Below are 133,244 nucleotides of genomic sequence, written 5' to 3'. Positions count from 1 at the left end.
ACACTGTCAAAAGTGTTAATTTAACACTCAAAAGAGTGGACACATATAGACACTTTCTAGTGTCAATTTAACACTGGAGATTTTGCAGTGAAGGGATAAACCAGCATTGTTTCTACACATATCTGACATCTTAGCGAAAAACTGTGAATTTTAAATTGTATCTTTAGCAGTGTTGGTCAAGTTACTTGAAAAAAGTAATTAATAACTAATTCAGAAGTAACCAGTAACTAATTACTGATAAAGTAATCCCAATTCTTTACTGATTACTAATTTTCAAAAGTAATTAGTTACTTAGTTGCTTTTTAAAAACATAATACACAACCTGAATAGGTAATAAAGCAATAGACCTTTCAGCCCAATTGTATTTTTTTGCATAATCCATCATATAAAATGTAATCAAGTGAAAAAGTCTATTTTTTAAAATTGTTTTATGAGTTTTAATCTTTTAACTTTATGCACATTGCGTCAAGCAAAAATTGAATTATATGCAAGAGTCTTTGATTTGAAGAAATTTGTTTAACATTTAAACCTATTTTCTGCATATTCATATTCTGCATTTCTGCAATTTAATATTTTTTTGTGTTTATACTCACTCAAATAGATGCAAGTAAAACACAGCAGAAAATAGTAATCCCTTACATTACTTGTTACTTGAAAAAAGTAATCGGACTACAGTAACACGTTACTTGTAACTGCCCATCTCTGATCTTTAGTCAATTTGTTCTTGCACCAGCAAGCAGATTTTGAAAGAGCTATTAGCCAGAAATTTGACATTTCTCAACATGGTGTGCAGTGTGTGCTTAAAATATCTGTGGAAAGTGAAGGACAAAAGAGAAAGTAGTAACCTGGAAAACTGTCTGCAGGAGATGAACAGTTCTTTACAAAAAAAGGGGGAAAGACCTCACACAGGACCTGAGAGATATTTGTGACCTTTTAGTTGGTCCATCTCCTGTTTGAGAAAATCTCATCAGAAATGATCTCAGTGGAAGGGCGGCTCTCAAGAAGTCACTTTTAAAGAAGGGAAACAGGGAGAAAAGCCAGAGGAATGCCAAATTATGCAAGAACAGGACTTAAAATCAGTGCCATCATGAATAAATGTGTATTCACCCAAATGGTTTGGCAAGCAGTTGCTATGTGTAATTGGTTGCAGAGAGATACATAGTGGTGTACCAAAATCTTTCTGTGATTGCTTTGGTTGCTGGCAAATTGCTAGCTGGTGCCCAAACTTTGGTTCAAAGTTTCAGAGAACTTTCAATGTTCTCTGTTTCTCATTTGTGTTATATTTTACCACTGACCAGTTTCCCTAGTCAGACAAGTCAGTGTCTACCATGCAAACTATGGGCAACCGTGGCAATCTGCGAGCAATATATTCAATTCAATTCAATTCAATTTTATTTATATAGCGCCAAATCACAACAAATGTCGCCTCAAGGCGCTTCATAGATACAGAGAAAAGCCCAACAATCATATGACCCCCTATGAGCAAGCACTTTGGCGACAGTGGGAAGGAAAAACTCCCTTTTAACAGGAAGAAACCTCCGGCAGAACCAGGCTCAGGGAGGGGCGGCCATCTGCTGCGACCGGTTGGGGTGAGAGAAGGAAGACAGGATAAAGACATGCTGTGGAAGAGAGACAGAGATTAATAACAGATACGATTCAATACAGAGAGGTCTGTTAATACATAGTGAGTGAGAAAGGTGACTGGAAAGGAAAAACTCAATGCATCATGGGAATCCCCCGGCAGCCTACATCTATTGCAGCATAACTAAGGGAGGATTCAGGGTCACCTGGTCCAGCCCTAACTATATGCTTTAGCAAAAAGGAAGGTTTTAAGCCTAATCTTAAAAGTAGAGATAGTGTCTGTCTCCTGAATCCAAACTGGAAGCTGGTTCCACAGAAGAGGGGCCTGAAAGCTGAAGGCTCTCCCTCCCATTCTACTTTTAAATACTCTAGGAACAACAAGTAGGCCTGCAGAGCGAGAGCGAAGTGCTCTAATAGGGTGATATGGTACTACAAGGTCATTAAGATAAGATGGGGCCTGATTATTTAAGACCTTGTATGTGAGGAGCAGGATTTTGAATTCAATTCTGGATTTAACAGGAAGCCAATGAAGGGAAGCCAAAACAGGAGAAATATGCTCTCTGTTTCTAGTCCCTGTCAGTACTCTTGCTGCAGCATTTTGGATTAACTGAAGGCTTTTCAGTGAGTTTTTTGGACATCCTGATAATAATGAATTGCAGTAGTCTAGCCTGGAAGTAATAAATGCATGAACTAGTTTTTCAGCGTCACTCTGAGACAGGATATTTCTAATTTTAGAGATGTTGCGCAAATGGAAGAACGCAGTCTTACATATTTGTTTAATATGTGCGTTGAAGGACATATCCTGGTCAAAAATGACTCCAAGGTTCCTCACAGTGTTACTGGAGGCCAAGGTAATGCCATCCAGAGTAAGAATCTGGTTAGATACCATATTTCTAAGCTTTTCAGCGCCGAGTACAATGACCTCAGTTTTATCTGAGTTAAGAAGCAGAACGTTAGTGGCCATCCAAGTCTTTATGTCTTTAAGACATTCCTGCAGTTTAACTAATTGGTGTGTGTTATCTGGCTTCATGGACAGATAGAGCTGGGTGTCATCTGCATAGCAGTGAAAATGTATGCTATGTCTTCTAATGATGCTGCCTAGGGGAAGCATGTATAATGTAAACAGAATTGGTCCTAGCACCGAACCCTGTGGAACTCCATAATTAACCTCAGTGTGTGAAGAGGACATATATACAATCACAAGGAGGTTTTTGGTACAGAGCATTCTTTGCAACTGATTTCACTCAGCAACAGCCAGCAATTGCTCACAGGCCTATGTGATCAGGGTCTTATGTTTACATACATGGAGGAGGAAAATGCATGAGAACTCTACAACTTTTGAGATGTGCAAATGTAAGTGTTTCGTTCATTTTTACTGCCTCAAAAGACAACTGCTGCTAACACAACAATGACTCTTTGCAAGCATCTGCTAATACAGCATACTAACACCAAGCTAAGAGTGAAGAACCCGTAATAATTTTAAAGCTGAGTGTATGCAGACCCAAGCAAAGCAGCCAGAGTCTGATTCCAGGTAACAAAAACAGCAATCAGGCTGTTTCTATAGTAGAATCACTTTAGTGATTACTGTGACACACTCTTTGGACTGTTTTTTGCCAGCTTTGTGTTACTCCTTACACACTAAATTAAAGAGGCTGTTCGTCCTTTCCCTCTGTAGAACTGTACCCTAAGATATTTTTTAAATGGCAGCACATCAAAGGCTATGTAAAAAATGCAAAAGTAACGTAATGAGAAGTGCAACACATTTATTTCTCATGGGAGTAATTAAGTGAAGTGATACATTATTTTCTTTTTATCTTTTTGAAAAGTAACTTAGTTTAATTAATTGCTTTTGTGAGTAATGATCCCAACTCTGGTTTTGCTGTCAGTGCCGCAGATGTTCATGCCAGTCACTCTTATTTTCTGTGTGGCATTAGAGAGCCAACATTACACTATGTCAAGAACAAGCAAGTCTATATGTTGAGCTTTATCACTTTCTCTTAATCCCATTGTACTGAACAACTATTATATTTACATTTATTTCATAGGAAAAAAGCAAACCATTTATTTTTTATTCATAATAATATAATTTATTTTCAGAAAAATAGCACTGATACTGTCCTTTTGTATGTCAAGCCAATGTGGTCAAGCCAATTTTCCCCGTTAAAGGCACACATTTCCAAATGATAATTATAAGAGACCATTTCAGCTTTTGCTTGTTCTGTGGCCTCTTCTGGTCAGCTCGGTCAGGCTCATAGCTCATGTGATATTTCACCTCTCTTGTACTGGTTGTTTGTTTTGGGTCTGCTTTCCTACATAATGATGCAATGTAACCGGGTGAGTTTTTATTAATTTGACCAAATTCTTCTGTGTAGATCTGCATTCACCCTTTTGCTTTCATCATTAGTGATATCATCTATTTGTTATTTCCTCGAGCTGCCACACACACCCAAGCTATAGCAAGGTCGCCGCTGTTTTTGACAGACTGGGTGGCACTTTGGGTAATGAGCTGTTCATTGTTTTTTCTCCACAGCTTCCTCTTTGTGTAATTTTAATAAAATTTGATTTTTAGTTTCATCAGCTCATAAAACATTTTTTCCATTTTCTTTTTATTCTGGTTTTGAGACTTACCACAGGTATGCATGTTTTGAGATACCATCGATAAAATATTTCTGCTCAAAATGCATAAATATTAAAGTTATCTGATTACATGTCAAGTTTATATTTGCCTTATTGATTATTTATTTGAATAAATAAACATTTTATTTGATACATTTCAGATGCGCTTCACTCAAAATTATTGCGTCATGTTTGGGAGTCCAAGGAATCATTTTTTTTGAGTGCATGACGTATTGATCTTGGAATTGACAAGAAGCCATGGACGCCTACATTATAAATCTTCACTTGCTCTACAGTATTTATGCTGAAAATGCAAGTCATTTGATGGTTATGCACTCCACTGCAACTCGTCATTTTTTAGCCTTGTGGTGGAAATCAAATGCAATGGTTTAATTGGCTGTTGTCTTATTCACTTGTACGATGACCTCTTTAAACTTTTCCTACTGACAACTCCACCTTACTCTAAAGGGCAACTTTCATGTCTCAGTCAGCTCTGAGACACATGAGCTCTGTTGTGCGTGAGCCAAGGCTACGTCCAAGGCTATATTTCCCACAAAATTCTTTCAATAGTGGCACAAACCTTCTCAAATGAAAGCTGAGACTTGGAACTTTAATATAGTCAGATCAATTAGTATTCTGCTAGTTTAGTTCAGTGTGCATGTGTATATTTGTGTATTAGTGCATTCTCTCAGACGTTACAACTGCGATTCAGGGAAGTTCAGGGAAGTGAAACGGAGTCAGAATTTAAAAAAAAAAAAGCTATTAAACATTTCGCTGATGCTGCAAGCTTCGGGCACTCCACTTGTTCATGTGGCCAAAAAATACAATTAATTATAAAGCAGGTGTATTTTCTGTAAAGTGAACTATGACATTTGGGTAAAATGCTCATACAAGTCGCATAGAGTAATGTGTTGATTCCTGTAAAAGTGCACAGCTGTTCACTTGAGATCTTGCTGAGCTTTACGTTCTTCAGCAGTGTGCTGTTCTAAGTTTGTTTTCTTCCTTTTTTTTTTTTATCTAACTCTGTATCCCCGCAGAGTTTTTATGCCTTTAAAACAAGAAGTTAAACAAGAAGCTTGCCATGTCGGTATATATATATATATATATATATATATATATATATGTGTGTGTGTGTGTGTGTGTGTGTGTGTGTGTGTGTGTGTGTGTGTGTATAGATTAGCTTTATAAAAGTAAACTTCACTTGCTTGGAACCGCTAATATGAATTATATGAGCAAAACCTGAATACCTGCTGAGTTTAGTGATATTTAAAAATTGGAGGTCATTAAAATATGAGTATGCTGTTCAGATTGTGATTGCTTTTAATTTGTAGCCAGCTCTCGGTTTTGCCTGCAGGGAATAATGACATCACTGTGTGGATGGTGAAGAAGGTGGCTGGCGAGGACCAGACCCATGGATCGCTTCCAGAAACACTGTAACCTTCCAGTGAATCTGGATGGAGGTGTTCGGTTTCATTCAAACTGACGATCCTGCTGCCAAAAAGGCAAATTCACGCGAAGCGGATCTGCCACCTTCCTGGCTTTTCCCCTCAGAGCCCCGAACCACGCGCTCCGTGATGAGTATCAGTTGGTTAAGCTGAGCATGCGGCCCTTTAAAGAGCAGTGTGGTCCTGAGGGGCAGGTGGGAAAGGTGTGGCAATCAAATGCTGTCTTGTTAACTGGAAATATCCGGCAGTGGAGACCATTACAGATTAATGTGCAGCAGGTGTCTAGACTAGCAGGGAGAAGTGCACTCGATGAGTAATTGACAATGCAGGTGCATCTTGGGCCACTGCCAGCACGTGTGGCTGCTGTAATGTTTTTTAGCTGCATGACATCTCTGTTTAAGGGCTTGAGCTATTACATAAAATGCCTCTGAGCTATGATAAAAACACGGTGCCTGAGAAATGCCGGATTTGCTGTAAAACATCCCTCAACTCTTACGGGCTTTTGTTTCTTTTACATTGACAGCTATTAATGTAATTTCATATGTTCAGTTTTTGGCTTGTTTTACTGATATAAAATGACTTGGCAACCTTTCTGGAATAAAACCCTCCTGACTTTGTCCACTTAATCGTAAAAACCTGGTGGGTTTGGCTTCCTTTGTTGACTCAGAGATGCCTGAGGCCAAGAAATACAATCAAATGGTCTTGAAAAAGCCAGTCATGGTGGGCAATGCAGACAGGATAATGTCACTTGATATTCGGTGATATTGGGATAATGGTTTGATGTTACTCGCTGATACTAATGGTCTTACTGTTGTGGTAGTGTAACCTTACAAGGGGCAGGGTGGGGCTCATGTGTACGAGTAAATACTAGAAAAATACTTTTTGCAGCATGAATGCTTCTGCTTTACATTTAAAGTCCCACTGCTAACTTCTAACTGAGCATTTTTACTGCTTTCATAAATCCAAGCGCTATTATTGAACGCAAAAGTCCAATTTTAACTTTCTTACTGTAAGAGGGAGGTATTTACAGTACACGGGGCTGAAAACGAATCTGTTTGGTTTTTTAAAGCAACTTTTCAATAGATCAACAAGTGAGCAATATCTGATCTGTGTTAAATTTACTGTTGCCGTAACAGCAATGCCAGTTTTATTCCCTGATCTGTGTGGCTGCTCCTGGCTCGAGGCCCTCGCTGGCTATCAGTCTCCGGGGCTAAGAGGATAATGTGTTAGCTGATATCTTAGCTCAGTGTGGTGCTGAAATGGGAAAAGGGGGAGTGTGGAGGCAGTAATGATGGACCACTTTGGTTTCTCCTGAGAACAAGGAATTCAGACCCAATCTCAGAGGGTCAGTTTATGCGCAGAACCCAGTGCGTTGGTTTCCTGGACAACAACTGTGTTTATTTCATATCTCTGCAAATTTGCTATTCAGGTGCAACAGAGCGTTACAAGTATTTTTTTTTTCTTTTACCATCATATCAAGAGATAAAAGTGCTTTTAAATTATGTTGGAAATTTAAAGCTATGTTTATTTGTGCAATCAGATAAAAAAAATATGTAACCGAAACCATGTTTTTATGACTTAGATAAGCCACAAAACGTGACTTCAGCAAAGTGGCTGCATGGTGAAACAAGTGCAGAGGCCGTGCCAAGCGAGGGTCCTCTTTCTCTCCTCACACTGAGCCTCTCCAGTCATGGATCACAGCGCTGGAGAAGCAGCTAATAGGTCTCTCTAGCTGGGTCTGTGCTAAATACTCCCTCCACTAAAATTATTCCTCTGAGAATCAATGGGCCCATTCTTTTGTGAGCTGTAGTTTGCTTGATGGTCCCAACCTCAATGTGAAACATTAGACAGCAATGGGGAAAACATAAAACATAATACTTGTGTGACCAGCTTGTCATTGGCTGTGTTAAGAATTTTGCCCAAGATAGTAGGTTCAGTGAGGGAGAGAGCAGCGAGGGTAATAGGCTCTCCGCAGATCAAATCACAGCACTGATGCACAGAAAAGGAGGGGCTTTTGATGGGTATCACTGTAAATATTTTGGCTGCCTTTTTTTGCAGGAAGACAAACATGCAATATTTGATTGCAAAGTGATGCTGGGCTGGCTACCTGCTTGCTGGTCTGGCCTTTTGATGCAGATTTCCGTGCTTTAGATGCAAAAGTATTGAATCTAGCTTTTACCTTGAATGCCATGACCAGGCCAAAGTTTTAACTTACCCTGGGAAATTTATTTTAATATCTACTGTACTTGATGTCAGGTTCTTGGTATGAAACACACCCTTTTGGGTTAATTTTATAAGTTTGCCTTGTGGTCAAAGCAAGCACCTTGAGACCAGGGGTTAAAGATGAACCACAGTCTTCTCGTCTGCATCCTCGTTTTTGATCGAGCTCCACAAAAATGTCTAAAATCTAAAAACGGGGCAGAGGATTCAGTGGAAAAACAAACATCTCTATTTCAGCTCTTTATAATGCTGATCATGTTTTCTCTTGAAGGCCTTTTTAATCTTCCAGTAATTGTTCTTTCAGTCAACCGCAAGGATCACTGCTCTTCACCCAGAGAGCCTGGCCTAGCCCTGGACCGCAACATCTCCGCTGTCTCACCACAATAACCTGGTATTGGATAGTTACCCACCCAGAACTCACAACTGCCAGCATTTCTAGGGTCTTTGCTTCCCAAATCTATGATCACAAATCTGCTCTGACTTTCCCATTCGATGAAGGAAGCCTTTCTTTCTATTCAGAGGCTCGAAAAACACCAGATCAAATTCTACGCAAATGTCGTCAATCATTAAGTCTCACAACATCGAGTAATTTCTTCTTAAATGAGTAGAAACGCGTTATGACATAACTGGAAAATCTGCATTCATATTATTTCAGGAGAATGTAAAACTCGCGCGGAGTGGCACAGAACAAATTAAGCTGATTTATACTCAAGTGTTCACAGCAGACCAGCAGAGTAAAGTACCAAAATCAGCTTAATGTGACTAAGCCTAAATATTTATAAAATCAGTTGTAATGGGCTACTCCCCTGGCAGTACCATCCTCTCCTGAGTTACTGTGGAAAGTTGTGACTTTTGGCATCAAATGTGATCAGAGTGTACCCTCAAAAAAAGAAAAGAAAAGGTAGCTTTTAATGAAAAATATCAAATTAGTGATCCTAAAAGACTCCAAATACTTGCCATGGGCTTGGTTATAATTATAATATAAAGTTTGGATTCACCTCGTGTTCATGTTCCCCAGCCCATGCCAGACTTCTGCTCCGTTTGTCTATTTGGTTACTATTACTGAGCCTTTGTTTGTAATTCAATGGAAGCTGATATGTGTTGTAAGAGGAGCCTGTTGCTACAAGAGTCTCTGCAAAGGTCAAACATGGTGGTTTGTTTTTCTAGGTTCCCTTTGGGATTCAGAGTGAATAACTTTAAGACTTTTTACCTGTCGCCAATAAGGAGCAACAGCACCCCTGCCAGTCGGTCGGTTAGAAACAAACGTCTTTATGGGCCAGTAAGACTGAGTTAAGACAAGAGCTATAATTTTAAATGAAAAACACAGGAAGCTTAAAGAAGATGAATTTCCATTCCTCCTTAAGCTCACTGTGACAAACATCTCTGACTGTTTCAACATATATTTTATCTTTAAACTTCACTTTGACTTCATTTATTTATTTAAATGTTTTATTCTATCTATTAACGTCCTGATTTTGGCGATTTTAAGAAGAGTGCAGGCTGCTCAGTTTAAATTAAAGAGCAAAAAGGATTTTTCTTGCACCAGATAACTGAACATTTGTCATTTGGTCCATTATATTCTGTAAGTGTTGCTGCATATGAGCTGCCCAAGGCAAGAGCACTCTGACCCTAACTAAGTTGGCTTCATGCTTCAAGAAACATCACCAAATGGAAACTTGATCTACATGGTGTGCTGGCACGGGCCCAAGAATGCATGCCTTTTCCTTATTTTGCTCGGCATTTAGATAAGCACGTGGTACCTGGGATATAACTTATTCGCCAGTCACGTCAGGCTGGAGAGTGGCGAGAAATACATGTGGAATGTTAAGTGCGGTGTATCAGAAAACATCAAAGAAGGCACAGAGCCCTGAGGAGCCTGTAAAATTAATGATCCAGACTGACTTCTGCGCAAAACAAAGAGAGGAGAGAAAAGACTACTGTATGTGGAAAGGTTGCAGTTCAAGTTCCTTTGTGTTTTATGGTCTGCTGAACCAAAATATTTCACCTATTTAAAAACGGGCAGGCTCTACATCCTGGATGTGGCAACAGCTTGGGAAGAGTCTGGGCAAGTTCCAAATAATAGAAAAGGCTTTGATTTTTTATTGGCTTACAAAGATGATAATTAAAGTGCATATTGCAAATCCATTTACTAGAATCATACTCTTTTTCCTGCTTTTAACCCCATACACCTCTAAAGGTAGGTCAAAACATGTCCCTATGATTTTGAAACATTTTATATTTTTTTGTTTTATAATATCAATCCATTAATTTTCTAATTTGCTAATCTAAAAAGTTGAGGAGGGTCTGGATTGGGGTATGTCCTGGAGAGGTTCGGATCAACGTGATTGATTTTGAGTGACTACACAGACAAAACTGGTTCAGGTTCATTCAACTCCACACACATGGCCCCCAAGCCCGGGGAAGTGACAACACTAACTACTGTGACAGTGTGCTACCTGTGAAATTATTTCTGTTGCTAAAAACGAAGCCACTTGTATTTGGAAAAACATCAAAATCCACCCAGCTGGCCAGATCTCTCTGATGGTGCCAGAGCAGTGAGTGCTTATGTCGGTGGCAGCAATCTCTGCCCACCAAGCAAGAGAGAAAAGCCAGAAAAGCTGCTTCCTAGGGGAGCTGTAGTGCCACTGGCGCCTGTATGAGAGTGATATAAATCCCAGCTGCTTTGAAAATAATTAGCGCAGGGATCAAGACCAGTAGAGCAGTCTCCCCGGCCTGGCGCTGAAGAGGAGACAGGTGCCACCAGTGGCCTAAGCCACTGGAGCTGCACCCTTGTTGTACAGAGCAGGTCCAGGCAGGGAGAAAGAATGCCACACTCAATTAAACGAAAGAAAGAGCCTCACTGGTCAGGCAACTCTCTTTCCCCTTTTTGTGCTTCTGCATTACACATTTTGGGCCTGTGGTGGTGGTGGTTGGGCTTCTGGGTGTGGGATTTGTATTGGTCCAAGGGGAGAGAAGAAGAACTGGATTTAAGAGGTGGGATTTTTGTATCCACCCTTATGACCCGACCATTGAAATGATCTCTGATATGATGAAAGTTTTGCTTATATTTCGCTAATATCTACAGACAAGTGCAATCCAAATAAGTCCAATACAAATACATGGCGAGAAGATTAGACAAATGGAAAACTTTATATGCATTAGTGAGGTAGGTGACAATGAAGCAAAGACCACACCAGTAAGTAATAAATATATATTTCCTAACAAGGTTACAAAGGCAGAAGCTAAAAATAAAGGCCTCGTTTTGGGCAAAAGAGTGTGTTAGATCATCTAACACCATCCACCCCCCCCCCCCCCCCCCCCCCGTTTAGAAATCATGAGGGGCTGCTTCCTTTTCAAAATAGCCAATCCAAACACATACCCAGTTCATGCAGCTGTTGGGAAGGTGAGTAAAGGCATGAATTTGGCTACTAATTTTAACTACTGCAGCCATATTGTATACATAAATCCAGTAGAAATATTTAATGTGACTTTGAGTAAAAATCTAAAATAAGATCAACTAACAGCACATTTCATCAGTTATGCTACAGACATGAATGAAAATTACTTGAATGCTGTACTGACACGATACTTTTTAGAAGTCAAGGGCAGGATGGTGTTAAATACAGTTGCATAATAACACTTTTATATCACTACTGACTTAATAAATAAGTCATGACACTCGTGAATTCAAATTTTCCTACAGCTGAGATGTTTTGAAGGAGTCAGCACCTCAAAAGTGAGCTTACATGACCACGTCTTCACATTTGGTTCAGTCTTGTAACAGAGCTTTCCATGGAAACTCCTTTGGCCCCACTGCTTAGCAGTATCCTGAGAGACTGTCAATCACTCTCCACACAAACGGTCATTTTCCACTTTCAAGAATTGTGGGGAATCCTGGCCGTGGGCACCCACAGCACCGGAAGGAAAAACAGGATAAGAGATTGTTCCCACAACTAACTAAAGGCTCCCAGGTTGGAACTGGGGATCCCCTTCCCGGTCTGACTTGTGGTGTTCAGTGTTGGAAAACCTGACAATTGAGACGTTCCCACGTCATATTTTCTATTGTTTTTTACAAAAGGGTCAGGAATGGTCTTTCCATCCCATGTGGAGTGCTGTGGTTAGAAAGGATAACAGAAGGAGCAAGGAGACAGTTGTCCTTGAACTGGAGGAGTCCGGTCCAAACCCAGATTTTGGCAAATATCCACCCTGACACGTTATCACACTTTAGAATGACAGTATCATCTGCACTGACCTCCCGTGAAGAGAGCCAAGAACTAAAACAAATGTCGGAGACTCATTTTTGAATTTGTTGAACATTTGCGATTTATACTGGATAGGTAAAATTGTGACCGGATGCAATAAAATGTAACATTCCTAGGGGAAGAACTGGCATAATGTTATTGAAATTTAACAATTACTTATACTGACTTGCTTTAAACAGTCTAACATAGTGTCATTTCACCGAGTGGCATAAAGTTTTATCGCTCAGATATCTTGCATGTGTAACAAGACCTCCCCAGGCTTTATTTAGCCTGTTGAGGTGACATCAGTCACAGGGACGTGAAAGGCATTTCTTTGGCCCATGCCAACAGCCTCATACCTTTGCTGTTGTCGTGGTTGACTTTTATCTCCATTCAAGCCTGTGTAGCTGACTCTAGGTAGCGCGATACATCTGTGTCATGATGGAAAAACTCGATTGATGAGGTTTGCATAAAACATTCTTTACCTCATGCACCAATATTTAGTAAGTGACTTCAGAACGATGACCACACAGTCAGGTCTGGGTCAAAGTCTATTATTACCCAGAAAAAAGGCTCTCACGCTCTCTTGCTAAGTGTCAAGTAAAATTATGACTAGCCTGGTTTATGCCAGAACAGCTCAGTTACAGATTGGCAGCACCTGGCATATCATTGTTTCGTGCATGTGCCAAACACACTTCTCTCATTAGTTGTTGAGGGACAGTAGTACATTTTGTTTATTGAAATAATGAGCTGGGATTTATTATTTCCTGTTGTAGAGGAAATGTGGACACTTATTAAAACACCTCACACTCTGGACACTTGTACGACGAAAAGAAGCCGGAAAAAAGCAATAAAGAGGGGAACCCAGAGAAGAATGGGGAAAGTAAGTGTGCCAGTCTTTTAGGAAGTTTAATCTGGAGGCAACACCCTGCATTGGTCAAAGGCTTTACCTAGGGTCATGAAGCAGACTTGATGACGTGCTCAGGTACTCCTCATGCTCAGCTGAAGCAGCAAGGCTTCCCTTTTCTTCCATGAGGCTCAGCCATAGCAAACGCAGTAAAACCGGGCAGATTTTATGAGCTGAGGCTCAGAGATGACTAAGGGAGACAGATGTGCGTGCTTACAAAAAAAATACAGGTATTGATTTTATTTTAAATGAATGCCAGTGTCCACATTCGTTTCCCTGTCTGCTGCTCTCAGCTCAAGAACATTCATGGGAACATTTGAGCTTTAAACAAATAATTAACACCAAGGGAAAAAAATTGGATACATTTTTAGCAAACGTCCCATTTCCAGTTTAAAAAATACTTCGGTGAAAGTTGCTCAGTGATTGTTTGCCCAATTGGTCTGTGACCACAATTTGTCAGGACAAATCATATGACTGAGATACTTCCTTTCAAAATAGTGTTTAAGGAACCACTGAAATGGGAAAATCAGCCCTTATTTTCAAATTAAAGGGCAAGCACAGTTACAGTCCACATTACAGAGATTCTTGATCAGTTTTAAACTTTCAAGTCGTTTTTATATCATCGCAACCGCAGATGTTTAATTTTTTTGGTTGTTTGAAGTACTCCAGGCTTAGCATAATGATTGAACATTGTATTTACTGGAAACGTTCCACACTTTTATAATGTGGGATATCTGCAGTAGCAGACTTTTCACTGGCTTTCCTTAGTGAATTTAAGAGTAGGAAAGAGGATGGCCGTTAACTTTGTGTGTGTACTGACATCAGCCACTGACCAAGGCTGTCAAATAGACATCAAAACATGCACTTAGGCATACTGCACACTCCCTTTTCCCACATCCCATCCCAGCGCCCTTTATGTTGTCCACACAATGGAAATCCAAGCACACAAGAAAGATTTTTTCCATGCAAATGTGAAATCCATACAGGGAAAAGAAAAATATGCAGTTGGAGATCCACCATGTGCCCAAAGAAAACAACACTCTGTAAAGTGCTTGTGCAGCCAGCCAGACAACCTCGTGCCTTTCAATTATGCAGCCAGCAGTATATCAACTTGACAAATACTGAAGGATGTGACCTCCTGATCCAGGCTGAACCCAACCTTACCTCAAAATCCTGGACAGGCAGGGCTGACGAACAACGCCGAAATGCTTCAAAAAGGAAAAGGGTAAATCATCAAAGCCACATGCAGTAGCTCCAAACAAAGAGCTTGTTTGCAAATTCTGATTTTTAACTTTAGTCAAAATGTGATGCAACAGCTGCTTGAGTGAATGAGTTGTCAGGAAGACCATCTGTAATTAAATTCAATCACAGGGTGGGCCAGTGTTTGGATTAGCTCCACTTGTATCAGTTTGTAGATAGTACGGACTTGTGTAGAATCTGCTGTCTACAATTAATTTCGAAAACTCGATCATCTGATAATTTGCAGATGACACATAATCGTGTCATTATGGCACAGTGTCATTTTTTCAAAATTTTATGTCATCTGCCTTATTAAATCTTCTTGATGTTTTTCTTTTAACGTTTTAGGTAAACACATTTGGCAGTAGATAGCATCAGCAGTCCCCCGTGGGATGGGGACAGGCTGTGGGAAAGTATATAAAAGCACTCAAATGATGATCACCCTTCAGATGGGACTCTAATTGTCGCTGTCTGAACACCTCCTCCCAGTCTTAGAGACACTGTCGTCTGAAATTCGCTGACGCTGTTAACAATCGTCTGCTGATGTGCGCAGCAGTGCCTCAGCTCCAGACATTCGCTGCAGTTGGTAGGCTGACAAACCTGATTAGGGTGTCGGAGTGCTCCAAGTTCCTTGGTTGATGCAGTAACTACATGTTTCTCAGACAAAGTACTGTAGATGCAGACAGATAAATGCAGCTATGACGAACAAGTCAGAATGAAAAAGATAACTAAAGATTAGCTTGAAGATTTACTGTCACAAGAAAGCACACCCTCTGTTAACTGTAAGTCGGGATATAAAAAAACAATCCAGTCCTTACCAGGTCTGAAAACTAGCTAAATGCAGCTTGAGATGAAAAACAGTACATGACTGTTACACTGTGGCATTATTAAGAAACAGTGTATAAATTAGGTACACCATTCAGTATCATTAGGTAGCTTATAGAACCACTTTTATCATTTAACCTAATTTTAAACTCAAAGTCTCTGACATTATATTCTGGCCTACTCTTTTTTTTACAACGTTGCATCAGTTCATGGATGGATGGATTGATCAGTTCATTTTTTAAGGTTCAACAACAGTATTTCTGTCAGGCTGAGGTCTGGACATTAGGTGGGCCATTGCAGCACCTTAATTTTATTTTGCAAACCTGCAAATCTGCTTTATAGATGTGCTCACTCTGGCTAATGATCAACTAATCAAGTGCATGTGATTATCAACATCTGACTTCTACTTAACCTCCTCTTAATTCATATGGAAGCAGTAGAGGCACACTTAGTTTTTCACACATTGCCTCTGTATTTTAACTTCACTTTTTAAAAAAATACATAATGAATGTGTAAAATGTCATGTTTTGTATATCATCTAAGTTCACATTTAGGTAATTTTTTAAAAATAGCTGAGCACCAGATGATTTTTATTATGTCCTAACATGCAAAACCTTAGACTTTAAAGAGACTGTACTTTGTCATTACTCTATATTGACCTTTATGAAGTTTAATATCAAATTGTTTACCTGTTTCTTCTCAAAATGTGAAACACTATCAGACATGGATTGTTCTCTCCAAAAATCAAAATATTAAATTATAAATTAAAATAAAAGTTGTATTTTAGGACCATATCAATCAGTTGCATATTAGCTTATCTGGCTTAAAATTATGCACAATTCACAGATTCTTGTAATGAAGTGATATACAGATAGAATGATTTTGTGAATTATAAATGGGTAAAAGAGCAACGAACGGATTGGATACCTTTTATCCGTCCTTCAGGCTACTGAACTCCACGTATTATTCCTTTAGCACCCAACAGCACTGTCTCTTTAAAAGTCCAGGCCCAACACAGCTGTTAAAAGGTACTGCTTTGAGCAAAATCAGCATGCCAACATGCTCATGATTACAAAGTTCACATGGTGATGTTTGCCATCTTATTCCCGACATGGTAACATGCCATCGTTTGCAGATTAACACTTCAGACAAACTACAGCAGACTTTGATCAATGGTTCAAATTCATTTTGACTCGAGGCAACAGAAATTCAGTCCATGAGCAAAACACACGCATCAGTTCCACTGTTGTCTATTTACTGCATTCAAGGGTTTGCAGATGTGGTTCATCACTGCACACAGAAGAATATAGAAAAAATAAATCAACATGCAGGATTGGTAACATATTGTTCGGGGATCCAAATCCCTCGAGAATGCTGAGAAACTTTTGGGAAAGGTACAATTTTTAGATCACATGTCTTCCCTGTACACTTGATTGGCACTGTCAGACATTTGGAACAACCTATTAGCACAGCTGACCCCTTTGAACATTTAAATATGTTGCGCATGCTAAGTACGTGAAGCATAAAATTAGCACAGAGACCCAGGAGAAAGTCTCTCTCATTTTGTTTTAGAAAACTGGAATCTCCAGAATGCAAATCACACCAGACTCTTTTTCCCTGTGAAATAAACACATCAGAGTGGATCAAAACAGTTTAGCTTGAGTCCGTGTTAAATAAGTCCCACATTTTGGCACTCGTGTGCTCATGTACAATCAGGCAGATGGAGTAAGACATTTTGCACCTGCTGATGAAAATTGTACAGCATGTTTCATGAAGTTTAATAAGGCAAAACCACATATACAGCATGTAGAGTCAGCAGGTCAGCATTTACTCAACCAGTCATATCAAAAGAGCAACTAGTGCTGCCATGTTTAGGTCCCTTAGAAGAGCTGTAAAGAAGAGAATAGCTGCCACTAAAAAAAGTATTTTTGGGCCATTACTTTTTGTGTTTGTCAGAGATCTGACTTCATTAATGTTAGGATTCTGAGTTTAAATCAGAAATGTGAGATCTTAACTTAGGATTTGGACTTTTTCTCAGATTTCTGTTATATGTGCTTTTATTTATTTATTTATTTATTTATTTATCTCAAAATTGTAATTTTGTCATCATTCTGAGAAAAAAAAAAGGCCCAAATCCTCTTCCATAGAGGTGAGCTGCCGCACATACTTATATGAAAGCGTCTATGAAAATGTGCCTGTAACTACATTATAAATGTGGCCTCTGATTCAGCCAGTACTGAGTGTCTGAGTGAAGCCATGAAAACAAGTAACATAAAAGTTTAAATTAATCCAAGTCTGCTGACATTCATTAAAATTCTCTCTTTAAAAGAATTAGTTCTTATAAAAAGAATAAGAATCACGAAAATATATATTTTTTTATCCTTTATGCCACACACAGGCCACACACGGGATATTTATAGTATAATATACATGTCCCAGTAAATATAGTGGATGTGAAATGTACCAGAATAATCCAGGGGAGGAAAATGAGCCACTTTCTCTACCAACAAACTGGAGAGATTTAGGAACGTGGCCTCAGACTTGGCACAAATATGGAAGAGAGTCACGAAGTTGAATGTGGGCAATAAACAACAAGTCACGCAAATGTACAATTCACATGCAACACAGTTGGTGATTCACTTAACCGTCTGGCTGAAATCTTATTCCGTTTGGCTTCGGTTACATATGCCATCATTTCTTATTACAGCAGAGAAGAGACAAACAACTGAAGCCGAATGCAGGTTATCAATATAATACTCACAAATTACACCATGCAGGGAGAATCCAAGCAAACCACTTTCACTGCCAACTTAATTTGAGACAATGGAAACCTTTTGGTCTCCCCTCCCTTTTGAGCAGTCAGAACACTGCTCCCTCCTTACGTCAGCTCCGCTCCCCTATTAAAACAATATACGAAAGACTTTGTGAAATGCTACTAATGACTAAAGGAATTAATACTGAGCTGTGGCCATGTCTCAAAGGGTTATGCAGACTTCCCACACTATGAGAGACTGATACAGTGGGCCTCCATGACCACCAGCGTCGTCAGGACATCAGGACCTACATGTTTCCTCTTAATTGGATGCCTTTCATCAAACAGTTACCAGCTTGCTTCTGCCAATGAGCTGGGAAGGGAAGGGTTTGAGAGAGATAACACAATTACATACGGTGGATGAAGGCAAGTGAAGTCAAACATGCTAGGGCAGCAAACGAGATATGCAGGCAGAGAGCCAGTCTCAAATCACTCTTTTCCTAAACACATTACGGTTTCTCCTCAGTGCCAACGTAATTTATCAAATGAAAATTATAAATATTTGTAGGCCGAGAAGACTTGTAGCCTTTTTGATTCTGACTAATGTCATTTAGTTATAACGAGCAAATGAAAAGAGCTCTTGTCCTGCAGGAACATGCATTAGAGATTTGTTTGATTTGCAGAAAAAATCATTTGTGAAGTATATTGTGTAATTTGTAAGAAGACGTATTTTAGAATAAGGAATGCCGGGCAATTCATAAACCTCTATACAACATGGTCCCCACTGGACAGGTGTTTTTACTCATTTTGGCTGATTGGAGCTGTGCTGAACACTGTGTGTGGCATCTGTGTGTGTGTGAGTGTGTATCTTGAGGGGGGCAAGTTGTTAATTTCTTTGTCTGTCAGCACGATTATCCCAAATATACCAGGCTGAATTTCATGAAACTTGCTGGAGGGGTGATGCATGAGCAAAGGAAAATCCATTTATATTTTGATGCAGATCCTGGTCCCTAAAAATTGTGACATTGGCCTTGGCTGTGCTCGCCAAGTGCACTTATAATTGCATCTGTTATGTTCGAATTGTGCTTCCCTGGGATAGACGTAAATGTCTCTGTGGAATTTATGCAGCAATGGATGGGAAAAAGCTCACAAAAAATCCCACATGCACACCTCCCAATTTTTTCCAACAGGCCTGCGTGTTGAGCAAGATTTTTAATTCAAGTCCTGTCACAACGCAGGCTTAAAAATAAATATGAAAATGAACATAAACATGTTGTAGCAGATGCTTCGCACACTTCGCACTAAATGCTTTAGTTGGCCGTTTGTTCTTATGGGAAATTTGTCCATTGTCTGATCAAAGTTCAAATTGGAACTTTCTGAACTTTCTGAACAGCCAGACATTACACAGCCTTAGAAAAGAACAGTATTGCCTGTATTAAATTACATTACTCTGTTATTTAGGGCCATAGTCACTAGTTGGTTAGAGAATGGTTGGCGACCTCCAGGCAACCTCTAGTTGCTAGGGAAAAAAATGTGCATATCTCCACCATCTGGCGAGTGGCTGTCAGAGGTTGCTTGCTGTCACCAGGTTGCAAATTGAGAGTGCTGCACCGAAACTCCTTCAGCGCAAACTATAGTTGCCCAATATTTTGCGCCGGAGGCCCAAACCTCTGTGCAGGCTCAGGTTACTCAATGCAAATTGGAAAAAGAAGAACATTCACGATCAAAGTAAAAGTTGTGCTTTACCACTGCAGGCAACGCACTTCCAAAAGTGCAACTTTTACTTGGAATGTGAACTCTCTCTGCTCAGGCATTATTGATTGTACAGAGGAGGCGCAGCTGAAACAGAGGTGAGGTTTCAGGCACAAATTCGTTTACTTCCAAAGTCTTAAAACATAGAAAAAATCTGAAGCACATCTAGCAGTACTTTTTCAACTTGTAACATTCATTGGGTTTAGCACTCAAGCAATAATTTGGTTCTTTGCACTACATGTTGCTGCTGAATTACCAAAAACAAAAGAAAAAGCAGACTACAGGCTATATTGAGAAATAAGGTGGAACACAGGGAAGGACATCGGGGGCAATAGTCATTTCTTCTAACATTATAAATCTGAGTATTAGCCTGTGATATATTCTGGCCCCTCATACCAGAAGATTCATGTTGTGTTTATGATGGAGTTAGCAGGTTTCGATTCAAAGAAGCAACCTGAAACAAAGGAATACGGAGACTGACCTGACCTGGCTTTGCAGTGTGAAATCCCTCCCAGGTCACATGTGTTTCTGTTCATCCCCTTCACCTTGTGGTTTCAGAAGACGGCACAGATAGCACGCCATGGTGTACCAGACCTGCTAGAGGCCACCATGCCAGTCCAGATGCGGTCTTTCATCTTTTTTTAGAAGCACAGTTCAGTAATGATTTCTGCACTGACAGAAAACCTGCGTATGATCACAGCATGCTGTTGCTCGAGGACAGAATAGGCATGCGGACTATTATTCTAAATCTGGAGTATATTTCATGGAAATATTCTTTGCTTTTCAAAGTCTTTCACGCTATTGTTGACAGCTTCTCCACTGCAAGACACGTGACTTCTGGAGCTTCTCGATCTGCCTGCCATTTCAGACGTGGATCTTGCAAAATGCTCATTGTCAGATTTATCACACTGGTGGAGTTGTGAAACATTCTGGATAAAACTCATAGGCTCATAGTTGACAGTAGACAGTCCACCACCCCATCGAGATCAAATGAGTGCCATTACGAACTGAATCGCCGCAAGTTTTTCTTGATAAGAGCAGCACTGTGAGGCTCTCCAGACCAGCTCAGCTGTCCCTGCACAGATAAATGGCTTCCTCTTTTGATAGGTCCCACTCCTCATTTGGATAAGAAACATAATCAGCAAAACACTTTCAAAAATGATATCCTAATTAATGTTCACTTAAACTTTGAAGCAGGGCATTCTTGTTTGCACCCGAGTCAGTCTGGACATAATCCATGCGCCGATGACTCTTTGAAAAGCTGAAGCTTCATTGTTCATTAACAAAGGGATTTAATAATTCATTAGAGAGTCGAACTGTTATTTTGGCTTTGACAGAAATGACATAAAACAGAGCTTCTGCGATGAAAATGAAAAAAGAAAAAAAAAAGTATTTTGTCTTCCCAAATGTTTCATGTCAGAAACACAAAGGAACATCACAGCTGCAGACTCACATTTTTTGAATAAAACAATCCTTTTTAGTTTAAATTTACATAACTTTAAGCCTCGTAACAGACGGAGCATAACAGCAAGACATAATTTAGAGTGAAAACAGAACTTAATGACTATCAAAAGCAGATGGCAGTGAAATGTCTAAGAAGATGTCCAAATATAGACTCCTTCTACTCTTTCACTTAAAATAAATATTCATGGATAATGCACTATTTTTCTTTTAAATGCCTCGTCACTTTACAAAACCATTTTTGTACCTTCTGTCTGTTAATTCAGCAAGAATGAAGCAGAAGCGTCTCACGTTAAAATCAGAAATTGCACTTTCCACTATCGCCCTATTGGGTCGGTTTCAGGGCAAAAAGCTGTGAAATATTCAATATTCACACATAAAAAATGTTCAATGTCCGAAACCTCTGGCTGGTGTAAAATTGAAAACACCTAACATGAGGTTCCCCGCTGTTTCCAATTACCCTCTACAGTTATCCAGAAGGACTGAAATACAGTACAGCATGTGGTTGTATTTAAACATGTGCTCTACTTGTCTGACTAGTTGTAAACACTTTGTCAGTGTGGAAAAAAATGTGGTACGTTTTGTATCTTAATAATTCAAATATAATAAAAATTGTCTAAAAGGTCTTGAGAGGTAAACAGTTATATGACAGTTCTCTTTAAACTATAAAGGTATTTTCAGTTTGGAAGAGAAAAAACATTTTTAGGCAAACTGGACTGCATTTTTTCAATAAAGTTCATGAAACTTTTGTACTTTGTCCAAGTTCACATGGGCATCTGTAGTGTAACCTCTGAAGGTTTTCTTACGAGAAGACCTATAAGCTGTTCATTTTGAAAGAAAGCACCGTGTAAGATATACATTACTTCTTAATCACTTCCACTCTGACTGCAGTGACAGTGAGGTTTGCAAAACGAACACAAACTAACACAAATAATTCAACATGTTATAAGATGATTCAATTGTTGCAGTCATAATTTCCTGCTTGCAAAATATATCTTGTGTGTACTTTCATGTGAATAAGTAAAACCAAACTAAAGTGACTCTGACTGTGGACTAATTTGTGTTTTATCAAATGCTGAAGAGCTCAAGGTGCTTATACACTGATATTTATGTACTAGTTTTCTACTCAAACATATACACGCACACACATTTGTTTAGTGCTTTTATTTATTTCTAAAATAACTCTCTAATATTGATACACACACTCATGCTCAAGTGGATACTTCAAGGACCATTCAGGTTTCATTTCAGTATTTCAGTATCCAAGGTCACTTCATCATACAGACGAGAGAAGCTGGGGATAGAGCTTACTCACTGATTTTCCTATTAGTGGACAACCTGTGCTACAGCCTGGGCCACGACTGCCCCCAGTTACTCCAGTTCATGCTGTCCCTCTGAAATGTCATGGTTTGCTTTGTTTGAGTCTGTCACATGTAGTAGCTGGAACGGGTGTGCATACGAGATAAAGGCAGGTAAAGGTAGTCTTTGACTTCACATCACAGGCTTCTACAGATTTTAGTTTAGTTTAGGGGCGGCTGTGGCTCAGTAGGATGGAGGATTGTCTATTACACACAAGGTCAGCTCCTCTGGTCTGCATGTTGAAGTATCCTTGGGCAAGATACTAAACCCGGAGTTGCTGTTGAAGCATGTGTGGGTGAATGATGCTTGTGGTAAGAAAGTGCTTTGAGTCCAACTGAGTAAAAAATCACTAAGTATTTAAAAATTAAATATTGTTGACTTATTCCTGGGCACTATATGTATTTAATATTGAAAGTAAGTGTCCCTTCATCTCAGCAACAATACTACTCTGTGGAACTTGGATTGTTTTGGATGTGGAGAGTCGAATGTTTGCACGAGGATGTTAAATAATCAAAATTAATAAACTACATATTTATTTACTTCAGAACAAAACAATGGACAATAATAGAGTATCCACAGAAACTAGATAAAATAAATTTGAAAATGACAAAAAAAGGAGAAGAATTTGGTGATAAAGTCCTTGCCCACTGCAAGTGGCACATGTGATCTTCACTGAATTAAAAAAGCAGGACTGTGTTACCTTTTATGGCTATAATAAATAAATAAGAATTATTCTGAATTCTGAAAGCCACAATAAAAAAAAAAAGACAAATGAGCGTAACAGGGTCCACTTTAAAATGTATTGTGAGAAGAATTTCTTTTCTAAATGAGTTAAAGGCCTGTTTCTGCTGTCCTCTTTTAAAATTTGCTTTTAATCTGTATTGACGCTGTTGCACAGCATATCAGCCAGTCATAACAGGCTTTTGGAAAAGGGTGTAGACTTAACAGTAACAGATTAAATTTATGGACACAATGGTTTAAAACTGAGCCCACCCCTGACTGTCAAAACTAAATGAAACTTGAGCTCAGAAGAAAGGCTTGTAGAGTTCACAGAGTAACTGTGTCAGGAATGAACTTTGTTGGGTTGTTCGTTTTAAATGGAAAAAAAAAAGACATTCAATTTTTTCCCATGTGTGTAACATCTTTCATTAATGCTGAAATACTTTACCAGTTGGAATGTTTTTGAGATTTTTCCCTATTATGAAAATGCCAGCAAAAAGCAGCTCTGGATTCACTGCTTTTTGTCACTTCAAAGTGCTTTTAAATCTAAACTTTGAGAGAGTAACCTGTGGTTGTACTTTGTTATCTTTTAGCTACAAGTCACTAGATTAACCTTTGGCATAGCTTCTTATGTGAATTTAATGACAATCAAGATATTGTCTTTTTTTAAGTAGCTTTGTCATGATCACATTGTTGTGTTTCTTGTATGAATTGGACCAAAGAGTGATCACGCAGCCTGTGCTGTTTTCTCAGCTGTTCAGTCGAGTGTCCGCGGTCATTGTTGCGTCCTCGGCCTCCAGTCTCTGCATTGTTAGACAGGAAGATAAATGCGACTGCTATGGGCAGCATCATTATTAATGAAAAGTGACATCATCGCGTGGTCTGCTTAACGGCAATCAGGCCTCTTTCTCTGCAACGCTCAATGCAATCCAGATGTCCGTTTGATTAAAGGCTTAAACAAGATTGGAGAGGGTGAGAAAGAGGAGGCATAGCACAGGTCAACCCCTGGATTTTAAAACAAAGGGTTTTATAAATTTCTCCTAAAACAAAAACACGTGGATGGAAATAAACCCCTCCAACATTTCTCCCGCTTCTTAAATGACGGTCGTCACCTGGTTTCAAGCAAAAGCACTTGTTCATCTGCATGGAAATTCTTGCCTAATTGAATCCACGACTTACTGTGAGACATTGCATATTTCCTATTCTAGTAGTTGTGGGAAAGTTTTTGGGGTTTTTTTGGAGGGGGGGGGGGGGGGGGGGGGCTTAATCCACCGCTGGAAGCTAATTGGATAGTGGACAGTCACTATTTGTTGCAATCAGTGTTGAAGCAGCACCAACAGTGTGGCTCTAGGGATGGCAATGTTGGTCTGTTGTTGAGGCAGGTCCCTTTGGTTCCAGTCTATCGATAATTTGCCAAAGAATTGATGGTCCCCAGTGGATGATGCTGACAAACTTTTTTGGTCTCTGGACTTTTTCTCCAGCACTACCAGTGGACTGCAGCTAATCAAATGCACTTGCAGTAATATCAACATTCTCGGTAGGATTTATATAACATTCAGATGCTCATCATTCCCAGACAATGAAGTTTCCTCGTGCCACGCCATGAGCATGTCAGTTCAAAACATTACTCTGTAGTGTTTTGCTTTCAAAGTCATAAAAAAGAACATTTTCACAGGATTCTGTGGCATCCTCTAAAAAACTAAGTATGCTGTTTCCATAGGACTTAGGTGTAAATAGCAGCCAGAATTTTCTAATTAAATTCACCTCATTAGTGTGAGTACCTCTATATAAGTAGATGTTTTTCGCTCTAAAATGAGCATGGTAGCACAACTTGAGTATACAAAGTTGTATCTGAACACATGACTTCTGGAATAATTTCTTTTGGACGGATGAGACCAAAGTGGGGATGCTTGGTCAAATGCACAACATCATGCCTGACAAAAACCAAACACAGCACATCAGCACAAACACCTCATACCAACTGGCAAGGACAGTGGTGGTGTTATGGGCTTGTTCAAAGCCACACAACCAGGGCACCTTACAGTCATTGAGTTGACTTTGAGCTCCTCTGTGTACCAAATTATTTTAGAGTCACATGTGAAGCCATTTCTCTGACAGCTAAAACTTTGATGAAATTGGGTCATGCAATGAGACAATGATCCCACATCACTGCAGTAGATCTACAACAGAATGGCTGAAAAAGAAAAGGTCAAGGGGTTACAACGGCCCAGTCAAAGTCCTAACCTCAACCTGACCAAAGAGAGTTGTGCATAAATAAAAATCCACAAATGAACTACAGCAGGACTTCATGAAGGTTAAAAGTGTCTTTTTAATATAACTGTATCTTTTTCATTGAAGTAAATCCTGAAGGCATAGAGGCTGTAGACTAATGATATCCTCGACATTTAGACTGGTTAAAACTCATATTATGCAATTCCACCTTCCACTTTAAATTGCTAGAAAACTGTAATACAGCTAACAAGTCAAAACTGATTGTATCTGTTGGTATTTTCTGACTACACCAATTTGAGAGTAGTAAAGGAACATAATTTTGATATAATCCACTTTGTCTTAAATAGTATTTCAACATGTTGTCTAAATCAGGAGTTAATGATGCCTTGAAAGCCTCAAAATGACAGATCCAGTCATCTGGGGGGGCAAGAGACTGTCTAGCAAAGAGAGATTTAGGTAAACAAACCAAAAAAAAAACTCAAATAAAAACACACCTGTCACAGCCCAGAATGAATTAAGTCTACCTCGATTTTTCCCTTCTTTACAACCACCATTTGACCTATGATGGCCACAAGAAGACACGGGTGGTTTGGACTGACTGCAACCTGAACTGCCACATAAAATGACTCACCTGACGCTGGCTGGGCGTGACCATCATCAGCTCACATTTTCCTCCAGCAGTTCTTTTTGCCAGCAAAGCCGAAGTTGAAACTGAAGCACAAACCCACCCAGCGCTTTTTGGCCCACTTGTTTTCTTTAGCGTATATGTTGCTGATGCAGAATGGATAGAAGGATGAAAAATGAGAATCAGTGAGTCACTTTATTTGCTTTTTTTCGTCTAATGGCAGGCACAATGTTTATCATGTTACTATGGTTGCTCTGAGGGTATCCTAAGTTCTGTGATGTGCTGTTTTCCACCATGTTTCCATGTATAGGGGTCATTCAAAAGTCTAAATATCCCCAAGACATGTATTTATGTTCTATTTTGACTGCAGGTAGCAGACAAACATGCAGTCCCTTGGAAACTTCCGTTTTTGCTGCCAAATAATATACAGGGGTAGTTGTCGCTCACTGTCAGGACTGCAATGATGCTATCTGTTGGTGTAAACTTGACAGGTACTACACATTTTGGCTACAGATCCTGTGAGGGTGGAGGGCCACAAGGGACCTTAAGGCAGTTATGCAAGGAAAGGTGTTTAAGCAGGAGGTAAAAGATGACATCAAGCAAAAACAACAACTGAATGGAGACCGTGTGAGGACTGTTTGTCCATCAACTTATTTGGGTGTTTGTTTCACCAATGAATGTTGTTTATTGCTTTGGATGTTGGAAGTGGAAGCACAAGACAATTACACTCACCATGTAAAAAATAATCTGTGAAAACATCATACCATTTTAAAGGTTGGTCTGCAGTTTTTAATCAGACATTAAATTTTGAAGTTTGCCATTTATGGAAACTTACATTAATTAAAAAGCATAATGTGCTGGCAGAAAACTACCAGGGTTTTTATCCATTTTTTTACACATTTCTTTTTACAGTGTACTACCTCTAGTTAGCATCTTTCTGAAGGTTTTATACAGCAGCAGCAGCAACAGCATAATTACAACAAATACTCCTTTTTGACTAATACAATTTGAAATGAACTCATACTGAAGTATGAACTCACAGTACTTCTGTTAAATATTTGCAGTATGTCAACACTAGGATTGCTTAAACAGTAACTAATTTGACAACCTTACGGTACTCTGGTGGCCTGGGGTTAAGGCACACACCATGAACCACAACATCCTGTACAAGGCTTTTGTGGCATGTCTTTCCCCATGACTCTTTCCCATCATTTCCTACAATCTGTCTAATGTACAGTAGAAGCATAAAATAAATAGCCTGAAAATTGCCATGTACTTTGCCATGCAATAGGAAATAATATTAGATAATAATATCCTCCTGACCCATGGATAGATGTTATAGCCGAAGCCTCTAATCAAGTAAAACCTAAATATTTTTAAAGTGAAAATGATTGTAAATTTAGCATGATAAATATTTGAAGAGCAACACTGGTTTTCAAAAGACAAAACATAACTATGTCATTCAAAGCTGCAAAACACAACAAATATCTTTATCTCTGTTTAGACATCTTAAACTTATCTTATCAGGAGGGACTTCTGCTTTCCAAACACAGCCTCAATCTCTTTCCTCTCTAGTCCAAAGAGACATGCAAAGCAGCTCTCTAGTCTCAGGATGTCTGTACCCTGTTTGAAGTTTATCTAACTACCATATGTATTTGTTTTCCCCAGCAGAGTAAATGATGATTCTCTCTGTCCGCTTATCATCCAACGCTCCCATCTCCACCCACCCAAGTGCATGTTATTTATTATGAAATGACACCTCACTGTCCGGAGAGCCTCGCTGCAGTGGGCATGATTCACGGAGACACAGGATGAGACACAGGAAGACCATTAAAAAACCTATCAACATCATGATGCAGTTGGTGTACTAAGAGTAGGAAAAGGGGAAGCCAGCGAGAAGTCTTGAGTTCTTGTACTTTATTGATAGTCCAGAAAATGGCGATATAATCCAACATTTATCCCTGACTTGACATGATTACATTTTCAGTCATCTAAATCTTGTTTGACATCTCGGAATCTGCTCAGAGTCAGATTATACCACTGCGATTGAAACCTTATTGCCTGGAGGTAACTGTTGTTGTGATGTAGCTCTATATAAATAAACTGAATTGAATTGGTAACACTCTACTAACACATAATATGTCATTTATTTAAATGAAACAATCATTTAAATAAATAATTTACAATTATTTACGTCATTTATTTAAAATGATTTTAAATAAATGGGCGTGGGCTAACAGAATAATCTTGAATTTTGGCTTTAGTAACTCATCCAGTCAATGGGTTTTGGACTCTGATAGGGCCAATAGCATTCATAGTCTTTGTACACCATCTTTGGCAAGATGATGAGTGAGTGTGATTGCTGTGTGGGTCTCTTGTGGTGAAGAGAGAGCTGAGAGTGAAGCTGTTGGTTTCCTGGTTAATCCACATTACTGGCCTCTGTTACTGATGTGTGCTTTGGATATTGACTAAACTAATGAGACTGCAACTGCAGGAGATGGAAATGAACATCTCCACCTGTGCATATGAAGATAGGATGAAGAGCTCAGTCATTCAGTTCAGCTCCACATAAAAGGGAGGCAGCTGAGGTGATTCAGGCATCTGACTGGGGATGCTTCTTGGGCACCTCCTGGTGAGCTGTTTCTGGCATGTCGCAGCAGGAGGATGCCTCAAGGGCAGATGAATGAAACACTTGAGAGATTACCTCTTTTGGGTGATTTAGAAATGACTGGGTGTACACGTAGAAGAGTTGGAGGAGGTGGCTAGGAAAAGCAAGGTTTGGGCATCTCTGTTTAGACTGCTGCCCCCACCCACCCAGACCGGGGATGAATGGATGGATAAGAAGGTATAGCCATGGCTATATGTAGAACAATCTTAAATATTACATGCAATGAAAATTTTTGGTTGAATTATAGACATATGTACAACAATTAATTGGTAAGCTTTGAAAGATAGATTCCCCTTCATGTACCTCACAGTGGATTGGTCCACTGCCTACCATTCCCTAACTCCTCTACTTTGCAAACTATAAACAAAGAATGTGTGAGACACCGTTATTTACTTCTACTACTCAGTAAAATTAAACACATTTAACACAGATTATATCTTACTGGCTCCATTACCTCACTACTAAACTTTGTTCTGCAATGTGACTATGATAGGACTACTGGGCAGCTATCATTTCTAATGCATGTTTATGGAGGTCTGTGGACCATAAAATTATTATAATGATTTCATGTAATATTTCTGAAAAACTTTAATGAAAACAGCTATTAATGAAAATCGAAGGGAATGATATGCAGATATTAATTGAATTTTTGGAATTTTATTTTTAGCTTTGGCATGCTGGCTTCAATCTGGTTTAATGCTAAACATGAGCTAACTTTCTCCTTTTTTATATCTATCAAACAGACTTTGTACTGATACTAATCATCTCGCCTAACTCGTGGGATCTGAATCTCAATTTGAATAAAACAATTTTCCAAAGTGTCAAACAATTTCTTTAACAGATTGTGTTCTGTGAAGGAAAAAATGACTTTCTGAGTAAAAGGCTGCAAATATTAACAGGAATCTGGTCTGTTTGAGTGCATTTAAAGACACGAATGATATATGTGGCATTACTAAAGCTATTGCAGACACACATGAAGGGCCTTGGCAAATAAATAAAAATATACCGACAGTCGTAGATGTCTGAGCTCAAATGGCATGCATCAGTCTGAGCTGAAAAACATCCAGCATGCAATGTTTATGAAACTAAATCCTTAAGAGCCCAGAAATTTCAGCTCAGTGATAAATTTCCTTTTTGGATTTTTTCAGTCTTCAAATGCACTTAGATACACATTCAAGCTCCTTTGAAGACTGAAGGTGGACATATGGCTTTCCCTTTCCTCCCTTCAATTTACTGATACATACCAGGTGTTATACTTTGCAAGCTGAACTTCCCAAGATAAAGGTTTCTTTCATAGTGGAAAAAAACAAACTTATTGATGTGCTACTAATATTTATTGTATTATACTGTGGCAGAAATGAATTTGAGTTTCTTTGTCTGAGAGGCAAAGGATGCAAAGGAATTTGTTACGTCCCATGTGGTCCTCAGATGTTACTGTTATTACCATCGTGCTCAGGCAATTTATTATAGTGCCGTTTGTGGCCACAAAGAGACAAAAAGAAGCATGAATTTCCTGCATCCTGCAGAGGACAAAAGCTGCTATGAACTAAATGAAAAAAAAAAACAAACTCAAACAGCTTTTTGGAAGGAATTTTGGAAGGGCATCAATAATAAACAGACAAGAAGGAATGAGTGGCTTTGCATTATGCATAAAGGTCTCTTTTTTGTATATTCAGGTATACGGCTGTTTTACTGAACAATTTCGATAAGCTATTACTTTTTATATATATCAAATATGTATACTTAAGTTTGTTTACAAAAACTGATAATGTGATATGCGATGAAGGTCATGTTTACACGATCAGACATGTAAGGTCTTGTATCGGCAAACACCAGCCCACTTTCACTCACCCCCAGAAATCCGTAATAACAAAGCTGAGTCCTCATCAGGCACAGATGAAGTCAATTAATACTTTGTTATGTTTTACTGAACACAAATGATTGTTTAGTTTGACTATAAAAACAACCTACTTACAACACACTTTTCCATCAGTGCAAGTAACAGAAAAAAACACACTGGTTTATTTCGTGGAAACAAAGTACAAAAACACAAATTTAAACAGTTATACAAGTTGTATAAATAACTGAATGGCACAGACTAAAAAACACAAACACGAATGTGTTTGAGTACCTTCCGAGTCACCACACTGCTGCATTAGTGACTGAAAATGTGACTGAAAATTTGAAAGTTAAGACACTGGGATGATAAGTGATTCTCTACCAAGTGTGCAAATCTGCACCATAAGCTCACTAAGTTTCTCTCAGCCCACTTGAGTGTAAATCCTCCGGAACATTTTCTGAGAGGAGACTTATAGTGAAATGAAAAGTCCTGCCCTGTCAGGAGGGACTGCAAGAACAATCCAGGTTTATGTCAACATTCCTGTCAAGTCTGTGTCACTCTTTTTTCATAATCACGTTTAAAGTTTTAATCAGATTAATCATGTACAATACAAGCTTACCCCATGTGTGGTCTCCTACCCTACACCCCACCCCAACCCAAATCCTATTATCACCCATTTTGATTACAGGATAATACCTGTGGGATATTATATCATTATTGTTGCTAATATTATTAATATACACGCGACTGTTGTTAGAGTCGCATGTTTTCCCTTTTTAGAATACCTTTTCAGTAGTGGAAAAGCGGACATGTAGTGTTACTGTATGGTCAGTGTGTTATCATAGGGCGAAAGATGCTACCACTGAATCCTATTACTCAAAAGCTTTTGGCAGTTAAATGTCAACAAACCAAGTTGGAAGGCTTATATTGGATATACAGCAGCTGTTCCTTCTATTTTAATATCATGTGAACAGTGCATTAAGTAGTATTTGATTTAGCTGCTAAATGTAGAGAGCATTACATTCATTTGTAAACTCTGCTGCTGTAAAATTTTCCCTGTTAAGCCTTAACGCGCTTGGCTCGTGTTATTTTTATCTACAGTGTTCACAGTGCTGAATCAAACTCTTTCTAATTAGAGGGAAGTGAGGGCATCGAGAGGCAGGGAGGTCTGAGGAAACCCAGCCACCGAAGGTGTGAAAGATGAGGACAGATGTTGTGCTGTCTCTGATGGTGAGGTCACTTTGATGGCTTTGACCTCATACACACGAGTCAGTAGGACTCTTGCAGCCAACAGGTCATAAATATATGCCTGGGATCGAGAGGCAGACATTACCAACATAACGCTGCATGACCTAATGATCTGGCAGGCTATAGATGGCGTAGTGTGTTTTTTTGGTGTGCCTATACTACCATTCATTCACAATGCAACATAGATTTATTGCCCTGGTGTAATAGAAGGTACAAGGGATTTTTTTTAAAGGATGAATTTCAGTTTATTTTTTCTCCACTTGGAGCAGTTTTCATTTTCTGTGCTTGCTATAGATATCATGCCTCGAGGATGTCCTCGACCTTGTACTTGTGTGATAGCAAAGGTAATTACAAATTGGCTAATAGAGCACTCATTATAGCCTCATTATAAAAATTAGTGCTGGTCTAAACATGACCCGTGTTTGATAAGGTACAAAGGGTCCTGATGCAAAAAACAGTGATGCGTTGCCCACTGTTGGCAGGAATTCATAGTAACAGCACGGTCACCATTATACCACACATCCATCACCTAGCAATGTTAGATTTTGGGGAGGTTTGCTTAGTATGAGCTTTGTTTTCTGCAGATTACAAGATTGTTTGGGGACCACAAATATGATGACATTCATAACTGTTCCCAAGCTCTTCCCTGTTGTTTTGCAAAATGACTGTATCACTGATCACATCCCCGTGCAGATCAGGCAATTCCAGTTGCAAAGCCGCATGGAGGATTTATTAGAACCAGATGGGCTGTACTCCCTTACAAGCTCAGCCGAGTCGAAAAACACTGGGCTGGCTTCTCCCAGGCCTGCTTTGGGGGAACGGAGAGCGACTGGTCCACCCATTTCCTTTCCTTGCCCTTCCCAGGCATGTCAGAGAGGAGCCAAGCCAAAAACATCAAACCTGCAGTGGCTTTTGGACAGGCTAGTACTCGAACAGTGTGGTAATTACGGATGGCAAGAGGGAAGGTGTGCGGTAGAGAGGAAGGGGGGGTGCCAGCCGGAATCATCCCATGCCAAAAGCTTTAAAAGTGCCACAAATGAACGAAAAAGAAAACAAACAAACAGATCACTAAAAAGCTCTGGCACTTTTTTTCCCCCTCTGACATTCTCTTGACACTGACAGCATAACCAGCTAAGGTTGGGTTTCTTTATACTCACTGATTATTTACAGTGACACAACATAAAGCCCATTGGGTCACTGAGGTTATGAGAATATAAGGGAGAGCGAAGAATCATGGTCAGCACAAACAGATTCACTGTCTTGTATATAATATCGATGGAGCTTGTGCCCTTCCTTGAATATATATATCAGCTATCTCCTACCTACTCTTTGAAGGCCCTCAGTTATTACCAGCAATTTACACTTCTCTCTACAACAGATTCAATTCTGTTAAGCCACCTGTTCTTCATTGGTCGGACATACTTCTGGTACCCCTCCACATCGCATAGCTAAGGCAACCACTTTGCTCCCATGGACTAAACCTGGCTGGCAGAAGTACAGTTAACAGAGGTTTTTAAAAGGCTTCTCTTGCACTGTGCAGGAATTTAGAAATTGTACTTATTTTGGTAAAGCCACTGAACATGCTCACCTATCCATTACCAAAAAAAGTTGTTTCCAAACAAAATAATATTTGTATGTTGTAACAATTTTTTGCACCTTTCTAAATATAAGTTGAGATAAATGCATATCCAAAATCCCAATATTGCATTTTGCATTCTGTGTTTGCATGAATCTGTGTCAGAACAGAATTTGTCTTAACAGTTGTACTTTAAATACAGAGCACATTCACGCATTTGGGCAGTTATTGAAAGCATGAACATAAAAATGTTGAGTTACATTACAAGGATTTGGACTCAGCAGCGGGATATCAAGGCTCAGTTTTCCCATTCTCCCACCAGTTCCTTTTTGACATGTCTACATGAATCACGAACAATATTAGGTGTTGCAGAAGATGAATCTGCAGAATGATTCATTTGCTCCGATTTTGGGTGCAAAGCATCGGCAAACTTTATTTGCTCATTAAGGGCCTTGCTTATGATCCTTCACAGGGACCAGAAACGATTCAAACATATTTCCAAACAGGTGGAGAAACTTATGAGCATGGGTGGATTTCCTGAGGAGAAGCATAAAACAGAGGAGAAAACTGGAAAAGTTGCACAGCCCTATTAGGAGGATCTGGCGTTTTCTCTTGTTTGTAGTAAAGCAGTGGAATAATATAACATTACACAACTTTGTTTTGGGTGGCCTTCCATATCCCCCCAAGAAAATATAAGCAGACGCTGTCCAGGGAATGCCCAAACATAATTCATTGCTTGAGGAGAAGATTTTCCTTACAGCTGCCATATTTTGCCATGACAAGTACATGTCTCAGAAGGATCATGTTAGAGAAACATGGCCAGAAGTAAAGTTGATTTACTCCATGAACTGCTCAAAATGAGAGGGCCTTTTGTTGCTAAACATTGATTGAGGAAACAGGTAAGTATCAAGGCCAAACCCCAAAACCAAGGACAGGGGCATGTCTGCAGTGCAGCAGTAATGATGGACAACTTGAGAAAGCAAGGAAGAGGCTGATGTTAAAAATGACTAAAGACCTTGGAAGAACAAAACCGTTTATTATTTATCTCCCAAAGGTTTTGGTTTAGTATCAGTTTGCTTAGATTCATGTTTCTACTGAGACTGTCGAGTCTGCAAGGCTCAGATGAGATCAGACGTGCAAGATTTACATGCTACTAAAACACACACGGGTGTACTACATTGCATTTCCCGGGAACAGCTAGAAGCTTAATAGGCAGTAAAACTGAGCTATTAGGAGGGTATTTTCCTGTGATATGCCACTCAGTGAGAAGAACATCAGTCAGCCACTGGAAAGGGCAAGCAAATAAATATTTATAAAAGTGTCAGGGCATTCAAAGGTTGCATGACTTACAAACGCCCCATTTATGGGCTCAGTTAATCATAGCTAGTAAATGAATAGTAGGAATCAATAGGAATTATAGGAAATATTCAGTATTTAATATTCAGAATAGGAAAATGATGAAACAAGTTGCGGTTTTGCAAGGGGCAGCTCTGTCGTCAGCATGAGGCAAGCAGCTGTCAGGTTTTCCTGGCTCATTCCTCCATTATTTGTATAGCGCTTCTGTGATTTGACAGTTTTTGCACATTCAAGTTGCTCTTTTTGAAAGATCTATAAATTATGTATAATACAGAAAGACAACAATAAGCAACAAGCAAGAATTTGGGCATTCAAATTCACTGATCTCAACAGAAGGAAGGAAAACAATTGCTCAAACTGAAAGCAGCAAGAATCAGTCGGCAGGTTTAACCCATGACAAAATTAATAAGAAGTCACTTTGGAGCATTGGGTTTTGTTTAAAGTGAGACCAATCACGCACTTGTCATGGATGCAAAAAATAAACTCTAAATTGCAACCTCTCATTATAATAAACTAGCTCGAAGTCTATAGAGTTCTTTCCCATAGGGGTTTGGACACTAATGACTTGGCATTTCAAATAACTAAGCACATTTGCTGGTTTATTCTTGAGAGTGTGATTAATGTAGGTGATGTGTACGCCAAAACTAGCATATTTTTTTATTTGAATGTGCTGTTGTGCAGGTGTAAATATTTGCAAAAGACAAATAAACAGATTTCAACCTGCTGATGGATACTAAAGCGTCTCTCTTTATCCTGAAGGCTGATGCGAGCCCTCGTGTCAAAGCAACAGCCAGACCCTTGATGTGGTCAGTCATTTCCTCTGAGCTAGCCTTGCAACAGCATATGGGGTTTGCAGGAGTGTGGGAAAAAAGCGGTGTGAAAGAGAAGAGAGGAAGTGTGTATTTATCTCTGTTGGTGGGGCATGATTTTAGACTTTGATCTGACCAGCTCCTGGACTGCCTTGTAGGCAACAGGAGCCTGATGGTCACTGTGTCAGCCATGAGTGGTCGGGCACAATGTTTGGGCACCAGCTATTTAGACGAGACAGTCCCCGCATCCGGTGGAATAGCAGCAGGTGGAGTCAAGATTTGTTGACTGTTGCTACACTGTAAATGATTGACAGGGCATGGCATAACTTTTATGTAAGAAGATTATTATTATGTTGTTCAGTGTCATGACAACTTCCCTTTATGCCCAAACCAAGTTTTATTTATTATTGATCATTCAACAGCAATCAAAGTATTTAAAGAGCCTTAATGGCAAGACAGACTCTGTTCAGCACTAATGAATCGTGAAGTGAGTTTCATGGTGGAAGATTTACAGTAAAGGATATGATATCATGGGGTTTGGTCTCTTTTGTAGCTATCCATCTTCAATCCATCTCCAAATCTTAGTCACTGAGCAAACAACCCTTTATTTGCTCTTCTCATTCTGCTAGGAGTGGCTGATTAAATGATCCATTTTCCATTGTCTGGAAAATTGTATATTTAATTAACGCACAGGCTGCATGTCAACACTTCCCCCAGTGTACAGAGTGAGATAATACAGTTGCGTTTGCGTGTCATTGTGTCTTGAATCTGTAGACAACCCATACTTAAGTCTGCATTCAGAGGGCTTTTTACAAAATGGGGGTCCTTTGCCAGGAAAACCGTTTTCCCAGAATTTAGTTGCATCTCATGTTTGGTCATCCTCTCCTAATGCACGTATATCTACACTCAGGATTTCCACCTGTGGGTACACCCAGACCATCTCCAACTCCTTCTGTGCTCACATGGAGGAAGTTGGTCAGCAAGAGTGCAAGCGGCATATGGTAGTAAATGGTGGCCTGAGAGAAGATTAGCTGCTTCTGTGTATATCTGGTGCTGACAGTTCACACAGACCCCTTTTTTCCACTGCCCCTGGGCGTATCAACACACTGTTTCCCTTCTCATAGGGCTATATCTCCTGGCCTCAGAGCTGACATAAGACATTTTACATAGAAGGAGTGAGCATAGAAAGGACATGAGAGGACATGGAATATCAGAACAAAATCCAAATGTACTCAGAAACACATGCGTTATATAAACGAATATTTATAATAAAACATGGCAGAAAGACAGTGCTTGTTTTGTGCTTGAGTTGTAATGACAGTGAGCAACAAGCAGTATTCAAACTTAATACAAACACATTAACAACGATGCTAAAAATATCACACATGAAGAAGAAGATAGGCTGGTAGAGGTATCTGCTGCAGCAAATAGCACTGGCTTTGGCATATCAGTTTGAGTAATAGTGTGAAGTGTTTGCATATAACAGGAATCCTGCTCACCAGCATGAACATGACTGAAATTCACTATAGTCAGCTGAGCCACATAGCTGTGAATGAGCCACTGATAGCAACAATGAAACAGCAGATGCAAATGCAAATGCAGTAAGATGATGTAAACATATTCATCCCTTTGCTCTCTTATCAGTGAAAATATTAGTAGGCTGCACATAAGAAAATTTTTAAATTGATGCCCCCCTGGGGTAAGATATATAAAAAGGCCTATCATCATCTTCTGTGCTTCCTTAGTGATATGACCTGTAGACATTGGACTGATCATCACAACTGTATCCATGAAACCAGGCAACACCTTGTCGTGACCAAGTTGCAACCTCTAGTTAATAGTCAAGAAGTAGTGTCACAACCTGCAATTCCATTAATGGCCACTTGAATCTGGCTCACAAAGTAACTCATAACGAGCCCAAATAGTGCTGCGAGTCCTAAAACCCAGAAATTTGTTACTATTTTTATCATTGCCATTTTGGGTCAACATGGGATAAGATCAGCTGCTCCTCCCTGAGTCTGGCTGTGCCGGAGGCTTCTTCCTGTTACCAGGGAGTTTTTCCTTCCCACTGTTGCCAAGTGCTTGCTCATAGAGGGTCAACTTAATGCTGGGGTTTTCCCTAGTCTTATTGTAGGGTCTGAATAAACACATAAGAAAAGTGTTTACAGATATGCAACAGTGCCATTTCTATGGAACTGGGTGTCTTTTTTGCAGCCACAGATGTCACCTCCTGCAGGCCAATAAAAACAATGCAGATTCAAGAAAATTCAGACCCTAAAGCTACATTCATCTTTTATACACAACAATTAAAATTAGGGGTGTAGCTCTTTTGATTGACAGCTGTGCTGACAAGAACAGCTGCTGCTGATACTGTCTGCTAGACTTCACTTCTGCAAATTTCACTAACAACTGGACCTATATGTTTGTTGAGTAGGTGTGTTTTGGTGCATTTATTATGAATTTATTTGAAAAAAATGACTTGCTGTGGATTGCAGACAACTTTACAGACCATCCAAGAAGGTGTTCTACAGTTTTAGTGAGTGATATCTAGCATTTTATTACTTTTTAATTGCTATTTAGCAGGTATCTGTGATTAACACTTGACTCAGTTCATTGATAGTTAACTGATAACAAGGCACCATGTGCTCTGGTCTGAATCATTTCTGGCTTAGGATTTAAAAAAAAAACCCTAACAAGAGAGAGGACGAAATGCCAACAGTGAGGGGTTCAAAATGCAGAAACCAATGTCACGGTGACTAGGTCCATCTTTTATATCCAAGTCTATAGTTACAACCCAGCTCATAAGTCAAAACATAAAATGGAAACTGACACTAAAGTGTATGAAAGCAATGGTTTTATTTCAGTTAAATTACTTGAAGTTCAAATCTGGGATAATGTGTCAATGCGTTTCAGCTAGCTGAAAGTTTTGAGCCCCCCCTGAAGCTACTACACGCACGCCTTTACTCACACCTCCTCAGGTCTGGACAACACAGGTCTTGGGAAGTGCTGCTGCATGTTTTGCCAAAAAAGGTTGAGTAACAAGGGAGATGGGAGCTTCATGAAATCTAATAGACTGCTTTAAGTGATATCACTTGAGGCAAAGACTTTTTAGCTTGCTAAACTATAAAGCTGACAGAACTGAGCCATATTATCTTGGTGGTAAATAGTGTTTGAACTTTTTGAAAAGGAGAAAAATGTGCAAAATAAAAAGGCCTTTGTGGCTTTAAATTTGATCCATTTTTTTCAGTACTGGGATTATATTACTGTTTTTCATATCAGAGAAGGGGAAAGCTTACATGTAGCCGTGAAGGTGGTGGAATCCACTGAATCTGATCTTTGGCAAAGTTGCCTGACATGTATTTACTGTGGTTATTCAAGGTCAAAATCACCCAAGCTTCCGGTTTCTATATTTGAATGTGTCCTAACAAACACATCCGATGTCTTCACCCCTGACTGACTCCTCAGTGTGTACTTCAGGCACCCATTAGAGCACCCATCTGCCTCATTATTTTTATTAATGATGTTCCTTCCTTCCCTGTCACATCAAAGGTTTTAACTTATGGTTCTAGCGATACTGGTGGTCATTAGGAAAGCTCAAAGTGTGGGATCTCATCTGGAGTGTCTCACACCAAACGCTGTCAGGCCAGCAAAGCTGCTCCAGCAAACTTTCAGCAGTTGTCTCAACCAGGTACCCATGTTGTGGACTACAGGGCTGAGAGAGACAGAAAGTCTGTGGATTGTAATTGTCCGTGCAGATGGCTCACTGAGTGCACCAGATAAAGTAGTCATATTATTTGGAAAAGTCTTTAAGGGGAAAATTAATGAATATTCAGCGTGGATGTAGTGGACAGGAGCTGGCGAATAAAAAATTTATTACAATGAAATGAGGTTCTCATATCAACAGAAAAATAATTCCCAAAGTATGAAAAAAATGTACATCTCCTTCCAGCTTTTAATTATTTATCCATATCAAATTGCCAATCATTACGAAAAAATCCAATTGTTACTGATTAGCATAAATAAATGAGAAGTAAATATTAGCACTTGGAGCCTTGACAGTTATGCAGGCCTAAAAAAACTTTCCATTTGTAGTCACGCACAGTAATGTCATCACTTAAAGGGAATTTAACCCTCCCGAGTATTAACAATGCCAGAAAGTTTTGCAGAGCAGGTTCAAGCACCTGACGTCACAAGCTGTGGTGGGAGTAGGGTCTTTCATATAGGCTGGCAAGGGTGTGGTTCTCTGAGCCCAGAGACCATTAAACTGTCACCACTCTATTTCTGTAGTGGGACTACAGAAGGGGTTCTCTCGTCCCCTGCAGCACTGGTAATGATGAGATTTGAGGCTGGGCTAGCCACTTTGCCATGTGTGCAATTTAAACTCAAGATTGTATTTGCAGCTACTGTTGAGCTGTGGCAAGTGCGTGCATGCAAGGTGTTACGGGCACACTTTGCTTGCATGTTTCTTTTGCAGATGCATGTTCAACACTTTAAGAAAGCTGAATTATAGTTGTTCAAAAAGGGGCAATTAAAACAGATTGAATGTAATTGCCAGGTACTGTGTGTGAGTATATCCACAGGCATCTCTGTTACACACTCTGCTAATCGGTGGCTATAGCAACCAATGTTTTTGTGTTAATCACTGTCAACTTACAGTTTACAATTTACTCAAATCAAGGGTTGCATTGCAAAGAGCAGTTTTGCTCTTGTTATACCTTCTTATTTTAAGACTGGGATGTTGTTCGTGAAGCCTTTAATTTTCTTACAGGAATGGAAATGTACATTTAATTACACAAAAAGACACATATTGAAGCTATGACTTCATAAAAAAGAAACCTTGACTGAATGAAGAAAAGCACGAAACTGTAACCATTGAGAATATTTTACACCAATGGCAATATAGTCTTGAATACAGGAACTTTGAATCATTTTGCTCCTCTAAGATGTTGAATTGGTTGCTTAAATTAAAAATAAGCCCTGACCTTAAACACATGGCCTTTACCCTGTTAGTCCTTTGTCTGCTACATCAGCAAAATAGCACAAAGATACTGTAGCACCCCCTTGTGTTGTGACACAGCTAAAGGTTAAAAGGTCTAAAACAATGGGGGTTTTAACATCATCAAATGTAACGTTCAAAATTAAACTAAATTACATTACTGCATTATCACTGCTGATAGGGGCAGGGAGGACATTAAACATTGTAACTCAAAGACTGAAAGAGACCACAAACATAATATGTAACCTCACAACTTGGTTATACTTTTTCAGCATATTTCGCTCTGGAGAATTTCACAAGCACTCAGTGACGAAGCTGGGCGGTATGAGGGCATCCCCTTGGCCTTTATGGCTTACGCACAGAGAAGAGTAGAATGGCTTGTGTTGGCTAATCCTCCAGCCAAACACAGCCAGACACTGAGTTGTTCTGGCATAATTAGAACCTGCTGTAGATGTCTGAAGTATTACCTCATTGCAAAGAACATGGCTTCCCCAGCTAACAGCCCCAGCTGGCTGGATCTGGATTCTGTTCTACTACTGATCAATGGGGAGCTCCCTACAATAACAGTTACCACTGGTGCTGTATATTGACCAAATCGAACAAGAAGAGAGGTATGGTGGGCAAGATTCGCTTCTCCGTCAAGCTCTTTGATGAGGGGAGGCCAGTTTTCCGTGTATGAAACTGGCTTTCATGCAGTTATAAGGGTCTTACCCCAAAGGTCATGCAGTACAAATGTTTCTTCACCACAGATATGGACTTTATCCAGAGCTGGGACTGGGCACTCCTCGTTTTTGATGGATGTTTTTCTAGTATCCCAGTGTTGTAAATGTGCTTACACTTTTATACTCACCAGGGGAGACTGTAAAGTGCAGAGTAAAGTCGGACTTTGCAGTGAAACAGTATTTTCTTCCATAACCGCTGATAAATGTTCGATGTATTAATAAAGGAATTATTACAGAACTTATATCACATAAGACTATGTTCTGTTATCAATACACAAACACAATAATATTTATGGGTGCTTCCCAAGCTGCACACAGCTCTGCAGAGTCTCAGTCAAGCACTTTGGCTGAATTGTTCCTGCATATTTACACTGCAAATAACAATACAAATACCAATCACATAGGCTGCTAGGGATTGATTTTGTACAAGTTACAAATGGGTGATAGACATATGCATGCCTGCAAGAGATTTATCTTCATTTCTTTCCCCAGTTTCATAATGATTTCACTGCTAGTCTGTCTGAAGCACATTTTAATAATTTTCATATCTCAGAGGAAATGTGTAATTACTGCCTGATATTTTCTCAGGGATATGAGTGTTTTTAATATTCGAGATGTGGTGTCATTGACATCAGGCACATATTTGTGGATGTGCTTTCCTGGTTGTGAGTCATGTCATGACTCGCCTGTGTGCGTTCCATAACCCCTGGTCCTGACAGAAAACCACATCACAAAGAAAATGGTGGTAATTGTTTTAGTGACGGGAAGAACAATCACATTTGTCAGGAATTCTGAAGTGTGCAAGTCATATTAATCACCAGATATAGCCAGATATAGCCTAATGCATTGGTGGTGATGTCAGCTCAGGTCAGCTGCAGAAGGCATGGGTCCGATTTCTCAAATCTATCACTAAATGATTTATATCAGAGGTATATAAGTATGCCTTTGTGGGAAAAATTCAGGAGTTGGCAGTGATTGTACACAACTAATGGGAGAATGAATAAATTTACATGCATCAGTTGGATGGAATATTAAGAGGACTCCCTTGGTGTTTTCTCCAAGCAGCAACTTCTGGGACTGAAAAATTAAGTCAAAAGTCTTCACAGGCCCACGTTAAAATGCCAATTTGGCCTGAAACTAACATGGTATAAAGACTAGCTTACCAATTAATAATAAATATATGCATTTGTTTTTGTTTCTTTCTTTTCTTTAACAACTGAATTTTTTAAGATTTAGCAAGTCACAGGTGCCTCACTAGCACTAGTCTCCATTGTGTTTTGCCATTGTTAACTCTTTTTAGTGTGGTTATTTGACCAATATTATGAGTTGCTGTGCGGTAGAGCCCATCCAAAATATCTTTCCTGCTGTTTTGGTAAGTCTTATTCCAGTATCTTTGTATAGATGCAACTAGCTAACCAAGCTTGCTCGTGTTGGTGGAATTGCTAAGGTGGATAGCACTGTAACAATAGCACTGTAACACCAGACTAGGGTTGCCAACTCCCTGAGAAATAAATAAGGGACACCTCGTGGCCAGGGCCGGGCGACCCAGTTGTCTTCACCCTTCCCAGTGTGGTGAATTTTTTTAGCTCTTTTTTTGTGTGTGAAATTATTTTTTTAACCATTTGACTTGAATTTGATTTAAGTAGATGCGTATTCTTTGTGATATCAACACATGGGAAACAAAAATCATTTAGCCATTTATTTTTAGCTCAAAATGACAACATTAACACAATAAAACAGGTCTCTTTCTTAAACAGAAGCCTGTCATGCTTAACTTTTGAGAATAAAAGTAAATCTTTCTTTAAAAGAACTCTGTCCTGCTTAACTTAAAATTATATAAATTAATAGAAAACAATAGAAAGAAAAATATTCTTGTAACAGTGCACATTTAGTGCATTTAGTGCAATTGGCTTCAGTAGAGGCATTATTTCAGCTTTTGCTCCCGTTTGTAAACCCACTTGTTCCCATGATTACGCATCATAACTCATCATCATTATTCATCTATGTATTACTTTTATGTATTACTCATCTACAGTGTTGGGACTAACGCGTTATTAAGTAACGCGTTACAGTAACTACGTTATTATTGTGGTAACGAGCACGGTAACTAGTTATTATGCCAAAATCAGGAACGCGTTAGTCGTTACTGGGATTTAGATACGGTCGTTACTCGTTACTTCGTGTGGCGGCTATCGCGGAGCTTCCACAGATTCTGTAACATTAGCAAGTGGTGGAGGCAGCAGGTGGATGAGGGAAAGGGGACGCAGAAGGAAAAGAGACCCGAGGCGGCCGCCGGTCCAAGTGTGAACTGAACTTCAGGTAAGAAGTTATGACCTGCAGTCTATCTGGGTCAGATATAAACCAAGTTTAGGTGGAGTTTATTTTCGTTATTCTGACTTTTTACGTACTGCGTACTAGTTAGCATGACGGAGTTTCTATACAGCTGGGTGGGTGCTATGAAGTTAATGATGTTGAACTTTATTTTGTTCATAAGTTATTAGAGTTGCCAACCGTCCCGTCTGGTATTCAGAGAAAATATTACGTGTTTCTTATTGAGGTGAAAAGGAACAATTTGTCCCGTAAATCAGCTACAATGAAAAAGGCACAAAGCTGGAGTTATTCTGTGTCTTTGCTGCACAGCTGCCTCTTCTTCTTTCATTCTCTCCCCTCTCTCTCCCGTTTCTACTTCAATCATGAAAACTGATCAATGATCAGCTGATCTTCTCTCTTGTTTGTTTATCGCCCACTTTGCGTCAGAAAGAGGAAACCAGCCGATGTCGCGCTAAACAACAGCAGCACGTTTAAGCTTGAGCAGCCGTTGTTAGAATTTATTTAATATTAATTTCTAGTATCAGCTGATGTTTGCTGGAGCCACAGCTGCAAAAAAGCTGCTGGTCATAATATCGGTTTGGTTATGTGGTGAGAGGGAAACATGAAGATGAAACCAGGAGATGTCCTTACTGAATCATCAGAGCTGAACAGGTGATGGAGAAACAGGTTTACCTTTTAGGTGACATGAATGAGTTGAAGGGAAGTTATGAACTGTTTCTGAGAGACAAATAACCCCAGGATCCTTTTCTAAGTAGTTGACAGCTGGTAACTGTGCAGGGGCGGGTCTAGCAAAGGTTTGCCAGGGGGGCCAGGTAGGGCATTAACAGGGAGAGGGGGGCACAAGGAAATACTTTTCTTTCTTATTCTCATTTAAAATGTCTAGCTTTTAAAAAATAATTATCTGAATCTTACAACAAACGATTGATAGATTGGTGCATATATACCATCAAAACAGTGAACATCACTGTCACAACAGCGTTTGTTTTCATTCAAAGGCTTTATGATTTTTCCTATAATGGCGGGCCAGTCTCAAGTCAAAATGCCCGGGCCAATTTTCTGTCCCAGTCCAGCTCTGTATGCAGCTCATCTGCAGTCTGGTGTTGCCTACATCTTCCTATTCAGAAGGCAGAATTTCCGAGTTCTGAGTACAATCAAAGCACCACGACTGCAGTTTTTGTGTTGGATGTAAAAGGCGCACATGACGCTGTGACGTAGGCTAGAATCATGGCATTCTCTCATGGAAATATGCACATTATCTTTTCCTTTCTATTGGTAGGTGGCACAGTGCACTTGTGGCAAGTAAGCAAGCTAGAAGACTGGCAAAGTTATGGAAGCAACACATTAACAAGAGAATTCTGAGTAAAACCAAAGTTACTTTCCCTAGTAACTAGTTACTTTGAAAGTAACGAGTAACTTGAAGTAACTGAGTTACTTTTGATAGAAGTAACTAGTAATGTAACTAAGTTACTATTTTAAAGTAACTTACCCAACACTGCTTATAACCCATGCGAGCCAATCGTGCAGTTTGAAAATCGCACAGTGTTTGCCCAGCTTCAGGTGTACTGTCGTCTGAGACTTGCACCGCAGTGTCGGCGTTTGTTTCCCTGTTGGCCATGCTTTTTGTTGTGGTCATCTGTTGTCTTCCGGTATTCTCCGCAAGCGACCTTTCCTCAACCAATGAGATGAGCGGTAATCTGAATTGTCATACTCGAATTGTCATGTGTGCTGTCAGCTCATTGGTCACAAAGCAGGAGCGGGGCTGGGAATTATTTTTTCAAACAAAGCGTTAATTACATTAAAACTTATAGACTACTTTTGATTCTCACTGTATTACGGGACAAAGTGCGTCCCTTTTCAGCTCAATACGGGACGTGTACTTTTGTTTCTAAATACGGAACGATTCCGTTTTTTAAGGGACGGTTGGCAACCCTACACCAGACACACAACACAGATATGTGTTAAGTTATTAGTTAGTGCTTAACCATCTTATCATCTATCTATCTATCTATCTATCTATCTATCTATCTATCTATCTATCTATCTATCTATCTATCTATCTATCTATCTATCTATGATAGTGGTGACCAAATGCTAACAGTAAGCCTTCAAAATGGAGTGGGGCACAGAAACCAGTGGGCAACTTTATTGTGGCTATATCCATCTATACCAGGGGTGGGCAATTACAGGCCTCGTGGGCCGGTGTCCTGCAGGTTTTAGATCTCACCTTGGGTCAACACACCTGAATCACATGATTAGTTCATTACCAGGCCTCTGGAGAACTTCAGGAGCTAATTTAGCCATTTAAATCAGCTGTGTTGGTTCAAGGACACATCTAAAACCTGCAGGGACACCGGCCCTCGAGGCCTGGAGTTGCCCACCCCTGTCTGTGAATTTCTGTGGTATATTAAAATGTTTCAGTTGAACACTTAATGGTCATTTGGTTTAAAAAATACATTACTCAAGTACATAGTTCAGACTGTAAATCCGTTGGTGCACAAAAGCTCATGTGTAGCAATGAATTTAGCTTTATTTTAAAATGAACATGGTGCTTTACTATCGAAAACCCCTTGACAGAGGATGTCCATTTTGATTTATGGAGAGGAAATAGCTGCTTTCTCCTAGCGGGTGGGCCTGTAAAACCCACGTCCCACCTCATTCTGGTATGGTGGCCTTGTGTAAGCAGCAGCATAAGCCCAAATCACAAGAGGTCACAGTCTCCAGGAGTGAGTCGCAAGCCTCAGATTACAGCTTAGTCACTGTAGAGAAAAATTCCCAGATGTAGCTTCACTTTGACAGGCGAAACAGAGCGAAGATACTTGATCAGCGGAAAGGAAGGGCTGTCCTTTGCATATGTTTAAAGGCCATAATGGAGTGAATCCCTCAATGATTGAGAAGGAAACAGAAAAGTCTGATTGAAGCAAGATAGTCTAAAATCATAGCATGTGTAGAAGTTACTTTAAATGATTTGGAAGACAAAAAGCTCTGGTATTCTGGTATTTTTTATAAGGGAGTAATGAGTGAAATGTCATATGAAGGTAATAATAAAACCAGACATGGTCTCATAGCTGAGTGTTCATTTACTGCTTCTCTGGTTCTCAATACCTTTTTCAGTAGACTATAAAAGTGCAGAATGAATTCACATAATCGATGGTGGTTACTACCTCCCCAAAGACTTCAAGGAGAATGTATCAAGCACAGGTGTGCACATGTAAAAACCATAACAGAATCACAGTATGTGACTTTATAAAATGATAACTTTATTTGACACCTGGAAAAAAAATTTAATATCACTGCTCAGTGGGCATATAAAACTAAAACAATCATCCTAGGAGGTTAATAGGGGTCTATAACCATGAATATTATTGCAAAGCAGTCCAAAACAGTTCAGATCTCATGAGTGCCTAAAACAAAGCAACTAATTTTCTTTTACATGGTCAAGTCTGGTTTGCTGCTTACGCAAAGCTCTGACATTTATGCTCGGTTGATTTCAGCGTCACCTCAGCGAGATGTTCTCATGCCGTCATTGAAAAATATGTTTCTGTAGGACTGGAGACTGTTATGTCTCTAGCTGCTTCATAACACTGCAACTGAGCTAACAACCACAAAATTGACTTTCTCAGAGGTCCGTCATATCTCTCCGGAAAACAAATTGTGAGGACCAAACTAATAAACTCGAGCTCTTAAACACAGTGAAATGTTAGAACGCTATAAATCAAGTTAAGGATCTTGACAACAATGGGTGTGAACAAGTAAGGGACCAAGCAAAACTCTGGTCTGTCACTCATTGGAGTTTAAGAATGAATTAGAGTGCATTAAATGCAGTGTATCTGCTCTGTATAATGCTTGCGATATAAAACTGAATGTAAGTTTCTGCTCATAAATATGGGAGTATATTGCTTTTAATACTTTTTAAAAAAAACAACAACAACAAAAAAACAATGAAACAATAATGATTTGTGTGCTCACGGTAATTCTACGAGGCATTTTCCATTACTATACCAAAGGTTGTTCATTTTTCAATGGCCATAATCACTACAGAGCTGGATGAACTCCACTGTAAGAAAAAGCAAGCAAAGCATTTGGAATGATCTGCCTTTAAAATTATAATTTAATTTGTTATTTGGTACTCAGCTAAATCCACCCTAAAGTCATAAAGGTAAATGCTTAATGAGGTAAGGAGAAAAAGCCAGATCTTGGCGCTTGATACCCATTAAAACTGTAATTGTTGGAGTGATGTCATTATTAAGCATGTTATTAATATTTAAATGAAGATGAGCATTTAAAAAAACTAATGCAGAAAACTGGGGAATCCTGTGTCTGAATACATTATCTTTCCCCTGTATATGTCAGCCAGTTGTTTTATGAAAAGGGAAAGACTCATTATACGTCTTCCTGTTTACACATGAAAGCAATTTTTAATGATTTACCCCTCTAATTTGGAGATTGAAGCTTACCACTAATGACAGAACACAGTTACATACGGATCTCACTGTAGTCCTGAAAACCACAGAGGATGGTGGAAAGTGACTCATTTTGTTACATATATAGACATAGTGATTCCACCTCGCTTTCACCAGAATGGAAGGAATGTCTTGATAGACCCATCCCACACACGCATCCATACAGAGTGAAAAACAGCCACAAAATAAGGCCCTAAAATGATTCTGCAGACACTGTTATTACACTGTTATTAAATAATAATATCATACAACTACAATACCTTTAAACGTGTGAGTTCAAGCCGAAAAAAATCATTTTAGGATTTGCATAATGGCAAACCAGCAGACACCTAAACAATGCAGACAGAAAGAACATACCATAAAGGAAACATAATGTTGCTCACCAACAAATGCTGCTCAGTAATTGCATTTTCAGATGCAGAAAGTGGCGTGATAAAGTAAAGCAGTGACCCTCATAGTTTTAACAGAAAGTTGGCAAGAATTGTTGAAGCTGTTAGAACACAGACAGGAAACTCTGGCTTCCAACTTGAGTTGGACTGACAGCAAATATGAAAAATGGTAGATGAACAAAGTGTATCAGTGCTGACAGCAGTAGTAGGGAATAAAGCACAAACAGGATTTCCTTCACAAAAAGCCACCCTGAAGCAACAATACTGGAATGCTAGATGGTAGTAGCAGCTAATATTGAATGCCTTTTTCTTAAGGGTATGTTGGGTATACGTAGCAAAGCAAGTCCAGAAATACTCAAGACCCAGTGCTTCAGAGATAAAGAATACATCAAAGAGCAAAGAAGATGATTGTACCATCATTGTCATCTTTGTCATCTTGGAACATTTAATGTCTGCTGGTATTAAATATTTCTAAATTCATTTGCAATTCAAGTACCTTGTGGTAAATTAATGGTTAAATAGTTGGTCCGTGGTTGTGATAAATGACAAATTATGCTGCGCCATGAGCCTGAAAAACTCACAACCAATTTGTTCCAGACAATCCTACACATAAGCTCCAGTCTGGAATTGTTTTTTTGGATAAAGCCGGGCTCTTTCTCAGAAGAAAAGAACGCAAATATTCAATGCTTCTGACTTTCAAAACATTGGTCTACCACAGGTGCAAGTTTTCCATACCAATTAGCAAGCGCTCCACCCACAAATTTTCCATCAAAATAAACTGGGAACACATAAAAATTGCACATTAAAATGGGAGTGATTGTCTTTGATATTCAATGCTTTAATTGAAACCAGGCAGCTAAATTACAGAGCTCTGTTTTGACGGCTTCATGTTTTCCATCAGTAAAAGGGGATTCCTGAATGATATCCTGAGGAACACTAGATTTCCTTTTAGAGGAAAACCAAACAGGGTAGCACGTCATTGTTTTGCACTGGCTCCATGGTCAACTGGCATTATAGTTTTTCTTAACCTGTAATGGACACTGGGTCAAAGGTTCATAATGTTTCTGTCTGCCAGTCACACGTGTTGTGCATAGGTTTAGTAACCACTTCACATATGGCATGGCTGGGTAAACATCTGTTAATCTTTGTTTCAGCTTCTCAATAGTTCACCAGACTATGGTCTCGCTGTGTGTACTCAATCTTCTCCAATTACATAGTTGCTGGCTGCTCACTTGAGGTTACGTGGACAAAACGTTTGGGTATTGCGGAAGGAGTTTCCACAAAATAGGTGTTGTCCAAAAATTCCTTGCACTTATGGAAATAAACCCACAAAAAGAGGACACGTTATAGAGACTGAGAAAAGTAGAGAGAAGAAACTTGAAATTTGGTTGAATCAACTCGAGTTTGTGTTTTTTCTTTTTTTCATCGGTAGCTTTTCTTTTACAAATTCTGATGAAATCAAAGAATTTATGAGGAAACCTCTTTCAGCAGACATTCAAGTAAAAACATACAGAAAATCAAATCTTTCTCTTAGTAGTTGAAGGATATGTGCACACAACAGAAGTTTCACTTCATTTCTAAATTAAACGCATTCCTAAACCAAAATGATTGCAATTATTCTTTCCATTGTGGTTGCGTTGACTTCATAAATCACAAGTCCTGGATGGTATTAGCCTGGCAGCTTCCTTTTGGAATTTTCAAATGTCACAATTATTCCAGTCTCAACTCGATGGTCCCCACCCTCATTACAGACCCGGTCTATTGTACTGGCACGGTTTAGTCAAACATCCTTCAAGCTTTGTGTTGATGTAAAGCTATCTGCGTTCACAAACTGTAGCATATGGACAGTAACTTCACAGGCCCCTCTGACAAGGCTGTTTTTACCATGTTGGCAGGAAGCCAGACCAGGCTGTCAGCCCAGGCTCCTTTTCCCAAGTTCCACCCAGACGCTGCATGCGCCGTCATCCTGCTGAAATGTAAACCCCAGATTCAGCTGTGTTTGTTATGGTTGCGCCGGCCCTCGGTGAACACACAACGCTGTCACAACGTACCTATAACAGCAGGGCAATATTTCAACAACAATCTATTTGGTCAGCTGCAATTACATCACTAGGTGGTCAAACGCATAAGTTAGCTGGAATGATAATTAGGATTATTACATGGGCACTCTTAGAGAGGGTCAAACACGAAGTTTTTATTTTCTAACACACCTCGACATTTAACGCAGCGCTTTAAGTCAAATGCTTTTAAGTATGTATTCACAGGGGCTCAACTTGACCCCAGTGGACTGTGTTCACAAGAGCACCATCATCATTGTTTTTGCTATTTAAAAGCATGTCTCCTGTACCCCATTGGTGCTTTTAATCATCCGACTATAGCATAAACAGTAGTTTAGCCTGAACACTAGTGTTGCTCTTGAGATCATTGGCCTGCTGCACTAATGGCTATTTACTTTGCAGAGAAAATGAGTAACCAACAAAGTCTATTTTTATCCCGAAATGACCCCCGAGTCAGACCCACTGAGGTGACGGGTGACACATCCGTAACTTTAATCAAACCATTGGGCCTGCAGGCTGCACGCTAGTGCAACAACCTTTGTGTGATTAATTTTCTTTTCCTCTTTCTGTCCTCTTATCGGTTCATGGGACCCAGAGTCACCATAGCATAGCAAATGCCAAGAGAAACTAATGTTGAAATATAAATCCATAGTATGTCTGCAACTAGCTGGGGGTCTGTGCAGTGTGGCATCAGTCGGGTGGGTAATTTATCGTGGGAGCTAAGTGTTTCCATTTGCAGTAAGAGCCACTAAAAACAGCCTCGCTGAAGATTTCTGGGGGGCCTGCTTGTAAAAGTTCTGATGCGGTACGAGCTGGCTTATGGCCTGACAACCTGTTTGGGGAGCTGTATAGATGGACTTTTAATGAATACATAATCCAGTCATCACAAAAAGGAGCCCTCAAACTTGCCAAAGCTGCAGGTCTGGATTGTTGTGTTCTCATACACCTTAAGCAGAAAAATGAAATGTATTTAGAGATTTGGTTTTTCCAAAGAAAATAAACAAGACCTGCAATGAAATTTTTATTGCTACTACTACTACTACTACTACTATAAGTATTACTATTGCTATTATTACTGCTGTTACTAGGGCTATTATCATTTTTATGAAAAAAGCGTGGAAAAAATGTAATACTGACTTTAAAAATAAAACCATTTCTATGATGATATACTGTATAATAACAGAGTGTAACATACATCAATACATGTGTTTTGTAAACATTTAAATGCATTTCATATACCTGGTGGACACTCCCCCAACACACACACACACTCTTTCCAACACAACACCAACCAAATAAATTATGGTAAATTAATTTTTTTTAGTCAATGAAAATTTCATGCTGTGACTGGTAACGCGACCAGGGCCAGGTTCTCCTCTTAGGCTCCAGCACCCCCTGCGACTCTGAAGCTGCTAAGAAAATGGATGGATCAATGGATGGAAAACTGACCATCAGCAACCCACTCCTGCCATCTACTGATTCCCATGAGTACACATTAAGGATCATTTTGCTAGAACAATATTTTTGTTTTTCACCATATTATCAGACCCTGTATTCGTGTGTGAATGAGAGAATGCAATCCTACATGAGCACAGGAATCATGATAGATAAGAATATGATCTGACGTACAACTTCTGAGAAATGGCACACAGTGCTTGTAAACACTTTATATTAATATAGCCCCCCCCCCCCCCCCCAACCCAATTTGTGTTCTGTACAAAATACGTCTAAAAAGTGCTGCAATATCTAATATCAAATTCTTGTTTACATTTTCATCTTATTCAGTTATAGTTCAGTAAGTAAGAAGAGCTTATTTATGAAACAGTTTTCAAAGTCAAGCACTCACAATGAACTGTACAGCAAAAAAAGAGTAAAATAAATAAGAAAATGATGTACCACACTAGCAAAATCAAGTTGAAAACTGTTTCAGTCAATCAGTACATACATTTGCAGTCTGCTAGCTGCACATTGCACTCAATATAAACTGAGCCATTCTCAGGACTTGCGTGTATATCACTATAAGTAATATTATGCAAGTTATATAACATTCATATACAAGAAATGCAAACACCTTGGCAGATTTCAGGTAGATTGTAATGTGGGGTTTCTCTTGGAGTTCATTTGAGGCTGATACTACTGTATACAACCACAGCCATGTTTAGTTTGGCCGACTAGCTGTTAACTCTGTCTTGCAGAAATGGGAAAGGTTGGTGAAACAAAAGCCAGAAAACCAAAGTACTAAGGAAAGCATAATGATGTGCAATGGCATATGATATCATCATGCAGCTCAGCATTTGGGAAAGTACCGCATTACCAAAGCACATTTATGATTGTACTAAACTGAAAGAAAGAACATTTCCAAAAAGCAGCTTCATAAACATTGTGTATTCATATTTTTAAAAATAAAACTCAAATTTAAATCTACAGGTTACCTCATCCCTGCAAAAAATGTTTGTATCTGACCTAAGCAAAAGAGGCAAGGTTATCAAACTGACACGCACAAACAAGAAGAGGATGTTTGGTGTCATCTCGTTTTCTGTTTGAGACTACATACACACCGCCTAGTTGGACTCAAGCACCTTCCCTACAGGAATGTTTTCTCCCAGTTCTAACATTAACCACGGGCCTTATTTCCTGAACCAGAAACTCCCTCAGCAAAAGGAAACCCAGCAACACCTGCACTAGAAACAGGCTGTCCAGGACATGAGTCAATAATCAGGCCTTTAGACTCAGACATGGTCTAATAGTGCAGTGGAAGTGAAATTTCTCTAATATTTTATTTATGTATAGTAGATCTGCACCTCGTCAACAATTACTCATGAAAATAGATGTGTAATACTAAAACATGTTTATATAAAAACACATTAATTTCAAACTATAATTGCTGCATCATTTACACATTGCCAAGCAACACAAAGAAAAGTGCTTCAACTTTAACATAAATATAAAACACTGAAGAGCTGGATGTTTTTTTCTGGGATGATGAATACACCCTTTTCTCTTGCAGTCACATGACTCCATATTTTGGAGTGCAGTGCAACCAACTTGTGCCCTTTGTAGCCCACAACTTTGGCTGTTTTTTTTCCCCTTCAAGGAGTTGATTGATTGGCCATCAGTGCAGGACACGCTCCTTGAATGAGAGTGCTCACCACAGAACTATCAAGTAAACAGACTTGGAAGTCAAAGGCCAGCAAAATCCCTTGTGTCTTCATACCATCCATTGGGAAAGTAAAGCCGGATCTCGTGTATCTGTGGTCAGACAAGACCGCCACCACTCCTCGTATTGCAAGGCTGCTTGAAAACCACGCCAGTGTGTGTTCTATTTCCCCTAACCTTTTTTAAGGATTGGAATTCACATAACCATGTGGTATGCTTCTGGAGTTTGGGACTTTCAAAACTCTGTTTATCACAGAAATCAACCAAAAAATGACCCACAGTAAAAACATTCTCACTTGTGCAGAAGAAAGCATAACATCTCACTGAGGCCTTCCTTTTTTTGTTTAGTTTTGAGTGTCACATCTTTCCTGGTGGGCTCTGTTTAATAGAAGTGATAAGTTCATGCTAACCGGGACCAAACTGTTGAATGAGGCTGCCAGTCTTTCAAACCTCTTTATGAAAGACTTCTTCCTGATTCATAATTAATTACTCAGACACTTGCCAAATCAAATGTGGTCTCCTGTTGACATGAAGTAGTCCCCCCTTCTGTTAAAAGCAGTCCAGCTGGGGTGGTCAAACCAATGCCAACAGCCCCGGTGCCAACAGGATGTTATAATATTAGAGGGAATAAAGTGAGCGACTTCCTCACAACAGCATGCACAGCGACCGATACCATAATGAACTGTTTTCAAGTCTTCTGTTACAGTTTGTCACATGTGAGCTGACTGTGAGGGGGCGTTTTCCCAATTACTTTCTGTTAAGACCTAAAGCCTGGTTAAAACTCATTTCACTGGCCCCATTTCCACAAGTCCCCACAAATAGTAATCCTATTTTTTCATCTAAAAAAGTCAGGTCGTATCTCTTTCTTTAATGGTCATTTTCTCTCTAGACGCTATATAGGGGAACACTTTTTAGAAGAGATGCAAATTGTGATGAATATAGTTCATGTGTATCATGGAGCAAAACACCCTGAAAAACTACATTTTCAGAGGTTTGCCATTTCCCATCATCAGTAGGCTCCAATGTGACATTTTAGCTAGAAAGAATGACATATACGTGGTAAATTAGATGATGATTAATGCGTTGGTGAAGTGATGTTTTTTATAGCAGATTTAGGCATTACTTTGTTTGTCATTTATTTTTATCACTGTTTTTCTATGGGAAAAGAAAATCCGATTTTTTTAGCTGTTGCAAAAAAAATGTTGATTTCATTAGAGGGTTTTTTTTCTAATAACTAGCAACAGCTGAGTGAGCATATTATGGTCACAAAGCAAGATGAGAGATAAAGAAGTATTCACAAGCTCCAAAAAAAACACAATGGTTAGCTGATACAGTGTTGAGTAATAGTGTTGAATCATCCATCATTTCTTTACATTTTCCATGCAAGATTTTCTTAAGCAATAGTTCTCCAGGTTTTCTGAAGGTATTTCAATATTTTTCTTTGGACATTGGCTGCTTTTTCACTCATTTGTACTTAAAATTGTCCCCTTTTTGTTTGTTATGGCACTTAATACTGACCTATGAATGATTCAAGCATAAAAGCAGGGGTTTTATAGTTGTGTTTGCATATAACAGAAAACGTATTTATGAATCATTTCTAAGTGTATATTTAGACTGTTTATAACTTGCAGCCTATTGAAAAAAACATTCCCTTAGTTCATTTGTTGTTGCTGAAATTTTTTAAATATCTTGCATGGTGTGGCAGGGTATCCTTAAAAAATATCTGAGGAAACTGGACAAGTGGAGTTAAAAAGAAGAAGTGACAAGACTAAAACCCATCTACAGTAGATGAACAGTATCTGAAAGTTAGGTCTTTAAGAAATAGCAAAAAATACAAATGGAAAAATGATTTTCCATTTGTATTTTTGTGACCTAACACAGGACTGTGTCAGGTCATTTCATTTCTGTGAGCCTCATCAGAAGTTATCTGTCTCACTGTGACAGATTAGTAACCTATGCAGGCGTAGCCTGCTTCTCACCCTGTGACAGCTGAGATAGGCTCCAGATGGTTCAAAAACATTGCAAGTATGTATGCAGTAGGTCGGGGGAGAGGTACAACAGCATGTGTCTACAGCCACTTGTTAAACACGGTGGAGGTTCTGCCATGGTCTGGGGCATTTTAGCCAGTGGTGTTGTAGATCTTGTCAGTATTGATGGAATTGTGAAGGCAGGAAAGTACCATCATCAACCATGCTATGCCATCTGGAAAAATCTGATGGGCAACAGTTTAAAATTTTCAGCACAACAATGATCTCATACACACTGCCAATGCAGTAAGAGATGTGGAGATTAAAGTTGTTGTTTAAAGACACACTACCACAGCTGCGACACCCTGTGAAGTAGTGAACGTGTACTTCAGAATGGGAAGGACATGATTTCTTTTTTTGTGCATAAACACAGTGTGGTGATTAGTTTAAGAATGTTGAAATGATTGCAGAAAGCTCCATCTGGTCAGATGGAAAAACAGACAAATGTGGAAGAGTGGATTTGCACAAAAGGAAATGGCTTTTGATGGACAGATGCAAGGTTATCAATGGCTACATCCTAATGCAATTAAGAGGATGTATGTTGTATCACAAGACAACTGATCAGTTTTATTCTCAAAATGATCAACAATATATATATATATATATATATATATATATATATATATATATATATATATTTAAACGTGGCCCTAGTACTCCTCAGAGCTTGGACATCAACATCATTGAAACAGTGTGAGGTTGTCTTGGGAGTGAATGGAACAAAAGGCAGCCAGTCTTCAGTTCCTATTTCCCTAAAAAAAAAAGGGTAATCCAAGACATTTGCACAGCACTATAGCTAATGCTGTCACCTCAAATGCAACTAACAAGCATGTTGGTGGTTGTGTGGTGGAGAAAAATGATAAAATGAAACCAGACTCGTTAAACAGTGAACGGAATAATATACAGTACTACAGTACACATCTTAGTCTGGACAGTATACATTACACTTAGTTCAAGGGGGTGTTATTTGAGGTAATGAGTGTAACAAGAACATGCTGTAACAAGCTGCTTGTCGAAGTAATGTCACCCTGCACTGCTGACAAAAGTACTGAGGGTGAACCAAAACAAAAGACTCAAAGACGCTAAGAGGCCTGCAAAGGGAAACTGCAGTGTGTGATCGTATCATTGAAGCACACACCTTTGACAAGCACAATGACACAGATTATGGCAACTGTAAGCAGCACTTTCAAAAAAGAACAAACAAACTACTTGTTTAACTTCAGTTTTATTTACATTATATGCTTTCCAGACCTTGAATGGTGAAAGGAATTCATTCCATATGCTTATAATGGTAGTATAGTGCAGACGGTCTTTCCCTTGTATTTAGAATGAGCGGTTTAGTTTCATTCGTTGTCACGGTAATTATCACAGGAAAAAGTAAACATTGATAAGATTTTTTAAACTAGACTATATATTAAATTAACCTAGTGTCTAATTACACATTCACCGCGACAACAGACTGTTATAACATTACAGAATTACATTGTATGTATCATTTACAGATAATACAGGCTTAGAGGAGAATCGAGGTATATACAGTAGATGTGGATCGGTAGTGTTTTCTGTTTAAAGGTCCAAGAACTTGTTGCAAATTTACATTTTTCAGCAATATATTGATATTGATGGAAGATTTTCCCTCGATGTTATACAAAGCAGCATTATTGGGACATGCAACACTAAAAGGGATACGTGATACACAGAACCTGAGAAAGACAGAGACTGTTATAAAAGGAAATAATGGCAGTCGATTATCAAAGAGAGACCCAACATGCAGCTTGTTTTAAATGAGTTACTGCAGAATTAATGTACAATATATTCTCTTTTCATTTCGGGATGTCTTGTTCTGTACTGCAGATGTGGAGGGTGTACACTGCTGCCTGTCTACCCTGAAAATATGAAATCATCTGCTTGTTTTTCACCTGCCAACTTCACAGGGAGCGCACGACGTGCACTTGAGATTCCTGCCACCTCCCACTCAGGTGACACGACTGATTGGTATAAATCACTGGGGCATTAAAATCGATGTGCTCCATCATTGGGTTCCCACTGGTAATATTTTAAATTGGGGTTAACTGGCTACATTTTTTTTCTGTCATGTGCCGATTAGGCTTATATACTAACACCTGTTTGCCAGTATTCAGAGGACATCTGCCTTTCAAAATGTTGTGCAGCTGAGAGAATTAAAGCCAAATGCAAAGGCCACAGCTGAAAAATATGCATTCACAGGGAGAGCATTTACTTGTGCTATGGCCAATTGAATGTTTTGACCATTTCCAACTGAGAAGGGCAAATTTAGAATTGATACGATGCAATTTAGCAAAAAGTTCAAGTTTTCTCATGTAGAAATGTGCACGGCCACATGTTATCTACTTTCTCTAAAACAAACAATTGTGTTCTTTTTAATACCAAAGTGAAAACTTGTTTTAAGTGGCCATTGCTGTACTTCCCAAGAATTAGTGGCCATCAAATGCAACTAAATTAATTTTGAGACTACACACATGTCCTTGTTGATGTGCGTTTTTCATGGTTCTCAAACTGCATGTGAACAGTAAGAAGGTTTACGGTGTTTTTCTCAGGACACTGAGCCTATGTGCATCTCCTTAAGTGTCAGGACTACAGCAGTCTTTTCATGCGACAGGTGTGCTTCTCTATGTGCATGGTGGTCCGGTCTGTGGAGCTCGTCAGGACATCCAGGGCTTCATCCTGGCGTTCCAGCTCAGTTTCGGCCTCCAAGGCAAGGTTCTTTAGCTGCATAAGCATCTGCAAGCACACCCACACACCACAGCACAATAAAAAGACACAACGTTTTGTGTTAATAAGAAGTACGGCACATTAAAACAACACCACAGTGGTGGACCAGGGTGAACCACATATGGAGAGACATAGACATTGGTCCTTTCTAATGCTTAAACCATCTGATTTAAGCATTAGAAAGGCTTGCTGTTAATTGTGCGCTGATCAGAAATGAACAATGGAATTCACCACAATAATAGCTGTTATTCATTTTGCAGATGAAACTTGATGATACACAGAGGGGGAAGTCTTGGCTTGATTCTTGGGATCGGTGATATCATACTGGGTTTTTTCCCCTTACTTTCAGTGACTTTAAGGGATATCACAACTACATGACCATGATCCAGCAACTACATATGCTGTAGTTGCTGGAACAGTTTTAATATATTGTGATGTGCCAAGCAAAGCCTAATAAACACTCACCTCAAACCCTACCACTATGGTTACTTAACTGGTAGTATTTTATGCTACATGATCTGCCTCACACACACACAGCTACATGATCTGCCTCACACACGCACACACACACACACACACAGACACACACACGCTCACACTCCACTGACATTATGTCATTATGTTCTCTGGCTGGTTTATGTGGACATTTCAGCTGAGCACAAAAACAGCTCGAGTTAGCAGTTTGAAAAACAGATAATATGTCAATACACACCAAGGAACAACGATATTCATTCACTCAGGTCTGTGACTTTACAATTTAAACTGAGAGGACATGACTGAATCACACCTTGCAGTTAACATTCACAAGAGCTTCGGTGTGTCATAGAAAAACAGTAAAAATGAACACTTCTCGCCGCTGTTTATATAATGGCTAGGGGACCTAAGTCATGTAGAAACCCTTCAAATCAAACATTTAGGCTAGAGCTAAAAGAAAAAATATATTAGCAAAAAAAAGTCTGAGTGTCTCGTGTATTAGGTGCGGTAACTTTGGGACTGTGCATTAGCAGCACACTCAATTTCATATTCTTACAGCATATTTTTAACAAGTGGGAATTTCCAACCACAAACAATAATAAAACATACAAATGCTGACACCAAAAAGACTATTTGGCACAGCACTTAGGGCAGGACATGAAACTGAGTACAAGTTATCAGTACCAGTTGGCTCACAGTGATTCTAATCTTGACATGGATTACAGTAAGAGCAGGGTGTGTACAAAAGCATAGCATTAAGGCAAAACTGGCACGCTTTGAAATGTAACCCATTATCAGCCGCAGATAACATGCCATTTAAAACACAATAGGCTAGCCAGTGATTGGCCCGGTGCTGTTATTGCTATGGTGTGCTTGTTTCTTTTTTATATTATTATCCATCCATCAATCTTCTTCTGCTTATCATGAAGAAGGTTGGAGGCAGGGGAGGGGGCTGGAGCCTATCTGTCATTGGGTGAGAGGTCAGGTCGGCAGTTTACTGCAGAGCGAGACAACCGTTCACGCTCATATTCACCTCTACGTACATTTAAGAATCACCGATTGACCGAACATGCAGAGCAGTGGTTAGCACTGTTGCCTCACAGTAAGAAATTCCTGGGTTTCATTCCACTGGCTCGCTGGGGCCTTTCTGTGTGGAGGTTGCAGGTTTTCCCTGTGTATATTAGTTCTTGCCAGGAATGTTGTTAGGTCCTCAGAGATATTATTTTATATACTACTATAAGGCTGCAAGTAAATCTTAAATGGACTGGTTCTTATATAGTGTTGCTTTACTCTACTGGAGCACTCAAAGCGCTTTATACAACTTGCCTCACTCACCCATTCAAACACATTCATATAAGCACTTTTTTCTATCCCTCTATCTATAAAATTCACACTCCAATAAATGCATCTGAGAGCAACTTAGGGTCTTGCCCAAAGATACTTTGGCAAAGTGACCAAACAGCCAACCTTTAGATTAGTAGATGACCTACTCTACCTCCTGAGCTACAGCATGAAGCTATTTGTTAACCTCAACAAAGTATTTGTCTATGGTGTCACTGCTGTTGTTGACAAGACATTTGTATGTTGTTGCTTTGGTTTTTGATTTGAGGAGTTGAGGGCGGTAATGATGTCATGAAAAACTTTGAGTTAATATGTTTATGTGTTAATATGTAAAGCAAAGCCATCTTTGTCTGCTACATATTTCAATACTGGCACATTTGCACCATTATTAACTGTATTTGCTTAGTTTCTTCTCACTTGTAAATGTTAATATAGTTTTTTTCCTTTACATATAGTAGAACCTTGTAGACTGAAGTCACTCATTAACTTTGATCATTTAAACATTATATGATAAAACAAAGAGCAACTTTCCGAAAGTTTTACATGAAAAATCCTAGTCTAAGCAACCTGCAATAGCGATTCACACACACATTATAAAAAAAAAAGAAAAACTTGCCCGAATCACGGGTCTGAATTTGCGTCACTGTGTAGGTCTTGCCACCACAGACCGTGTCTGTAACAGCATTCAGCGCTGTGAGGTTCTGAATGGAAAGACATTGTAGGTTCTGACCAAATAACTAACCGTGTTTCTTTTCCTCTCTTAAAACCAGGATGGACATTGGTTTGTGGTCTCACCAAATAACATTTTAAACATACAGGATGAAAAATAAAAAAAAAAATCATTATGGTGAATTGTGGTTTGGACTGGAAACATCAAAATACGTGTTGCTGAGACTCTGGGATTATTTACAATAGCAGCTACCCCTATTTGAATCAATCTGTTCCCGGAGCACACACGGCTTTTCATTTGTGTTACTTGTCTTGTGAATACAAATATGAAACATTTTAAGGCCACGGTAGTGTAGTCATAAATTTGGGAGTCCAGCTTTTCTCACCTGTTTGAGTTCCTGGGCCTCAGCCTGACTGACAGATGGCTGGAAGACATGCACCTGCAACTGGGACAGCTCTCCAGCGGGGACCTCCAGTGGGAGCTCTGTCTCTTGGCACGTCTGCAGTAAACCTGACTCCATGGGTGGAGATGGTGAAAAAGTGCAGAGTACATATGTTGTTTATGAGGAAACCAGACAGTAAACTCAGAGTACAGCAACTGAGGCAATCAGGGTGAAGTGACTCATCAAAATACATTTCTGTCAAGGAGACACCAATAACCATGATGAAATGTTTTTACATGTGGCTGCACACTTATAAATACACAGAGGTGGAAACGCAGACCTTTACCGCCACTTAGTGGTCAAATCTATACTAGGCATGGAAACCACTGTGGAATAAGAGTGTCTTTATTTATCTTTTGATGTGTTCCTTACCTTCAGTCCAGCTTTTCCCTTCTGTGTCACGTGGCGATGAAACTGGAGTTGTCTTAAAATCTGTGTATTCGCTTGTGAACTCTATCTTCTTTTTGTACTGCATCTCTAACACGGACAAAGCCTCTGGCATCTTGGCGGACAGGAGCCTGTAACATATGTCTGGCTTCCCGATGAAACGCTGCCTGACGGTAATCTCATAGGGGCTGTGCACCCTGATTTCATCAATTTCATTTCGCTCAAATCTGTGAAGGAGCTGGCAGTTTGTGTTTCGCACCTCCAGCGAGGACACTAGCACCGACAAACATCCAGGCTTCAAGTCCGATTCTCCACCTTTGGACAGCACTGCTGGGATGCTTGTGATTAACTTATTTCTGCTGGAGCCCCTGGCTGTTGAAGAAGAAGCAGCAGCTGCAGCTCTCGCAGCATCATCGGCCTTTGCATCCTGCTGGGTCTTCCAGGGGAGTTTACCAAAAGGCCACCAGGAAGGAGACTCCAGTTCTGACAGAAGTCTGTAATACAGAGGCAGGAGGAACTGATGTTAGTCATAAATGATAGTTTATAGCCTTGTTATAGTTAGCCAAGCAATATAAACAAGACATGTGCAAAACTTCAATAACTAAAAATATCTTAAGATAGTTACTTGTCAGCCACGCCCAAGTCAGAGTCAATCTTCTCCAGGCCCTGCATCATATTGTCAAACTGCTCTCCCTGATGGCCGAGGACTCTGCCAGTGTCCTCCAATCTTTTCTGGGCCCCTGCCACCAGGCTGATCAGCTCTCTTCCCTTCGAAGGCTGAGCCTCAGCCCGCTGGGCTTCTGAGCTGGGAGAGAGAAGCCGCTCCTCTCCAGAAATGCTCTAACACATTATAAACCACCACCCTGTTGGGCTTAAGGGAACCAAACCAATGTTTCACGTTGCCTTCTTCAAGTACTGTGAGAGTGCTGAAGATGAAACTAGATGACTCCATCTTGATCTCCACGATCCTCGAGAGACGGAAGCTGGCAAGACTCTCCTTGCTCTGGTTGGAGACGAAGCACACCGTGGTTCTGGTGAGAGAGAGGGTTCCGTTTTCCCACCGTTTCTCACTGTTGATGTAATAGGAGCCTGGCCAGCTGTGGATGGGAACGTCCCGGCTCATTGTGATGGAAGGAGATAAGACAGGTTCACCTGTCAGGGGGACAAATAGGTATCAGTTTAACATGACAACAACATACACACAGGTACTGCTGCAGGTTAAAATGAAATTACATCAGAAGCACTTTGTACTGAGTGATCTACGAGTCGTGATGAAGAACATACTTTCTTTTGAGTGTAATCCAGACAGCAAGATGAGCTCAGTCGAGGCGTTCACACTGGCAGCTTCAGCTCTCTAGCCAGCTGACCGCATTACGCGTGCGTCATTATAATGTTATAACCCTTTTAACGTGTTTTATATCCTCTCGGTGCAATTAAACCCACACCACATTAATCGTCAACACCGGGCTGGGCATTACGTTACCTCGTAGTCCTCTCAGTAACTCGGCTGTTTGTTGCGGAAGTGACGCCACGCTCGAGCACGGCTGTATTTACCGTCCGACTTGGGGAAAAAAACTTGCTGTCAAAAAAAAAGAAGCACTATTGCGAAAATGTGTGGCGAAAAATAATGACAGCGGCGGCGGTTTCGGCGCTTTCCAAGCGATACGAAAAACATAACGTTAATATAAATGTATTAAATATATATATGTATGTATCGTGACAAAATATAAATAGCAACGGTTTTATATGTGCGTCGTTCAGGAGTCCCAACATGCGCTAATGTGTAGCTGCTTGTGATAGTGGAAAATTGCGTTTTTCTTAGTTTAGTATCTTTTTCTAGCTTAACCAGATTTTCAAATGTGGCAGAAACGTGAGAATACGTACGCGGTGTAATGGCGAGTTAATCTTCCAGTTAGCTTTTCCCCTCACAGTTTCCCCGCTGTCCAAACCCTGACAGCTGAGCTTGCTAAATAGCTAGCCGAGGGCTTGTTTACCATCATGGACAGGGAGGCGTACCGTAACTGCAGCAGCCTGGTCAAAATACCAAGGCAGTCATATGAACAGTTTTGGTCTTCGCATTTTGTAGATTACATTGACAAGGAGCTTAGCTATTCCAAGTTTTTCAAGAAATATCTGCTCCCCAATCACCCTTGTATGTTTTCAAGGAAATTCACAGAGGAGTGGAAGTGTAGGAAACAGTGGGTGACTGAGGATGGGAAACCTAATTTCCAGAAATTGCTGCAAGAGTTTGGTAAAACAAACATGCATTACTGTGTAAATGTCTGCAAAGATGATCTGTAATAATTCTTAATAACTGTTACTGTTTCAATCACAGATGAGACTCCAGTCCCTGTTGCAAACTGCAATGCGAAGGAGTACAATGCCAACCCCAAACAAGTCATGCCTTTTAAAGAATTTATACACTACTGGAGGGAATACATCTTGAATGGACACTCATCACCCAAAGGATGCCTCTATCTTAAAGACTGGCACATGTCAAGGTATCACAGTAATATTAATAAAAAAAGAAAAATGTTTACACCATTGTATGAAAAATGTGTAACTATCCTTTGTAAATTTCTCCACAGGGACTTTCCAGAACATAATGTTTACACCACACCAGTGTTCTTTACTTCTGACTGGCTCAATGAATACTGGGACACCCTCGAAGTGGATGACTACCGATTTGTCTACATGGACCTAGAAGGGTCATGGTATGAAAACATTATTTCAAAAAAACATAAGCTTATATAAAATGTTTCATGATCTGACCCAGTGCACTTCCTTGTTACCAGGACACCATTCCACTCTGATGTGTTCCGTTCATACAGTTGGTCTGCAAACATCTGTGGCAGGAAGAAGTGGCTCCTGTATCCTCCAGGTCAGGAGGAGTTTTTACGAGACACTCACGGCAACCTCCCTTATGATGTTACGTCAGCTGAACTTCGAGACAGAAGCCTTTTTCCACACGCTGAAGAAGCCTGCCAACCTCTTGAAATCATTCAGGAGGCAGGAGAAATCATTTTTGTGCCTAGTGGTTGGCATCATCAAGTTTATAACCTGGTAAGAGCTGTAGAGGGATATCTACTGTTGATCTAGAGGAACATGGTCTGCCAAGTATTATAAAAGACAAGTTGCATTTCTTACTATGAGAAGTGTTTTGTTAGACTGAATGTAAACACCAGCCACAATGTTAGGTACACGTGTTCAGCTGGTCGTTAACACAATTATCTAACTCAGTGCATTAAGGCATGTAGACATGGTCAAAATGACCTGCTGAAGTTCATATTGAGTATCAGAATTAGAATCAGAAAAAGGCCATTTAAGTGGCTTTGAATGTGATTGTTTGTGCCATACCGGCTGGTCTTAGTATTTCAGAAACTTTTCCCAGCTTACAGAGAATGCTCTGAAAAACAGAAAATATCCAGTGAGCGACAGTTCTCGATGAGGTAGCAGCAATTCAATTAACCACTCGTTAGAAACACGTTTTGCAGGAATAGCACTTCTGAACTTAAAACATGTCAGATTTCGAAGTGAGTGGGCTACAGCAACAGAACACCATGCCTGGCCACTCCTTTGAGCTAAGAACCCTCAAAGCGGCCCGCATGCGCAAAAGAAAACGTCACACACAACGTGCTCTGTTCAGACCCAGACCAAACAGTATTGTTTGACTGATGGCCCTTAATATAAAGACTTGTTTCGAACTTTACGTTTCCCAATTTTGCTTTAAGTTATAAAGTTATTTTGTTATTTGCATATGGCCTAATAATTATCCTTATTGCTGTTTTAGAGAGGAGCGGTGCTTCAAAGGATAGTTGCAGAATGCTGTCAGAATCTGCAGATTATACAGTACAAATAAAATGTTCACGTTTCTCCAACGTTGTCTTCCCAACAGTTTCACTGGATGGCCAGGAAGCGTTCTTGGGAGCTTCTCCGGCGCTGACAATTGGCGTCTGTCTTGTGTCAGTTACATAAAAGACGGATTTAATGTGACATGACCATTCAAACAGCAGTCGCTTTCTAAAACATCAGATATGTATTGGATTCAGTACCACATACGAAAGTGACCCAGATCGGATTTGAAAATATTGGATTTGTGCTGTTCACACTGTCATACCATGATCGGATATGGGTCGCATAGGGTCAAAAAAGTCAGATTTGATGCGCTTTTGCCTGCAGTTTGAACATAGCCTAATAGTCTTTAGATCTAGTCGGAAAAACAAAGATTGATGAATGGAAGTGATAAGTTCAGATGCCTACAAATCTAATGGACTGCATTACTTACTAGATGACAAGAGCCCTAATAATGTTTTTTCAAATTAGGTTTTAAACAAAATTCATGTTTTGTTTAACATTACACACATGTACAGACACACTCATGTTTCAATACAGCAGCTCTGGTTTTTCTCCTCCAGTCAATCTTTCATAAATTTAAACCTTGTGTATATTTTTTGGTAGAAATATGGCTTTTTGCAGGAAATGATGACATCACAGTTACTCTAAGTTGTATAACACTGCGTTTTATTTATCACCAGTTTGACATATTAAAACATTCTGTTTCATACAGGAGGACACCATCTCTATTAATCATAACTGGCTAAATGGCTGCAACATTGACATCATGTGGCAGTTTCTTCAGACTGAACTGTCATCTGTTCAAAAAGAGATAAATGAGTGGAGAAACACGATGGACTCGTGGCATCAGCACTGCCAGGTACAATGCATGGAACTTTTCAGTCATGACATTTAAACGTGTTTCTGCTCTGATCATAATAGCAATTGCTTGGTGCGTTTCCTTTTAGGTAATTATGAAGGCTTGCTCCGGTATCAATTATGGAGAATTTGCCTCGTTTTTGAAAATTATTGCCAACAACAGAATGGCTTTCCTTAACGCTTGCTCCTCTGGGGATTCCTCCGATTACTCACGTCATCTCTCAGAGATTCTCACCACGTTGGGACCTTACCATGCGGCCTTTGACCTACAAAGGGTAGCTCATATAATCGAATGCCTCCTGTGCAATGAAGACTTTAAGAGACTCGATCACTCAACATTGACTCTGCAGCCAGAAACAATGTTACAGCAAATTCGTGACACCATACAGTCCACAAGAGGGCAGCATCTCCTTTATCAGGAGTAATGTGTTCGGCCTCTCACCATTGTTATCGACTGGAAATAGCTTGAATGAAAAGTGCCCGTTTGCAAAAGTGCAAAAAAAAAAAAGATACATCTGTTATTGCATCTTTGGGTTGAGATGAACTGGAATCTCAAATATTGTTTGTGAATGTCTTGCATTTGTTTTTGCACTGACAGATTAAATACATTTAAAAAAAAAAAAAAATCTGAGTTTTCTCTTTTAAATATTTATTGAATAATCACCAACACTATTTGTGTCCAGTATGAACAGAGCTGTGATAAATCTATAATAGTGCATAGTTTAGTGGTAAACAATACTTAAACAAAAAATCCAAAACACACACACAAACTTGGGCTTTATTGCAAAAAAAAAAAAACTACCCAAACATGGACCAGTGCCACACAGCTGTTAAGCAATGACAGTGTAACATACTGTACTTGAGGGTTATGTCTATGAGAAGTCTGTCAGATGTGATGCATGTCATTTTTAGGGAGCTTTAAAACATTCCCTTCAGTTACATTTCGCATCTTCAGGCCACCAGTCTGGCACGGAGGCTTCGAGTGTCACTGTAGTATCGTCAGAAGATCTGAGCGTCAACACCTCTTTGGCGTGCGCCATCCGGATCAGACTTAGGCCCAGTTCTCCTGTCCCTGCTCTGTGCTTCCCAGCTGGCTTGCCTGACTGGGTTAGCAGGGCCGTTCCTTCCTCGAGGTGTTCCACTGGAGATGACAAGCGTACTGGCATCAGGCGTTTTCGAATCACACCAGTGTGATGAGTCCTGGCTGTGAGTTCCTGGCCAATGTAACAGCCCTTGCTAAAGCTGATACCCTGCATGTAGACAATATTGGACTCTAGTGGAAGTGCAACCCCAGGAGGAAGGTCTTTGACTCCCTCAGGTAGACCTAGACAACAAAAACAGCAAAGGACACAAACATGCGTCATAAAATAAGGGTACTTTTTCAGACAAATAAAAGCTTCTCAGAACCACCCCCTCCTCCTTTTGTCTGTGCTTGTCTGTCTCTTTGTTAGCAGTCTAGCATCCACAGCTTTCAAGACATCATGTTTAAATTTTGTGTGATGGTAGATTCCAATGCCATCTCGAGCCGATTTTAACTTTGGTGAGAATACAGTAAAGGTCACACCAAAACTAAAAATCAGCAAAAACTTCATATTACCCACAATTTTTTATAGATCATTGTCAAACTTCGCAACAATATTCCAGGTCTTGGGGGACACTGAGGTTGGCTAAGCATTTGACCTCGACCTTCATTTCTCATAGCCCAAGGTCAAAGTTGACCTAGAAAAGAAATTGGAAATAAAAAAACCCATAGACATATCATATCATAACATATCATATGAAAGTGCATGGAGAGAGCTGCACAATACTTTATTTTTTTCAATACAACGCCCTATGACCTCACAACAAAATCACACACTGCATGAATTTATTTTCGTCTCAGGATCTAGCTAGCGTTTTTTTTTTTTCCTGGAGCCTATCCCAGCTACGGTAGGACGAGAGGCAGTAACTAAGTAAGTAAAATGTCTTTATATAGATCTGCTTAAAGCAGGAAGTTTTTTCAAAGTGCTTCACATGGGAATAAAAGCATATCAAACGAAACAATAAACACCACAAATAGGGTATAATAGCATATCCAATAAAACAGTTTGCTACATATGGCAGGTCTGTCGCAAGTCTAACACAGAGAGACAGACAACTATTAACACTCATGGGCAATTTAGAATGGCCAATTAAACTAAACCCACTAACTGCATGTCTTTGGACTGTGGGAGGAAGCTGGAGTACCCAGAGAGAACCCAGGCAAACACGGGGAGAACATACAACTCCACACAGAAAGGCCCTGGCCAGGTGGTGGAATTGAACTCAGGACGTTCTTGCTGTGAGGCTAATCACCATGCCACCGTGCTGCCCATACGGGTAAATCTTATTTTTGTCCTTATAAAGGTAAAAGAACATATTGTATTAAAAGCAACCTGTCCTCCCACTGTAATAAAAACATCCCCCGCTCCCAAAAAATTCAGAGTTTTAGTAAAGCCCTTGCCCTTCGGAATAAGTTGCTCTCTCTCTCCGGGTGTTCTTGTTTGTCTTTGTTCAAAGCTGGTGTCATACCTATGGCATAGCGATGTCTGTGATAGTCTTCAGTGTCTCCATTCTGACAGGATGCAATGACTTTGAGAGGATCAACATCACTCTGTAGCACAAATCTCCAGCCCATTTGCTGAGTTCTTGGATCAGCCTCCCATGCCAGAGCTTTATCAGGGGAAGAAAGCTCAGGCTTACTGAACTCTTGACCTGGCTTGTTTTGCTGGGACAGCACAGCCCACACAGAGAGCTCTGAACAAGGGCTAATGTTGACTTTTCTGCGGAGGTTGTATACTTTCAAGTGTTTCAAGATGGAGTCCTTAATTGTGTTGTCACACTCCAGGAAAACACCGTATCCTCCTGTTTCTTTTAATCTGAAAGCAAATATAACTGGATGAGTGACTCAGAAGAATGCAAAACAACATGAAAGCAAACACACACAGATGTTTTCACTTATTTTGTCTGGTTGGGTGACCTTTGGTGGAACTTTGCTGGAGCATCTGTGGTCACCCACTGTGTCTTACAGATAAGGAGAGAATTATTAGCCCTCCTATGAGAATGTAATTTTTAACAGGATTTGCTGTAACAGCAAATACTGTCAAACAGAGCAAGGAGTTTTTAAACACCGCTTTACAAAGTACTACAAAGACTAGTAAAAATGCTGTTTAGATATCAATATGAGTTATGAGTGGTGAGAACTGCAACAACTGCAACTATTCAAAACTGGGGATATTTACAACCAGGTGTACAAGAATATCATCTTAAATAGTTTAAGGTATAGAAAACGTGGTTCACCCAACAATGTACATCAAAACTAAAAGAACATTGATCATGTGTCAGACACTAAAAATTTGAGATGCTAATATTGCAAAATGTCTTTTTGCAGTTTGTTAGAGAAGTTATACTCTATAATTTAGATGTACTCAAGTACAGCATACATGACAAATGCTTTTTAAATATAGAATTTTAAAAATGGTTTCTACTTCAACCATCAACATTAGTCGTTTTTTGCTTTTTAAAGTTTCATTAAAATTATTTTTAGTAACAGTAAAAATAGGCAAGTGATAAAGAAGAGCTGTTGTTGTTCCTGTGCTGAATTTTACAGCTTATTAAATAAGGGTTTGTCAGCCTGAGCTCGTTTTCTGTCATACATTTGGTTGTTTCTGGGGTTTAAAAAAATAGAAGGAAAAAAGAAAATACGCTTATGTCGGCTAGTGTGACGCCTCGGAAAAAAACGCCTTTACGTAAGTAGGCTGTAAGCAGACACACCCTCTTGATAATGCGTTTACTGAATGCACTTATAAGCGTTTGAACAGTGTTCTAAGTTTGCTCTTACCTGTACAATATGATGTCATATAGTGTCCTTCCTTGTACGTTTAGCATGTGTGCGTATAAAGCTCTGTGTTCAGGCTCATTCAGCACCGCCATGTCATTGGTTATAATACCCTGGAGAAACGCGCCCGTGTCTTGTCCCTGAATTTTCAGCAGGCTCCTGTGCGGAAGGTAATAGCACACAAATTGCCCCGGGGAGTGTTTAGGATTACCCGTGTCCTGGCTGTACCTCCTGACACGGATCCCAGCTGGAGCTAAAACACTCGAGAGAAGGGTTACACACAAACCTCCGGGTTTTTTCCTGGCGTAAACACCGAGCCCGGAGGCGGACGCCAGCACTCCTCGAGCAAAGCACAAAACCCCCATGATGTACAGTGGCACGGAAGTGTACTGAGTCGTAAAAAGACTGCCTACTCCACTAAAAACGACAGTGGACAGCTAAATAACCAAGGATATCACAGCGTACTCTGCACAAACAGCTCCATTTTGAAATCCCACAATGCATTGCTCGATAGCACGTGTGTGTCAGTGAGCGATATTTGTTCCCGTCGTCTTCTCGTGAGGGACGCTTATTGATAGAATAAAAGCTCTCCTACTATCCCTTTATAAATAGTTATCAGATTTTAAAACATAAAAACGACACACAGAACAGCAAAGCAGCAAAAATCAAAGTTATTAAAGTTGCTTGTTTGCGAGTTTTTTGCATATTCCTCAGTAATGATATCATTTTCAAATTTTGCGTGATAGGTAGACAACAAGAGCAGCTTGAGCTGATTTAATTTTGTCGAACGTCTCACCAAATGTAAAAATAATCAGTAAAAACCTTTGTATTGCACACATTTTTTTTTATTACAATCTTCAAACTTCACAATATACTAGGCCTTGAGGGACATGAGTACCTAGGTTGGCTAAACATATGACAGATAGTGCTCAAGGTCAAAATTGACTTTGAAAATAAAATGTAAAGAAACCATATTGAGTAATATAGCACATGAAAGGGCATGGAGAGAGCTGTACAACCCTCTGTAGAATTACACCATAACAGGCTGATACCAGTTTGTAATAAAAACATCAAAGTTTTAGTCTAGGCCAGGGGTGTCGAACTCCAGGCCTCGAGGGCCGGTGTCCTGCAGGTTTTAGATCTCACTCTGGGTCAACACACCTGAATCAAGTGATCAGTTCATTTTCAGCCTCTGGAGAACTTCAAGACATGTTCAGGAGGTAATTTAGATTTATTACCATTTAAATCACCTGTGTTGGATCAAGGACACATCTAAAACCTGCAGGACACCGGCCCTCGAGGCCTGGAGTTCGACACCTGTGGTCTAGGCCTTGGCCTTCAGGGGGAGTAACGCTCTGTGAATGTTCTTGTTTTAATACTATCGTGGTGCTGTGAATCTGTAAGTCAGCGGAGTAGCCAGCTCCCACATTGTGATGTTGATCTTTCATTAGCTGTGATTTTATAAGGCAACAGATTAAATGTTTGAAATAATTAAATGTAGGGCAACTAATATTATTTGGGGCAAATGGAATGAGAGATAGCCTGAAAATTTCCTATATGTACTTTAATAGATGCATATGCACAGCCTGTAGAGCTTAAGGTTTGGCATTGATTACATAAAAAGGAGAAATAGCCTTTATTTTATTTGAATGCAGTTTGCCCAGATTCATATGAGCACAAATAGAAATTAAACTATGTCAGTAAGTAAGTGAATTTACTTATTTATTTACTTAAGTAAGAATATCTAAAAGCTAAACAAACGAACAAAAAGGGTATCTCTTCAGCTTAGGTTTAAAAAGGTTCAGAGTCGATGCTTGTCTGAGGCCACTTGGGAGAAATTCCAAAGTCCTGGTGCAATGACAGCAAAGATATGACCCCATTTTAAGATAAGGCTCAACCAGCAGATGGTCAGAAGTGATAGAGAAGTACCTGCAGTAACATCCTAACTTTTTTCAATGCTCTAATTTTTCGTCAGACTTCAATAAAAAAAAAAAACATTAAAGCGTTTGCACTTTTAGAAACACTTTCTTTATTAGCACAGTGAGACAAAAGCAGAGTGCTGCTGTAAAGACAGAAATCTGAGGTTTCAAACAAGTTTATCTTTGTTTCATAAATAAAATACTTGAACAGTCTTTTAAGGTTTGAGGCACTTTGTTGTATGAAAACAGCGAAGGCAGGATTAACCATTATTATGAAAACAATTATAGAAACAGAAAAAAAGGTAATAATCTCATTTAACATGCCAAGACTTAGGAGCTTATTGAATAGCTAAGGACAGGATTTTTACTATATCCTATGTCTATGCTGTATGTTCCCAGCTGCAAAGCATGCATCATCTGCTTTAGATTGCATAAAATCAGTATTTCGTGTATTTTCTATTTACTTACCTCTTTCTGTTCAAATGTGACGCTGCAAGGCTTTGGGACACATTGATTGGCGATGACACTAAGAAGATTTAAAGCCTTCAGTGTCAAACAGTTATATATATATAAAATTTTACATTTAATTTTCTTGAGGGGACACTCATCCATACTACATCCAGAAATATTTCTAATTTTAAACATGCATCTTTCTAATAATAATAACATTCATCATTCTTCAGAATGAGCCATTGTGCATGTGTACAGTGTCTTAGACTGCATTTTCAGGTTTAGATCCAGTTGTGTCCTTTCAAAGTAAAATTTCTTCAAATCAGTCATGCTAATTAGCTTGAAGCAGCCTGTTTATGCTTTGACATTTTAATTGGAAGTAGATGAATAAACTGAGCAAGCATTTGTTAGCCTATAACCAAAATCTATGGCAAGCACAATATGACACGCTACAGTAACAAAGAAGATTTATGATACTGGAGTTAATAATTCCTTCGTGTTTATTTTTTATTCCCCCAAATTGTCTTCCTACTTTGTACTTCTTTAAAATAGTGAGACTTGTTGTTCCAAAGTTGTATCTCACATAAACACATACTCCACCTGGGTCACTTTGAAATTCTGGGGACTTGATAGTTTTCACTGTTATCTACTAAAGGAAATTTATCACTAGATCCAGACAGAAGTCTTCCCATTTTTTACAATGGATGCAGCCTTCTCTGTGGCTGACTTGGGTCTTGCTCCTTGTTTCTCTTGGACTGTATTAACTCGATTCTGCTCAGCCATAGTGCCTCCCGACACAGGACTACTGGTTCTGGAGGTTTGTTGGTTGTTTTTGGTTTGGTAGGTTTGAAAAGCCATATCAAGCTGCTCTTGTGCAACCCGTAGATGCCGGTGCAGACTTGCAAGATCAGAGGGGATATTCTCATCTGGGCTGGTGCACTGCTGCTCCTGGGCCACATTGGCCATATTCTGCTCATGTGTGATGAGGCTGTTGGGGATCCTGCTAGGCTTTTCTGTCTTCATCACAAGATTGTACCCTGGAGGGGACGCTGGGATGTTACGGGAGAATGGGTAGCCGTATGACATCCGCTGGCCACGGTTCCTCTTCATGCGAAGAGTATCCCGAAAAGTGCCAATCCCCAAGTGAAGCATCTCACAGACATTTAGCACGAGACAAAGACAGCTTACCACATACATAATTAGAAGGAAGATTGTTTTTTCTGTGGGCCTGGAGATGAAACAGTCCACTCTGTGTGGGCAGGGCACCCTGTTGCATACATACGAAGGATTAACTCGAAAACCATAAAGGAGGTACTGTCCAGCAAGGAAAGCAATTTCAAAAATAGCTCTTGACATGAGTTGGAGGACATAGATTCTCATCAGGCCTTCTTGCATTATTTTTCTGCGGCCATCATATTTTGGTGGGTCTTTGCTAGTACTGCTTACTGGTTCAGGTTTGGCCTCCTGCACCTCCAGTGTATCCTCATAGATCATTGGCTCCGCATCGTCATCTTCCTCCTCCTCTAAGACTTCCTGCAGATGGTGGCTCTCTCTCCATCTCAAGTGAGGAGGTGGCTTTTTGCGAAGTCTTTGCTGCTTCCTGCGGTCCTCCTCTGAACTTCGGGCAATCTTGTGGATGGCATAACCCATGTACATGACAGAGGGAGTGGAGATCATGATGATCTGGAAGACCCAGAAGCGAACATGCGAGAGGGGAGCGAATGCGTCATAGCATACGTTGTCACAACCTGGTTGCTTGGTGTTGCAGGTGAACTTGGTCTGCTCGTCCGAGTAGATGGACTCACCTCCAACTGCTGTGAGCACAATGCGAAAGATGATGAGCACAGTCAGCCACACTTTCCCCACGAAGGTGGAGTGGTTGTGGATCTCTTCCAGGAGGCGAGTGAGAAAGCTCCAGCTCATGTTGCTCTAAGAAGCTTTTCAACTAGAATCTGTTAAAAAGAAAATAAGATAAGTAATAATTAAATGTAAGTAAGGAACTATTCAAGAGATGTTTTGGACTGATGATGTGAACATTTTACATTTTAGCAAACTGTCAGAACTGTAATGAACTCTAGTCTTTGACTAATCAACCCATTGTATTCATTGTGTGGTGTTTTCTAACTAAAATGGTTTTAAGTGACAATTAAATTAATCTTTTTTTTACTCTCCTGTATAAAGATACAATTATCAAAAATATACAAAAATAGTATTAAAAAAATCCCACAGCTTTTTAGATCCCAGGAAGACGATGACAAGAAAACAAACCCAGAAGTAATTTACAGTCCCTGAACAGCAAAGCATCTGAGTTTCCTTAAACTTAAGACCAAATTATAGTCAGTCTTAAAATATTTTCTGTTAGTGAAGTTTTTGCTGAAAAGTGTGGCGTCATTTTTCAAGAGAAAGGTAGTTATTGCAAATTAATTTTAATTTTATGATAAAGGTGTTTCACTGATTTTGTTGCTATCTCAGACTTAAACAGTCACTTTGCAAGCATACTTGCTGAAACATACATTATGGACGTGTGACAGCTCACTTGGCTACTTCTTTTTGTAAAGGATATTTCTCTTTTCAAGTGATTGCACAGCCACAAATAAGCAAAGGCTTGTGTTGATGCATAGGGTAAAGTCATTAGGACATCCTGGAATAGTTTTTGACATGGTTGAAATAGTACAAAATAGCTCAGGGAAGATTAAAAGACAAAAAGAAAGCATTCCATCAGCCAAACAAACAAACGCGCCATCAATCATTTGATTAGACAGAACAAAACCGATTGCTACAAGAAAAGAACTCGAGCCAGTTCGGAAACCGAAGAGCGCCTCTTCAGAAACATACTGCAAGCTTTGTTTTAAAACTCCACGCCAATGATCCTACACAGAAATGAGATCTCACAGTGTCATACTCTTCTCATAGCCTGCATCACAACTGACTCAGTGAGGCAACTGTAATGGAGGGAAACAGCGTAGTACTTCTGTCCCTTCATTCATGGTTCACGGTGATCTCATGAATGCAACACTGCATTCCCTGGCGTGTGATGTGCCATCTCTGCTGCCATCTGAGAGAACAGGAGAGGCTTGTTGCTCTGCCACGAGGCCTCCCCTGCAGATCCAGCACTGCTGACGCTGGGGAGGGCTATGGCGTCATGGAGGCAGATGGCACCTATGGTGGGCAGTTCACTTCTGCCCCAGGATGGCATGACAGAAGGGCTGTTTCATGTAGGATGCAATGAATTTGCTGTGTAGCTTAACATCAACCTTATTCTTATAACAACTCCTATACATTTACACTCGCTGCTGATGTGCTTTGAAAACCGTTTTAGAAAATTTAATATCAGTTTTGTGCAGTTTTGTTTGTATTGCAGAGCTGCAACAATTTCAGCCCAATGTGCCCCCTGAGCTTTAAATGTCTGTGGAACCTGATAGAGTTTCTTATGATATTTTCTAGGATTAATATAAATTGGCCTACAGTAGTAGTAGAGTAACTATTCTTATTAATTACATGTCAAAATTAAGGTTGGATATTTAATCTAATTTAATTTAATTTAATGCTGTAATATTTTTCCAAATCATTAAAAAGAGGAAGAGCTGCCATATTTTTTGTCAAATGTCCCAGAATCTGTTTATTATGTAAATAACAGGGAGGTATTTAGTGAAGCAGTTAGAGGTAGTTATATAGGACGTTACACAAAATATTTAAAATGTGTGGTTTATGCATCTTGACAATAATGTTTTACATAAAACCATATTATGAATGGGAACTCTGGCTAAATTAGAGTAGTATTGTAAAATATTTTTAGTGACGAGCTTCCTCTCAGATTGGGACATATTTTTTGCACTGTACAATATAAAACAACTGCTACACATTTTTCCATTTAGTTGCTTTGCATATGTCAGTGTTTGATATTTGAAAGACTGCTGCAGTAGCGTTAAAATGTCTTTCAGCAAGGTTTGTTTTCAGAAACACGTCCACGCAAACACATCCATGCTGCCATGATGCAAGACTGTAGTTTGAACAAATACTAAAATATCTAGTTGGTTTAGACTAGAGAAGAAAATCGTCTAGAAACAACTCACCTGGAAAAGTTGCACATGTTTTCCCCATCCTGAAGGTCTCCTTTGCCCTCTCTAGATATCCCCTCCACAGTCTGATCCATGGAATACCACTTCCATCCTAATGTCCTGGCCTTCTCCGTCTTACCGATCACTTCCAGAATCACAAAAAAATAAGAAAAATGACTAAACCTGTTGAACTGGAATTTCTTTTCATCCCGTTTTTCACTCTGTTAAGAAGTGAAGTCTCGCCGCTGTGAATGCCTCACATTCTAGCCTGTGTCTGGTTTCTATTACACCAGCCTCCTGCCCAAGAAGGAAGTATAAAAAAAACAGAGAGGCAGAGAAGAAAAAATCCTCCTCTGGCAACTGACCCTCATCCAAGGGTTCAGACTTGAGGATATGGTACTGCAGATTGAAACGAACACCCAGCTGAGGGAGGACGTTAATCTCAACACAGTCAACCTCCCCCCAACGCTCGTGTGCAACATTTGTAACACAGATGATGGAAGTATCGCTCTCTCTCTCTCTTTCTCTACTTTTTCTCACTTTGTCATCGTCTTTATCGCGTTCTGTTTCCGACCACATACAGTAAGCACCTCAGCTTCTAGCACCTTTATATTTTAATGACTGATAAACAGTTTTAGTTCTCTCAAAAGATTATTTAAGACATCACTACATTTTCCTCTATCCCACTCTTTTTGTCACATACAAGCATATCAACAAAAAATAAATGCAGACTGGCAACCTCTCTATTATCAATTACATAACAGTTTACAGTGGGTGACGGTCATGAAAAAACAACTTTGGGGAGGCAAGTAAGTGTAAGGACAGCAGTGTCACTGAGATATAAGCCACCTTGCCTCAATACAGATCCGCTAGAATGTAACCAGTAGGTATGCTCAGTTATATCAAGTGTCATAATATTTAGATCTTCTGTCCAGGCAGATGGCCAGATAGAAGCAGTGGACAGGTCGCAGTCTTTGCTGCGGCTGCACGTCTTTTCCCAACTTGGTGTTTATACTTAAAGCTTTCACCTTGGTCTGTGAAGTGCAGCGGCATACATTGTTATTAAAGAGACGTAATGGCCTTTATTTTATCATGATGAAAAGACTTGTGCTATATGAACAGAAATCTCACACATACACGTGCATTATATTAATTGCTTCAGAAATGAAACGCCAAAATACAGATGATGAAGCGATTCGTGGAAGATTAGAAGTAGGAATTTTTCCATCGCTTTCTTCTGTGTGCCAGACCTTGCCATCAAGTTTTGAAAGAGATTTAAACTCGACTACTTTTAATAGAAGACAGATAAACTGGTTAGTGTCTGGCTTGCATTAATGAAATGTGCCTGGTCATTGTTATGTTGGCCATATTATTATAAAGTTACTTTCACCAGATCCCCAATAACTCTTTAATTATGATCTGTGTACAGCTATAAAGCAGAGAATAACGTTCAACAACATCAGCAAGTCCACCATCAATCAAATCACAGTTTCAACTCAGAAATGATGCAAAATTCTTGATATCCAGTGTCTTTAAACACTGTTGCAATATTATGAGCGCAGGAAGCCAACAGAAATAAATGCCCAGATTAAAACAATAGCAGTAAAAAAGAAGTCTGCATTAAAATCTCATTCTTTTTGAGTCATTTGTGGTCTTAATAAATCTTTGAGTGCTAGCCATCTGGGCCTGTAGGAGCCTTCCTCCAGAGGCCTCGCCTTCAAGGCTCGCCTCTCCATTTGACTGAGGAGATGCGGTGTAGCAAGCACCACTGGTGCAGCAGTGAGGAAAAGAAGATAGGGGATGCTTCTGGAAGGGCTTGAGCATTTGGCGTTTGGACATGTGCTTTCCCTAAGGGACCATTAAGCACGTGTTTTTAAGTTGTAACGCACTGCTCTCCCTCTAAAGTCCTTTCATCATCCAGAAGACGCAGATGGTCCAGTGAAGATAGCTAAGAAGTGAACATTTGTGTGACTTAAAATTGAAGTCAGTTAGAGTTCCTCAACAGTTGTATAAATTGCTCACTGTTGATGTGAACTGCATTCATCACTCTGGTATCATAACATTCTGAGCGAAGGAAGCACTCAGAATATTAGAAGAGATTAATATTCAGTCAAGATATTAGAACCATTATCTACTAAAACACCTTATGTAATCACAAATGTATGCCTGAGCATGGGCTTTTTCATTTTATTTATAAATAACTGTTGGCAGGATTACTGTTTTTACAGCAGAAGATTAAGAAAAAATTGACATGATATGAAAATTGATAGTGGCAGTGACAAACAATAAAAACTCAGCTTTAAAATGTGTGCATTTAAATGCATGAGATGCTTAAACGTACTGAATAAAAACAACCCATAGAGTCAACCCATTGGCTGTTTAGCTTTGAATACACAGTCGTTGTGTCCTTGGACAAGTCAGACTGTTCTAGCTTTGGGAAACTGAAGTTCATGTTGATAAGTATTGATTGGACTGCCCTGAGCCAGGAAAATATTACAGTATTCCCCTGTAAGACATTGTTTGACTTTGCTGTTGTTACAAGGACTGGCCACATCTAACAGCCAAAAGAGGGTGTTTAATATTCATTAAGGTTATATTTATTGTTATATGTTAAACAGATCACTTAAAATAAAGAGAAAAAAGACACTGGAATGTCTCGTGAATTTACCAGATTAAAAAAAAAGGTTGTAAAAATACACTGAATTGAATACTCACTATATAAACCATTTCATAACCATTTTCATAGCCCCTGGTTCATGTATACTGTATACTTATACTTCATGCATCAATATTCCAACCAAATAAATGTAAGTTTTGAGTCGCAGACGGTTACGTCTTAAGAGGTCACTGCAAGCTTTTAAGTTTTGTGGCATAGTGACTGCTGAATGATGCAGCATGGAGGAGCGAACATCTCAACAACTGTCCTTGGACGCCGCTGATGACATCACAACAGGTTTATCCGCATGTATTTACTGAACAAAGTTGATGCAAGTAGACTGGGGGCTGTGAAGGTCTGTGTTTATGTAACAGATCAAGCTCCACCATGTGACTTGGATGTGTCCCACCCTCTGGGAGAAAAGAGTGACACAAGACACCCGAGCAAAAACATGCAACTTGGCTCTTGGACTCCTCCTCTCTGATCCTCTGCTACCACTATCATTAAACTACTCTTACCAGGCTGTGAAGGGCTGTCCCACAGGCAGCCTGAGAGTGGTGGCAGTCCCATCGCATTTGTTCATTTTTCTCCCAGTTTCTCAGCTGAGCATCTCCTACCCCCGGGGTGAGTGCGTCCCGTGCCAGTTTCACTAAGGCTGGACTCCACTGAAGCGACTGCATGAAAAGCCTTGAGGAGGATGCCAACAACTTCCCTCAGACAGGGCTCTGCGTCCCCCACACATGAGCAAAGCAACTCGTATTGAGTGTGCATTACATTACGCTGACAAAGGAACTAAAAGTTCATATTTGTTTAGTTTCAATATTAAAGTGTCAACTTGGTTATTATTTTTGAATGTGTTAAATGAACAGAGAAAATAAAACATTAAGAGTCCGACATGCAGGTAAAAGCTCTCGTCTTCATGCACGTCCATATTCACTTAAAGATAAATATGACAAATAGCGTGCAACACTGCAGCAAATCTGGCAGTCACAGGGATTTTAAAAAGCTCTATTACTAACAGGGATAATATATCCACACTCCCATTGATCTATAGGGGGAAGATTAAAACATTATTATTATGTAAACTTCAGAGCTATATCAGGGCAGCCTTCATTGCCAGTTAAAAATTAACTCATTAGTAGTTGTCTCATTAGGTAGTTTACAATATTGAACTATTCTCACCTATAGAACTGACTGTATGGCTGTGGTGAATGTGACACGGATGAATTATGCAATGTTTTTAGTTAAATCTTCTCAGATATGTCATTTGATTTGACTTTAAATAAAAATATTTGCATGGAACCAGTTGTCTAGTTATATTTGAAAGTGAGTAACACACCTTAACACAAAGTAATCTTTATTAACCAAAAGAGCTATAGAGCCCTATAGAAGAAAACAAAGCAGCTGAAAAGATGCTGAAAAGTTTAGAAAGCAGAAGTAAGTAATGAAATCGTAAGTTATCCAGTTCACAATCCCTCACAGTTCACAGGTTAGTATCCATAAAATGACCTTGACCTTGAACTTTATCTCAGGCACAGTTTGGATGAAAACACACTGGGTGATTACTGAGTGCAGGTTTCACGAAAATCTGGCCAGTGCCCTGGGAGGAGCAGAGATTCTTGTGAAATATGACCTTGAACTTAACCTTGATTTGTGTAACGACCGATTAGGTGATCATGTGTGTTTATTCTGACTGATACTGTTGAGGAAGTATTGACAGATGGGCATGAGCTCATAGGTCTGTTTGTAAGCTATAACCTAATATAGAGTTTCAGTGTTAAATTCTGAAAGATAACCGAATTTTAGTTTTCAAAATGTTATAAAAATATGGTAGCAACATAAAAGCTTTGACTAATATTGTAAAATTCAATGTATAAACATAACGGCATTCACTGTGTAACTTGACCACCGTTATTCATATGATGACTTTCTGATTAGGTTTTCCATCAGAGCAATACAATCCAACTCACAACTAGCCATCAAAAAGAAAGAATTGAAATAACAGCGCTTTGCTTGCAGAGCTGTGAGGCCTTGATCTTTGACGTTATCTTGTCTTAAATGTCTATGTCAAGGAATGAGCTGGGGCAAGCTCAAAGGAGCAGCAGACCTAGTCAGGGTTCATTTGCACTATCAAGGGTATGTTAAGGCAGCTCCTTCCTTCTTCTGGGCATCTTAGTGCAGTTGCCTTTCTCTAACTGAGTGAACTTCAGACACTGATAGCAACGCTGCAGGACATCCTCAGATAACAGCAAGATACTTTTTAAAAAAAAAAAAATTTAATCTTCTAATGTTGTAAATTAATACAATCAGTTCAGATCATTACTCCATCTATGATTACATTGTATAGTACTATAGTACTTAACACATATAACAATTAAAGTCTTAATCTTGTGATAAGAAAAGTTAATCTACTCCGGAGAATATTAACCTTCAAGGTCACTGTGATTGTTACCAAGTAAATATGCAACTATTCGTGCAGCTATTCATTATACCACTGAATGCATGTTAAGTGTACAGTAGTATATATATTAATATTTTTTTTAGATTTGAACTACATGTGTTAAATCTTGTTCATTTTATCCTTCTGGCATTGCCATTATTAGCCACTAGATGGCAAGCATGTACTCGTTTAAAACACACCAAGTTTGACTCCTGTTGAACTCTTAACAGACATTTAAAAGATGTTTGACTGTTGCACAACCTAAGGCAAACAGGTGACTGACCTATTTAGGCTTTGATTAGGTGGAATACTAGCAGCCCTGTTTTTCTAAGAACTTTGAAAGTGTGTGCAAACAATAAAAATATCTTGTTCCAGAGTTAACGACTAAATTTTTTACAGAGGGCTCTGGAAGAATATTTTAAGGCATTTAATGCATCAGATTATATACCAAAGAGTGCAGAACAGTTGAAATTGATGTTATGGGGCAACCGTGGCTCAGGGGGTTGGGAAGCATATCTGTAACTGGAAGGTCGCCGGTTCAATCCCCGGGCTCTCTGTCCTGGTCGTTGTGTCCTTGGGCAAGACACTTTACCCTACCGCCTATTGGTGTTGGCCAGAGGGGCCGATGGCGTGATATGGCAGCCTCGCTTCTGTCAGTCTGCCCCAGGGCAGCTGTGGCTACAACCATAGCTTGCCTCCACCAGTGTGTGAGAGTGAATGAATAGTGGTATTGTAAAGTGCTTTGGGTGCCTTGAAAAGCGCTACATAAATCCAATCCATTATTATTATTTTCTATCACAGTCTATGTTAACATGGCACAAAAACTTCAGATGGAAATCCCTGCAGAGACTGCCTAGCAATCAACATTTAGATTTAGAGCGAGGTTGTTAGGCATGACTGCGTGCTTTTTCAGGCTTTCACACATTGCTTTCCTGAGAAATTCCCCACATTTCTGCACTATTGTTTTTTCTTGTTGTTCAGTTTTTCTGTTTAAGAAAAGTAGGAACTGCAATATAGCACAAAATAAAAGTAACAGTACTGTGAAAAGGTTTTGAGTCATGTCTCATTTCTCTTTGGCTCTCGGAGGATTCGGACGCATCTTTCACTCTCTCCCTCCCTTATCTTCCCTGCTGCTGCTTCTATGTCTTCGTCTAGTCTCGTCTAACTCTAACCCTCAAATAGTTTTTCAGTCTTGTTGTCTAATACCTAAAGAATTATGGATTTGATCAACTGGTCCCGTAACAAAATTGACACCCTCCTGGGCTTGGGAAAGCCCGATTGTCCTGTGGGGATGGTTGCTGCCGGATACTCGATGGTCGGTTGCGTCGTGTGTCTGGCGACACTCTCAGTGGAGGACATTGAATGACATCTACCAATTCGGAACCACGATAACAGAGTCCTGGCTGATCGGACCTGGCTCGGACCTGGCTTGTCGAAGAACAAGAAGCGGCTACAGCTGTTCAAAATCCAATAAAGCTGGCCGACATGATAAACGATGGGCAAGGCTGTGAGTAAGACTGTGTTATTGAACACAATATGGATAAGATCTTGGAGAAGAAGAACAGGAATTAAGGGAATTGAGAGAATTGGTAACCAGTGACGGACATTAGACCAACTATAAAAATTGGATGCAGTTGTTCGCACTAACTCAAACATTCACCATCTTTACTCATGCCGCTATCCCACTGGGGCCAGCTGAAGGCCTGCCAGGGTCGAAGCGGACTGGAACAACAAATTCTTCCCATGATAACAGATTGACACACACACACGCACGAAACATGTACAGTGATACGGATACTATCACCAACCCTCCCCCGAATTGAACGCCTCCTCCCATGCTTACCTCCCATGGACAGCGGATCAGCCGGAGGCGCGATTGAAGATTGCAGCGGTCCCAGATCCAGCTGTACACACTGGAATATTCCCCCATGTTGCTTGTCTGTGTTTTATTGTGTTATGGTGTGTTGATATCTGTGCATTCCTGGATTATCCTTTTGTGTTACACATTTCAATGGGTTTTTTTCCCCCTGACCTGTCTCCCCAATGTGATGTGTGTGTATTGTATGTACGGTTGGTAAGGTCTGTCATCTCGATTGTGGGCAACTGCAGTTGACAAATAAAGGCTATCTCATCTGTCTCACCATCTTCATATTTTACTTTTAAGGAGCCAAACTTTCTGGGGTCATTAAAGCCATTTAACACTCACCAATGAAGCCTTCAAGCATAAAAAGATACCTGAAGCAGGGATGAACGGTGTTGTGTCTACACATAAACAGAAAATGTAATGAGACTCCGTTTTAAATTGTATCTTTAGGCACTTTGTTATTAGTAGCCTTTTGCAAAACACATATTTTTATCCCATTTCTTTTGTTGAATATATCAAATATAAAAAAAGATAAGGTAATTCACCTGGTATAAAATAGTATTTTTCCATCGACAAGTGATTCCCAATGTGCAAACTTGTCACATCTCAGTACTTTTCATAGTGTGTTCCTACAAATCAGAGGAAATTGGATGTGTGGAGGACAAAAGAACAAGTGGCAGGCCTAGAAAACTATAGCAGATGAAGAGTATCTGAAAGTAATGTCTTAAAGAAAAAGGAAGAGATCCCGCAAAGCTTGGACACAGGACCTGAGAGATGCATCTAGCCCTGCAGTCGGTCCATCAGTTGTTCACTGACACCTCAAAAAGAAATAATCTTGGTGGAAGTGAGACCATTTCAGTATTGAAAATCAGTGTAAAGAGGAGGCCAGCAGAGAAGTACAACAGCACTGTCTACAGTCATTGGTAAAATATAGTTCAGCCTTTGGTTCCATTTCAGCCAAAGTAAATATATGGCAGTTTATTACCTTGAAGCGTGGTAACAGTGACATAGCGTGAATAAACGGTAGTGTACCAATATCTTAACCACAGTATGATGTTACTTTGCCGATGTAATTTATGACAAAAGGCATAACGGTATCTCACTGGCGTCACTATCACCGTAAAAGAGGCTACAGTGCATAATTTTTCCAAGACTATTATAGCACAACAGCAAAAAACTGTATCATCCTGAAGTTCGGTAACTTACCATAACACGGCGTCACGGTATGACGCTGGCAACAGTGACGCAAATATGTTACTGTACAGTGGAGACAAAAAGTCTAACACTACGGTGGTGTTGGGGATCTTGTAAAAAAAATGATGGAATTATGAGCCCAAAAAGATACCATCGGATTTTGATCCACCATGTATGCAAGCATTTAACTGACAACAGCTTTATTTTTCAGCATCACAATGATCTCAAACACTACCAATCCAGTAACGCATACGAGGACAGAAAAACACACAATGGAAAACTATCAGTCATGGACTGTCCTCCCCAAAACATTATCAGTATTATTATTTAAGAAGTGTACAATCATCCTGCCAGAGGATAGAACAAACAGCCAACACCCAAAGAAGAGCTTTTAAAATCCTTCAAGAAAACTGGAGAACTATCATGAAGGTTACTGCCCAATAGAAGCTTGAAGCCCTTCTCCTCACATACAAGATTTTGAATTATCAGGCACCAACTTTCTACAACGTCTTTTAACTTGAGAAGGCCAGCGGATGTTTTTTCTCTTGGTTATGATTAATTTGATAACATTCACTCGATTGACTAATACTCAGAACAATGGGACACAATGAACTCAGCAAAGACATAAGAAGGAGAACTTGTTGTGAACAAGTTGAGAAGGTCACTTGAATCATTTTCTAAAAAAAACTGCAGAATCCCAGATCACCAGTTCAAACAATTATGCATAACTGCAAGTTATTCAGATGTGTCACCACTTTGCCAGTGTCTGGTTATCAGTAGTTATTATTCATCTTTGGCTCTCTTCCACAGCGTGTCTTTTTCCCTGTCTCCTATTTAATGAATCCAAAAAAAGATAAGCTATAAAGCTATAAAGTACAAAAAAGAAAAAAAGAATTGACTTATTCTGAGGGGATCAATGGAAGGCACTCACTGATTTCCCGTCTACTGACGCATAAATTAATTTTTAAGCTTTAAAAATAATGTTCAGCATAATCAATTAAAGACAATAGGACAATAAAAGACTTGCACCTACCTGTCCATGTGGGTAAAGAAGAAAGTGTATTTAGAATTTATAGTAACGCACACTGGGCAGGCATCCAGAAGCATCCTTTCATTGCTAAAGCTCAGAAGAAGGATGAGCAAGACAATAGGGTCCTTTTTATCCAAAACCCCTCACCACCAAGTACAGGCAGGACACTCAGGAAAGCAGCATCCTGCCAAAGGCCCCATTGTTCCCGGCTCATGTGCCTCTATTGCCATGACCACCGACAGTTTATTTTGTTTCCAGGAACAGGCCTATTTAACTTACTGAGAGATTTATCAGTTAACATTAAACCTAAGAAATATTTGTAGGTGCATGAGTCAGATTACTTCCCCAAATTATTATTATCTGCTGATTAAAACAGCAGATAACCAGTGTTAGTCAAGTTACTTGAAAAAAGTAATCAGCAACTAATTACTGATTACTTCCCCCCAAAAGTAATCCTGTTGCTTTACTGATTACTTTTTAAAAAGTAATTAGTTACTTAGTTTCTTAGTTACTTTTTAAAAACATGATTTACAACCTGAATAGGTAATAAAGCGATAGATCCTTCAGCCCAATTCTACTTTTTCTGCATAATCCTTCATATAAAATGTAATCAAATGAAAAAGTCTCCTTTTAAAACTTGTTTTATTAGTTTTAATATTTTAACTTTATGCATCAAGCAAAAATTAAATTATATGCAACATTCTCTGACTGGAAGAAATTTGTTTAACATTCCAGCACATAAAATAAAATAGTTTTTTGTGTTTACACTCACTCTTTCAATAGAAGCAAGTAAAACACAGCAGAAAATAAATAAAATCAAAGTCCTGTTGCTTTATCTGTTGAGCAGGAGTTGAGCAGGAGTGGGGCAGGCAGATGTTTGCCCTGGTGCAGGTGTGTCGCAGCCTGCATGTCAGTGGAAGAATCCGGAAGTTTCTCTGCGAATTTCACATTCCCGTTGTAGCGCACTCGGTGCTTGCTTGGAAGTTTAGGGGTTTTTTTTCGCCGTAAAAAGAAGTTATCTTCCCACGCAGTGAACAGTGGACGCTAATGTTTTTGTCACTTTTTACGGAATTAAACTCAAAGTAAGGTCAGTACTTCCACGCTTTAAACGCTGCACGCTCATACTCTCTCCGCACTCGATATATTATCCATTGTTGATCTGCACACAGCTGTTGTCACGAACGTCACACTCGCTTACGTCATTGACATGAGACACTGTCGCAAAAAAATCACGGTTTTAGTAACGCAGTATCGCAGCGTGCTTACGGGAAAGCAACGGTAATCTAATTACCGTTTTTGCAATAGTAATCCCTTACTTTACTCGTTACTTGAAAAAAGTAATCGGATTATCTCTGCAGATAACACTTATCACTTTGTGTTGTTTTAAGCAGAAAAAATTGTGATTAAGTATGTAAATATCCTGAGCTTTAATAACAATAATACTTTGAAATATATATGTGCCTCATGTTAATTCCTCCTCTGTAGCTTTTCTTTTTGTCTTTTTTTTGTCAGAAAGGTTAAACAAGAACTAAAACCTGGTGGCAGCTGCTTACCTATTTCCCAACTAGTTGCCAGATCGGGTGGATTTACATGTGCAATTCTCCCATTTATCTAGGCTTGGGACCAGCACTAGGAGTACATTAACCCTGAGGTTGGGTAAGAACTACTAAGCCACAGTTCATACAAATTAATGCAGATGTGAAACATGGGCAAAGGAAGGATCGAATTATTGATTGGTGTGGAATCATTGGCACAGCTTCTTTAAAACCGTCCGATAGGGCCCTGCTTTTTTGTCATAATAGTGATTAGATTTACTTGGCTATTCCTGATCATGGTGTAATCACATAGTACACAGTTACACAGTATTACAGTAATGTAATCTGTTATTGTATTAAATTCAGTAATTACGTTACAGATACATTTATGTCATTTATGTCATTTATTTGAAATGCATTTCAACGGCTGTACAGTCATCTGCACTCTGAGCGGAAAGAAAGGAAAAAATCTGTGTTCAAGACAGAAACAACTTACATTTTACTGTTAACACAACTTTGGTCTTTGCAAGCATCTGCACAGACAGTATCCTAACGCAAATCTAGATGAGAACCATGCTTGCATGCTGACCCCAGTCCAGCAGCCAGACCCTAAACTTCAAAAGGACACAAAAGCAGTGATGAGCAGTCAGGCTTGCAGAACTGTGGCCTCCATTTCTACCTGTTTCTAAAATATAACATGTTTATAACATGATATTTCTGTTCATACCTAAAGTTTGTGACAGCAAATGTGTCAGCTTTTTTCTTTTTCAATTCAAATGTTTTGTCCTGTAGACATTACTGTGTACTTTATGATATGGTTTTTTGCCCTACATTTAGACTAAATAGCATAAATTTTTTTATGTATAAAGTCTTACTGGGTGATCTCTTTTCTTGCCTGTGTAAATTCTGTGTAAAGCTGAATGCTTTTGTGTCCCTGGGAGAGTTCAAACCTCTTACAAAGTAGGACTGCAACTGCTATTCAAAAGCTGGACTTTGTGATGTCTCTGTGATTAATTTACTTGGTTACTTGGCAGCTGTTACTTGGTCCTTCTGATTTGCTTTACTTTTTGTTTTATGTGTATATGTGTTGATGCTAAGCTTAGTTTAAGAGATGTTAATCTCAGCAGACGTTTTGTTTGAAATTAAGGTGTAATAGATAAATAAAAAACAATGTGAGGTCTGTGTAGTCTAGACGCTTTTCTTTCCAAACTCCTTAGATTACAATGTGAAATAGGTGTAAAACAATAGCAGTGAGACCCAAAGAGAAGGACTAACATGGATTGGGAAATGTGCTCCTGATGTGAGAACTGCATCAGAAATCTGAACCTCTTTGCTTTGCTTTGATAATTATGAAATAGATCTAAACACCAAAACAGAGCATATGGCAAGCAGATCTCTCATGTGTGTGCTCAGCAATAAATAACACTAAATATTTTAACCCTCAAGGAGCTTGTAAAACATAGTGTGAGAGTGAAGTTAACCTCTCCTTTCTTCAAACTATTGAGGCACTTTTGAGTTTCTAAACGAGACCTGTATTTACAATGGCAATGTGAATTTAATTTATATAGCACATTTCATTCCAAGTAAACTCAATGCGCTTAACATATAAGAGTAAATCATTAAAAAAAATCTATGTAGGTCTACTATGCCTTAAGGCAACGAAACAACAAAGCAAGATTTAGACCAAAAAAAATCCAAGTTAACAAGGTTTTATATGTGAGATTTTAAACACAAGGCTGTGTGTTATGTAACAATATAGTGGAATTTAGGGTATAAAGTCACTTCCTCTGTGTGTGTTGTTGTGCATTTGATCCCCTCACAGCTTTAATAAATACCTGAAACATTCATTAATATGATTTTTACACCCAACATTTAGACATTTAGTCCATTTTAAACCAAAATCTTAAGCCAATAAGATGAAGTTAAAGATCGCATTGGACATAAGACAAATGGACTGTTAATATGACCACACTCTAAATACTTTCAGAAATCACTGAAAGTTTTTCAAGCTATCCTGTTTACAAACAGAAAGATTGACGTTCATTCAAACACTACCAAAAAAATAGTCTCCATGGTGGTAATAAAGTAAGTCAAAGAAAAACAAAGAACTATCTAGGGACTGTGGTCATGGTGAGTAAATCGGTTTAATGGAATTTAATTGCCCCATGCTTCACTTTTTTTTAAACTCAGTCAATTAAATAATTATACAAAAAATGAGCTTTCACAATAATACAATGATTCAATTGTAACTGATAGAAAATAATCCCAATTTTTCTCAGTGACAACCTTTTTTTCTCTGACTGGCTTAATATCTGAGTCTGAATCTGAACTGGACATCTCTAATAGGTTGCATCGTTCCAGATCCGTATCGACTGAGGTCAATTTCAGGAATCTTCACATCCGGATTCTTCAGCTCAAACTCAAAATAGACCAACATGCGGAAAACAAACTGTTTGAGCTCATTGGTGGCAAAAAAACGGCCAGGGCACATGGAGACCCCAGATCCCCAGGGCATGGTGTAATATTTTACCTTCTTTCCTGCTTTGTAAAGATCAGTTTTCTTGGTCCCGCCTGGATTCAGGAAGCGGTCATATTTGAATGAGTGCGGCTCAGGATGGATCTCTGGATCTAAAGAGGAGATGGGTATTGATTTGTCAATGATAAACAGATTCATGTTTGTGCTTCTTTGGGCCTCTCAGAGCAACACAGGGCCTTCTTCATTCCGGCTGCTCCTCTTCCTCATGAAACACCCAGAAGCCATGAAAGCAGTGAAGGAAGAAGTGGATAAAGTCCTGAAAGAATCTAGACAGGAGGTCCGGCCTGGTGGTCCTTTGGTCTACCTGACCCGTGAAATGCTGTTGAAAACACCAATGAGCTAAAACAGTTTGTTTTCCTCATGTTGGTCTATTTTGAACTTGAGCTGATGAATCCTGATGAGAAGATTCCTGAAATTGACCTCAGTCGATACGGATTTGGAACGATGCAACCTGTCAGAGATGTCCAGTTCAGATACAGACTCAGATATTAAGCCAATCAGATAAAAACAAAAGTCTTATCTTTAAACACCTTTTTTTGTATAATTCTTTTGATGATACATGGAGACTTATAAAATGAAGCATGGGAACACATGTATTGCAGATTTTCTGTTACATTTTCCATATGCAAATTAAGTAGAATTTTTCTGAAAATCAGTGCCAGCCGTCCATCTCCTTCTATTTATCCAGTCCAGGACTGCAGTGGAATTGGAGCCTTTTCCAACTGCTATAGGGCAAGAGGCTGGATACACAATGGAGAGAAAACAGTTTTGTTTTTTTGTTCTTAAAATTTCAGATTTTTGAATTTTCTGTGATTCTGCTTCTGCACACTTTGTTACTCTGTGAATAAACAAGTCTTTAATTGGAACAAGTCTACATGTGTATTGTATTTGTACTGGTCTCATTACATATGTATATCTGTTCATCTAGTCTGGTTTGTTGAGGTTAGCAAAGAGTTTCATATGGAGTTCTCTGGTGGGAAGCCTCCGGAACTGACCTCAGCACAGTTGTTATTCATAGTATATGCATGGTTTTTTGGTTTTCTTCGATTTGATTTGTTATATTTGTTATTTCTAGGGCTTTGTATCTTCTTCAGTTTTACCCATTGCCATGCAGAACTGCACACATCTGCAAGCCACATGGTCTGTTTTGTCATTTGCATTATCTATAACTGAACTGACTCCTCCCAGGTGCCAGCTTCTTTATTTTGATAGTGCAGCAGTCAAGAGGGGAGTGAGAACAGGGAAAGACACACAGCAAAGGGCCAACATTGAGCTGTATAGAATATGGTCACCTGCTCAGCCAGTGGGGTTTAATCTCAGAATTCAAAACAATAAAGTCATGACCAAACCTTTTTTATCTCTTGTGCAGAAAATGACCCAAATTGAAACTTGTTTTCTTAATAGAATGAACTAGAACAACAGCTGATGTCAATGTCCAACTCATTTGTCCTCATTTTCCTGATACCTGCCGTCTGAGTTGTATGTTTTGAGAGAGGGGAGACAACCCCCCCCCCCCCAAATTGCATACATATGCAATTACAAGGAGAGCATCCCATAATAAGAATAAAAAAAATTAAGTAATAAATATAAAATAATGTATTTATGATGATTCAATTTGTACAATATTTAAACCGTAGAGATACAATAATTTTACAGCTGAAAAATCATCATTTTGTTATATTTGAAATATAAATCTAATATAATCTGTATTTTCTTTCAAATGCAGTGTGTGAGTGTGTGTGTGTGTGTGTGTGTGTGTGTGTGTGTGTGTTTGAATATCGTAATTATAATAAGAGCTACAAACCTCTGACACCCTTACCCAGTTAGCTAGCGGCTAATGACTACCACTACTTCTGTAGTTAATAAAAGGACAGGTAATGTTTTGTTGCCCTGTCGCTCAGTGCACATACAACAATGCTCATTTGTTTCAATTCATCAGTTGCCACAAGAGAACTTAACCACGTGTACATAACAAACGAATACTCCTGTGGGCTATAGACTATAGTCAGTGTTGGGAAAGTTACTTTTAAAATGTATTCCATTACAGATTACAGAATACATGCCCCAAAATGTATTCTGTAACGTATTCCGTTACGTTACTCAGTGAGAGTAACATATTCTGAATACTTTTGATAACTTAATGTATTATCATGCTGTTTACAACTACGTGAATGTACTATTGCTGTGATTTATTACTGTTACTGAAGGTCTGCGGCTCCGAACCATAGTAAAGGGACCTCTGGCTAATAAGGTGGGTTCTGTGTCGGGCTCGTAGCCGAAAAATAGCTTTACTTTGTTGTCTGGGTCAACTTTGCTTGCGACAGACAGAGAGAGGCGTTGAAAGGCTGCTGCAACAGAACTTATTGTTTTTGGAGGAAAACACGAACACGGTGTACAGTCGAGTCTTACTAGCTTACTTACAACTGGGCTCGTCAGGCACTCTTCTTGGCTGCAGTGGTTATTATTATATTTACATGCTTCCAGCTCCCGTTTTTGCTCGATGACAGCTCGTACTTTTCCTTTTTCTCCCTCCCTCGCTCACAGACACATAACGTGTATGGCAGTCCATTCTCCCTGCAGCACGGACTACACTGCCTATGATGCTACATTCTTTAGAGCTATACCTGTAGCATTCTGCCTATTAGCTTAGCACAACAACAACAAAAAGGCGCTCTCTCACCCAGGAAACACGCAGAGAGAGAGCGTCACCCTGTAACCATGGCAACCGTAACGCTGCCGCCTGGAACAACAGAACATAGCTGTCAAACAAAACCCAAAGAGTCCTGACCCGTGACAATATGAAACAGGGAAGTACCTCCGTGTAATCCATTTATTTCAACAAAGTAACTGTATTCTAAATATCACCTTTTTAATTGGTAACTGTAACGGAATACAGTTAATCATATTTTTATTTTAAATACGTAACGGCGGTACATGTATTCCGTTACTCCCCAACACTGACTATAGTGTACTCTGTACATCCTATTTACTGGTTTTTCTTGCATCAGCCATCTCCCAATCAATTTTTGTGTTTCTTCGACAGCTCCGTACTGCCCAGGTGGCAAAAAAGGCACCAAGCTTGTTCCTGGCTCGTAACCACTTATGCAAGTCAGATCCTTTCATTTAGCAAAGTTGTGATTAATAGTTTAATGTTATTGTTGAGGGCCGCAGGCAGGACTCTACACACACATTTAAAAAAAGGCTCAAGAAAAGGGCACCCATCAGGAAAGGGGCAGATGCTCAAGCCCCTGCCGGCCCCCCTGCACGTGTCTGGTAGATAGTCGAGACAGTCTGCTGAAGTTCAAAAATGATTGACTGGCTTTGCATGTTTTTACATATTTGATAAAGATTTCATTTCATTTTCTTTTGCACTGATGAATCTGTGTTATTAAAAATGTCTTAACTGTTTTCATTAGTGGTGAGATTGAACTTTCCTGATGAGAGCACCAAAGGGATCGAGAAAACATGTGAAAGCTAAAAATCGAAGTGATGCAGCATCGGGTCAAGGTCACGGAGTTCAGGGGGAATTGCACTCTCGGAGTGTTTTTGTTGGTTTTGCTAAATGAACCTTACAAAAGATGGTTCACAGCATCAGTCATAGACCAAAGAACACTAAAGGCAAAGGCAAACTAAAACATGTCTGGCTTACTCCAATTAGACTCAGAAACTGTCATGTTTTGGCCTAAAAGAGCATCACTGAGCTGAACCACAGAAGACAAACTCCTTGTTTTTTTTCTCCCAACGCTGTCCTAGAGATTATCCATGTGTGTGTGTTTTATGGTTGTAAAAAAAATCTGACCCTGATTTGCATTTGAAATCAGACTTGCCTTGTGTGAATGACCTTGAAATCATTTCTGTTCAGGATTAATTTGTGTTTGAATGTCAAAATCCTTCTTATTATAACCTTCTAAGTTATTAATCAGGCAAATGCATTTATTCTTACTGTTTATCTGCAACTTCAGCAAAATTCGCAAAAGCATTTTTGTAACTGAGGTTTCATCACTAAAGTGGTGAGCCAGCCATTCTGTGAATGGAATTTTTAAACCTGTCAAGCATGAACAATAAAATAACTGCCAAAAGTTTCTAATTTTATTTTTAGTTTTAAACTGGAGTATGTATTTAAACTCCTGACATTCATTTTAAAATAAATTAAATATAAAATTGCATATATTCGTTTCATTTGTATCATTCTTCTAAGATTCTGTGTTTTTGTACAATTTATTGTTTATTTTAAAAACATCGGGAATGTGGGAATCTGCTGCCATCTATTGGATTTTGTTGTAGGGAACAAGTAAAAGAATCCATGCCACTGAGTTGACTGAAGTCAGCCTATAACTTTGTTTTTGTTTGTTTTGGTTTTTTGAGTTTTAAAACAGGCTCACATAAAACTCCAAAATCTGACATTTACAAAAAAACATTTATTTTGGAAAAAACAAAAAGCAAAAACTTGTAATGTACATAGAAAATTGAACTAAAAATTGAAACAGACTACGATATACATGAATCGTCTCAATTTCTAAGTGTACATGTCACATCAATTACGGAAAAATAATTATACAAAAAAGAACATTCACAATAATAATTAATAACCAATAATCATAATTGTTGTTATCTTAAACAATGCCCATCAATATCATTTCTAACTGGATTTAATCTGATTGCTGATCTGCAAATTACTTAAAGAAGAAGAGTTATGATCAGAATGTGTTCAATATACATATACATGTCTAGAATATCAGTGCATTTGCATATTGAATTGTTACAGTTGACCAACGCGTCAAAAACTTCAGATTTAAATCTGCTTCCATAATTTCCATAATGTGCTCATCAAACCATCTTGATCGAAAGAAAACGAAAATCACAATTTTGTTTTCATCTGATTGGCTTAATATCTGAGTCTGAATCTGAACTGGACATCTCTGACAGGTTGCATCGTTCCAAATCCGTATCGACTGAGGTCAGTTTCAGGAATCTTCTCATCAGGATTCATCAGCTCAAGTTCAAAATAGACCAACATGAGGAAAACAAACTGTTTCAGCTCATTGGTGGCAAAGAAACGGCCAGGGCACATGGAGACCCCAGATCCCCAGGGCATTGTGTAATATTTTACCTTCTTTCCTGCTTTGTAAAAATCAGTTTTCTTGGTCCCGTCTGGATTCAGGAAGCGGTCATATTTGAATGAGTGCGGGTCGGGATGGATCTCTGGGTCATGTTGGACAGAACTGAAAGGAAAGATTGCAATTCTGTCACCCTTGCGAAGTAAATATTCTCGCCCATCAGCCATCTTGAAGGTCATGTCCTTTATCACTGCCCTGTTGAGGAGGGGTGCAGCAGTGAGTCGGAGGTTCTCTTCAACAGCACTGTCCAGGATCGGTGTTTTCAACAGCATTTCACGGGTCAGGTTGACCATAGGACCACCAGGCCGGACCTCCTGTCCAGATTCTTTCAGAACTTTATCCACCTCTTCCTTCACTGCTTTCATGGCTTCTGGGTGTTTCATGAGGAAGAGCAGCAGCCAGAATGAAGAAGGCCCTGTGTTGCTCTGAGAGGCCCAAAGAAGCACAAGCATGTATCTGTTTATCATTGACATATCGATGCCCATCTCCTCTTTACCCTGCTGTATGTCCCACACCCAGCCACTGATATTATCCTTGGTTTTCATTTTCAGGATTGACAGAACATCCCAGAAGTATGCCTTCAACCTCTCTGCAGACAACTTTTCCATCGGTGGGAGGACCCCATACGCTAGTCTGGGGAAGAGCTGGTCATATTTACGAAACTCCTGAAACAAAGCTTCTGATTCAGCTCTGTCTTTCTCTTTGGCTTTCTCCTCACTTTGTTCTGACTTGGGTGGCACGTTGCCAAACAAGGCCAAATATCCAGCTCTGAAAACAACATTGTAGCTGTACCTGAACAGTCCATCTTCTTTCCAGGTCCTGTCCTCTGCAGCTGATCCAATGTTGTGCAACATCATGTTCTGCAAATTACTCATAAAAGATTGGGTCAGTTCTTGCAGACCTTCCCCCTTCAGATGCTTGTTGCTGGAATTGTGGAGAACAATGTGCTCCCCTTCAACAGCTTTGTATCCAAACACTCTGTGCACCAGATGCACTGAAAACTTTCGAAAGTCCAGTTTGTCCCGACTCTCCTTAATGAACCCCCCAAATGAAAAAGGGTCCTGGACAAATGTAATATAAAACCCTCCCAGCTGTACTGTAAATATTTCACCGTGCTTCTTCTCCATTCTCTCTAGGAACTTCAAGGTGTTCCTGCGAAACTCTAAGACATGACCCAACCAAGGAATGAGCCCTTTATCGAGGGGGGGTTCTCCTGGTCGCCGCTGTCTGAACACTCCGAGCAGGTACAGCCCTCCGACCAGACAAGCAAGAAAGCCAAGAAGTATCGGCAGCAGCAGCTCCATGACTGATTCAGTTAACCAGCACAGATTCATGTGAAGGAAAGTTTCAGGTCTGCTTTAATGAACAGACCTTTGCTCCTCCCCCAGGATCGGTTTCTGGGAATTGTTCACTAAATAGTCCAGAAAAAAACTCTGTGTTTAAGTAAACAGTGTTAAAACCTGTTTACTTCTTAGAGTAGAGTTCTTCATAGAACAGCATGTGATGTTGATCTCCAATTCTGGTGAAAATAAACCAGAATGAAGGACTTGTCACACCTTCGCTGGCAGACCCGTGGAGTGGAGAGAGTGTGGACCCAAATGCAGACAGTGACGACAGACTGAAACTCAGAGTGTATTTTTATTGGCAAAAGGAACAGAATACAAAAAAAAGCAGAAGCAACAAACTTTTTGTCTGTCCTTTGACAGAGCCACCATCGAGTGTGTAATAATCTATTGCATCTGGAACACTAGCTGCACAGTGGCTCAGAGGAAAGCACTCCAAGGGGTCATTAACACCGCTCAAAGGATCACTGGCTGCCCTCTCCCCACACTGGAAGATCTACATAATACCCGCTGTATTAAAAAAGCTCAGAACATAATAAAAGATACCTCACACTCCCTGTTTGAACGGTTGCCCTCGGGCAGACAGTACAGAGCAATCAGTGTAATGACAAATGGACTCAAACACAGCTTTTACCCAACCGCAATAACATGTCTGAATGCTGCTTCTGAAAAAATCACACCACTTTTGTAATGATCTATGCACTGCCTAAAGCATGTGTGGGAATGTACGTGAATGTTTTCTCATACTATTTTTATTAGCACTTTAAGTATTTTTTTCATTGATTTTATTCAATTTTGTTGTTTTTTTATATTTTTATATTTCTATGGATGATGCACTAATCGGAGACCACATTTAATTTTGTTGTACCTGTGACAATGATAATAAATACAGGGTGGGCCATTTATATGGATCCACCGTAATAACATGGGAATGCACTGTAAAATCTAATTAGTTCCCAGAACTCAAAAAAATTGAGGAAACTCGTTGCCTCAAAAAAAAATGAGTAAAGCTTAGCTAAAAATGACTAAAATAGGACAACTTATTTATTATGGGTACTCTGTACAAGCTCATTTGTTCCCAGAACTAGGGAATTAGGAGGTGGACAACCTCCTAATTGCAAAACCATGAAAGCACCTACTGTAAGACCTGGAGAAGAGTTTCATTCCAAGGATCTAGTGTGGAAACTCACTCCCCCCTAACACAAAGCCTAGGTCAACGAGACAAGGGGGAAGTAAAACTGAACACACTGACATGAGACATGAACTTTCAAAGTAAAACAGGAAATCAGAAACAATTCACAAAGATGCGGACTGAGAAACATGGACTTTACACAGAGGGACACACGAGCAGAGAAGACTAAGCACAGAACTAAACCTATACTAAACATGAGGGCAAGAGAACAAAGCCTAAACCAGAATAATTATAATAAATGTCAAGAGATTTATTCTAAAAAACACTTCTTCAGCTGAGAGTCTGTCAATATAAAATTGTACTTAGTAGTCAGTATAATCTTTTTGTGATATATAAGTTTGCATATTATAGAATACTGCATGATGACCCTTTTATTACTTAGACTGTTGTTGGAATCAAGAGCTTTATAAATTCTTTCTCACAGTGATAATAGCTGAGCAAGCTGTTATCATTTCACTCCTGCCAGGAAGAGGGGAGCTGGATGCTCTTATCTTCAAGAAGAGGGGCCACGTCCTTCAGAATAACACACACACACACACACACACACATACACCTGAACCACTTTTATCTTCACTCCCTACATACTAACATTCCTCTGTTAATGAATAGACGTATTCACTGTTGTATTACTTTTGTATATAAATAAAGGCAAGTGCGGGAACAAAGCGCACATCACAGGGCCCCCACTCTGGTGTGAGCGTTCTGTGATCATGCCCTTGCAAGTAAAAACTGCAGCGTCTGTGTGTTTCTACCTTTAGATTCTTAGCTGAAGAAGTGTCTTTAGAATAAATCTCTTGACAGAGTCTAAGAGTGAAGACACACACACGCTGCAGATTTTACTTGCAAGGGCTCACATGAGAGTGGGGGCCCTGTGATCAGCGCTCTGTTCTTGCACTTGTCTTTATTTATACACAAGAAAAATGAAAACATTTGTTCAGTGGAATGTTGATACGTGAGCATGTGCGTATGTGATTGTGTGTGTGTGTGTGTGTGTGTGTGTGTGTGTGTGCGTGTGTGTGTGTGTGTGTGTGCGAGGTCAGAATTGGGGAAGATTCAGATAGAAATATCAGAACATGTTTTATAAAGAACAATCAGTTCTAAGCAAGGAAAAGGTCATCATGCAGTATTCGATCACATGTAAACTTATATTACTAAAAGCTTATACTGACTACTCAGTATAATTTTCCGTTGACAATAATCAACACAGGATAGCTAAAGAATCAGAACATAAATATAATAAACATAATCTAGAAAAACACCAAAATAAAAGAAACCGAAAAAGGTGGGTCAAAATGATCCAGAACCGTGACAGTTTTCTTCTTAGTTATAATTTACTTGAACAATGAGTGACATGGATGATCCTATTTTACTATTTAGTAAACAATTCTCAGCAAATTCGCAGAAACCGATCCTGGGTGCTGGGGGAGGAGCAAAGGTCTGTTCATTAAAGCAGACCTGAAACTTTCCTTCACATGAATCTGTGCTGGTTAACTGAATCAGTCATGGAGCTGCATCTGCCGATACTTCTTGGCTTTCTTGCTTGTCTGGTCGGAGGGCTGTACCTTCTTGGAGTGTTCAGACAGCGGCGACCAGGAGAACCCCCCCTCGATAAAGGGCTCCTTCCTTGGATAGGTCATGTCTTAGAGTTTCGCAGGAACACCTTGAAGTTCCTAGAGAGAATGGAGAAGAAGCACGGTGAAATATTTACAGTACAGCTGGGAGGGTTTTATATTACATTTGTCCAGGACCCTTTTTCATTTGGGGGGTTCATTAAGGAGAGTCGGGACAAACTGGACTTTCGAAAGGCTGCTCTGCATCTGGCGCACAGAGTGTTTGGATATAAAGCTGTTGAAGGGGGGCACAGTATTCTCCGCATTTCAAGCAACAAGCACCTGAAGGGGGAAGGTCTGCAAGAACTGACCCAATCTTTTATGAGTAATTTGCAGAACATGATGTTGCACAACATTGGATCAGCTGCAGAGGACAGGACCTGGAAAGAAGATGGACTGTTCAGGTACAGCTACAATGTTGTTTTCAGAGCTGGATATTTGGCCTTGTTTGGCAATGTGCCACCCAAGTCAGAACAAAGTGAGGAGAAAGCCAAAGAAAAAGACAGAGCTGAATCAGAAGCTTTGTTTCAGGAGTTTCGTAAATATGACCAGCTCTTCCCCAGACTGGCGTATGGGGTCCTCCCACCGATGGAAAAGTTGTCTGCAGAGAGGTTGAAGGCATACTTCTGGGATGTTCTGTCAATCCTGAAAATGAAAACCAAGGACAATATCAGTGGCTGGGTGTGGGACATACAGCAAGGTAAAGAGGAGATGGGCATCGATATGTCAATGATAAACAGATACATGCTTGTGCTTCTTATGGCCTCTCAGAGCAATATAGGGCCTTCTTCATTCTGGCTGCTCCTCTTCCTCATGAAACACCCAGAAGCCATGAAAGCAGTGAAGGAAGAAGTGGATAAAGTTCTGAAAGAATCTAGACAGGAGGTCCGGCCTGGTGGTCCTTTGGTCTACCTGACCCATGAAATGCTGTTGAAAACACCGATCCTGGACAGTGCTGTTGAAGAGACCCTCCGACTCACTGCTGCACCCCTCCTCACCAGGGCAGTGATAGAGGACATGACCTTCAAGATGGCTGATGGGCGAGAATATTTGCTTCGCAAGGGTGACAGAATTGCAATCTTTCCTTTCAGTTCTGTCCAACATGATCCAGAGATCCATCCCGAGCCGCACTCATTCAAATATGACCGCTTCCTGAATCCAGACGGGACCAAGAAAACTGATTTTTACAAAGCAGGAAAGAAGGTAAAATATTACACCATGCCCTGGGGATCTGGGGTCTCCATGTGCCCTGGCCGTTTCTTTGCCACCAATGAGCTCAAACAGTTTGTTTTCATCGTGTTGGTTTATTTTGAGTTTGAGCTGAAGAATCCTGATGAGAAAATTCCTGAAATTGACCTCAGTCGATACGGCTTTGGAACGATGCAACCTGTCAGAGATGTCCAGTTCAGATTCAGACTCAGATATTAAGCCAATCAGATGAAAACAAAACTGTGATTTTCTTTTTCTTTGGATCAAGATGGTTTGATGAGCACATTATGGAAATTATGGAAGCAGATTTAAATCTAAAGTTTTTGACGTGTAGGTCAACTGTAACATTCAATATGCAAAAGTACTGATATTCTAGACATGTATATGTATATTGAACACATTCTGATCATAACTCTTCTTCTTTAAGTAATTTGCAGATCAGCAATCAGATTAAATCCAGTTAGAAATGATATTGATGGGCATTGTTTAAGATAACAACAATTATGATTATTGGTTATTAATTATTATTGTGAATGTTCTTTTTTGTATAATTATTTTTCCGTAATTGATGTGACATGTACACTTAGAAATTGAGACGATTCATGTATATCGTAGTCAGTTTCAATTTTTAGTTCAAATTTCTATGTACATTACAAGTTTTTGCTTTTTGTTTTTTCCAAAATAATTTTTTTTTGTAAATGTCAGATTTTGGAGTTTTATGTGAGCCTGTTTTAAAACTCAAAAAAGATATTAAGCCAATCAGATAAAAACAAAAGTCTTATCTTTAAACACCTTTTTTTTGTATAATTCTTTTGATGATACATGGAGACTTATAAAATGAAGCATGGGAACACATGTATTGCAGATTTTCTGTTACATTTTCCATATGCAAATTAAGTAGAATCAGTGTCAGTCGTCCATCTCCTTCTATTTATCCAGATTTTTGAATTTTCTGTGATTCTGCTTCTGCACACTTTGTTACTCTGTGAATAAACAAGTCTTTAATTGGAACAAGTCTACATGTGTATTATATTTGTACTGGTCTCATTACATATGTATATCTGTTCATCTAGTCTGGTTTGTTGAGGTTAGCAAAGAGTTTCATATGGAGTTCTCTGGTGGGAAGCCTCCGGAACTGACCTCAGCACAGTTGTTATTCATAGTATATGCATGGTTTTTTGGTTTTCTTCGATTTGATTTGTTATATTTGTTATTTCTAGGGCTTTGTATCTTCTTCAGTTTTACCCATTGCCATGCAGAACTGCACACATCTGCAAGCCACATGGTCTGTTTTGTCATTTGCATTATCTATAACTGAACTGACTCCTCCCAGGTGCCAGCTTCTTTATTTTGATAGTGCAGCAGTCAAGAGGGGAGTGAGAACAGGGAAAGACACACAGCAAAGGGCCAACATTGAGCTGTATGGAATATGGTCACCTGCTCAGCCAGTGGGGTTTAATCTCAGAATTCAAAACAATAAAGTCATGACCAAACCTTTTTTATCTCTTGTGCAGAAAATGACCCAAATTGAAACTTGTTTTCTTAATAGAATGAACTAGAACAACAGCTGATGTCAATGTCCAACTCATTTGTCCTCATTTTCCTGATACCTGCTGTCTGAGTTGTATGTTTTGAGAGAGGGGAGACAACCCCCCCCCCAAATTGCATACATATGCAATTACAAGGAGAGCATCCCAAAACAAGTTAAAAAGGGTCACATATAACCAGGCTGAACAACAACAACCCAAATTCATCAAGAATCTAATATGGAATCGTGTCATACTATATCACTGTCATCAGGTGGGGTCAATGCAAAGCAAACGTAGCCTATGTTTCACCTGATGGGGTAAAATGTTGCTGTCGATCTGTGACTGCAGACATTAAAAAGTCCATAGGAAAGATGGTAGCTGATTAAACAAGTGCACACACGCATGCACATACAGTGACATTTTATACCTTCTCCAGAACACTGTATAAACTATGGCCAAAAGTTTGGATCATGATGCTGATCCAGAATTCTTCCCTTATTATTTATTCCTAGTGCTATACAGATAAAGTAATAAGATTTAAAAAAATTAAGTAATAAATATAAAATAATGTATTTATGATGATTCAATTTGTACAATATTTAAACCGTAGAGATACAATAATTTTACAGCTGAAAAATCATCATTTTGTTATATTTGAAATATAAATCTAATATAATCTGTATTTTCTTTCAAATACAGTGTGTGTGTGTGTGTGTGTGTTTAAATATCGTAATTATAATAAGAGCTACAAACCTCTGACACCCTTACCCAGTTAGCTAGCGGCTAATGACTACCACTACTTCTGTAGTTAATAAAAGGACAGGTAATGTTTTGTTGCCCTGTCGCTCAGTGCACATACAACAATGCTCATTTGTTTCAATTCATCAGTTGCCACAAGAGAAATTAACCATGTGTACATAACAAACGAATACTCCTGTGGGCTATAGACTATAGTGTACTCTGTACACCCTACTTCCTGGTTTTTCTTGCATCAGCCATCTCCCAATTAATTTTTGTGTTTCTTCGACAGCTCCACACTGCCCAGGTGACAAAAAAGGCACCAAGCCTGTTCCTGGCTCGTAACCACTTACGCAAGCCAGATCCTTTCATTTAGCAAAGTTGTGATTAATAGTTTAATGTTATTGTTGAGGGCCACAGGCAGGACTCTACACACACATTTAAAAAAAGGCTCAAGAAAAGGGCACCCATCAGGAAAGGGGCAGATGCTCAAGCCCCTGCCGGCCCCCCTGCACGTGTCTGATAGATAGTCGAGACTGCTGTCTGTAGTCTGCTGAAGTTCAAAAATGATTGACTGGCTTTGCATGTTTTTACATATTTGATAAAGATTTCATTTCATTTTCTTTTGCACTGATGAATCTGTGTTATTAAAAACGTCTTAACTGTTTTCATTAGTGGTGAGATTGAACTTTCCTGATGAGAGCACCAAAGGGATCGAGAAAACACGTGAAAGCTAAAAATCGAAGTGGTGCAACATCGGGTCAAGGTCACGGAGTTCAGGGGGAATTGCACTCTCAGAGTGTTTTTGTTGGTTTTGCTAAATGAACCTTACAAAAGATGGTTCACAGCATCGGTCATAGACCAAAGAACACTAAAGGCAAAGGCAAACTAAAACATGTCTGGCTTACTCCAATTAGACTCAGAAACTGTCATGTTTTGGCCTAAAAGAGCATCACTGAGCTGAACCACAGAAGACAAACTCCTTGTTTTTTTTCTCCCAACGCTGTCCTAGAGATTATCCATGTGTGTGTGTTTTATGGTTGTAAAAAAAATCTGACCCTGATTTGCATTTGAAATCAGACTTGCCTTGTGTGAATGACCTTGAAATCATTTCTGTTCATGATTAATTTGTGTTTGAATGTCAAAATCCTTCTTATTATAACCTTCTAAGTTATTAATCAGGCAAATGCATTTATTCTTACTGTTTATCTGCAACTTCAGCAAAATTCGCAAAAGCATTTTTGTAACTGAGGTTTCATCACTAAAGTGTTGAGCCAGCCATTCTGTGAATGGAATTTTTAAACCTGTCAAGCATGAACAATAAAATAACTGCCAAAAGTTTCTAATTTTAGTTTTAGTTTTAAACTGGAGTATGTATTTAAACTCCTGACATTCATTTTAAAATAAATTAAATATAAAATTGCATATATTCGTTTCATTTGTATCATTCTTCTAAGATTCTGTGTTTTTGTACAATTTATTGTTTATTTTAAAAACATCGGGAATGTGGGAATCTGCTGCCATCTATTGGATTTTGTTGTAGGGAACAAGTAAAAGAATCCATGCCACTGAGTTGACTGAAGTCAGCCTATAACTTTGTTTTTGTTTGTTTTGGTTTTTTGAGTTTTAAAACAGGCTCACATAAAACTCCAAAATCTGACATTTACAAAAAAACATTTATTTTGGAAAAAACAAAAAGCAAAAACTTGTAATGTACATAGAAAATTGAACTAAAAATTGAAACAGACTACAATATACATGAATCGTCTCAATTTCTAAGTGTACATGTCACATCAATTACGGAAAAATAATTATACAAAAAAGAACATTCACAATAATAATTAATAACCAATAATCATAATTGTTGTTATCTTAAACAATGCCCATCAATATCCTTTCTAACTGGATTTAATCTGATTGCTGATCTGCAAATTACTTAAAGAAGAAGAGTTATGATCAGAATGTGTTCAATATACATATACATGTCTAGAATATCAGAGCATTTGCATATTGAATTGTTACAGTTGACCAACACGTCAAAAACTTTAGATTTAAATCTGCTTCCATAATTTCCATAATGTGCTCATCAAACCATCTTGATCCAAAGAAAAAGAAAATCACAGTTTTATTTTCATCTGATTGGCTTAATATCTGAGTCTGAATCTGAACTGGATATCTCTGACAGGTTGCATCGTTCCAAATCCGTATCGACTGAGGTCAATTTCAGGAATCTTCTCATCCGGATTATTCAGCTCAAACTCAAAATAGACCAACATGAGGAAAACAAACTGTTTCAGCTCATTGGTGGCAAAGAAACGGCCAGGGCACATGGAGACCCCGGATCCCCAGGGCATTGTGTAATATTTTACCTTCTTTCCTTCTTTGTAAAAATCAGTTTTCCTGGTCCTGTCTGGATTCAGGAAGCGGTCATATTTGAATGAATGCGGCTCAGGATGGATCTCTGGGTCATGGTGGACAGAACTGAAAGGAAAGATTGCAATTCTGTCACCCTTGCGAAGTAAATATTCTCGCCCATCAGCCATCTTGAAGGTCATGTCCTTTATCACTGCCCTGGTGAGGAGGGGTGCAGCAGTGAGTCGGAGGATCTCTTCAACAGCACTGTCCAAGATCGGTGTTTTCAACAGCATTTCACGGGTCAGGTTGACCATAGGACCACCAGGCCGGACCTCCTGTCCAGATTCTTTCAGAACTTTATCCACCTCTTCCTTCACTGCTTTCATGGCTTCTGGGTGTTTCATGAGGAAGAGGAGCAGCCAGAATGAAGAAGGCCCTGTGTTGCCCTGAGAGGCCCAAAGAAGCACAAGCATGTATCTGTTTATCATTGACATATCGATACCCATCTCCTCTTTACCCTGCTGTATGTCCCACACCCAGCCACTGATATTGTCCTTGGTTTTCATTTTCAGTATTGACAGAACATCCCAGAAGTATGCCTTCAACCTCTCTGCAGACAACTTTTCCATCGGTGGGAGGACTCCATACGCCAGTCTGGGGAAGAGCTGGTCATATTTACGAAACTCCTGAAACAAAGCTTCTGATTTAGCTCTGTCTTTCTCTTTGGCTTTCTTCTCACTTTGTTCTGACTTGGGTGGCACATTGCCAAACAAGGCCAAATATCCAGCTCTGAAAACAACATTGTAGCTGTACCTGAACAGTCCATCTTCTTTCCAAGTCCTGTCCTCTGCAGCTGATCCAATGTTGTGCAACATCATGTTCTGCAAATTACTCATAAAAGATTGGGTCAGTTCTTGCAGACCTTCCCCCTTCAGATGCTTTTTGCTGGAATTGTGGAGAACAATGTGCTCCCCTTCAACAGCTTTGTATCCAAACACTCTGTGCACCAGATGCACTGCAAACTTTCGAAAGTCCAGTTTGTCCCGACTCTCCTTAATGAACCCCCCAAATGAAAAAGGGTCCTGGACAAATGTAATATAAAACCCTCCCAGCTGTACTGTAAATATTTCACCGTGCTTCTTCTCCATTCTCTCTAGGAACTTCAAGGTGTTCCTGCGAAACTCTAAGACATGACCCAACCAAGGAATGAGCCCTTTATCGAGGGGGGGTTCTCCTGGTCGCCGCTGTCTGAACACTCCAAGAAGGTACAGCCCTCCGACCAGACAAGCAAGAAAGCCAAGAAGTATCGGCAGCAGCAGCTCCATGACTGATTCAGGTAACCAGCACAGATTCATCTGAAGGAAAGTTTCAGGTCTGCTTTAATGAGCAGACCTTTGCTCCTCCCCTCTGACAAGTCCAATGGGTTTCAGCTTTCCTGGAACTGATTAATATAAATAGTCCTGGAAAAAAAGCAAAGGTCTCCTGAATACAAGCAACAATTCACATTGTTTTCAATCAACAATGTACTTTCACGAAAGAATAATTTTCATCTTAATTGCTTATAATTACCGTTATGCAATCCGATAACATTCAAACATCCTTAAAATCAAGATCAACAACCCGTAAATGGTCTTTGAAGTGTCAAATTTCTCTGGAACTGAGTTGTTCAAACAGTTAACATCTGGCATGCAGCAGAATTCCATTCTCATCCGTTTATTCCCCGATGAAAGATCGGACGTATCGAGGCCAGCTTCGTTACAGACTGAATGTTTCATAGCACCAAAGAAAGAAAGAAAGAAAGAAAAACTGCAGATTTCTCAAGGCAAGCAAAACATGCCAATACTCAGAAACTGTTTTGTCCAAAAGGGAAACTATTGAGCTGAAACATGTAGGAAGGACGCGTTTTACAGACTTTCCTGGAGATTATACATGTTCTAGTTTTATGGTCGCGATAACTAGAAAGAAAAAAGAAAAAAAGTGGATTTCGGCCTGCATTTGAAAGCTCGCATGCATTGTGTGACTGACCCTAAAACCCATTACCGATCATAAATGATTAGAGATTTGTCTTTGAACGTTAAACTCTATTAATTTAACCCTCTACTGCATGACTTTTTAATTTTTGGGGAAAAAAATATTTCTCCCTATTTTTGACTCTACCCATCACAAGTCCCTGCCTGAACCTTACCCTAACCCTGACTCAAGCCTTCAGCCTAAAATTAAATGATTTACCTTGCAATTTGTCCCCATAAAGTAGGCGAGACCTCACAATGGGAGTATGTAAACAAATTTGTGTCCCCACAACAATAAGTAATACACGTCCACACACACACACACACAGAGCAAAATTGGTATGGCACGGATCTGGCCCACACAATGTGCTTACACATGGCCCACATATTGCAAAGAATGACGACCCTTTGGTGGCCCAGACCTGGTTTGCCAGTGGTGGCCCACACATGGGCCAGCACAAGGCCAGTTTCAGACACACTGGTGGTCCTGTGCTGGCCCATGTGTGGATTACCTCTGGCAAACCTGATCTGGGCCACCGAAGGGCCGTCATTCATTGCGGTATGTGGGCCATCTGTAGGTGTTGTGCAGCCATGGGCCAGTTGTAGACACACTGCTGGCCCTGTGCTGGCCCAGAACGGTTTCAGCTCTAGTCCCAGATGTCAGCCTAATGTGTACCTTAATCAAGCCATGCAATAACAACATGTGCCAGAACATGCAAAACAGTGCAAAAGTAACATGACAACACTCTATTCAGACAGTGAATGGACTGATTTTTATATAGCGCTTTTCTACTCTCCCAGATTACTCAAATTGCTCTATACAACATGCCACTTTTGCTTAACTGAGTGCTTCCTAACTACATTCATACACATTCACACTCTTGACATGCAGACTGGAGGAGCCAAGGATCGAACCGCTAACCCTGCGATCAGTTTGTAACCTGCTCTGCCACCTGAGATATGACATGCCATCGCATAAACAGTGGCGTCATTGCCAGACCTGGCACACATCTGGTTGACATACACTCTGCCAAAACACCAGTCAGTCAGAAGTGCCAGCTTGATGCCAGATCTGGGCCAGACCTGTTTTCTGTAGGCCCGGGCCACATAAACCAAGCCACAATCAAGCCAGATATGGCATGCCATTGCATAGACAGTGCCATCTATGCCAGGCCTGGCCCATATCTGGATGACATACGTCTTATCATGCCAGAAGTTGGCCAGCAGTGCCGACTTGATACCAGATCCTGGCCAGACCTGCTTTCTATGTGGGCACTAGCACACACAGTTACTTTACCAACTGACCCCTGAGCTCCTAAGTGTCCCGCAAACCTCATTCAGGGATCCACTCCTCTACTTCAATGTCACTCCCTGAAAGCTCACTGTCCTCATTTTATTGAGGACAGAAAGGGCACATTCCCTTGGTTTCCTTCCATAAAAGGTATTTACATCCATGTCTTGTAATTATGAGTAGATTGTAAAGTAAAAAACATTGACTATGATCATATAAATGCACACAAACACATCTCTAGACTCATATGCAAATGCATTATATTGCCTGAAAAAAATTGGGCTAACTGCGCAGTGTTGCCTTGAGGCAACGAATGAAAATTAACAGTTTTACTGTATAAATAAATTGAAAAAAGCAGAACAAACAATCAAATATGCTTCTTAACATATTCATGCACATACAAGTATTTTTTAATATACATTTATTTCACTATAAACATGTAAAATAGTGATCTTTATCTTGCCTCCTAATGGAGATGTCCCTCATGTAGTGCAGCTTGCAGAAAGGGGTCCTCCCCCCACAAGATGAAAGTCACACCACCTTCAACTCATCATTTTATTGGAAAGAGATGTGTCTGGTAGCATTATTTGAAAAAAAAAAAAGTTTTTTTTTTTTGAAGGGCCAGTGTAAGGCATGAAAATGTGGTTTGTTGCCTCAGGGCAACGCTATGCTGTAGAGGGTTAATTGCACGCTGATCTACTGAACTCAGTGGGAAGGTGGCGCCATCTACTGGACTTTTGTTTTAATGGCGAACAATAAAAAGAATCAGCATAATTGAGTACTTGACTGTTTTTCAGCTTGCCATTTATTTTATTTATTTATTTATTTTTTTAAAAGAAAACAGCACAGGTGTTAAACTAAACATCAACACAAGTGACAATGTGGCTTAGAAGCAGGGTATGCTGCTATATCAACTGTTTAAAGTAGCATATATGAACTGTATGTGAACTACATTAATTGTCTGCCATTAAACACAACTGTGCACATTTCTGTGTTACACTCTTCAACCGAAATTAATTTTATTAAAATAATCAAAAAAATATTGATTATTTGCTTGCTTCCTACTTCCCTGCTGGTCTTATGTTGTGGACTGTCTCATCTTTGCAGGGCCTGAAGCTTGTTTTTTTTTTCTTCTGCTCTATAGATCAGTGTGAGTTGCTCTCTGAGTATTCTGGCTAAACTCACCTCTGGGTAATCTGGTGATCTGTCCACTGTCTGAGTTTGCTCATGCTCCTCAGTACTGTCATGTGCTGTAACTTTTTATAGCTATATATTACACCCTACGACTGGGTATGAAAAAGCTTCTTTTTCCTGTTATTGCCAAATAACTGTTAGAACAGCTTTCCAGTCTGAGTGTACTCTGTAGTTTCTTAAAACTGATATAGTTGTTATTGATTTGCAGCCGACCACTTCCTTCCTTACCCTATTTTTTTTTCCTATTGACTTATTGTTTTGGTTTAAACTGTAAAATACTTACCCTGTATTTCAGTGTACTTAGCATTGCGCAAAAAGAAACTTTATGTACGAAGGTGTGCAAGTGTATGAGGTTGTTCAAATAAGTTCTTGAAATTCTTTAACACTTCTTTTGGCTTATAATAAAATATCTCCAGGATTAAATGGTCTGGCCCAGGGGCGATTTTAGCCCAGTTTTGGAGGTGCCTCAGCATCCCCAAAATGAATCAAAGCACCCCCAAAGATGTCTTACTTTTTTTGAAAATATTTGCTGTTTGTGGGACACACTACTAAAAGTATAAAAAGCATAAAGTACTTAATTGAGATGGAACATTTTAACAGCAAAAGTATAGATAACCCCTCCCCCCTCCCAAAATGGTTTGTTCCAGCTCGGCTCTCTCCTACTTGCTTTAGCGCCGTTGCTGCCAGAGCGATGGTGGCTCAGACGCAGCGGAGCAGAGGTGGAAGTGCCTGGCTTAAAACAGGACATATTAGCTGCATTTAACTTTCAGTTACTCTTTATATAGTTAGGTAGGAGTCAGACCATGTTTCTTTTTAACTGAAAAACATTACACCAGGTAACCTGCTGTGTTGAAAATAGGGCTGCCACGATTAGTCGACTAGTCACGATTACGTCGACTATCAAAATCATCGACGACTGTCGTTTGAAGCTTTGTAAGATCACAAAAGACGCAGGAACAAGTAGTAGAATTTAAGAGTGTAATAACGGACTGAAACAGAAGATGGCAGCACTGCATGTACAAGGATGCCAGCTGCCGTTAAACCCAAAGAAGAAGAAGAAGCTGTGTCCCAGAATTCATAGCGCAGCCCAGCTCAGTTTCCAACAATGGCAGCAGCTAGTTAGTTTTAATATTACTCTTATTATTCTTTCTGGGTCACAAAATAAACGTTTAGCATATTTTCAGGTGAGAATGTAGCTGTGTAAACCTCAAATATCTGCTCAGTTTATCAAGACACCTCATATTTTCAAAAGCGCTCCGACGTTTTCGGAGACGTCTGTTACCCACTAGCTTGATAGCTAGCCGGGGGCAAGGCTCTCTAGAGCCCGTGAGAACACCAGACTCCGGCAAATCGTTTTCAAACCCACTGCGGTCTTTCGCTACTCAGGTTAAACATATATAAGTCACTTAGATAACTTAAAAATGTTATTGTTTGGCTTTTTTTAGTATTTTATTTGTTCCTGAGTAAATCGGTTAGGCTGAGATTAAAGTTATAGTTTTTACACAGCTGAATAAACGTCAAGCAGACAACTGATTATCAGAAGTGTGAGATGCTCGAGAATATACTCCGGTGTCCCGTTATATTTTAGATAACAATGAGTTTATTAAACTTCACCGAAACAATCTGCAAATTTCATTCAAATTTAATAAAAGAAAAGCGTGGAAGCTGTCCCAAGGAAGCTGTCCCACTCAGACCCATAGTCAGTAGCATAAACTCAGCCACTTATATCATTGCAAAACACCTTGCTACCATCCTTGCTCCTCTCGTGGGGAACACCCCACACCACATCAAGAACTCCACCGACTTCACTGACAAGGTCCAGAAACTTACCCTGGATCCAGATGAAACCATGGTGTCCTTTGATGTAGTCTCTCTCTTCACTTGCATACCCACCACGGAGGCCGTGGAGACTGTCAGAAAACGACTACAAGAAGACAGCTCCTTGGAGGACAGGACCAACTTCACACCCGATCAGATTTGCACACTGTTAGACCTCTGCCTTACCACAACATACTTCAAATACAACGAAGGCTATTACAGACAAAAACATGGCTGTGCCATGGGCTCCCCCGTGTCACCTATTGTAGCCAACCTTTACGTGGAGGAAGTGGAAAGGAAGGCTCTTGGCTCTTTCAAAGGAAGAGTACCCAGCCACTGGTACAGATATGTAGACGACACCTGGGTCAAAATCAAGACACAAGAAGTGGAATCCTTCACTGTGCACATTAACGCTGTGAACAAAAACATCAAGTTCACCAGGGAAGACACAAAGGACGACTGTTTGCCTTTCCTGGACTGCGCTGTGCACATTGAAGAGAATGGCAACCTCAACATCGAAGTTTACCGGAAGCCCACACACACAGACCAGTACCTCCTCTTTGACTCCCATCACCCTCTGGAACACAAACTTGGAGTAATTAGGACCCTACACCACCGGGCAGAACATATTCCCTCTAAGCCTGAAGGGAAAAAGAAGGAACACACACATGTAAAGGAAGCACTCAAAACGTGTGGCTATCCTAAATGGGCGTTCTTAAAGTCAACAAAGAGGCACAGAAAAGAAGATCAGACACCAGCGAGGGAGGATAAGAAGGACAGACGCAACAACATTGTCATCCCCTATGTAGCCGGTGTATCAGAAAAACTCAGGAGGGTTTTCTCCAAGCATGACATCCCGGTGCATTTCAGACCTAGCAACACGCTCAGACAAAAACTGGTTCACCCGAAAGACAAAACTCCAAAACACAGACTTAACAATGTGGTGTATGCCGTACAGTGCAGCGAGGAATGCCCAGACCTCTACATTGGAGAGACCAAACAGCCACTTCACAAGCGCATGGCACAACACAGAAGAGCCACCTCCACAGGACAAGACTCAGCTGTCCATCTGCATCTTAAGGATAAAGGACACTCTTTCGAGGATGCCAATGTTCACATTTTGGACAGAGAGGACAAATGGTTTGAAAGAAGAGTGAAAGAAGCCATCTATGTCCACTGTGAGCGACCATCTTTGAACAGAGGCGGTGGTTTACGACACCAACTCTCTGCCATCTATAATCCAGTTTTGAGATCCCTTCCCAGACGCCTTAACGCCCACTCACATCCTGGGCCATCTGACCTCAGGAATTCGCATGTTAAGGTGGGGCCAGGTTTCACAATAAACTCACCCGAAACTCTGGCTGATTGGGACCCACACCCAGTTCCACACCTTGGCTCAGGCGATTAGAGGATCATCAGGGGGTCCTTTTGTCCCTCTGTGGGGGGACACTCCCACCAGGTTTATATCTGGGACTCCCCACCATTTGACCTTAGAACTGAAGAAGCTTCTCGGATGAGAGGTGAAACGTCTTCAAGTAACTTAAAGAAGTCCAGACGCTTTTCTTTGCAAGCTCCTTTGACTACGATGACCTGGATGACTGAGAACCTGCACAGACAAATTTAAACTATCATCTTGTCTTTATTTTTAGTTAGCACATACCTTAAACACTTAGAGCTGTAAGCTAATGATAGTTATATGAGAGCAGATGCATGCTGGTGCAATAAGCTGTACGCTGTACATCCAATGGATGCATGATCTGATTAGTCGACTAATTGCAAAAATAATCGGTGACTAGTCGACTATCAAAATAATCGTTTGTGGCAGCCCTAGTTGAAAACGTGTTTTCCGACGATGTTTGCTCTGTAGTAAAATTAGCGATATTTGACTGCCCTGTTGATCTCATTGAAATGTATACAGCCTATTTAAAATCTAAAACTTAACATTGTCCATAGCCTGCTGTTGTTACCACTGTCCTGTTTGAAATGTAATGAGAGAAACTGGTTATTTTGCCATATGTGCATGTGCCGATATTGAACCCATGGTACTAACTAGCTAACTGACTGGATGCCCATTAACCTTATAACTCCTATTGTGTGTGTGTGTGTGTGTGTGTGTGTGTGTGTGTACAGATTGTCAGTCCAAAGAGGGAGAGAGGAAAGAGGGGAACGTGAGGACAAAGTACAAGATCAGGAAGTACCAGGTAAGAAAACAGACAGGGAGTACTAACAGGCAAAACAGTAACTGTTTAACTGGCAAAGAAAAAGAAAGACAAACAACTCATACAATCTGGAAGTTGTGTTCTCCCTATATTAAAGCTGCTATACAGAATCTGCAAAACAAACTGGGTTGTCAGCCCTGGCACTGCATTACCATATTGAGCTTCAGTCAGAGGAAGTCACGGTTGCCAAAGATTTTATAAAGCTCAAGAGTGAGGCTGGTGCCATTCCAGATATGTTAACATTGTACAATCTTCTGGATAATCAGATCTTCCCCAAACTGAAAACTGTTATTCAGGTTGCCCTAACAAACCCAGTTAGCAGCTGTAGCTGTGAAAGGTCTTTTAGTGTCTTGAGTCAGCTCCATACCTGGCTGAGAAGGACCATGGGTCAAAGCAGACTCCAGCACCTGGCTGTGATGTCAGTTGAGAAAGAGATGCGTGAGAGACTTGACCACCAAAATGTGATAGACAGATTTACCAACCTCAAGGTGAGGCGACATAGGTTAAAAGAAAAGAAAAAATCTGCAGAGCCATAGTAGTATCTGCAGTAAAGATATTTTCATACATTGTATACATTGTACCAAAGGCCAAGCGTCTCCATTTTCTAATAATATTTTTGTATATTTCAAGGACTCTTCTATTTTTGGTGTATTTTTTATGTATCTGTATTGTATTATACATACACTTTAGAAGTGAATCTCTGTCCAAAAAATGCACACAGTTTACTTTTTACTCACTATGAGCATCATTTATCATTTTTCCCCAGTAATTAAGGTTAGGATATGTATATTTTTTTAATTCCAATCCATTCTTCTTTGGCAGCATTTTAATAACCTTGATCAGATTTGATGGTTTTGTTACAGACTTTTCAAAAAAGTGTTTTGCTATTCTTTCAAAAAATGTGGGGATTAAATTGTGTTAAAATGTACAAAACAGTGATGTCATGTTTTGTGACGAGGACCCAGGCACAGAGAGACTTGATGAATTTAAGAAACTTATGATTTAATAGAGAAATTTGCAGACTTGCACAGAGAGGGTAAAATTATGATGACTGATAATGGAGATGAAGACAACAGACGATGAGGACAGGGAGGAACAGGGGTTTAAATGCACCAAGGAGGCAATCAGACAGAACTCGGGACAACTGGAGGCATTTAGGGATGCAGGGACTGACAGAGACGGGGAAGAAGTCTCATTGTGATGAGTAAAGTTTACCTTGCCTGGATGGGCAGCTCTCTGGGTGCTCAGCACCCCCAAAGCTCTGATCCTAGAATCGCCCCTGCCTTAAAGCAGGTAAGAGGGAGTCCTCTTCAGTTCGGTGGAAGTGTCTTTACGTGCTTTTTAAAGTGTAGCTCATCTTAACTCTCGAGTTGTTGCTTTTCTACATTTTTCTCCCGCACCACATGGAAAGGCCTCGCAGCTGAATAAAAATTCTTCCCTTTCAAAATATATAATATTTAAATATAATACTACTTAAAAGTGTCGCGTCATATCAGGCACAGTTGTTTAATGTTAGGTCTGTGAAAGATAGGTCTAGTCCGTGCCCTTCATCTGTCATCTCTGAAGTTTTCATGTCCTGTTAATAGCGACTCTCGGACCTCTTTCGTGGGAACGACTTTTAAAGCCTGATTTTGGAAAACATTTTTGTGTGAGGCACAGCCTGATACTTCCTGACATGTTTCTCTTTGCGTTTTATTGGTTTCTATCAGCACTGAATTAGCTTGCAATCTGTACTGCTACACGGCCAACAAACGTTTGAACTCAGTCGACCTCGTTCTTGTTTCAGGTGAGATGTCTTCTTATGAGGAGAGTGAGTCCAAATTCTGGCGAAAGGCAAAGGAGAATCCATTTGTCCCAGTCGGTGAGTACATATTATGACAAGGACAAATAAAATATGTGCTCACAAACACAAAAGTTTAAGTTTTGGGGTTTATTGAGTGAGTTTTTTAGAGGATTTGGGGGATATGTTGCTGTCTTATTTTTGTTTTAATGACTTTTGCTTTTTGCAAGGATGGCTGGATTTGTTGCTATTGTTGGCTACAGGCTGATGAAAATGAAAGAGGCGTGGAGATACAAAAATGTCGGTGCAGCTGATTTACATGCGTGTAGCTGCCCAAGGCTTTGTGGTGGGAGCAATGACTGTTGGTGGGTCATCTTTCAGTTCTTACTGCCAAACTGCAACCAGTTCTTTATTTTTGATTTGTGGTTTGAACCTGAAATCATAATACTATAAACACGGGTCATTTCCCATGCTTCTTTTGTTTTGTTGTTGTTTTCAGGTGTCCTGTTCTCTATGTACAGAGAGTACTTTGCAAAGCCTATTGAACAAGAACAGAAAGCAACCCAACCCAAGTAGTATTGCCTCATATTAAGGTGTGCACAAGATTTGTTTCACAGATGTCCTGATGAGAAAACAATCTATATAGCCATTATTTTGAAACTGTGTGGAGACAAAGGCTTTAATTCTGTAGCTTTTATGCAGTTTCATTGCATATGCCAGCTGTACTGTAAATATTTCACCATGCTTCTTCTCCATTCTCTCTAGGAACTTCAAGGTGTTCCTGCGAAACTCTAAGACATGACCTATCCAAGGAAGGAGCCCTTTATCGAGGGGGGGGTTCTCCTGGTCGCTGCTGTCTGAACACTCCGAGAAGGTACAGCCCTCCGACCAGACAAGCAAGAAAGCCAAGAAGTATCGGCAGCAGCAGCTCCATGACTGATTCAGTTAACCAGCACAGATTCATGTGAAGGAAAGTTTCAGGCCTGCTTTAATGAACAGACCTTTGCTCCTCCCCCAGCACGCAGGATGGGTTTCTGGGAATTGTTCACTAAATAGTCCAGAAAAAAACTTTGTCCTTATTAAGTAAACAGTGTTAAAACCTGTTTACTTCTTAAGTTATAATTTACTAGAACAGCATGTGATGTTTGTTGTGGAAGTTTTCCACTTAAATAAAGCCTGCAGACGAGCGGTGAGCTGTAGCTAACATTCTTTAATCAACGCACACAAAGACAACATACAACCAAGCTTGAAGAGCCTACATGACCACGGGGCACGGTCAGCAGAGTCTCCCTGAGCCTAGCATGGCTCTCAGTTAAATACCTTCTCCAGGAACAAAAGGCAGTACACAGCTGTTTCACACCTTAAGGTTCACACTCCCTTGCTACTTCCCAGAGTCCTCGAAGAGACAAAAGACTGGTCCTCTGGAGTTCCTGTTTCCCCCAACATCCTTACCACACCCCGTACCATTTGTCTTAAGTATGAGTGTCAGACATGTTAAAATCCAGTGGCACCAAGGCATTACAATAACATAATGTGATTAATACCTAGGTAAAGGAAATTCCTATACAATCCCACCCTTTGATTCTTAAATCAAGAATCACATTAAAACCACAATTTCTTTCCTGACATTCTGTATATCACATCAACATTATTGTACACTTAAAGGAGTTTCACACTGTGTATCCTCACTTCACTGTTCTCCCAAAACCCTTTGTTCATCTTTTAATCTTCCCCACAATCTAAGCTCCCACATGCAAATGGAAACAACAATGATACAGAGGAAAGGTCTTCTCCAGAGTGTCAAAGTACTTTGCATGGCAAAGTGAAACAGCATTAGGTGGTCATTCTCAGTCACAGTCATGGCTCCTGGTGTCTGTGCCATTTACAGAGTCATAATTCCAATTCTAATCTTCCTTGCGCTGTCACTTTTGGAGCTTAGCACGCTCTCTTCATCCCTCGATTTATGTTCCAACGCGGCTGTAGATTTAAGGCAGAGCACGTCGTACACCTTAGTTGTCTTCCTCAGCGTCAACGGCGAAACTCTTTCATTTTATTTTAAGATTTTGCTGTTCAAAATCTCCTCGTGACAATCCTTTGGAAGCCCAGTGGTGCAGCCCACTGTCGTTTGGCTGCTGTCCTGCAGATGGTCCCTGCTTCCCACTGGCCTTGTTGAAGTGTTCTCTCCCAGTCATGGTCTGCATCTGCGCCTCAGTCAATCCTTCCATATCCCTCATGTCACAGTTCCTGCAATTTAAAAATGAAAACTTCCCCGGAAAACCCTCTTTTGCCCTATGTCAGCTTAACACAATTAGACATGCACAATGAAGTTGTGCATTGTCTCTTAAAAATTCCCAGGGCTTCTCCCCTGAAGTAGCTTCACTCCAGGCCCTGTCGTAAGAAAAAACATTAGCCAGTGGTGTGTCCTGCTGTAAATCATGTGATTAGATCATATGATTAGCCCTCTGCTGTGGAAAAAGAGATGTAGATGTTAGCGCAGCGCATCTGCATGCACACTTTCTCACAGTGACCTCTGCACTGTAAACAATACAAGGTCATGAATACCCCTGGTAAATTCACAAAGACACAGAAAGTGGCAATTAAAAGGTTAAGTCAGCACGGCCCCAAAGCCCATGCAACCCAGGATGTTGCTGTCACCTTTCTGCTTCTGTAAAAAGAAACATACATACATCCACCCTTTTGTCAGGTCAAGGTGGAGGTGCAATCTTGCATACTGGTGTCAACTTAGTCAAAGCTGTTGTCAGTCCAGTCAGTCCCCATTTTTATTTGCTGACAGTAGAACCTCCCGTGACGCAATAAGTTTCTACTGCCAGCAATGACGTCATTTCAAAAAAGGAATAAAAAAAAAAAAGAATTTAGACTGGATTACCTCGCTGAATCCTTTTTGACAGGGACTTGTTTTCTGATTGTCCCAAATAAGTGGCTTTCTCCCCAGCCCATTTTAATTTTGGAGAAGCTCACTTGCGATTCTTCAACATGTTGTGTAGGACTTTCGATTCCGATCTTGCAGGCCTGCATGAAAAAGAGAAAATTGCCAAACAAAAAATTTCAGTGCACTGTTAAAAATCAAAAAATATGAAGGCCTAGTTTTAGAAGTTGTCTAAGCACACTCTCTTAGAATGATGAAAAAACAAAACTAATTGGCAGGTTCAAAGTGGTACCAAAGGAAAATGCATCAGTAAATCTCACCTCACACAACAGCAATATTCTATTAGACAATGAGTTTTGTTTTTCCCCATGTACCCAGATGTGTGTCATGATAAGACCTCCCTCACACATCAGAAACTCTATAATCTATTAGTCCCCACTCATCTGACCCTCCCACAGCATTCTGTTCACCCCTGCAATGATTCAATCATCCTTCCCCAAAAATACTAGTTCACTAGTCTATGTATCACTTTTTAACCTACTAAGTAAACCGGACAAGATGATGTAACAGAAATGCATGCTTAAAATACTGTTTGGTCTTCATGAGCTTCATTGCATGTGTTAGTAGGATTAATGCATTTTTCTGTTTGTGTAATTTTTGTGTACCTCTCCTCTTCGCGGTGCTCCTGACACTTCTCAATTCTCCACGCAAGGCAGTCGTTTTTTTCTTCCCAGTTTCCTAAACCCAAATTTCATTCCCACACTAAAACAATTTCCTCCATGTTGTCCCCTGCTCCTTCGACTGTGGTCTCATCTCATCCCCCCCCCTTGCAGCAGTCCAGTGAGAGTCAGTTGTCTTTCAGCTTTGTCCTGTGTCTTTAACACTCTCATCTTGCCATTTTTGCGCCAAAAGTGGCAACTGTCCAACTCAAGCAGTCTTTTCAAAAGTCCATTCACACACAGTGAAGGTGCAGCTCGTTGGAAATGCACATCCATCCATCCAGTCATGATGATGCCCTTTTTCTCCTTGCTGCTGCTGTCTTGCACAGCTGCTGCTGCTGGACCTTTTCTTCACTGCTCAGGATACTGCCATGAGCTCTTGAAATCCATCTCGTTGTTCTGGAACTGCATTTCTTGTCTTCAGGGAGAGATTTTTGGAGGTGTGTTCTCAGGGTGACAAACACATGGAAGTTAAGCTGTAAAACAATTCAGCCAAAACTTGGCTTGAGTGTTTCTAATCATGTTAACCTGTAATTTTTTTCCGACTGCTGCACGTGGAAAATTGATCAGGGTCTGTTCTTCACCTGCAAGTACAAACTGAGACATTTTGATCCTAAAACAGAAAACCCTTTCCCTAATTTTGTTGCTTATTTTCATCAACAATTCTGCTTAAAAAAAAAAATAAAATAAAGTTTTGTGTGTCCACCCTAGGGGAGCTGGTGGCCTGCAGTACCACCCTCTCCCCAGTTGGAAACAACTTTTACACACATTTCTACACTCCTCTCTCTTTTTTTTTTTCCTTGTTTTGTTCCCCATTTTCTATTTTTAACCCCATTTTTCTGTTTTTACACACACATCAACTTTTCCCACACAACCATTCTCTGCAATCTTACACACCACACAGTTACTCAATTCTTACATACAGTCACGTATTGAGTTTTGTCTCTGGCTGCCCGGTGGAGCGCTGCTACTAGATCTAGATCCCATATTTACATTCAGAGCGTCCCCTGCAATGGCCTTCTTCCCTTACCGGCAGAAAAGTGCTAAAATACCATCACTCCGCGCACTGTTGTTGTGTTGTGCAGAAGTGATTATCAACGGTGGACTCGAACCACCGTTCCCTGTGATGGACCGGTGTTTTTGCAATTCCTCTGGCAGACGACTGCTTTTCTTTTGCACAACACTGGAACTGAACACAAGCCTGGGAACTCGAACCCCAGGATTTTCCCTCCGGAGACTCAAACTCCAGAGCAGCAAGCACTTCACCGCTCGGCCAGACAAAAAAACTCCTCATAACTGTATACAAAGTTAGCTACAACTCACCCATCTGCAGCAGTCCCCTCAAAATCGATGATCTCGGTGGTAACTGAAACACACGGCTCCGTGACTCCTCCATTTCCTTTGCTTCAACAGCTGGTAGGACAAAGGTACCTTTTTCCTCACGGGTGATCAGCCCGTCCACGGAACCGTAGTTCACAGACCACATGGACCATCCCATCCTTGTCGCCATTTTGTTGTGGAAGTTTTCCACTTAAATAAAGCCTGCAGACGAGCGGTAGCTAACATTCTTTAATCAAAGTGTGACCAAGTGGTCGGCAGGGTTAGATAAAAAGTAATAAAATGACAACGCCACCTAGGGGAATTTCACCGCCAGGAAATATATTTAAGAAAAATAAATAAAAAGAATAAAAGGAGGCCGCACAGATTCAAGGATGCACACTGAGGCAGGTTGGCTCCAATATTAAAACAGTTTTATTTATAGTAAAAATAAAATATTAAAACCCAAGATGTAGCGTCATTGTTGACAGTGTCCTAAAGTGAAAATAAAACAATCAGGGAACTTGGACCCAAAAGAAAATCACACAAAAAAGAAAATCACTGCAGCCCACCCGTGCTGTACAAAAGAAAGTGTGAAAACGACCCACCACCTGAGGTCCCAGGGCCACTGGCACGTCCTCCGTTCACTGAAATAAAACAGAAAAATATGTTAAAAGAATAAAAGGACACTGAGCGTCAGGCTCGCTACAGATCATAAAAAACTAAAACACACTTTAATAAAAGGAAACACACACACACGCGCACGCGAGCACACACGCAGGAAGGCTTATACCCCACGGGTCAAACTACCACTCGTGCTGGTAGTAATTATCCTCAATCGCAAGCCGGTCTGGCTCCTCACCGGCTGAGACCGGCAACCGAGGCGATTTAAAGTCCCAGCACGACACTCGGGCAGAGGGTCGCTTCAGCCCGATCACAGAAGCGTGGGTACGAGCAACAGTCCAGGATAAAATAGAATAAAATCAGGCGAACCAGAAGGTAAGCCTACTTAATAAAAACAAGATAAGACCAGCTAAAACAAAACAAGACGAGACAAGACAAGACAAGACAGCAGGCTCCACCGAGGAGGAGTCCTCACAACAGCGGCTGGGAAGGCGTTTCACTCTTCCGGTTTAGGTTGGGCGATTTGCCACGGAGAGGCGAATACAGCAGTCAAACCCTAAAACAGATAAATGTAACCTTAGACTCTTATAGCTATGAATGCTAATAAAAGTCGTTTTAACGGCTTACCACAGGAACGGAGGCGCTATACTCTCACTGGTGGGACAGCACGAGCACCTCTCTCCGCAACGCTGGAATAAAACCAACTGCCGTGCTACAACAGGCCGCAAAAACTATTAACACAAATTCCAGTGCTCGGAGGGAATCTGAGGTTAAGCGAGAGCATACCTGTAGCTGTCATATGATCGACTCTTGCTGATCAGTCCGTCGCAGTGGGCCAGCATTTACTGCTGCTTTGTGCCGAATGCATGGGAGGAATGATCCAACAAAAACACCGGCTTGCTTTATACGGGCTAACACCACCCTGCAATCAATATGCAGGTGGGTTCCCAATCAACCAAGTTGCGCGGCGAAGAGAGCGAGCAAGCGCAGGAGAGAGCGAGCGAGAGAGAAAAAGAAAGGCGAGTAGCCCATCTGGCCACAAAAGCACACAAAGACAACATACAACCAAGCTTGATGAAGAGCCTACATGACCACGGGGCAGGGTCTGCAGAATCTCCCTGAGCCTAGCATGGCTCTCAGTTAAATACCTTCTCCAGGAACAAAAGGCAGTACACAGCTGTTTCACACCTTAAGGTTCACACTCCCTTGCTACTTCCCAGAGTCCTCGAAGAGACAAAAGACTGGTCCTCTGGAGTTCCTGTTTCCCCCAACATCCTTACTACACCCCCTACCATTTGTCTTAAGTATGAGTGTCAGACATGTTAAAATCCAGTGGCACCAAGGCATTACAATAACATAATGTGATTAATACCTAGGTAAAAGAAATTCCTATACAATGTTGATGTCCAATTCTGGTGAAAATAAACCAGAATGAAGGACTTGTCACGCCTTCGCTGGCAGACCCGTGGAGTGGAGAGAAGCGTGGACCCAAATGCAGACAGTGATGACAGACTGAAACTCAGAGTGTATTTTTATTGGCAAAAGGAACAGAATACAAAAAAAAGCAGAAAGCAACAAACTTTTTTTCTGTCCTTCGACAGAGCCACCATCGAGTGTGTAATAATCTATTGCATCTGGAACACTAGCTGCACAGTGGCTCAGAGGAAAGCACTCCAAGGGGTCATTAACACCACTCAAAGGATCACTGGCTGCCCTCTCCCCACACTGGAAGATCTACATAATACCCGCTGTATTAAAAAAGCTCAGAACATAATAAAAGATACCTCACACTCCCTCTTTGAACGGTTGCCCCCGGGCAGACAGTACAGAGCAATCAGTGTAATGACAAATGGACTCAAACACAGCTTTTACCCAACCGCAATAACATGTCTGAATGCTGCTTCTGAAAAAACCACACCACTTTTGTAATGATCTTGCATTGACAATCCAACACAATGGGCAGCACATTGAACACATTTTATGAGTGGTCAGAAACTTGTAAATAACTCATGAAAGAATTACGTTGAAACCAAGCACACCATTGTTTTTCTTGTGACATTACCAATAAGTTTGATGTGTCACATGGGCCTCTTCCTATTGAAAAAACTAAAGTTGTATCCAAGATGGCTGACTTCTAAATGGCCACCATGGTCACCACCCATCTTGAGGAGTTTGCCCCCTCACATATACTAATGTGCCACAAACAGGACTTTAATATCACCAACCATTCCCATGTTATTACGGTGTATCCATATAAATGGCCCACCCTGTAGTTTTATTTGTATGGAGGATCCGTTTTAATTAGGGCTTATGTTGAGTTTTTAACAAAGGACTGGACTGGAAACCACCAGTAGGAACCTGTATGCTATGGAAGTCTAAGGAGAAAAAAAAACTCATGTGCAATTAGGAGGTGGACAACCTCCTAATTGCAAAACCATGAAAGCACCTACTGTAAGACCTGGAAAAGAGTTTCATTCCAAGGATCTAGTGTGGAAACTCACTCCCCCCTAACACAAAGCCTATTAACTTTCTTAGGAAGATGCAAGTTTGCAGATACACCATACTGCCAAAAGCATTTGCTGGTCTGTCTTCCCACTCATATGAACTTGAGTGACATCTTATTCTTGATCCATAGGGTTTAATATTAATTTAACTCACTGCATTTCAGCATTCTTGTAGATCATCACCTTCACAACCAGAGAACTAAACTGGTGCCTCAATTTTGATTTGATTTTAATCTCAGAACTCTAAAAAGAAAAAAGGCATGACCCAAATGAGCTGATATTTTATATTTTTATTTAGCTATCCTAAACTCTTCTGCAAAAAAATAAGCCCATTTGGCAGGCCTAGTGTCAAAACCTGTTTTTTTCATGGTTGGCTGTGTGGCAGGCAGGCAGGCAGGAAAATGGATCCAAAATGCAGGACTCTCAGAGACGGGACTTAAACTGAAAACACAGCTTTATTGCTGGAAAAACTTCTCAAAATAAGACTCACGAGAACAGAACAAAAACGCTGAACAGAGGCGCTGGAATACTGGAACACGACAAACACACAGCATGGAGAAAGTACGACGCGACAGAGAGCACAGGAAAACACAGGGCTTATATACATAGGAAAGTAATCAGGGACTGAGAAACAGGAGGGAGACACAGCTGGGAGAAATTAGGTCAACGAGACAAGGGAGAAGTAAAACTGAACACACTGACATGAGACATGAACTTTTGTTAAGAGATATATTCTAAAACACTTCTTCAGCAGAGAATCAGAGAGGAGAAACACACAGAATTTCTTGCTAGCAAGGGCAGCCTAGAGTGAGACTCAGAGACTCGCCCTGAGGACTTGCCCTGGTCCTTTATTTATACACTTCAGTGGGTGCTTGTGTGGTGTGTGTGTGTGAGGGGGGGTCAGAGTGTGACCCCATAAAGACTTCCCTAAAACTGCTGGTCTGGAAAGTCCAGCAGTTCATCAAACCAAAACCACTTAGACTGGAAACAGATATAACTACGTTAATCCTACCGTAAAACAATAAAACAAGGTACGAACTTTTTCATGCTCCTAGGATGTGGGGGTGAAAGCCAGAACACCCTGGAATGTTACAGACTTCCTAGGATGAGACATCCTTTCAATAAACACAAATGGTTACATGCAGTATTCTACCATATTCAAACTTATATCATTAAAAGATTATACTGACTACTAAGTACAATTTTCCATTGACAACTTTCAAAGTAAAACAGGAAACCAGAAACAATTCACAAAGATGCGGACTGAGAAACATGGACTTTACACAGAGGGACACACGAGCAGAGAAGACTAAGCACAGAACTAAACCTATACTAAACATGAGGGCAAGAGAACAAAGCCTAAACCAGAATAATTATAATAAATGTCAAGAGATTTATTCTAAAAAACACTTCTTCAGCTGAGAGTCTAAGAGTGAAGACACACACACGCTGCAGATTTTACTTGCAAGGGCTCACATGAGAGTGGGAGCCCTGTGATCAGTGCTCTGTTCTTGCACTTGTCTTTATTTATACACAAGAAAAATGAAAACATTTGTTCAGTGGAATGTTGATACGTGAGCATGTGCGTATGTGATTGTGTGTGTGTGTGTGTGTGTGTGTGTGTGTGTGTGTGTGTGTGCGAGGTCAGAATTGGGGAAGATTCAGATAGAAATATCAGAACACGTTTTATAAAGAACAATCAGTTCTAAGCAAGGAAAAGGTCATCATGCAATATTCTATCACATGTAAACTTATAGGGCAGAGGTAAGCGGAAGTGACAGTCAAGGTAAGCGACTAATGTTGTAACTGACGTCAGACGCCGGAGATTTTGGCGGAAAATTAAAGCAAATGGTAGTTTAGATTTGAACAAATTTCTTTAAGCTTCAGTATTACCAAATACACTTATCAATTGTCTCATAACTAACAATATTTGTCTAAATTATCTCCAACACCCTGGAGAACAACGGGGAGAGTTTAGAGGCTCTCCAAGATTATATTGATCAGTGCTTTCAGGATCTCGTGATGAAGAAGTTCCAGAGTGCAGCTTCCCCGGCCAAATCTGAGACGCCGTCGTCGAAAAGACAACGCCCGGCAGATTCCCCCGGCACAACATCGCCAGCTGGCAAAGATATTGCCGACATACTGGAGTCAATCGACAAGCGATTGTCCAGTTTCGACACAAGGCTGTCCCTGGTGGAGATTCTTCACCGGGAATTTAAATGCTTGCGAGAATCCCTGGAGTTCAGCCAGCAGCAAGTGGAAACGCTCGCTGCTGAAAATGCCACGCTAAGGGAGTCGGTGAAATCTCTCACAGAAAATGTTACCCAGCTCAATAGAGAAAATAAAAAAATAAAAGAAACGGTTATTGATCTACAAGCTCGTAGCATGCGTGATAATCTAGTATTTTCTGGTATTCCAGAAGCCGCTGGAGAGGACGCGGAGACCACGGTAAAAAGCTTCATCAAAACCCACCTGAAGCTGCCGGAGGACACGGTGAAGAACATCGTCTTCGATAGGGTGCATCGCCTCGGCCCCATTCGGGCTACGGCCGGGAGACCACGTCCTATCGTGGCCAAATTCGGCCACTTCAAACAAAAGCAACATGTGAAAAGCCGCGGCAGGGAATTAAAAGGAACGGACTTCAGCGTGAACGATCAGTTCCCCAAAAAGATCCTGGAACGACGCAGGGTCCTCTTCCCAATTCGACGCGGCTTCATCCAGAAAGGCTCCCGCGCTGTCATCGCTGTGGACCGGCTGTACGTGGACGGACAGCTCCACCGCGACCCCAACATCACTCCGTGGCTGTATTAACTTCAGACCAGATAAGAATCCGCTACACCCTTTCCCTATCCACTCACACTAACTTGGATTAACATTTGTTTAACTTACCGGTATCAAATCGCATCTTAAGTGTGATTTCATAGCAGTATTAACACCGTCACTCTCCGTCAGTGATTTAATTGGAATGTTTACATTTTCTTTTCTCTCTTCTCGTTTTTTTTTTTTTTTTTTTTCCCTCTCTTTTCCCCCTCTTGTTTTTATGCTGCTCACCCTCGTCCTTGGTTTCTTTCTTTTTTTCTTTCACTGCTTCGATCACCTGCTTCCACACTCATCATAAAACAACATCATTTATTTCGACACTTACTCACTGCACGATCACGCACAGTCATGCGCTCAACGGCAGCACATTTACATCAGTCAGACAGCGCACACAGACCTACAGGATACACACACTTAAGCCAAGCATACTCATATTAGTAAATATGCAAACACATAGTCAGACTCGGGGAGCATCTCGCCACACATTTTTTCTCTCTCTCCCTCTCCTTATTTATGAACAAGTGATATATTCTCTCCACCTGTCTAAGCGATACACACAGAGTACACCCCTAGTTATGCACAGACATCTATGGGTGCACTAAGATTCGTTACATGGAATGTAAATGGAGCTGGCTCCAGAGAAAAGAGGTTAAAAATATTTAACCAACTCAAAAACTACAGGCAGATGTTGTCCTTTTACAAGAGACCCACAGACCTCTTAGAGGTTCGAATGAACTTAAAACACCTGAGTTTCCTAATGTGTTCTCAGCCTGTTATAATTCTAGACAAAGGGGAGTAGCAATTTTAATCCATAAAAAAATTAATTTCACAGTACTCGATACAGTTATAGATCCAGAGGGCAGATTCTTAATCATTAAACTATCTATACTTGATAAAAAGCTATGTATTGTAAGTGTATATGGTCCAAATGTTGATGATCCCTCATTCTTTCACGGTTTTTTCAGTGCACTCTCTGAACACTTAGATGGCACACTTGTGCTTGGAGGCGACCTCAACCTTGGACTGAATGAAGAAATGGATAGGCTCAATACAGCAGGAACTCAGCGTAATTGGCAGTCCACAAATATAATCAAACAGTATATGAGCGACTTTGGTCTTTGCGATGCATGGCGCTCCCTTCACCCCACCAGTAAGGAATATACTTTTTTTTCACATGTTTATCACTCCTACTCTCGTCTAGATTATTTTTTGGTCAGCAGCTCACTGCTGAGTGACGTTTCAGACACTGAGATTCACCCTATAGTTGTCAGCGATCATGCTCCTGTATCTTTAACACTAATGCACAAGAATAATACTATGCCAAGTAAAAACTGGAGATTTAATACATCACTACTTAAAGATGAAGACTTTATTAAATATTTTAAAAAAGAGTGGACTTCATATTTAGACTTTAATGACACTCCCGGAACATCAGCTTCTGTTTTATGGGAAGCAGGGAAAGCTGTGATGAGAGGTAAAATAATTTCTTTCTCATCACATAAAAAGAAAAAAGAAAACAAAAATATTCAGGAATTAGAAAAAAACATCAAATCACTAGAAGAAGCCTACGCGTCCCACCAAGATCAGGAAACATTGAACAAAATACGCAAAACAAAACTAGAATTAAATGAGATAATTGATAGAAAAACAAAATTCTTAGTACAAAGACTACGCTTACAAAATTATGAACATAGTAATAAATCCGGTCAATTTCTAGCAAACCAGTTAAAAATAAATAAAGAAAAAACAACTATATGTGCTGTTCAAGATTCATCTGGGAACACAATATATGAACCGAAACAAATAAACAACATTTTCAGGGATTTCTATAAAACGTTGTATTCACCACAAATAAACCCATCTAAAAAGGAAATTGATCAATTTTTAGACAACATAACTCTCCCAAAATTATTAGACTCTCAAGCAATGGCACTGGATTCGCCACTGACATCAGGTGAACTCCAGGAAGCCCTGATAAATATGTCCAATAATAAGGCTCCAGGTCCAGACGGCTTTCCTGCAGAATTCTACAGAGAATTCTGGACGATTCTAGCACCAGTTTTTTACAGAACGTTGTTAGAAATCAAAGAAAAGGGCAGACTTCCATCAAATATGAATTCTGCAAACATTAATCTCCTGCTAAAACCAGGCAAAGACCCTGTATATCCCTCAAGCTATCGTCCAATATCCCTTATTAATGTAGACCTCAAAATAATCTGCAAAGCTCTCTCGAAGAGACTAGAGAAAATAACCCCCCTCTTAATTCATCCTGACCAAACTGGTTTCATAAAAGGTAGGCACTCATCAACAAATACACGTAGATTACTTAATTTGATAGACTACTCATACAGTAAAAACCTTGAAACTACAATATTTTCCTTAGATGCAGAAAAAGCGTTTGACAGAGTTAACTGGAAATTTCTATTTGCAACTTTACACAAATTTGGTTTTGGATCTTCTTTCATCAACTGGTTTAAAAATATTATATAATTCCCCAACAGCTTGTTTCAGAACAAATGACCAGACATCCTCCAGCTTATGTCTCCTGAGGGGCACCAGGCAGGGATGCCCACTCTCCCCTTCACTGTTTGCAATTTTTATCGAACCACTAGCAGCAGCAATTAGACAGAATTCAGCAATTAAGGGCATAAAATGCAAGAACGTAGAACATAAAATCAGCCTTTATGCTGATGATGTGTTACTCTTTCTCCAAAATTCACAAACCAATATCTCTGGGGTGATTGAATTGATAAACTCTTTTGCAAGAATATCAGATTACTCAATTAACTGGTCAAAATCTACAGTCCTTCCTATTAATTGTTGCTTCCATAATTCCTCTTCTACTCCACTGCAATCGGGAAATATAAAATATTTAGGTATTAATATTTCTCCCAAGCTTGCAGATCTAACTAAATTAAACCATACCCCACTTTTAAAGAAAGTAGAAGGTGATCTGGCTAGATGGAAATGTCTACCCATATCACTCATGGGAAAGGGTTGCTGCTATAAAATGATGGTATTACCAAAAATAAATTATTTATTCTCAATGATCCCAACTAAACCGCCGCAAGATTGGTTCAGATCTCTAGATTCATATATGTCCAAATTCCTTTGGAAAAATAAGCCCCCACGTATAAGCTTAAAAACACTACAAAAGACCAAGGATAAAGGAGGATTAGAACTACCTAACTTTCAGCACTACTTCTTAGCCAACAGGCTTCAGTTTATCTCAGGATGGCTAAAACATACCCTCTTAGATGAACCTTGGCTAGATGTAGAACAAGCACTTTGCAATAATCTAGAGATTTCAGATCTACCATTTATCAGCTCAAACATCCAACGACATGAATGCTTCAAAAGCATCAACATCAGCTCTTCTCTGACAGCATGGTGGGAGTTTCTGAAGTTGACAGAGTCTTCATTAATCCCATGCAAACGTACACCTATCTGGAACAACCCTGACATATTACAAAACAATAATATGATAAACTTTTCAGATTGGAATGGTAAAGGAATCAAATATGTAGAACATATACTAGAAGGAACAGAATTTATTTCATTTGACAGACTAGTTACACAATATGGGATCAACAAGAAAAGATTTTTAGAATATCAACAAATTAAATCCATAATAAAAAAGAAATTTAAACTGGGTCAAGTTGAACTACAAACACCACCAAGTGTGGTTCAATTTTTTACCCTTAAAACCCCCAAATTACTATCCAAAATATACAGAATGCTTTCTAAAACAGATGAATCAATATCACCTCCTATTGCAAAATGGGAAGCGGATTTATCAGTTAACTTAGACCAAAACTTCTGGTCTCAGATTTGCTTAAAAACCTTTCATCTAATCAGAAATCCCAGTCTTCAATTAATTCAATACAAAATACTACATAGAGTGCACTATACAGGTCATCGGATGTTCAAGATGGGCTTTGCATCTACCAACAACTGCTCACACTGCCAAACCAATTCACCGGACAATTATATCCACGCTCTTTGGTTCTGTCCACCAGTTCAGAAGTTTTGGCGCGAGATATGTGAAGACTTATCAAAGTGTCTGAAATGTAACATTCCAATTTCCCCCTTAGTGTGTTTGTTGGGCAGCTTAGATAATGTCACTTCAGAAAAGAATATAGCCCATATGGTTTTCACTGCCCTATGCATAGCCAAGAAAACAGTCCTCATGAACTGGAAAAATAAAAACAATCTTAATTCTAACCAATATAGAAATTATCTATTAGATTACATTAGTCTTGATACAGCCTCTGCCACCACATCAGATCAATCGCTCTGGGCTCCTCTGATCAGCTCCATCACCTAGTGGGGGTGGGGGGTCATATTTTGGTCTCGCCTTCACTGTTGTGATTGGTGTGGGGGTAGGGTCGGGCTTAGGGTGTCGGGGGGTTCCCCGGGAGCATCTTCCTTGGGGGGCTCAACCCGGGGTAGCGGTCATGGCTCTGTTGGCTCTTAGGTGACGGCTTCCTCGTGGCTACGTGCAGCGGGGCTAGGGGAGGGTCTGTGCTGACGGACGGGGGTTACTGACCTGGTAGCCTGGCTGCCCCTGGGTGGGTCCGGGACGGGCGTGAGGTTCTGGGGGCGCTCCGGCTCTGGCCTGGGGCCCTGGCCGGGCCTCGGGGGCCTGGGTCCTGGTTGGTGTGTTGCCGGGGTTGTGGGCCGGTGGGTATATGGGGGCCCGCCACTGGCGCGGGGTGCCGCCGGTGCGCCGAGCCACCTGGGGGGCTCTTCAACTGGTGGGGGGGGGGGGGGTTGTCACATCTTGCAGGAGCTTTCCTCTCTCAGGAACTCTCTCTGCAAGAGGGGGAGATACAGGAGAGGTGGAGGAAGATCTCAGCCTGGGCGTCTATTGTCTTATGTAGTCTGGAAGATGAGTGGATGATGGGGTGGGTGCAGTTTTCTCTGTTGTGGGGTTGGGTGGACTGCCCCGGGCTCTGTGGGGCCGGGCGGCGCCGCTGCGCTGGGCCCCGGTTCGGATGGGCCTGGGCCCCCCTTCCCTGGCGGGTCGCGGAGTATGGGGGTGCCTACTGGGGTCAGCGGGGGAGCTGGCCCCAGGGAGGGGTCACTTGCCCCTCCCTTCCTTCCCTCCCCATCTCCAGCTGCCTCCCTCTTCCCGCTCCACCACAACCACCCACACATGCAGGGCCTTGGAGTAGGGGTGTGTCACCAGGGTGCAGAGGAGGTAACCCCCCCCTCTGTCCCCTTCTGACTGCCTCTGCCTCAATTTTATCCCGCAACTTAGACATTCACATTACTCACACTCTCATTACACATACATATAGGATCTTGGGGGTGGGCACGCTACACGGAATCCCAATTACCATCAGGGTGTACACCTCACCCCCGGCGTCGTTGCCCACCTCTCAATTTTAAATACACGTAGACATTGAGGGCTAGCAGGAGGGACTATGCGCTTACCTGCTGCTCTCTGGCAGGTAGCTCCATGCCCTCCTGGGTGTTAAATGCACCTTAGAACACACATACATCAACACTACAATGAGCGGGTGGAGGGAGGTTAGGAGTCTTCTCTCACCCTCGTTCTCTGCTTTCTGCTGGAGCAGGGGGGCTAGGAGGGAGTTGGCCGTCCGACTGGGATCCGGAATGTGGGGCCTCCCTGCTGCTGCGGAGTCGGGGCGGTCTGCTTCTCCCCACCGCAGGGAAAAGGGTAACACAACCTGGGTCTGGGTGCAGTTCCCCCCTCCAGGGGCAAGGGTACCTAGACCCGGTTCGTAGAGTACGCTTGGGGAGTGTGATTGTGTGTACAGCGTCTCTTTATGTCTGTCTCCACGTTGGTTGAGTGTGGAGTAAGTGCATATGAGAGCATGAGGGTGGGAATGGATGTTTGTATCTGTGTGTGCCTGTATGTCTGTGTCTATATGTCAGGTTGGGTATCAGATGCCACCTCTCTGAGGACAGCTCAGGCCCTCCAAGGTTTGGAGGCCTATCTCCCCCCACCACTTCCCCTGCCGGGGGCGGACTCCCTCAGACATCGGTGCGTTGGTGGTTCTTTGTGTCCGGGGGTGGGCGTCCGGGTACACACCGGCTCACTCCTTGGCGGCTGCTTATCGGGGCCTGGAGCCTGGGGCTCGCTTGGGCCACTTCGGAGGTGGGGTGCCCCCGGCCTCTCGGCCTGGGGCTCGGTCACTCAGGCACAGCTGGCTGCCGGCGGAGCTCACGGGCACGTCACTGCAGCCCCCCCTGGCTTCTGCTCCGTGGCTGTTGGGTGACCCCTCATCTGGGACTCTCCTCAGCTCTTTCTGGGACGGTGGCACGGCTGCCCCTCTGTTGGTCTTCCTTGGTCTCTTGTGTTCTGGGGGCCTCTGGATGTCTGGAGTTTTGATCTCCTCCATACCTGCTTCATGCCCTGGAGGACGGGGCAGTGGCCCCCCACACCCTCTAGCAGATCATTACATGAGGGAACCTTTTAAGAAAACAAGCGCGTCCATGCTCACAGGTGTACACACGGGTGATCACACACACAAACTACACCCTTTTTGGCTCCTACCTCAATGCACACTGTGCTGTCGATCTTACGTGCTGCACAATAATGTTTAATATTTAGTATTTACTGTCATATTCCCATATATCATTGTGATGTGGTTTATTGTATTACTCTCGTTTTCTTCTGCTTGTTTTCTTTTTTCTTTCTCAACAGGTGATCCAGGTGATCGATATATGTATTTTTTTTTTTTTTCTGCTTATTCTGTTGGTTTTTGTTTTTTGCCCTTCTCCCCCGTCCCTCTTCTCAACTGTTTTTCTTTCCCTCTTTCTTTCTCCCTTTTCTTTCCCCCAGTCAAGTCTGTCCCGTATTCAGCAAGTGAAAATAAAATAAAGAATAAAAGGTGAATCAAATGGACCATTACGGCAAAGCTGGGATGGTCAATTTGGTAAAGAAAATCCGTTGGGCATCTTTCTTCGCCTTTAGACAATAATTCTGATGGCAAAAGAGCCAAACGGGACAGGCAAAAAAAAAAAAAAAAAAAAAAAAATGTAAACTTATATCACTAAAAGCTTATACTGAC

At 40.2% G+C, this 133,244-nt stretch overlaps 7 protein-coding genes and 2 long non-coding RNA genes across 11 annotated transcripts; 4 read left to right on the top strand and 5 right to left on the bottom strand.

Annotated features, from left to right (window-relative positions):
• Positions 1–56,816: 56,816 nt before the first annotated feature.
• On the bottom strand, positions 56,817–63,195 carry snap47 (synaptosome associated protein 47). Its single transcript, XM_085141879.1, is given in 6 exon segments — positions 56,817–58,370; positions 61,232–61,356; positions 61,661–62,169; positions 62,301–62,500; positions 62,502–62,827; positions 62,960–63,195. Coding segments are annotated over 5 exon segments (1,278 nt in total). The 5' UTR covers positions 62,799–62,827; positions 62,960–63,195; the 3' UTR covers positions 56,817–58,223.
• A 71-nt stretch (positions 63,196–63,266) lies between these two features.
• On the top strand, positions 63,267–67,014 carry jmjd4 (jumonji domain containing 4). The gene is made up of 6 exons (XM_085141878.1): positions 63,267–63,926; positions 64,011–64,176; positions 64,264–64,389; positions 64,471–64,738; positions 66,243–66,389; positions 66,478–67,014. Exons 1-6 carry the CDS (start codon positions 63,674–63,676, stop codon positions 66,811–66,813), a joined length of 1,296 nt encoding a protein of 431 aa, XP_084998004.1. The 5' UTR covers positions 63,267–63,673; the 3' UTR covers positions 66,814–67,014.
• Positions 65,466–70,743, bottom strand: iba57 (iron-sulfur cluster assembly factor IBA57). The gene is made up of 3 exons (XM_085141883.1): positions 70,248–70,743; positions 68,939–69,285; positions 65,466–67,712 (listed from the first exon to the last, which is right to left on the bottom strand). The coding sequence occupies exons 1-3, from the start codon at positions 70,607–70,609 to the stop codon at positions 67,321–67,323; spliced, it is 1,101 nt and encodes a 366-aa protein (XP_084998009.1). The 5' UTR covers positions 70,610–70,743; the 3' UTR covers positions 65,466–67,320.
• Positions 70,744–70,889: 146 nt separating this feature from the next.
• gjc2 (gap junction protein gamma 2) lies at positions 70,890–86,312 on the bottom strand. Of its 3 annotated transcripts, XM_085141881.1 has the most exons (3): positions 85,859–86,309; positions 76,687–76,816; positions 70,890–74,565 (listed from the first exon to the last, which is right to left on the bottom strand). In XM_085141881.1, the coding sequence occupies exon 3, from the start codon at positions 74,534–74,536 to the stop codon at positions 73,280–73,282; it is 1,257 nt and encodes a 418-aa protein (XP_084998007.1). In that variant the 5' UTR covers positions 74,537–74,565; positions 76,687–76,816; positions 85,859–86,309; the 3' UTR covers positions 70,890–73,279. The 3 variants fall into 3 exon arrangements, with proteins under 3 accessions (XP_084998007.1, XP_084998008.1, XP_084998006.1); XM_085141882.1 differs by lacking the exon at positions 76,687–76,816 and having other exon boundaries at positions 85,859–86,312; XM_085141880.1 differs by lacking the exon at positions 85,859–86,309 and having other exon boundaries at positions 76,687–85,809.
• An 8,012-nt stretch (positions 86,313–94,324) lies between these two features.
• Positions 94,325–96,429, bottom strand: LOC146497640 (5-beta-cholestane-3-alpha,7-alpha-diol 12-alpha-hydroxylase-like). Its single transcript, XM_085141735.1, has one exon. The coding sequence runs from the start codon at positions 96,375–96,377 to the stop codon at positions 94,812–94,814; it is 1,566 nt and encodes a 521-aa protein (XP_084997861.1). The 5' UTR covers positions 96,378–96,429; the 3' UTR covers positions 94,325–94,811.
• A 2,606-nt stretch (positions 96,430–99,035) lies between these two features.
• Positions 99,036–101,411, top strand: LOC146497639 (7-alpha-hydroxycholest-4-en-3-one 12-alpha-hydroxylase-like). The gene has a single exon (XM_085141736.1). The coding sequence runs from the start codon at positions 99,051–99,053 to the stop codon at positions 100,614–100,616; it is 1,566 nt and encodes a 521-aa protein (XP_084997862.1). The 5' UTR covers positions 99,036–99,050; the 3' UTR covers positions 100,617–101,411.
• Positions 101,412–104,321: 2,910 nt separating this feature from the next.
• Positions 104,322–106,727, bottom strand: LOC146497638 (7-alpha-hydroxycholest-4-en-3-one 12-alpha-hydroxylase-like). Its single transcript, XM_085139163.1, has 2 exons — positions 106,589–106,727; positions 104,322–106,479 (listed from the first exon to the last, which is right to left on the bottom strand). The coding sequence occupies exon 2, from the start codon at positions 106,372–106,374 to the stop codon at positions 104,809–104,811; it is 1,566 nt and encodes a 521-aa protein (XP_084995289.1). The 5' UTR covers positions 106,375–106,479; positions 106,589–106,727; the 3' UTR covers positions 104,322–104,808.
• Positions 106,728–109,153: 2,426 nt separating this feature from the next.
• LOC146497637 (uncharacterized) lies at positions 109,154–114,038 on the top strand. The gene is made up of 2 exons (XR_014870898.1): positions 109,154–110,697; positions 113,462–114,038. It is a non-coding gene; the product is annotated as an uncharacterized LOC146497637 (long non-coding RNA).
• Positions 114,039–114,178: 140 nt separating this feature from the next.
• On the top strand, positions 114,179–115,905 carry LOC146497636 (uncharacterized). Its single transcript, XR_014870897.1, has 3 exons — positions 114,179–115,411; positions 115,561–115,695; positions 115,830–115,905. It is a non-coding gene; the product is annotated as an uncharacterized LOC146497636 (long non-coding RNA).
• The last annotated feature ends 17,339 nt before the right edge of the window (positions 115,906–133,244 follow it).

The sequence above is a fragment of the Neolamprologus multifasciatus genome, chromosome 18 (genome assembly GCF_963576455.1).
Source record: "Neolamprologus multifasciatus chromosome 18, fNeoMul1.2, whole genome shotgun sequence".
Classification (NCBI taxonomy): Eukaryota; Metazoa; Chordata; class Actinopteri; order Cichliformes; family Cichlidae; genus Neolamprologus; species Neolamprologus multifasciatus.
This window is presented reverse-complemented; position numbering and strand designations above follow the sequence as displayed.

What these genes read in the sequence shown, in the direction of transcription:
- jmjd4 (XM_085141878.1), top strand. Translation starts at nt 63,674, where the DNA reads ATGGACAGGGAGGCGTACCGTAACTGCAGCAGCCTGGTCAAAATACCA. An exon ending in ATGGACCTAGAAGGGTCATG is followed by an intron (nt 64,390 to 64,470) that starts GTATGAAAACAT and finishes CCTTGTTACCAG; the next exon opens with GACACCATTCCACTCTGATG. An exon ending in ATCATCAAGTTTATAACCTG is followed by an intron (nt 64,739 to 66,242) that starts GTAAGAGCTGTA and finishes TGTTTCATACAG; the next exon opens with GAGGACACCATCTCTATTAA.
- iba57 (XM_085141883.1), bottom strand. Translation starts at nt 70,609, where the DNA reads ATGGGGGTTTTGTGCTTTGCTCGAGGAGTGCTGGCGTCCGCCTCCGGG. An exon ending in TATGACATCATATTGTACAG is followed by an intron (nt 69,286 to 70,247) that starts GTAAGAGCAAAC and finishes ATTTGCTTTCAG; the next exon opens with ATTAAAAGAAACAGGAGGAT. An exon ending in CAGACATCGCTATGCCATAG is followed by an intron (nt 67,713 to 68,938) that starts GTATGACACCAG and finishes TTTGTTGTCTAG; the next exon opens with GTCTACCTGAGGGAGTCAAA.
- gjc2 (XM_085141882.1), bottom strand. Translation starts at nt 74,536, where the DNA reads ATGAGCTGGAGCTTTCTCACTCGCCTCCTGGAAGAGATCCACAACCAC.
- LOC146497640 (XM_085141735.1), bottom strand. Translation starts at nt 96,377, where the DNA reads ATGAATCTGTGCTGGTTAACTGAATCAGTCATGGAGCTGCTGCTGCCG.
- LOC146497639 (XM_085141736.1), top strand. Translation starts at nt 99,051, where the DNA reads ATGAATCTGTGCTGGTTAACTGAATCAGTCATGGAGCTGCATCTGCCG.
- LOC146497638 (XM_085139163.1), bottom strand. Translation starts at nt 106,374, where the DNA reads ATGAATCTGTGCTGGTTACCTGAATCAGTCATGGAGCTGCTGCTGCCG.